A 144,179-nucleotide genomic window follows, 5' to 3' on the forward strand; every position below is an offset into this window, starting at 1 on the left:
CGCGTTGGGCATAGACACTTGACACAACTGCCATTTGTTTGAAGTCGCTGCAGAATTTAGGAGTTGAGACGGATAAGTGGGATGTGATTATGATTTATATCACCGTCTCAAAGTTAGACTATGAGACACGAACGGAGTGGGAGTCGGAAGTAAGCCGTAGGGAGTCAGATTACTTCCCAACTTGGAATGAATTAGTTACATTTTTAGAGAAGAAATTCAGAACCTTAGAGATATTGAATTCCATGTCCGGTCGCCGCTTTGCATCGTCCAATGAGATTAAAGTCCATAACTCTTCAACTGTCCAATATAAGAGAAGCTGCGTAATGTGTGAGAAACCACACTTGTTATACCAATGCAAACAATTCGGATCTAAGTCTCCCCAAGAAATAACAGAGTTTATTAATTCCAAGAGGCTTTGTTTCAATTGTTTTGCACGTACCCACAACGTCTATAATTGCCATCAGACTACGTGTTGCCGACGTTGTAGTAGGAGGCATCACACACTGCTGCATTATGAGAAAAGTCGGCCGCGAGAGAATTCCAGCCAGCTAACTTCATCCACTGGTACTGCATCCAACTCAGGAGACGCAGTTCACAGTCATGAGAGAGAAACTCCAAAGTATAAGAAAAAAGTAGTAGTTCATTTTGCCAGTGAGAATTACCAAAAACAAAACAGAGTGTTGTTACCAACAGCTTTAGTGAGAATTAAATCACAAAATGACTACTGTAAAAGTGCGCGTGTGTTAATTGATCAAGGTTCAGAAACATCCTTTGTTACTGAAAGTGTAGTTAAATCACTTGGTCTTAACCGCAAACCAGTTAATAGTTTAGTGTCAGGTGTAGGTCAAAGCAAAGAAATATATCTAAGAGTATTGTTACTTTTGAGATAAAGTTACTTCATAATCGTTGTTTTTCTTTATCGATTAATGCATTTGTTTTAAATTCATTAACATCATTTCTTCCATCTTCCAAAACATCTACAGCTTTAGTGAGAATTAAATCACAAAATGGCTACTGTCAAAGTGTGCGTGTGTTAATTGTTCAAGGTTCAGAAACATCCTTTGTTACTGAGAGTGTAGTTAAATCACTTGGTCTTAACCGCAAACCAGTTAATAGTTTAGTGACAGGTGTAGGTCAAGGCAAAGAGAATATATCTAAGAGCATTGTTAATTTTGAGATAGAGTCACTTCATAATTGTAATTTTTCTTTATCGATTAATGCATTCGTTTTAAATTCATTAACATCATTTCTTTCATTTTCCAAAACTTGCATCCTGAACTGGCCAGATTTCGATCACTTACCTTTAGCAGATCCTTATTATGATTCACCTGGAAAAATAGATATGATTCTAGGAGTAGAGAGTTACAGTCAAATATTATTAAGTGGTCTTCTTAAGCATTCATCACCTAGTGGTCCGATTGCTCAGAATACCCAGAGCTAGGCTGGATTATATCAAGCAATGCAGTCGCACAAGAGAGCAAACAACAAGAGCTGTTAGTTATCATCTGAAAATATCTTATCGAGAGAAAGCCAGACATAAAGAAAAAGAAATTATGTAAAAAAGAAAAGAGATGTGAAGAAATAGATGAGACTACAGCTGCAAGAACTACTAAAGGCAGACATGTTGTGAGACTACCATTTCGAGATCCTAATCCACAGTGTATGTATGATAAATCCAAGGATGTCGGAATAAAGAGATCTATGTTCTTAGAAAGCAAACTTAGTAGAGAAGAGTTTAAATTATATAATAATGATGTAATTACCTCTATGGATATTGATCACGAAGAACGATCCCGTAGAGTTGCACGTTTTCGCTGATGTTCCTTAGGTGACATATTCTGCAGTCATGTACCCAAAGTCTAGAGATAAACAAACCTTTTGAAAACGCTAATTACTATTCCAAATTTCTAATTGTGTGCAGCCGTGCTTGGAGCAAAGTTGTTATTTGAAGTATGTTATCAGAAATTCTGGAGATACTAGAGGAGATGTTTTCCTGGTCCAATTCAACTCTAGCTTTAGCTTGGCTTAGAAGAGAACCGAGTTATTGGACGACATTCGAGATTAAAGAGGTTTCCGAGATTTTGACCAGACTACCACTGGATTCATATTGCCACAGATCAAAAGCCACTGATTGTGCCTCAAGAACAAGAGGTACTTCGGTCAGAGAACTGAGAGAGCATGATTTGTGATGGTATGTTCCAGAGATAATGCAAGTGAGTGATATTTCCTGTAAGAAAATGGATGTCGGCACTGACATAGAAGCGAGATCAACCACGGTGCTGGCAATTTATCCTAAGAAGATTTTGTATAGCTGAGATTTCCACACTTGAGTGAATTCTGAGAGTATTCTTAAAGTCGGAAACCTGTACAAAAGTAATACTAGTTAAAGAAATGGATAAAGTATTTGAAAAGAAGTCTAAAAGAAGAAAGAAGATTTAAGCAGTCGGAGAACTACGGGAAGTGTTACGAAGGAAAACCAACTGCACACCCTATCATCCATTTTCATTGGAACGGAGTGTTCAGGGTGGGCGGGCCATATTACCCAATGTTCTTTTCTTACAATGAGAAACAATTTTGCCTAGTGACTCGCACGTCAGAGAGAGAGAGAGGGAGAGTACTAGCAACACTTACCTTTGAAGAATTGAGAACAGCTTTTGAGCTTGATGGAAGTTGCTTAAGTTTTATATCCAATCTACTTTTTGAGTGAGAATACAGATGATCCAATGCCCTTGACGATCGGATACTTTTGATCGGTGAACCACTGGTTACAATTTTAGAACCAGATTATACTGAGACGCGTCTTACTGGCGTTCAGCGATGGAAGCTTACTCAAAATATTATACGTGGGAGAGAGGCCGGCTCGACCGGAGAAATACCACGTTCTCACAGAAAACCGGCGTGAAACAGCGCTTGCGCTGTGTTTCGCTGAGTGAGCGAGTTTACTGGAGGCCCAATTCCCTTCCGTATCCTCCCCTATTCCCTTCCCTTCCCATCCCTACCCTGCCCTATTACCCTATTCCCTCTTAAAAGGCCGGCAACGCACCTGCAGCTCTTCTGATGCTGCGAGTGTCCATGGGCGACGGAAGTTGCTTTCCATCAGGTGACCCGTTTGCTCGTTTGCCCCCTTCTTTCATAAAAAAAAAATGGTTAATGTGACTTTTATAATAGACTTAATTGTTTTACATAAAAGGCTGCACCAGAATTTAATGATTTTGTAGTATTTGGGATCAAAATATTTTATGAGCTAGAGATGACTGAGTATGAGATGAGAGTAGTTATAACCATGCTGGTAAAGACAACATTTCCAGAGTAGTTTGTCTTTAAATCAAAGATGACCTTTGCGAACGTCCCTGTAACGAGTTATGTTAAGTGTTTGTTGTGAAAAGCCGAATAACTGGTTTGAGTTTTATTTTTACTTGCATAACGTCTTGTGTGTCTACTGTTACTTAATTGAGAGTTTGATTGATAGTGGATAATCTTTCCCTTTATGTTTCATGTGTTTGAGTTATAGTGTTGTTATCTGCACTGGCAAAGAGATTGTTAATATTGATTATTAAGTTTAGTGTGTGTATGTCAGTTTGAGATAGTAAACATAATATTATAGTTACTGTAATAGCAACAAGATGTGAGTTAAGTATTTTCTTTTTATAAGTTTGAAAAGGCTCGTTCCTTTTCAAACTTATAAAAAGAAAAACTTAAAGAGGAAAAAGACATATATAAACACCTTTTACGTGTATAGTATGGAATAATATATTCATATAATTATTAAGTAACGCAATAAATGTGAAAGTTTGGCTGTCTGTCTGCAGTCTATTTTGCTAAAATTTGGTATGGAGATACTTTGCGTCCCGGGAAATAACATAGGATGAATTTATTCCGGAAAAATACCGCGCGTAAACGAATTTTGGCGCAAAGGAGTTGCGCGCGTTATCTAGTATACAATGTATGAAAATCTAGTAAACCATAACTAGTAAAATACAATTTCCATGGTTAATTTGAAGTCAAAATATCCTCGCACTCGAGCACGTATTTGAGGAGGCTCAATTTTAGTTATGAACTCAGTAATTTCCTCTGTCGTGTGTCAAGTAAACAACGCGAAATTAACATTTGCGTACGACCATTATGTTAGAAATAACTCTTGTAAATGTGCTCCCGGCCCTGACATACTATGCGAGTATGTGAGATACATACTTGCCCTGCATTCGTCCCTCAATATGTTACGTAATTTGATTCTGTTGAAATATTAACTGAGGAGACAGTAATTGTGTAATTGTGTAATACTGAATTTAACATGTTGTAGTGTGTTAATATGTGCAATTTAAAATGTAGATTTTGTATTCTTGTATTTTAAAGTTCAATGTAAGAAGGTTTATTATTTTTCCTTTTTGACGTAAAAGTCAGTCTTGAAGGATTAAATTCAAAGGCATACAGTACACAATCATAATTTCACATGTAAGTCATTAATTTTTTTACATTTTTTACATATTGTAATGTAAGTCATTATACGTGGGAGAGCCATGCTTCGGCACGAATGGGCCGTCTCGACTGGAGTAATACCGCGTTCTCACAGAAAACCGGCGTGAAACAGCGCTTGCGCTGTGTTTCGCTGAGTGAGTGAGTTTACCGGAGGCCCAATCCCGACCCTAATCCCTTCCCTACCCTCCCTTATTCCCTTCCCTTCCCATCCCTACCCTCCCCTATTACCCTATTCCCTCTCAAAAGGCCGGCAACGCACCTGCAGCTCTTATGATGCTGCGATTGTCCATGGGCGACGGAAGTTGCTTTCCATCAGGTGACCCGTTTGCTCGTTTGCCCCCTTATTTCATAAAAAAAAAAACACAACTGATCGTCAACAAGTTAAATATGTTTTCTGAGCTCTAACACCTAGGTTTTAACCGGCTTGTCGGATTTGATTTTTTAATCTGTGGGGTCTCGTCACATTTGCCACACTGGCTAATTACGTAATTAATTCAGTGTAATTTTAGACTTGCTCGCATAAAATTTCATTAGGTATGCTTTTGTTATTCTCCTAACAAAAGAACAAAACAATGCGATATCAATTTTCAAACGATTACACTCTCAATTTTCACCGGGCGCTCGATAATACCCTATTTAATATTCGACCCATTCGGAACACGGGTAGCTTGTTTTAGTCAAATGAGGTTCCATTTCGCAACGGGGTTATCTCTCTAATCCATCGACTTAGCCAATTGAAAACACATTAAGCGCCCTACTAAGACGTTTACGATTCTCTCGATTTATAGGCCCTAGTGTATTCACCCCGACTGATACATAAATAACCCCTCTGTTGTTCTGTTTCATGTTTTTTACACTAATTTATACGGGAGGTGGAAATTCATGAGCGTTCGGACCTCGGATGGGGAGACAATTGTTTTATGTAGGCTGAGGAGGGCTACTAAAAATGGGCATAAAATAATTTGAACTCTAGAGCAACTTCAACGCTGATTTGTAAAAAGACTAGTTGCCTACATCGTGGCGCTAAGATATTATTTAAATTGTTTCCGGACATTTTTCGCAAGAACATCTATGTTATTTTCCGAGACTTTAATATAGGGCCTGTTTCACCACTTTCTGATAAAGTGCCAAATAGGCTATTCACGACTTTTTTGACAGATTCTCCATACTTGATCTGTCAAGTTAATTGGTGGATAGCCTATTCTTCACTTATCAGGAAGTGGTGAAACAGGCCTTTAACAAAATATCTTTATACTGAACTTCAAAACCTAACAAACATACACTTTCACATGTTAGTATATAAGTACACTTATTAATATTAGACTATGAAAGCTACACGGCTCTACCTAACTACTCGTATAATATGAAAGTGTCTACGAATGAATCGCTATGGACATGGCAGAGCAGGAGTAATATAAGGTGAGTCTTGTTTAGTTAAAATTTACAATTATACCTATACTCATGGGCGTACCCAGGTTCTGAGCCAGGGGGGGGGGGCAAATCAGATTTTTCATTAGCTAGGTGCTTATAAAGAATAAAAAATTCATAATTTTTAGTTGTAAAAATATTGTATTGCAAACAAATGGCAAAAATTAGTTTTCTTAATTTTTAATTTTTATAGCTAAAAGTATTTGTTACTCTTTCACGCAAAAACTACTGAACGGATTTTAATGTAACTTTACAATAATATAGCTTATACATCAGAATAACACATAGGCTACAATTTTAACCGACTTTCAAAATGGGGGAGGTGTTATGTTCGTTTTCTTATGTTCAACGATTACTCCGCCGTTTGTTAACCGATTTTCAAAATTTTTCTTTTGGTATGTAGGGTACCTATCATCCCAATTTGGTATTATATTCACAAAAGTGGTGGTCTGATGAAGGATCCATAAGTAATCGAGGGAACTCCTCAAAACTTATAGGGAAACATGTGGTGACTTCGGTTTCGTAAGAAGTATTCTAAGCATATGCTACCAACAAGTAAGATTTTGCACCGAGATATACCTGGTATACCGTGGTTCGGAAGGTGCTGAGAGAACTCCTGATTCTTTATAGATACAAGTTTGGGAGTTTCGGCGTTGTTTTAAGAACAGAAAGCATATGCAAATTACATTCATCATCATCATCATCATCACTACCATATTATACCATTTCATAGTCCTTTAGATCGAGACTCAAGTTTGTCAAGCGATATTTAAAAAAAATCTATACCTACCTAATATTATAAACCTGAAGAGTATGTTTGCTTGAACGCGTCAATCTCAGGAACTACAGGTCCGATTTAAAAACTTATCTCAGTGTTAGATAGATCATTTATCGAGTAAGACTTATAGACTATAGGCTTTATTATATTATCACGCTCAGACTAATACGACCGAAGAAACTCAGGAAAATGTGGGATAAACGGGGGAAATATTTTTTATGGGAAAATGTACGGTTTCTGTAAAATTCCTAATTTACGCGGGCGAAGCCGCGCGGGACATCTAGTTAATCATAAACATACAATCAACATACTATTTATAAAATTTGTGCAGTGTAAAAGTGTAGGGAATATTTCGCATTGGTTGGAGCAGAGGGCGCTACTAACACAATATACAGAAAATAATCCAACATGTTGCACACATCATATTATCTAATCTTGACTTACGTGATGCGTCAAACTTTTTGTTTACTTATGTGCTGGTGCTGCACTCTAGCGTCAAAACATTGTCAGCTTTCTTTGTCTGTAAGTAGTCATACGTATAGCTTACAACATTATTTTTCCAAGATGCCTTGTGTTATACGCTGCGTAATTACTATATTTATTATCGGTAAAAGGGGTAAAATAATAGAGGTAATATTATGTACTAAGTGAAGGCAACATTACGCAATGCCAGAGCTAAAATAAACAGAAAGACAATTAGGATCTATACCGTAACCAAACAAAGTTCTACGATCCCTCTGGGCCTCATATACCTACATTATTAATACCTTAACTTTCCCATTAAATTCATAAAGAAAACGAAAAAATACACAAATGTAAAGACTCTACTTGCATTGCGTGGTGAAAAAAAGAAAAATATTATAATAATCAGTTACTTAGATTATAACTAGCTATTTTATTATAACATATAACAACACTTTTCTATACTCCCATACAAAACATTTGTGATAATACTTAAAAGTCTAATATATAAAAATGGATTTTTTGTACGCTAAAACTCGAAAACGGCTGAACGGGTTGGGCTAATTTTAGTCTTAAAGTATTCGTAGAAGTCCAGGGAAGGTTTTAAAGTGACACAGCTAGTATATATATATATATATATATATATATATATATATATATATATATATATATATATATATATATATATATATATATATATATATATAAGAATTGCTCGTTTAAAGTTATAAGATATTGGATGTAATAATGTATTTGTCGATAATTTACTTAAAATTAAAAATACAATTATTAATAATTACCAGTGTAAGTGAAGCTAACATTTTTTTTCTGAGTGCAGCAGATCGCTCTAACATCATTAAAATCGAGTGTAAATTTATCTCAAATATATAAAGGGTGGCAAACTGTAACCCTAGTTTAACATTAAAGCTCTTGCAAATTATCCAATCGCTTTTTCGTTACTGGAAAAGGCTTTTTAATCGGCACGTTTTTAGCCGACTAATTTAATTAAAGTCGCAAAACGAAACTGCCTGTTCCGAATTGCGACAGAAAAAACAAATTTAGACATCGAACATGTGCAGCAGTTAGACCTATTAACTAGTTACGTAAAAGCTGCATATTAAAAAATGTCATAAAAAGTAGTAATTTCGTAGAAAACGAAATATAGACTTCTATTTCGACATAGGTTCTGTAATCTGTATCTATCCATGGGCGACGGTAGTTGCTTACCATCAGGTGACCCGTTTGCTCGTTTGCCCCCTTATTTAATAAAAAAAAAAAACATCCGCGCCTGACTCAACTCTATCCATTTTTCGGAGAAATTTAAAAAAAAAAATACAGATCTACAAAAATCTTACTGTGTGATGGCACATGATGTAAAATAAAGCTTTAAGAAGCTAATATGTACGTATCCAATAACGAATATATAATAATTATTTCATCCATTATTGACATTCCATCCCAATGACGGAATATTATATCTTGGGGATTTAGGAAAAATCGAGATTAAAACACCCTTTATTTAAAGGAGACTCAATATTATGAAACGAAAACGGAGTCCCGATTTTCCCGGAAATATATTCCGGTACAATGGGGATAACTCGTATTTTTCTTACCTTTCAATTTGAGATTCTTTGGAGTTGAAAATAAATATTCAATATCTTCTATTTGTGGGAATTCAAATATCGTATACTAATATAATTTGTAAATGTGCTCTTGTAGCTTATTGAAAGAAGTTGAGAAAGAAGGGAATTACAAAAGTAACCAGATACAGAACTGGTATATAATTTTATTACAATATCTGCGTAGCTAGCACGGGGTTTCCCAGTCGATTCTCCGGAAGAAAGTAATGGCAGTTTCTTTCCCATGTCTACATATCTTATTCCCGAGCATGGCACCACCCATCGACTTGAGTTTCAGTGGACAAAGACAAGAAACTCTTTCCATAGCAACGGCAATTATTTGTTTTTGACATTTAGTTTCTTGGTTCTTTTTTTTTAATTATGGTACCTCGGCTATAAAACCAGAATTATAGTTTTGATCTACGAAATACGAATAATAAAAACTAAGGAACTTTATTATTCGTAGTTTGTAGATCAAAACTATAATTCCGGCTATAGACAGGGTTGCTATACATCGATTTTTTGAATTTGCCGCCATTTACTCGACACTGGCTATGGTTTTATAGCCAAGTGCCATAATAAAAATAAAAACAGAATCAAGAAACTAAATGTCAAAAGCGGATCGTCATGCTTGACTTATAGATTTTCAAAAGCGAAAGATATCGAGATAAGAAAGAAACTTTTACTCCAATGTTTTTCCGGTAAAACTGTCAAAATTTAGTTTCTTTCGTTTGTCTACGTGCTTATGCTAACTATGCTGTTCTTAGTGTATTTCTTTTCATGGCAATGCAATGTCCTCGACGCGCCATAACTCATAAAGGTTTGAAAGGAGATGCTCTAGCTCTAGGCAGACTGCTGATGGCAAATATATTTTGTTAAAAATATTATACTTAATACGAATCACCTTAGCAAAGCATGTGTAAGGTTGAGTTAACAGGTAAAATGTAGGTTAAAAAACATATTGGGGCACGCCAAAGGCATATATCACGGCGTATTTCAATATTTGCTTTCATCTAAAGTGGTTCCCTAAATTATTCAAATCACAACCCCGAAAAGGGTTGATCCTTACGTAGGGGGATCAGACAGCAAAATCCGCTAAGTTACGTGCATCTTCAACTTTTACCGCTTCCTTATTAAAATTCTTTTGAAATACCCCCATTTATATCCAGTTTCGAAATTCGAAAGTTTTGTAATTAACGCCATTTTTAGAAAGGTTTCCTAAAGTGTTTTACGAAAAACCTTCATTCAACCGTTTTATAAACATACTGTAATATCCATACTAATATTTAAATGCGAAAGTGTGTCTGCCTGTTACCTCTTCACTGAAATTTGTCAGATGACATCTCCATACGGGATGAAAAGTACTCTTATGTCCTTTCCCGGGACTCAAAGTATCTCTATACCAATAGCAAAATCGGTTCAGCGGTTTGGGCGTGAAAAGTAACAGACAGACAGATGCAAGATTCCAGATTTAGCTATATTATGTACTAAAGTAACCGCAACCGAAACTTGATAGCTGGTCGTTTTTACCTCTAATAGGAGTCATATTCAGGAACACTTTTTAAAATTACGAAAGTTGCTATCACTGGCTCTTATTCTATTATGCTGCGTATATCAATTCGTTATGCAAATTGACAGGATGTGTTTGAATTTTACCAACACCAGTTGATAATATCTAATTAATAATTACATTAAATACTTTGGAACGGCGAACACGCTGTATATTGTGTTAAAATGTCACTCACATGTTTATTCTGATCATTCATTACATTTTAATATCATGCTAATGATACACGGCTAGTACTGACTACGCACATCTTAAGGCCCAGTAGTCCCTAAAATTAGCAGGTCGATGTCTGTCAGTACGAATATCGACATTATGGACATTCAAATAAAGTAACGCGCTCGCCGCGTGCCTTGATAATAGAAAATAGGAGTAAAAACCTTTTGTTTTTAATTTTATACAAATCAAATACATCAAATCGTTTACGTTAGGTTACGACACATATACTACATTTTTTGTTTTTTCTAGAAAGTGTGTAATTTAGCCATAAAATGATTTAATTATGAAAAACAGCGTTATAACAGTCATCTTTGAGATTTTTTTCTATCGAGCAGAATTTTTCAAAATGTGTACTGATATTATACATTTGCGTATAGGAATTTTAAAACGGTACTTATTTTATACTTAAATAATGACATTTCCTTTATTAAAAACGTGTTTTAAAAAACCCATTTTATGTAGTTGCAACAACCACAGCGCCTTAATCAAATTTTAAAGTTGTACGTAGTTGTACGTGTTAATTTTATTTAGTAAGCGTAATTTATGTTTTGAGTAAAATTTAATTATCATACAACCCTTGATGTTTACCTACTGAAGTTTTTAAAGGGTCATACATATTTTAATATGCTTTTATAAATTTATAATCTTGGGTTGTATGCATGCGACGGAATCTTTGTATGTACTGTAACTGAAAAATTCAAAAGATAAGCTTTTTCAAATCTATTATTTACTATTTCACTAAGTCTTATGTCAATTAAAAACTCTCAATTACTCTTATGCAAGTACAAAACACTGATTTTACTCTAAGGATCATTATTACGAATAGTTAGTCTTTCCGTTCATTCCTTTTTTTTTTCGCCACATTAGGCAATAAAGCATAGTATCTTATTTTTCATATTGATACTACGATAGTTTTTATACGCAGCCACGTTACTTTGCCGACTCGTTGCATATGTGAAAAAAAGAAAAAAGCCCGTATAAAGGTGCGCCTTATACAGATTTATGAAAGGGGTTCTGGGTCGCGTGGAAACGTTCGACAATGCATTAACCGGGGCGCCGCTTTTATCCATATTTATAGCTAAATCCGCCACTGACTTTTATAAAGTTCCGCTATTAAGTTTTTCGCTAAGAATTTGTTTCCTACGATAAGCTTAGAGCTTTAATACATAAATACTTACTTTAATAGATGACGCTTTTTGATTCGATTATCGCGTGAGAACCGTACCTTTAAAGGATGAAAAGTATGTCCTTTCCCGGGATTCTTCTTACCAAATTGTAGCAAAATCAGTTCAGCGGTTTGGCCGTGGAGAGGTAACAGACAGACAGACAGACTGACGCACTTTCGCATATTTTATAATCTTAGTATGTATGTTATATTACCTAGATTGGTAAAGCTTGGTGTTTGTGTTTGATTGAGATACATTGCAGCGTCTGATTGCGATCGACCAATTTTCAATATTACTTAAAAATTTGACGGTCAAGTTCGAAACCAAAAAAGTATGGGTTTTGACGTACCTAATGCCTTGTTAAGAGACATGGCGTTTGCCATGCCATGCCTCCCTCAGATCCCATACATTTATGATCTCTGAAACTGACAAAAATATCCACTACACCGCAAGAAACTTAATCGATAGCCACCGTTATGAATCTTTTTCTCACAATACAAGTTTCCGTCGTTCGATCGTTCCGATACCCAAGTTATTTACATCGTATTGAAAAAGTTTCGGCCGAATTTCCTGCACAAACACAATGCTCGTGTATTATTTCAGTACAAAAGTTGGGGGGAAAAAACTGCATTTTTACGAGTTTCATATTTTCTTTCTCGTAATATTCCTGCAAATATTACGAGAGATGTTATTTTCCTGGCTTTTTTTGTACTTCCAAAATGTAATACTTATATTGGTCTGTGGATATTTTTATGATAAGTTCTTGAGAACATAAACATTGTGTTACGAACAATTACATTTTGAGTAAACAAATAAAGATAATAATAATATTATATTATACTGTATACTAACCAATATTTTGTATTACAATGTTCTATTTAGACTGTAGTGTCTCAATTTTTGCACAACTTTTTTTTTAATTATCAATAAATATTCTTTATTCTATTTAAGTGGGAGCCTACCTTTAATCTTCTTGTAAAGAGGAGGAACGGCAAAAATTATGAAAATATAAACACGCTTTCAAATCCCGGGAGGCGCGTAAAATAAAGTAAAATTAGCAACATTTTAATTAGCAAAATTTTGCAAAACAACCTCCGAGAAATTCGGCTACGATCGTATCTTTCATATTTTCATGTTAATTTTATAATTTATAGTTTAGATAAACAACACTTTACAGTTTCCACGGAAAATGTTTTGCAAGTCTTGGTAAGTTGCGCATTTAGTCTATAAAATTTTAGCGAAAAGAAAAACGATGAACTAAGTATATAATATTTAGAACTTAAGTTAAAATTAATTTCACTTTCGTGTTAAAATTAATTTTATTATCGTCAACTTAGTTCAGATATATACCGCCGTACTCAGAGACATTTAATTATGATTAACTTTCAATTTTATGTGGAGTTTGACAGATAATGTATGGGGCTTATGTTTTTAATTAATTAAATATATTATTTTTAATTAAAAATAATAAAGTTTTGAATTAATTACATTTAACTAATTAATGTTCCACTCTGAGTGCTGCAGACAATCATTAAGGTTGGGTTGCACCAACTTACTTTAGCTATAACTGTAACTTTAACTATAACTACAATGCAAAATGTCAAATCTTTAGTTAAAGTCAAAAATGGACGCCATATTTAACCATAACCTTGAGCTCGACAAGGCTTTAAAGATGCACGTGGCGAAAAAAGGAACTAACGCTGTCATCATACAAAAACACCATTTTTGACAGTTCTCCTTAACCAGCATTGCCCCGGCCCACGGTTCATTTCAAACCTTGTCAAACCAGCTGCCATCTGTCACATTCTGTGGTCAAAGTTAAGGTTAAAGTTAAAGTTAGGATTAACAACAACCTTAACTTTGAGCATAGCTTTAACTTTAACCACGCCTCTGGTGCAACCCAACCTTAATCTGTCTACGTCCCGACGCAGTCGGTACTTAACTCATATGAATTGCACCATTTGAATGTGAAGAGCTATGCAAAGTGAATTCGATCTCTAACCATTCAGTTCAATTTAATGTTATTCAGCCGGCAGACGCATTGTCTATGCAGACAGCCGTGACTCTCAAATTACTAGACAGTTTTGTCCCGGGCATAACGGTAAGTCAGATGCAATCAACGCGCCATACAAAATTGGGAAGAAAATTCTAATTTGCAAAAGTATTACTACTTCTAGACTTTAGAGTTTAGAGCGATTGCTAGACGGAGTTTTGTCCTAGGTATGATGGGCAAGCCGCCAGCAAGTTGACGCTGTACGGAAATTAGAAATTAAACTGGAAAGAAATACTTCACTTCCAAAACTAATCTGATCAAACTAATATATATATATATATATATATATATATATATATATATATATATATATATATATATATATATATATATATATATATATATATATATATATATATATATATATATATATATATATGTATATATGTATATATATAGCCTAGCTAGCGCTGTTTCACGCCGAGTGAGTGAGTTTACCGGAGGCCCAATCCCCTACCCTATTTCCTTCCCTACCCTCCCCAATTCCCTTCCCATCCCTACCCTCCCCTATTACCCTATTCCCTCTTAAAAGGCCGGCAACGCACCTGCAGCTCTTCTGATGCTGCGAGTGTCCATGGGCGACGGAAGCTGTTTTCCATCAGGTGACCCGTTTGCTCGTTTGCCCCCTTATTTGTTAAAAAAAAAGTATACTCATTTTGGGTAACTTTGAATTGCGGTTTAACTTTGAACAATACATTGTCGTAAATTGTATTGTAATATATTGTCGTAAATTGTATTGTTCAAAGTTAAACTGCAATTCAAAGTTACCCAAAATGACTGTACTTTCAATATTTTAGAGCCCTTATTAGCTAGTTTTTTTGAGGTAAGTATAATATAGTAATGTTTCGAAGCTTGACTGCTTGAAGCTTGATTGTTGTGGTGGAACTTCATTACCTAATTGGGGAGTCACTAGAAGAAAAAGATAGTTAAGTGTACGTAACATGCACTTTGGCGTAGGTACGAAAGTATAAACAAAAACAGAAGTAAATTTATTAAAGTTAATTGCACCTTTTGTAGATTTTACAAAAGAAATACGCCATCATAAAGGTAAAGTTACTAAATATTTTGCATTATTTTAAGTAATACGGTATTCATTTATCAGTACTTAGGTACAAGAATAAATCGATTCGCGAAATCAATGCAAAGTATCATTGAATTTTGATGAGCCTTATTGGAATCTACTAATAGGATAACAAGGCGCAAAAAGTATCTGATTTATTATTCATGGTCTGGATAAAGAAATGGAATACTTTCCGATGGAAATACTTTGGTTAATTGATCATTACTTTGATAGTTCGAGATTGGATCCGCATTCCAATAGTTCTCGATCGAAGTTTGGCTGGAGTTATTGGATTCCTTTGGTTTGTGCATCGCTGGTTCACGACCAGATTAACTTCAAATCAAGGCTTTGCAGATAGGTTAGTAGTCAAATTGCATTCGATAGCTAAGTTACAAAATAAAAAATGTATGGGATGCAAATTGAAATTCATCATGTCAATGATACATTTTTTGGTCGAATTATATCAAGAATTTGACCAAATAACGTAGATAAATGCGCCATTTGCCTATGAGCCAATTTCTCTGATGACACCAAAAGCAGACGTATCATTAGAGTGCTCATGTTAATAAGACTGCAAAAAGCCTAAATTTCCGTTGCTGTTGCTGGGTTTAGGATCTGCAATTTAGCATCCTAAAGGGAACCAAAAATTCAGATCATTCAGTTTCCTAAATTCATCAACATAAAACATGTTTATTTCAATTTGAATTTAGGTTGCACAATAATTTAGGATCCGGAATTGAGCGAATGTTGCGGCGTCAATGTTGCAAAATACGATTTTTGCTGTCAAACAGAAAGTTATGTTTGAATTTCTTAATCTCACCTTACCTCAGACATATTCTGAGGTAACGTCGTAAAAGGTCTAAAATCACTTTGACTTTAGTGATTACTTGCAGGCAGATCGTGAATGTTCCTTATCTTCTTATATATAAAATTCTCGTGTCACAGTGTTAGTCACCGTACCCCTCCGAAACGGCTTTACTGATTTTTACCAAATTTTATATGCATATTCAGTAGGTCTGAGAATCGGCCACTGGGTACTTTTTATATTGATAAGCGCATTTGTTCAATAAATAATAGCAAATTATTACAACTCGAGACTGACGGCGACCATTGTTATATACGGATAGCCGCGATGGTCTTTGCAATGGTAACATACTTATTTAGTCACCTCAATAAAATAATATTGGCGAAATACTTTATATAGCAAAATGACGTTTGCCGGGACAGCTAGTAATATATAAAATTCTCGTGTCATAATGTTAGTTACCGTACTCCACCGAAACGGCTTAACTTACTGATTTTTCACAGACATATTCAGTATTTCTGAGAATCGGCTACTGGGTATTTTTGTATTGATATAAGTGCATTTGTTGAATAAATAATAGTAAATTATTATATTTTATCAACTCAAGACTGACGGCGACCATTGTTTGTGCAACGGGATAGCGATGAACGTTGCCATGGTACCAAATTTATTTACTTAAGTCACCTTAATATAATAATAAAGAACTACATTACAACTACAAATAATATGTATATGGCAAAACAACATTTGCCGGGTCAGCTAGTTTTATTGTATAATATTAAAATTTAAAAGACTATATTTCTACAAGCCAACAGTAGTACCAAGTACTACCAACAGTACGCAAATTACTTACAATTTACTTACGCGTTAATGAAAAAGCAACAGCAATCAATTTGAATACTCTACGGGGAAACAACGGAGTGCTATTTCACACTAATAGAACCAAATAGTGCTAAGTGCAGGTACAGTCCAGTATAATATTATACAGTAAAATTGCATACCAGACTGCTTCAGGGCACGCACACATAAGCATTGTTTACATAACTTTATAGAGCAGAATAAGACAATATGTAAAGACTCGCAACGTAACGTAGCTCCGGTAAACACGCACCCTAAAAATTCAGTAATCGACGTATTTTGTTGTAGCGACGACGACGTCTATTTTCTTTCAAGTTTTCATAGAAAATTTCATAGAAATCGCAGTAATAGCGCTGTAAGAAGCCGTCGATTGCTAAAGCTTCAGGAATCAGATCGTCTGCCGACTGTTTCCAACTTGTACCTTGATAATATCTTGATTTTAAGTTCATGGCTGAGTTACCTTACTGAATATATTTATATTGCGGTACAGTCATCACCAGAGTGTGTAAATCTATAATATAGGTAGTAGGTACGCCTACTATTAATATTACCAAGTTTGAGGCCCTTAACATCTCGACGTGACAGCGGTAAAATATGTCAATGTGTAATAAACGACAAGTCGTTTATTACACATTGACATATTTTATTGGCCCTTGGGCCAGGCCATAACATTGCGTTGCGGCGCGGCGTCGCATTGCGAAAACAACCATAGAAAAGCAATGTAGTTTTTTTGCGATGCGACGTCGCAACAATTATTTAACAAGCTGTTAACACTAACAGACTTTAGTGAAACTGGGCCTGAATCAAATGCTAGTTCAATTAGGGGTCTCTTATCTTTACCCTGCTTGGCATCTGAGCATGCAGTATTTATTGAAAGCCCTTCGTAGTATTGACCCTTTGGGCTTTGTCTATTGTGCTGACTGTACACATCCCAGTCAAATTGAAACCAATCAATAATCAATTTGCCCAGCGCTGGGCGATACACGTGGTGTTCCTTGATTCAAATTAATTCTATACTTGTGTCGGATACTCTCAAGAGATATAACTTTGTAATCTAAAAGATAATATTAGTTACCTCGAAATTATATTATATTTATATTATGTTATATTATACTTATTCATATTTATATTATGTATAATGTATATATCTTTTTAGGGTTCCATACCCAAAGGGTAAAAACGGGACCCTACTATTAAGACTTCGATGTATGTCCGTCTGTCTGTCTGTGTGTCTCCAGGCTGTAACTCAAGAACAATAATAGCTAGAGAGTTGAAATTTTCACATATTATGTAAGTATGTAATATAGCTGTTGCCGCTATAACAACAAATACTAAAAACAAAATAGTAATTATCAACCTGGTAAATTGAAAAGAAATAATGTTAATTGTAGTGAAACAAATATAATATACATACAATATAACAATATAATACCAGATAGCGTATTATGCGAATAAGGAAGAAAATGACACATGTACCATTGAGGAAATTGATTCCTAGGCAGTTGACAGATCAACGTCATATTTTGGTCGGATCATGTCAATTCAATGTTAATTGTGATCTGTCGGCTGGGTTTGACACGAGTCAAAACTATGTAGCTTGGTACTACTAATAATTATATTAACTGTGACGTAGCTTAGATCCCCTATCTACCTAGGATTTTCGTATTTAAATGTTCTCATATGAAAACACTAGATGTATCCCGCAGTGTTACCCTCGTATAAATCCGTCCTTAATATAATAAATGCGAAAGTATATCTGTCTTTCTGTCTGTCTGACTGTCTCGTTTTCACGCCAAAACCGATTGTAATGAAATTTTGTACACAGAAATTCTAGAGCCTGAGAAAGGTAATAGGCTACTTTTTAACTCGAAAAAAAAGGTTGTAAGGGGCTGCTAATGTGCTGTTATGAATGTAGGTATATTACGGCAAGGTATATTACGGCCTCATTTGAATTCAAATGAGTACATACTTACACAAAACTGTATATACGAGTACATACATTTATTTCGTCCTTTCACATAAAATAATTCTTACAAAATTCCTTTAAAAACGGTAAGCGGCGACCTCACAATACGCCTCTGGCTGCCCGAGACGCTCAGCATAAGTTTGGCCGTTGAATACGAACTCCGAAAGTGGCACTGTCAAATGCACAGTGAAATCCAACGCCTTGCCGATCTTTTGCGAGCCACTCGACGTCCAAATGGCCTGACAGATCTTCGGCTCCTCCGAAAATGGATGCCTTGCCTTTATGTGCCTGTATTGCGGCCCCAAATCGTCAACAGTCATCTCTGATATAGCGCTCTTGTAACTCTTAGCGACTTCTATGGAATATTTGCAAAGGTAAAACCCGAGTTTCTTGTACCGATGCTCTTTGAGCGTGGCTAGGAACATTATCTCTAAGCTGCAGTCGACGTTGTATCTGAAAGACGTTTTATATAAGTTAATATTGAAAGAAAGTTGGAAAATGAAAGCAAAATAAGTAATAACTGATAACCAAGAGGAGATCTCGACAAGCATTAAACTTGGTAAACAGTTTGAAAATCAAATATAGTAACAAACATCTTGATTCTCGATTACGATTCACGTAAAAAAATCTATATAGATTGTATATAATAAAATTGTATATATATACAATTTTATTTGGCCGACACATCTTCTGATGTTGCGACTTGCGAGTGTCCATGGGCGCCGGTGGCTTTCCATCAGGTTCCATCGTTTACACCGTAATTTTATTTAAAAAATGTAAACCCAAACTAGCAGTTAAAAAATATCCGATCTAAATTCATGAAACTCCCCAACAGACAATTCTGTGTACTTCGAATTGGCCAGTTCGAAATTCGAATGCGTTTTATTAAAACGGGCCATCAATCTACAATGGGCGAAAATTCTCACTTCTGGAATAGAGTGGTTGAAAAAAACCGGTCAAGTGCGAGTTGGACTCGCGCACAACCGGTTTCGTACCATCATAATAATATTGTAAGGCAACATAATATAGAGATAAGTTTATTAATATAATGTTGCCATTAACGCGGGCAAAAAACGTCAAAAAAAAATTGTATCTAAGGCTTATCTTAAATACAAATAATATTATTATTGTAATAACTCACTTTTGGAATAAATTGCACCATTACTAATGTCGTAGTCTCTGATTAAACCTGATGACTTTGTGCTTTTTGTAATGAATGCGCTATTTATTCAATCGAATCGCAGATTGAACCAGATGACTGCGACACGTACATCGAAGTCTTAGTAATCGGGTCCCGTTATGGGTGATAACGAGACCGTTACCACAGTATAGCAATTATGTCATATTGCTATACTGTGCCGTTACTAAGACTTCGATGTATGTGTCGCAGTCATCTGGTTCAAACTGCGATTCGATTGAATGACTAGCGCATTCATTACAAAAAGCACAAAGTCATCTGGTTTAATCAGAGACTGCGACATTAGTAATTGTGCAATTTATTACAAAAGTGAGTAATTACAATAATAATATTATTTGTATTTAAGAGAAGCCTTAGATACAATTTTTTTTGACGTTTTTTGCCCGCGTTAATGGCAACATGATATTAATAAACCTATCTCTATATTATGTTGCCTGCATTAACGCGGTATATTACAAAAAAGCACAAAGTACGGAACCCTAAAAAACTCACTTTTGGAATAAATTGCACCTCTCGTCGACGTTCGCCATAAATTGTATAAGAGAGCGCGACGAGCCCTGTGTGCAGCGCTGCTCGGCGAAAATTTCGAAGAACGGCTTCTCTGACGTATCACCAGCTTTAACCTGTAACAGATAGTGTTTGTTTCAGTATTTACAGCGCCGCTTATGGATTTATTACTATGTTTCTTTTGTATCGGTACGTAATATCGGAACATAACAATCCATACAATATTATAAATGCGAAAGTGTGTCTGTCTGTCTGTTTGTATGTTACCTCTTCACGCCCAAACCGCTGAAACAAATTTGCTGGGTATGAAAATACTCTGAGCCCTGGGAAAATAATAATAATAATATCTATGGACGCTTCACACCACGTCAGTCTGGCCCCGTGCTAAGTACCTAAAGGACTTGTGTTACAGGTACCAGACAACGGAAATATATTTAATACTTTTATACTATACATATATTTAAGATTTTTATTATATCATACACATATTTAACACACATCCAGACCCGGGAACATTGAAAATTTTTTGTTCCGTCGGCGGGATTCGAACCCGCGACCCCCGGCTTGAGCTACCAACGCGCTCACCACTGAGCCACAGAGGTCGTCGTGGGAAATAATAATAATAGCTTCCACACCGGTTTCGGTGACGGTGGCCGGTTTCACTGAAACCAGGCCAGCTACGCAGGAGTGTGTGCGCAGTACACAAGAGCACTCTCTATTCCTTTACTCTCATAAACCAGTGGGACGGCAGACCAACACGACCAGCGAGAGATCAGGCGCAGGACCGACTTTTTACATGCCCATCCGACGCATGAATCATCTTACTTGTCAGACAATCAGGTGATCAGCCTGCATTGTCCTAACCAAACTTGGAAATAACATGTTTCCAACGCGGGAATCGAACCCACGGCCTCCGAGTCAAGAGCCGCGCTCTGTACCACTAGACCACGGAGGCGTGGGAAAGGACATAAGATAAATACTTTTTATCCTATAAAAACCGTTCACGCACGATAAACGTATTTTCGTCCAACAATGTTGTGGGCGTCATCTAGTAACTAAGTAGTTAAATAATTTAACAGTTTCATTAATTATTGCTATACTTATTTTATGTTTAGGGTTGATTGATTGACGAGGCGAGGCGAGGCGAGGCGCGGCGTGGCATTTTGTATGGATTTTACAAATTTCAATTACGTGAGATGTCTTGCGAATCTGTCAAATCCTTATAAATTTAGAAATGCATCTACGCGTCGCGTTGAGGTCTGAATCTATGGGTTGATTCAGACTACAACGCGACGAGGCGAGGCGCGGCATAAATTTGTATGAATTTGACGTCACCAATGCTACATACAGAGTGTAACAAAACGAAGTGATAATACTTTAAGGTGTGTACGTGTTCCTTTTAGAGAGTTCACTGTGAAAGTAGCAGCGCTGAAATACCGATATTTTTTCACTTTTGTATGGGCAAGCGCCCCAGCGTCACGAGTTTCCCCATACAAAAGTGAAAAAAATATTTGGTCTTTCAGCACTGCTACTTTCACACCCTAAAGTATTATCATTTAGTTTTGTTACATATCATAAAATCAGTAGTCAAGCTTGAAGATAGAATCTCTTTGGGGGAGCAGGCTACCTAAAAATAATGAAAGGTAGGTTTTAAATAAAAAAACCTGCCTTTCATTTTGTTAAAAAAATCCCAGGGAATTCCATTAATTTGCTTCATACATTTCAATCTGTTATTCATTATTGTTTATGCTCTTTGCTTTTATTTTTTATCCAATTTTCCGGGAGGCTGCTCGTGGGCAAAGAATAAAAATAAGCAAAGATTCTTTATAAATACTTTATTAATTTGGTATAAAATTGAAGCGTGTCCTTTGAATTTATTGGAGCTATCAAGATTTCGTTCGCAAGAAAGTTATTTCAAACACTTCTATTCAATCTTGTTTTGAACTCGGTTCTTTAGTACACCTTTAATCTTGTTTTTAAAGTTGGCTATCACTATCATCAGTCTGGTCTGGTTTTATATGTGGTAAAGATACGAGTTAGATACTCGGAAATTATAAGTCATAAATAGGTAACTTTGGCATGTTTCGTTAGGTACTACTTACTAGTCTTAGGGCCTGTTTCACCACTTCCTGATAAGTCACGAATAGGCTATCCACCAATTAACTTGACGGATCAAGTATGGAGAATCTGTAAAAAAATTGTAAATAGCCTATTCGGCACTTTATCAACAAGTGGTGAAACAGGCCCTTAGTAGTACATTTTCTGAAAATTGTACTTACGGGAAAACATGATTGCATTGTTCGATATAAATACACCCAAGCAGCACAAGTATATCTAGTGAAGCACTATTAGTTATTTTATAGAATTAAACTTAGTATTCTCACATAAGAGTCAATAATCCCTGAAGATATCCTGAAGATATCCTTTATACCGAGTTCAGTAAAAATGGGCACCTGTCTACACTATAATGACAAGAACAACATAAGAATTCATCATTAGATAACGATAAGAGCAATTTATATTTATGTATAGGAATATCTACAAAACTATTATAAGAACATAATAAGAGGCACATAAGAAAGGAATTAGGTTTTGTAGCCAACATTAAGATAACACCATTACGAGTACTCTACTGACGTTCTAGTGGTGAATATTTTTAAAACCACTAATAATCAAAATCAACTAGGTACATAAAAACATCAACAAGAGTTTTTTCTTTTAAAAAGCATTTCCTATTTTCTAATTTCACAGTAATTAAAAGTATTTTAAGTTAAAGATTTAATGGCGAATTGAAATCATATAATATGTATATTGTATACATACTTACTTAATTTATTTTTTGTTTCGCGCGAACGGAGGGCTCAAATTCCGTGCCAAATTTATTTTATCGTAAAAGTTGATGAAATAGTTTTAAAAAACTTATGGGCCTTTTATATTCGTAAATTTAAATGATATTTTTTTAATAAAAAATATTATTGGTGCACATTTTTTAATATATTTTGTTAAAATAAATACCTAAACAAAGTATTTTGATAAAAATTTCATTTATTTAAGTATATTTATGTTTACAAATAAATAAATCGCGTATTTTATTGTAACTATTTTTTTAGGTTTTTAACAAAATAGCGATTACTATGTTTGGTTTGGTTTTTAACGAAATGGCCTCTAGATTAAATTATCTATAAGTAAGTATTGATTAGAAGATTTACTCCTAAAATTGAGCTAAAGGTAATTTTAAGAGCATGGCAATTGGCAATCAACTTGCACTTCCACCAGAAAAAATAATCTTTCAATAGTATTATTGTTCTTAAGACCATCCTATCGTAATCTATAGAAAAAATTGGTTGTAAACTATTTTTTCTCGTAATTATCTACCAGGGTATTATCAGACTGGCGTTGGACTGGCGTAAGAAGAAGGTGTTCTGTTCGCGTTTTGGTGATTTTTCAGTGCAATACCATAGAGAACCAACATTTTTGGTGGCCTTTCTGTTTTATATTACTTATTGTCTTATTGTTAAAAATATTGTGTCTGTATAAAATTATTAGGTAGTTGCTTATTATTTTTAAAGCAAGCAAATTAAAGGCAATCTTTACTATCATTATCAGTTTGTAGTTCATAATGGTTTTCATCAAGAATCGATTTTTAAGACGGTGAATCTTCTTCGCAGCTTGATGAAAATAATTGACGATTTGTTACTGAATAGATGACTGATGAATTTGAGGGCAAAGAAAGTTGATGTGACAGTCTAGCGGTACCTTTTTAGGGTTCCGTATCCAAGGAGTAAAAACGGGACCCTATTACTAAGACTTCGTTGTCTGTCCGTCTGTCTGTCTCCAGGCTGTAATTCAAGAGCCGCTAGAGCTAGACTTCTGGAATTTTCACAGATTGTGTATTTCTGTTGCCGCTTTGACAACAAATACTGTAAACAAAATAAAATTAATATTTATTTAAGTATACCCATATAACATACGTGATTTTTTTGGCCTTTTTGTCTCGTAGTCCATAATGGCACTTAAAATTTTTACAGAATCCTCAAATATTACTTTAACAACTTTAATAATTGATACTAAAATTCTACTAAAATTAAAATAAAATAAAAATAAAGGGGTGCTCCCGATACAAAAGAAAAATCACAATTTTTGGCCTATTTTTTTCTCTATGTATAATGGTACGGAACCCTTCGTACGAGAATCTGACTTGCACTTGGACGCTTTTTATACTTTTCCACTTTTCTCCGAAAGCCTTGTCTTTCTAATATTATATATCTCCTGCTTTCTTCATGCTTGCAGAACGCTGTCCTTTATATACTTATAATACTCTTAAAATAAAATGTTTAAAGCCTAAGTTCCCTAATGAAGGAGGAAACAATACTTTCATTAGAGTATACACTATTGAGTATCTAGTCAATGATTCTATTAAGTATAGACTTAAAAAAGTGCCTAACAAATCCATCTAAAAACCTTTTTGATTACTTTTAGAGTAATTGTTCTACAAATAATTTCAATTCTTAAAAAGTATTTGTGATAATAAGTATATAGATTAATTGAACTACAGCAGCGCTTGTAAGTAACAGAGCAAATTTTTTTTTTTTTTTTTTTATGAAATAAGGGGGCAAACGAGCAAACGGGTCACCTGATGGAAAGCAACTTCCGTCGCCCATGGACACTCGCAGCATCAGAAGAGCTGCGGGTGCGTTGCCGGCCTTTTAAGAGGGAATAGGGTAATAGGGGAGGGTAGGGATGGGAAGGGGAGGGAATAGGGGAGGGTAGGGATGGGAAGGGGAGGGAATAGGGGAGGGTAGGGAAGGAAATAGGGTAGGGGATTGGGCCTCCGGTAAACTCACTCACTCGGCGAAACACAGCGCAAGCGCTGTTTCACGCCGGTTTTCTGTGAGAACGTGGTATTTCTCCGGTCGAGCCGGCCCATTCGTGCCGAAGCATGGCTCTCCCACGTATAGCATGGCTCTCCCACGTATATAGTCCATAACAAATCAATTTTCTCTTAACTCAGTGTAATGAACCAATAAAGGTTTTAAAACAAAGAATACTAGATTTTTTTTCTATTAGAAACTTAGTTCTTATTTACCAATGTCTATTTTGTCTATAAAAAAGCCATGATTAGTACTCCTAAAGTATAAATAGATTTAAGGCGTCTGAAGTGTGCTACTTGGGCTATAATCAAACAATTTAATCCTGTAACTCAAGTAAACTCAAGTCTCACGTTGCATCCATAATATTACTAATTAAGTAATTAATGTTGAATTTACAATTATAGCATCATTAATATTGTAATGAGCACGTATTATTATAACTAGTTGTTTGACCGAGCTTTGCTCGGTATCCGATGAAAATGACATTTTCTAGAAATGATTCCTAGCTAGATCGATTTATCGCCCCCGAAACCCCCTACATACTGAATTTCATGAAAATTGTTGGAGCCGATTCCGAGATTCCAATTATTATATATAATTACATATACAAGAATTGCTCGTTTAAAGATATTAGATATTATAATGAAATATTATATAACGATTAGCTTAGTAGTAATAATTAATCAGAGCATGTATTTTTTTTTTTTTACGGGCTTTGGCCCACCACACATTCCCACCACTGTATCTCCTGTGTCGCCAGGATTGACAGCGGTATCCAACCACGAAAACCCTTTGATATGATCTCAGGGAGCCCGAGGGACATGCTAAAGCTGTCTTGGGACCCGCAACGAAATTAATCAGAAGAAAATAGGAGGAGTAGGAAGAATTCCAGATTCCCTCCCCATATAAAGCGGGAGACAGCACAAGGTTGCAGTGACCGAAAGTCAAAGAACTGGAAGGGGGAAGCACCACGGGAATTAACGTTAATAATAATAGTGACTACTACGCTAGAGCTAAATTAATTTATTGTGTTAGACTGTTGCCAGTAGTAATTGTGATAAAAACGCTTGAAGGCACGGAAGTTCCTAGCGCTGTCCACGAGATCATGTATGATTTAACAATATCAATATTTAAATGCCACCGTTACAAAAAGTGGTTCCACTTTGGCAGTGCCAGCGGAAGTGGAAGATGAAACACCAGAGAGGATTCATACATTTTCGCCGCTATTTTAAATAATGCATTACATACTAATAATTGCTTGTGATTTTGCGACGCAGCGGCCAAACCGCTCGTTTGCGCGAACGCATACAAATCCAGTCTGGGAAAGGCTGCTTCAGGGCTGCTTATAAAATAATTCACTTCAACAGCAAAATCCAACCTGTATCTTGTTGAAGGCCACCGCAGTGACTTCCTCCGTGTCATTGTCAATGACCACCAGGGATACTCCGTCCAGTGCAGCATCAGCGCACAGCTCCAGCAGCTCCTCCGTGGCCACCGGATTCTTGTTCACCTCAGACCCTCTGCTGATGTACTCATCCTGACAGAAGGACTCTCGTATCACCTGGAATTGATAAACGGTCGTTTTAGAGGACATTTATGAGAAATTAAGGGCCTAAATATTATGTCTTTAAGTGTTAAGGCAATGAGTTTTAGGTTATCCTCCATTTTGCAATAGTAATGAGTACTGAGTAGTCTTAAATAAAATAGATATTATTATATGTAAGTAACTCATTTAAAGTATTCTATCTCCGTCAAACATAGCAACAACTATCTTTTGGAAACTGTTGTAGAAAAGGTTAAAACGACAATTTAGTAAATTGTAAACAATTATAGAAATGTATTACTGGTTATTTTTGGTAAATGTTCGAGGTACATAGTGTATTCTATATTTTTTCAGCAAGGTGTAGCTGTGTACGATGTTTTAAATTACAAAAATATCATATAATGTAGCTCGGTTAATTACTAGCTATTTATCTCTTTGTAATTTTGTTGTCAAGGCAAGAGCTGCTGATGAAGGTCGTTTTTTATTTGAAGTCAAGACCACTGATATTATTCTTATTTTTGTGCTAATAGGAACTTGGACAAAATTGGACAATAAATATTATATTAATTTCATTTATATTAACTACCGCTAAGAACAAAATTCTGTATAATTATTGTGAAATACACATTATGAGTAGTATAAACGCTAACTTAAAGATATTTTTAAAACGTAACCGCTAAGTAACGTGTGTGATGTAAGAGTAGGTTCACACAGCACAATCCTGCACGTTTTTTTGCAGTATACGTCTTTTAACATTCATATGCCGATTGTACTGTAACAAGTCGCGTGCAGTCAGTGACGGATTAACCCTTAACCAAATTAAGCAATTGCCTAGGGCATCACATCTGAGATCTGAAGGGGCACCATGAGAGGAAGCACAAAAAAATATGTCCTTAGGGCACGTTCACGTCTCACTTTCACGTCACCAAAAACCACATCAAAAAAAGTTTTCAGGAATAAACTATTGTTTTTAAGCGGCAAAAGTTTAAAGACCGATTCTAGTTGACATAGTACAGATAGGGGGGGCCACAGGCATGGATTGCTTAGGGCATCAAGTAGCCTTAATCCGTCACTGCGTGCAGTACAATCAACGTGTGTATGGTTCTATATGGTTCTATATACATTGTATACGCCACTATTTACTGCAGAAAAACGTGCAGGAATCGTGCAGGATTGTGCCGTGTGAGCCAAGCCTAATAGTTAATACATCATAGTACAAGTTGCAGCAAGTAACAAAAGCACTGTAAAATGTACGATTCCAGTGCAGAACCCAGATATTATTGTTTAGAATAGAGCCAAAATCCAGTAACGCGGTATAAACTATGATGATGATCAACGATAACGACCCAACGTAGTAAACACAATTGCATAAGAAATAATATTATGAAACAAAGTAGTCTAGAGATTCTAGAAAAGTAAGAAAGATACTTGAAAAAGTATAGAATACAGTAAAATAGTTAGGAATATTGGCCGCGAGAACTCGCAAGTGTTGCAAAACATTTTATACAACTCTTTGAGCGAGATCCACAAAGAAATTCCGCCATATTCTTATTATGTATTTCATAAAACTAGACAAAACGGGAACTCAACAAGTATTGAGGAAGAGTAGCATATAAAATGTATAGAGTTTTTAAAACGTAAAAGTATGTATTGCAATGCATTGCAGAGTTGCATTTTAGCAGAAAGGTTTCGAAACTAGTTTAAAATGCATTCTTACTGATATTATAAATGTGAAAGTGTACCGCTGAACTAATTTTAATAAAAGGAGAATGCCCAAAGGTGGTACCAAAAAGTTTATGCATCAAGAAAAAAAAATAGTAATTATTTTTCGAATTTTTTACGCATTAATTGCACGTAATTATTATTACACACCAGGAATCCAATTCTTGCCCCGGAATTTAAATGAAAGATTAAAAATTATTAAATGACTCCCTCCACATTCAGTTATAGTGATGTAGTGCATTATTAGAAACACATCAAATAATATTATATTGTAACAATATCGAGTCATTCGACAAGCACTTATTGCAATCGTTATTCCAAAAAATATTATTTGCTTTAATATACAATGTGGAGATATTTTGAGTCCCGGGAAAGGACACAGGATACTTTTTATCCAAGAAACAAGGAGTTGCTGGCGTCATACTATACTAGTTTAAACTAATTCGGACCGAAGTTAGAAGTGATGCTGAAATATTTCAGAATTAGATAGTCAGGTATTTCACACCAATACGTTCACTGCCATTCAAGTGTCACTTTGCATGCAGTTGAAAAGAAAACTAATGCTTTTGGAACTTATAAAAAAGTCTTCTTATTCTAAGTATCCTAGTTTGAAAGCAGCAGCGGACAAAGTCACGCGCAAAAGTAAATCTAGGGGTTGATTCAGACCGCAACGCAACGCGTAGATGCATTTCTAAATTTATATGGATTTGACAGATTCGCAAGACGTCATGCCCGTTTTCACCTATATTTTCAAAATATACGTCACCTAAGTTTTACGGGCTTGTCAACCCATCCCCTAAATTATAATGGTTTAGGTGTCACTTAAACGTCGGTGAAAACAAAACTTGCGTTAGGTGCCCCTGGCTTATGGGACACCTAAATTTTAGGTGTTGTTGGTGAAAACGGGCATCACGCAATTGAAATCTGTCAAATCCATACAAATTTATGCCGCGCCGCGCCTCGCCTCATCGCGTTGCGGTGAGGATTGACCCTAAGATGAATGTTTCATAATCCATTTTAATACCTATTTTAAGCTACATCAAATGTATCATAAATTAAATTATAATACTTAACCCATCAATCCCCAAGCGGGAGCCGGCTGCCGCATAGCAATTGAAAATCTATTCCGTCTGCTATACCCACGATGGAGGTGCTACGCTTATAAAGGCTTAGAATTGTATAAGTTCCTAATTCCTATGCAATTTCCACCAAATTCTCGCTACAAAAGATTTTCATTTAATTAGAGAATCAGGGAACGCTCCCGAAACTTTGAGTAGAATGCATAAATGCAGTAACTATTTAAACTACTAATACTCTTATGGCACTATAGTCTTAAGACATCGAAATACCATCCTATAGAACGATAACTCATACAATAGACCGTTCAAAATTTGAACATCTTAAGGGCCTGTTTCACCACTTCCTGATAAAGTGCCGGATAGGCTATCCACGAGTCACGACTTATTTGACAGATTCTCCATACTCAGACTCTGTCTCTGTCTGTCAAGTTAAGTGGTGGATAGCCTATCCGGCACTTATCAGGAAATTATGAAACAGCCTCTAAAAGAAATATTTTGTCATAATGACCTTACATTATCCGTAAAACTTTTTATTTCAATAATTGAAGTTTAATCATCAATATCTTCGAGTGCGGCGATAAAGCAATAAAACAAAAAAATATGTATATACATATTTTTTTGTTTTATTGCTTTAGGTTATATTATGTTTTAAGAATTTTGTGAGGAGGTTATATTATGTTCCTTTATAGGAATAAAGGAACATAATATAACCTCCTCACAAAATTCTTAATTAAATTTATAATTTAATAATTAAAAACTAAATTTAAAAAAATACCTATTCAAGGGAAAAAAACAAAATTTTTGCCAACTTTCGCTCTTTATACGGTACGGTACGGAACCCTACCTACGCGAGATCGACTCGCATTAGACCGATTTTATTTTATTTTGTTCCTTTTCCATAGGTATGGTATTTCAATGAGTCTTACTCGCAGAGCCCCGGCGAACGAAGCGGGTGACAACGACTCGAGCCTGTATTTACCTGGAACAAATAATTAGGTATTTAGACGCTCTATAACGTTAGTTGCTCTATGTGCTGAAATAGAGAAAAGAGTTCTTTATGATTGATACATAAAACTATAGTTTGGTAGTTATAGCGTCACGAGTCACGACGAGACCAAAGAGACATTCTCTTTGGTCTCGTCGCGACTCGTGACGATGACGATAATCACTAACGCGACGTAGACGTGTGGCTAAGGTTGGGTTAAACGAGGGTTGCACCAACTAGCTTTAACTATAAGTAACTTTAAGGCTGATTCTCCAAACCGCAAAATTTACCCGCAGAGTTAGATATGTAGACCTTTGTATTTTTTTCATAGTAATATAAGGTGTGATCTAACTGGGCCACTTAGGTTCTGTAGAAAAACTTAATTGTAAATATAATTAAAATTAATTTAAAGGTCGAAAAATTGATTCCCTGGACGTGTCCTGTCCCCAGAATTCACTATAAATTCCCAAAAAAATCCCACAAATACGATGAAATTCTAATTTCAAAGTAAATAAGTCGTAAGAGTATATTCAAAATATTTATGAAACAATTGTATATAAACGTATATATCATTATATAAATAGAAAAAGTCATTTTAAGATTTGTCCTGGCTCACATAGTGATTCCCTATACGCTTCACTTGGAGGCTCGTACCTCCCTAGTAATAAGAAGCACGTGGATGCGGGTGCGCAGAGCGGGAGGTTCGGTAGCCCTCTAAACATCATGGAAGGAGGTCACACAATTCGTTGCTCCATTTCCGAGTTGCAAAGGAAAATATCTGATTCCCTCAACCTTGGTTCCTTACACAATTGATTCCCTATTCGCTAATTACAATGTCATTTCCAAAGTTTGCTTAGACACGATGTAAACGACGATAATGAGTATGGTTTTTAGTTAGACTATTTATTGTTTAACCTACATGCACAGTTTTTGTACACCTCAGGAAAAATTAACTTTTTATTGATTCCCTCTACATACATTTTGATGATTCCCTGGGTATTTTAAGTAGGGAATCAAAATATTTTACATTTATTTACCTCATTGGTAATTATCTGTTTATTTTCACTAAAACAAATTACATTATCTTCATATACTGATACAAATAAATGACACCAATAAGTAAAATATAAAAAAAAAAAATTCTTAAAGTCAAAATATTTCAAATAAATTCATTTTCCGTTCATTGTATTTAGTTTTAACGAACAAGTTTAGTTTGAACACAATTTTATACATGTTTATATTTAAATTGAACATGTTTATTTAGCTGAAAAAGCTTTTTTCTATTAGCTTTGTTGATTCCCTAGATAAGAAAAATTTAAATCAAAATATCTTCTAAAATTGTGAAGTGAAAAAGGGACCAAATAGATAATTATTTTTATAATTCACTTGAGAATAATATGCGATTATTGATTTTAAAAAATATGCAGAAATAAAAATGTTCCAGGGAATCAACTAAATAATCCAAATCCGGAGAAATGCCCTTAACTACAATGCAAAATGTGAAATCTTTGGTTAAAGTTAAACATGGGCGCCATTAAAACGCCATATTTAATCATAACCCTATGGTTATGATTAAATATGGCGTCTTAATGGCGTCCATGTTTAACTGCATTTAACGTGCATTTAAAACCTTGTCGAGCTCTATAGCTCGACAAGGTTTTAAATGCACGTGGTGAAAAAAGGAACTAACGCTGTCATCATACAAAAACGCCATTTTTGACAGTTCTCCTTTACCAGCAGCGCTCCCGCCCACGTTCATTTATAACCTTGTTGGTCCAGCTGTCATCTGTCAATTTCTCCGGTCAAAGTTAAGGTTAAAGTTAAACTTAAATTTTGCCATAACTATAACCATAACTTTAACTTTAACCACGCCTCTGGTGCAACCCAACCTAAGTGTTATGTGGTCATGACTCATAGCCGAGATATCTCATGGCACTTTCGATGCTAATGTCAAATTCCATACATTTTTGACATCTAACTTCGCTATCGAAACTGATAAAACGACTAGCCATGTAACAAGGACGGGGGAGGGGTCAGAAAATCACGAAATTCGTGTTAAATATTTTTTTGATGATTAACCTAAGCGACTAATTGTTTTGACAAGAATATTATTGTAGTTAATATGCTATTTTGGTCGATTAAAAATAAAACAAGAAACCAGAACAGCTGAAAAAATCAGCCAAGTGCGATTTGACTCGCCTTCATGGGCGAATCAAATCGCACTTTATACGCTTTTAGTTTATACGTGTCAAAGTTTATACGTGGGAGAGCCATGCTTCGGCACGAATGGGCCGGCTCGACCGGAGAAATACCACGTTCTCACAGAAAACCGGCGTGAAACAGCGCTTGCGCTGTGTTTCGCCGAGTGAGTGAGTTTACCGGAGGCCCAATCCCCTACCCTATTCCCTTTCCTACCCTCCCCTATTCCCTTCCTTCCCATCCCTACCCTCCCCTATTACCCTATTCCCTCTTCAAAGGCCGGCAACGCACCTGCAACTCTTCTGATGCTGCGAGTGTCCATGGGTGACGGAAGTTGCTTTCCATCATGTGACCCGTTTGCTCGTTTGCCCCATTAAAGGGTTCCGAAGCAGCAATGAGGTTTATTTTTGTGAAATTAAACGGTTTCTATTTATTTTTCTGTTGATTTAATGAAAGTTAAATTAAGGTTTACCTACCATTTATGATGTATAAAAAAACTACTTGCTACATCTCGTTCGCACCAATTTTCGTTGGTAGTTTTTATAATAATGTACATCATCTATACTTCTATACTATAATATTATAAATGCGACAGTATCTCTGTCTGTCTGTCTCGCTTTCACGCCAAAACTACCGAACCGATTGTAATGAAATTTTGTATACCGATAGTCTAAAGCCTGAAAAAGGACATGGGATACTTTTTTACTGGAAAAAAGGGTTGTAAAAGGCGTAAATTCAAATTAAGTTAGTTACAAAAATTTCATAATAAATGTCGCCGTGCGTCTCCTACATCGCGCTGACGATTGCTCAAACGTCTTTACTCTTTATATAAGACGTGGTTAGGGGTATCATCTTACATATTTTGGGTTTCGATTTTTTCGATTGTTATTTCTTTTTTACGTTTTTAAATAACTCAGTATAACACTTTATCTATGCAGTGACATAACCTTAAACCTATCAAGTGTCAATGATTAATAGATTATGGGTAAAGTTGTGTAATTGGGGGGCTAAATAAGCTTTAAAATTTGGCATAAAATATAAAGTTTAATTAAAAAAAAAAAATATTATGTGCACACTGCACATCTGTTTTGATTTAAGGGGTACCAGGATTATTTATAAAATCTTTTGACACCAATTTTGTTGACATCGCGCGCTATAAACTGAAGTCCACGCGGACGAAGTCGCGGGCAACAGCTAGTAATTCATAACCCGTCGATGGTGGAAAAACGAGACACAATAGAATTTCTATTGTGTCTCGGTCACCGGTGACCGTATTGGGCTTGATGAAATAATATATTATGTTTTCAGAATTATCATGCAGGGATTTTAGAAGTTAGAGGGGTTTGTTTGTTTCAGTTGTACCTTAATGGGGACCCCTAAAATTTTATATCAAAATCTTAATGCAGTTTACAGACTTCATCTATTTACGAAGTTTCAATAGTTTATAAGGGTTGGCATTTGAATCATGCATTATAGGTAGAGGGGCGAGAACGGTGGCATTTTATAGAGGTTAGTTACCCCTTTCAAATGACACCTGATTTTTGTCTAGGAGATGCATAGTTTTTTTTTAATACGTGTTTGAAGTTACATGTGACGGAACGTTTTTTTTTGTTATCATGTCTTTAATATTAATTTTTCACTATAGTTACGTTTTGTTTTATGCGTAATTTGTTGTAAAATGTATTTAAGTGTCATAAAAATAAGAACAGCATACAATTCTTAGGTAATGAATTATAGCAATGCATTACTCCGTGCTGGCCCAATACGACTTGGTTGGGTTAGGTTAGATGCCATCGTGCGCCTTAGCCATCGTGGTTATTTTTTTGTGAACCACCCAGAAATAGGTGCCCCGCGTAACGGGGCTCCGTCGACTAATAATTGAAGCCAGTTGTTATATAATATATCTATAAAAAATACAGGTTGTGCAATTAGACCTTTAGTTAGTTTGCCAGGGTGCAAATAAGTGCCTTTTATAAGTCCACTAATTTGGTTGTTTTATTGAACATAACCTCAAAAACTAAAAAAAAAAATTCTTGGTAACTACTGATTTCCTAACTTTAGGGAGGGGGTAGGGGGTTTCCCCGTTGCCCCCCTCCCCTCCCCCCTCCTTTCCCGCCCCCTCCCTATAATGCGTAATTCAAATGCAACCCCGTTTATAATATAGCTCTCATACTTTCGGAGAAAACATACGGACGGACAGACAGACATACAGACATGACGAATCTATAAGGATTCCGTTTTTTGACATTTGGCTACGGAATACAATAAGTATCAATTGATCCATAAGGTCACTGGTTCCAAATAGTTTAATGACCGATACTGTTGTTTAAATACATTATTAATTTGTTGATAGTATCTAACTTGGAACACAAATATCAAACAAAAACTAGTTAACAACAGAAGCTTAAAATAAACATTAAATAAAAACAATTAAATGCGATATTGATAACATCCGTTTATTTTAACGGAAGAACAAGTTTTGTCATGGAAACAGTTTGCACAAAAGAAGTATGATTTTAACCATAATGAACATTATGACAATTTAGCACCATTACTTCTATTTGGTACCATGGTCCATGACATCGAAGCTTAGTCTAGTACCTTAGACTCGTGACCGGGGTGAATAAGGTCGAATAGTACCTACGCCGACTTGCCGGCATACTTTTACAATAGGAATAGCCTGTATTATTGTATTTTGTAGATTGTTGCTATGCCTAACTCGGATTGTTTTTTATTTGGTAATTCGCAAAAAAATTAGGGCAAAATCTAACCAAATAGACTTACCATCAGGTGTAGAAAACCATAACATTTTGATATTATCACTTATCACAGACAACACATGCGCACGCGCCGCTCTCTGCACTGACACTGAGATAACTTCATTGATATTATAATTTATTATTTTGTCGTAGATATTTTAACACACTACATGGTAACAAGAAGACGATATTTGCTTTATTTTTGTTGGAAAAGCTGATACTTCCCCAATTCTGTTGATACCAATATCTTTAGGATTTCTCGCTCTATCGACTCGCATGGGGCTCACTTTTTTTGGTAAAAAAGTGGGCCCCGTGCGAGGGAAGAAGAACCGGTGGTAGGCATCATGTAGTATCAACATTCTGAAAGCGTTTTCTTAACCCTCGGTTGGTCGCGTGGGGTCTTTAAAAGCCCGGAGTTTGCGAAATCGAGAAAAAAATATATTTAAATTAATCCTAGCAACTCCGCTCTTTAGGTAGCTTCCTAAAAGGAATTATATTTCTATATAATTGCCACTAATCTGAGCTCGCGTGCATGTATTATGTTTTACAGATGTGTTTATTCACGCTGGGGTCTTTAAAGACCCCAGGTGACCAACCGCGTAACTAAATTCGATTTGATATTTTCATACAGTTTTCACGCTGTAATGGGTTTCTTTTGTGATTTTCCTTGTATTTTAATAATAAACCAATTAAAATGTTCGTGTGTTAATTCTTATTGGTTTATATTGCATATAAGAAGTTTTAGACGCAGTTTTCCAGAAATGCATATTTTGCTTTGTAGACCAAAATGATGATGATTATTTTTTGGTGATGATTAGAAACTAATTGTCGGTATATTTTCCATACGTTTAAAGTATTAGAACAAGAAAATGTATAAAATATATAAGGTTTTGTAGCTGAATATTTGTCAATGTTTAACATTCAATAGTTTATAAGTTATTTGGACTTAGTTTTTTAAATTTCAATCTAAGTTATAGGAAATTTAACTTTTATTTTAGTTACCTACACGTTTTACCACAATTTTAAAATATTGTTGATTTTTATTTTCCCAACTCACGGTTTCCACTTGAAATTTTTTGACTTCTTTTTTTAATTTGTAAGTTTTGGTTATAAGTATTCAAAATATAATTAATCTTTTGATTAAATCTGATTAAAATTGAATTAAATAATAATAATTTACAGAAAAAAGTTAAGAAATATATAAATTTATGCCATTTTTATGTCATTTAATTTTCGGGCTTTCAAAGAACCCAGGTGACCAACGGCGTTATTTTAAAAGCGCGACCAACCGAGGGTTAAAATCTATTCAGAAATAAATTATTTTATTTAACAAACAGAGTTTGATGAAACTGGGTCTTACTGCCGTACTCAGAGATATTTAATTTTGAGCTTCATTTTAATGAACAGTTTGACAGATAATATTTGGGGGCTAATCAGCGTTGCCAGACGTCCCGCCAAAAGCGGGACGTCCCGATTTTTTGGGACAGGCCAGTCCCGCTTTTCGGGGAAAGCCCGAACGTACGTGCAGCGTGCTGACTGCTGAGAAAGAAAGGTGCGTAATGAAGATAAGAGTGTGGGAGGTAGAGGGGTGGATTTTCTTTGGCTAATTTAGCTATCTATTGTCACGTAAACGTTATTTTATCGCAAATAAAAATTCAAAAACTTTTGATTTTGTACCTTTTTTACTTTGTCCCGCTTTTGACTGAAGAATCCCGCTTTTTCACTCAAAAAGTTCCAAAGTCCCGACTTAGCACAAAAAAAATCTGGCAACCCCAGCGTTGCTTTTTTTATTATTATTGTTTACTAATTGTCAAAATTTTAAATTCATTACATTCAATCATTATTCAAGTAATTAATGTTCCACTCTGAGTGCCTCAGGTAATGTGACAAAATCCAACAATAATACAGTATCGATTCAGTTCGGATCCTGTGAAGTTTTTCTTGAAAAAAAGATCAAACGACTGATTTTTGGACATTTTAGGTATTCCTAACCAGAGCTTTAATTTTCACAAGTAACGAGAATGCGGCCGAAATTAAACAGAATATTTTAATATAATTTTAACCGGTCTAACTAGACCAGTTATAATAATATATTTTTACTCTTTCATTGACAACTGTCAATGACACCAAAATCTTAATTGGCTTTTTTTTATGTATGTTCAACGATTACTCCGCCGTTTGTGACCCGATTTTCAAAATTTTTGTTTTGTTATATTAGTTTTCACTCCAATTTGGTCCCATTTTCACAAAAGTGGTGACCTGATGATGGGATCCATGAGTAATCGAGGGAACTCCTCAAAATTCAATTGGAAACATATGGTTTAATTAATCGTCATCATCATCACCACTATTCCACCATGCATCCATGAGTAATCGAGGGAACTCCTCAAAATTCAATTGGAAACATATGGTTTAATTAATCGTCATCATCATCACCACTATTCCACCATGCATCCATGAGTAATCGAGGGAACTCCTCAAAATTTATATGGAAACATAGAGTGATTTCGATTATATGAGAAGTATCCTAAGCATATGCTACCAAAAAGCAAGATTTTGCAATTAGATAATATACCATGGTTACGAAGGTGCTAAGAAAACTCCGGATTCCTTATAAATACAAGTTTGCGGCTTTCGGAGAGAGTTTAAGAACTGAAAGCATATCTTGCTATGCAAGTTACATTCATCATCATCAATATCATCATCATCACTACCACCAGTCACCAGACCATGAATTATCGAATTATAACCCTATTATTGGTACTTTTAATCGTCTTTAAGATCGAAACCCGAATTTGTCGAACGATTTAAAAAATTATTGCCGTGCCGTGCCGTGCCGTGCCGTGCCGTGCCGTGCCGTGCCGTGCCGTGCCGTGCCGTGCCGTGCCGTGCTGTGCCGTGCCGTGCCGTGCCATGCCGTGCCGTGCCGTGCCGTGCCGTGCCGTGCCGTGCCGTGCTTTGATGGGTTAAGTTCTTACAGTTCCCCATCAAGCTGCTGTTTGGCTGGAATACTCCCTCTTGATCTCAGAATACTCGAAGCTTACCCGGCATTGGGAGATAGAGAAGTGGAACGAAAGGCTTCCGCGACTGAGGACCCACATCCGGAAGAGCAGGTAGAGCTGAGGTTCGGGATGGTAGATGAGGACTCGTATGCTGATGTGGTTGATAGCCACATCCATAGAATCTATACGGACAGCAGCAAGATTGAGGATTGAGTCGGAGCCGCGTTCTCCGTATGGAAGGGTGAGGACGAGACAAAGGCTTGTCTTGTCGCCGTATTGCACCGTCTACCAAGCCGAACTTCTAGCGCTCCAAAGAGCAGTAAGTATAGCCTGCAAGAGTGAAATGGCGGTCGGTATCCTTAGCGATTCCAGATCGGCTCTCCAGGCTGTCACCCTTAGTTCCCCTCATCCCCTGGCAGTGCAAACAAGGGCGGCCCTCCGAAAAGCTGCATTGCGGAGGCAGGTCTCCTTGTTTTTTATTAAGGCGCACGCAGGGTTGAAAGGGAATGAGAGGGTTGACGAACTAGCCAAGGAGGCCGCGCTGAAATTGAGAAGGAAACCTGACTACGATTTATGTCCTGTTTCATTCGTCAAGCGTATCTTGAGAGAGGATACGATTGAGGAATGGAACAGGAGAAGTGGGAGGGACGGCCGGAGTCACGAAGCTCTTTTTCCCAAACGCTGCTGCTGCATACAAAATAGTACAGAAAATACGGTCACGGCGGATTCGCTTCCTACTTGAACAGATTCAAGCTGAAGGAGGATCCGTCCTGCTTGTGTCAGCCAGGAGTTGAGGAGACGGTTCCTCACCTGCTACTCGAGTGCCCAGTAGTATTTTGTGTGATAATAACAATTAGGTTCTAATAATTTTAAGCTGTGATATTAGGATAGTCTCTGTTCTTTTTGTTTTATATTTGTGCCGTTGTTTTGTTATTTGACATTTTAATTGTATTTTATTTTACTTGTTTATTTAATTGGAATCATCTTAATATATATATTTCTTGTGTGCGTGTGTATGTGACTGAACTCCTCCTAAACGACTGGACCAATTTTGATGAAATTTTTTGTGTGTGTTCGTGGAGATTCGAGAATGGTTTAGATTTACAGTTTGGTCTACTGGAAAATGTTTTTTCAATTAATTTCTTATTTATAAGGAGTTGTTGATTTTGGAATGTTTTACATTAGATCCGGCGGACGGCGCTATCATCGCATTCAATATTATTCTATTTCAATTTTAGTTTGTCCTGACAGATGGTGCTACGATTAATTTGAAAAAAATTTTGTTATTCAATTCATGTGCTGATTAAAATATTAAATAAATAACACATAGGCTACAATTTTAACCGACTTTCAAAATGGGGGAGGTGTTATGTTCGTTTTCTTATATTCAACGATTACTCCGCCGTTTGTTAACCGATTTTCAAAATTTTTCTTTTGGTATATAGGGTATCATCCCAATTTGTTATTATATTCAGAAAAGTGGTGATCTGATAAAGGATCCATAAGTAATCGAGGGAACTCCTCAAAACTTATAGGGAAACATATTATGGTGACTTCGGTTTCGTGAGAAGTATTCTAAGCATATGCTACCAACAAGTAAGATTTTGCACCGAGATATACCTGGTATACCGTGGTTCGGAAGGTGCTGAGAGAATTCCTGATTCTTTATAGATACAAGTTTGGGAGTTTCGGCGTTGTTTTAAGAACAGAAAGCATATGCTACTATGCAAATTACATTCTTCATCATCATCATCATCATCATCACTACCATATTATACCATTTCATAGTCTTTTAGATCGAGACTCGAGTTTGTCAAGCGATAATTTAAAAAAATCTATATCTACCTAATATTATAAACCTGAAGAGTATGTTTGCTTGAACGCGTCAATCTCAGAAACTACAGGTCCGATTTAAAAACTTATCTCAGTGTTAGATAGATCATTTATCGAGTAAGACTCATCATTTATCGAGAAGGTTATATTATATTATTACTCTAAGACTAATACGACAGAAGAAACTCAGGAAAATGTGGGAAAAACGGGGGAAATATTTTTTATGGGAAAATGTACCTACGGATTCTGTAAAATTTCTAATTTACGCGGGCGAAGCCGCGCGGGACATCTAGTTTTATTGTATATTTTAAAACTGAAATTGGTATTTGAATCTAGACTTAATTACATCGTATATTTTATATTGGATATCATAAATCTTGTACAAATTATAATATTGAACATAATTGGTACATCTAAGGCTAATTAGACAAATTGTATTTATAGACAAATAGAAAATAAATAGCCCTGATAATGTTATGGGAACGAGATTTTAAAAAATCCCCATAAGGACACCGGTGACCGCTACAACAATAGATTTTCGAGAAGATTAAAGGTAAAGTCCTACTATCCTACTTCCTACTAATATTATCCCACCAAAAACATTTCCATGTAAAAATGTTGCTAAGATGAGAACATAATATTATAGACGAACTATAATATTATGTTCTCATTTTGGCAACATTTTTACATGAAAATGTTTTTGGTGGGATTTCATTTCTTTTCGTAAGCTGGTTTACGTTGTTTTTTCTTTTAGTTCATTTTTAGGGTTCCGTACCCATAGGGTAGAAACGGGACCCTATTACTGAGACTTCGATGTCTGTCCGTCTGTCTGTCTCCAGGCTGTAACTTAAGAACGGTAATAGCTAGAGAGTTGAAAGTGAAATTCACAGATTATGTATATCTGTTGCCGCCGTAACAACAAATACTAAAAACAAAATGAAATTTATATTTAAGGGGGGCTCCCGTACAACAAACGTGAATTTTTTTGGCCTTTTTTGCTCTATATCAATAATGGCAACAGGTGAGTACTTGAATTTTTCTCAAATTCCTTAGTTATATGTCTACTTTAATATTTAATAATAACATTAAAATAACATAAAAAATTAAGGGGGGCTCCCATACAAAAAACACAAATTTTTGCCTAATTTTGCTCTATAATGGTACGGATATAGGTTAAGTTGGGTTTGATATTTTTTATGTTGTTTCAGTATTAATATTATGTTACATACCAAATTTCAGCTTTCTAAGACTTCAGGAAGTACCCTAACAGTTTTGAGTCAGTGACCAAATTGTGGATTTTTGGACACCTATAAAATCTTAAGTATTAATAGCTACGATATTCAAAATTTGCGCATTTAATAACTATACCCATGTCATTATATCTTAAAAATTTCAACTATCTGGTATTATTCAAACCAAAGTTACGAGGGTTCAAAAATACGACGTTTCGAGAAAAGGTAGGTAGTGTCCTTGCGCGCTTCGCTTGGCTCATCTTGGCGGGGGCACTCCTGTGCCCCCAGATAAAGGCGAAAGTTTGTTTGGATGTGTGGATGTATGGATGTTTGATACTCTTTTACGCAAAAACTGCTGAACGAATTTTAATGAAACTTTACAATAATATAGCTTATACATCAGAATAACACATAGGCTACAATTTTAACCGACTTTTAACATGGTGGAGGTGTTATGTTCGTTTTTTTATATTCAACGATTACCTCGCCGTTTGTTAACCGATTTTCAAAATTTTCTTTTGGTATTTAGGGTATCATCCCAATTTGGTATTATATTCACAAAAGTGGTGATCTGATGAAGGATCCATAAGTAATCGAGGGAACTCCTCAAAATTTATTGGGAAACATGTAGGTGACTTCGGTTTCGTGAGAAGTATTCTAAGCATATGCTACGAACAAGTAAGATTTTGCACCGAGGTATACCTGGTATACCGTGGTTCGGAAGGTGCTGAGAGAACTCCTGATTCTTTATAGATACAAGTTTGGGATTTCGGCGTTGTTTTAAGAACGGAAAGCATATGCTATAACTATGCAAATTACATTCATCATTATCATCATCACTAGCATATTATTATACCATGCATCGTCCCATGATTATGAGCCTTTTCATAGTCTTTTAGATCGAGACCCGAGTTTGTCAAGCGATAATAATTTAAAAAAATATATACATCATATTATAAACCTGAAGAGTATGTTTGCTTGAACGCGCTAGTCTCAGGAACTACAGGTCCGATTTAAAAACTTATTTCAGTTTTATATGTATAGCTCATTTATCGAGTAAGGATATAATAGGCTATATTATGTTATTATCACGCTAAGACTAATACGACCAAAGAAACTCAGGAAAATGTGGGGAAAACGGGGAAAATGTTACAAAGGGTTTATCTCACGAACTACTACAGCATTTTTTATGACAATATTTGGCACATAAATAGAGTAGACCACGTGAAAGGAGTACTTATAGCTACTTTTTATGGGAAAATGTACGGTTTCTGTAAAAATCCTAATTTACGCGGGCGAAGCCGCGCGGCTCATCTAATAGATAATAATATTACAAGACGCGTATGCTCGTAAGACATATGGGTTGGCCCTCTGTCTCGTACAGTTAAAAATTGCAAGTGATTTGAATTAGTAGGTACTAATAAAACTATCGTTTTATAAAAGTTATAAACTTTCGTCGTCAGTGTCAACTCGGGCTAACATAGTTTAAGAGTTATAACGTATGTCTTGGAAACTCCGCACTTTCAAGAAATATAGTTTCAACACAAACTCGACTAAAGAATTATCTGACTTAGGCCGTTTGTCCACTGCCGACGTCACTAGGACGTCACTGACAAAAATTCAAATAAAATGCCACTCTTTAGACGCTGGATCCTAGGCTATAGGTTTCATTCTGCTCTACGCCACTTACACGACCCATAACCACCACTGATTTACAGAGCAGTATGGGTCGCGGTAGAAAACGAAGCCTACTATGTTTTAGCCTAGACTCAATTTTTTTACATGGGGATATCCCCAAAGCATATGCTTTGCGCATACCCGGCGAATCGGAGACATCGGCAGGGATACATGAATGGAGAGTCCCACATGGGATTCTCCGTAGGATCTAAAACCCCATGGTGCTCCACTCTCCGCTTAGGCATAGTTCCGGAGCTCGATCAACCCATCCGCCACCCTACCAGCGATTGTCCACGTCTCGCAAACTCATCACAGTGTTTAGACTTTAGGCATTTTCCAAACTGTGCGTCGCGGCTATAGTATTTATCGATACTCGATCCCAACTACGTAAATATTTAGTATGGCAAATTTTACAGACCCTCTAGCGGTCACTTGCGGAACCAAAATCACCATACTAAATATTTACGTAGTCGGTATCGAGTATCGATAAATAATATAGCTTTAAACTCATGGTAGAGATACTGGTCATGGTGCGCCGAGGAAAGGCAAGAGAGGCGCCGTAAGTCGATCCTCCATCCTTATACTAAACCACAAATATTAAAAAAAAATATATAATAATTATGTAGATGAAGCAGGTAGATTGTTAAATATTTATTTATTATTATTTACCAGCAAAACCTAACTATAATCATTAAAGGTGTTTATGTATCTTTTTCTAATAGCTAGGTAGAGTAGGGCGCTGTGACAAAATAATGACGTGCAACTGCGCCGCAGGCTGAAAAAGATTGGGAACCCCTGCCCTAGATCATCAAGTGGCAATTTATTAAAACTTTTGTCGGTGACGTCCCGGCGAGCGCGGCTGTGGAGTGTGGATAAACGGCCTCACACGTAGTTGTAATAAATGTTCTGAACGGGCGATTTAGCGCTATGAAACTTGAATTTACTGGGCTAATTAAATAAGTGCATATTTTAGTAGCCAGACGGGCAAAAGAATAGCAAAAGCATGTGGATATTATCCACTGGATAATTTAGTAAGGCGTTTTAATGAATGCAGTGTTTCCGCCGCACTCAGAGAATATAATTATAGTACCTATTTTTGACTGGTTAAGAGTTTTAACTGTAACATAATATATACTAATATTATAAATGCAAAAGTGTGTCCGTCTGTTTGTCTATCTGTTAGCTCTTTACGCCTAAACCGCTAAATCGATTTTTCTAAAATTTGGCATAGCGATACTTTGAGTCCCGGAAAAGGACATGTCATACTTTTTATCCCTGGAAAATGTTCGGTTTCCGCGCGATAAACGTGTTTTGGCGCAGCGGAGTTGCGGGCGTTATCTAGTTTTAAATAATAATATTCCAGTATTATGGGGACTGTCCCATAATTAATAGTACCTGGATGACCGAGCTTTGCTCGGTATAGCAAACACTCATTGACTTCGTGTTACTTAATAACGCCATCTGCTGGTCGTTAAAACAATTAGTTGCTCACAAAATTGTATTATCATTCGCCAATAGATGTCAGGAAGAGTCATATTTTTCAGTTTATCGATTATCGATAAAACACGAATAAAAAGACATTTTCTGAAAATGATTCCTAGCTAGATCGATTTATCGCCCCCGAAACCCCCTATATACTAAATTTCATGAAAATCGTTGGAGCCGATTTTGAGATTCCAATTAAGTATATATATATATATATATATATATATATATATATATATATATATATATATATATATATATATATATATATATATATATATTTCCACCCCGGAGTTGATATTGCGTCCTACATGGCGGTTTTTACCGATGATATTGCGTCCGACTGACTTGTTGCATCCTGTATACGGACGCAAGATTGACCATCTCTCAAATTCAGCCAGAAGTAGTGTTAAGGTTAGTACAATGGCTGGGTGAAATATTGGCATGGACGTTGTTTTGTCACCGGAGTGCTTTTCGGCGTATTTCTTAGTTCCGCTATTTGGCGCGCGAATTTTGGAGGTCGCTACTGTGCGCCGTATATTGGTGGCGTATATTCGATACTTTGTTTACGTATAACACGCCGATAATGTGGATTCCTGTATATAATAAAGTTTTTATCAATTCTAATGTGTGATTTAATTACGTCCCACAAAACGACATCGTCCCAGAGGAGACGCGGGGGTGACAGAGGCGAGGGGGCGGAGTTCGCACGCGACATGCAAGGGCATGTTTTTGTTTATATTTTTTGCCGGCCAGCGCGGACGTAATGACGCTTGTGGTATAAATATTGTGTAGTGGGGCGAATATTTGAGAGAGACTAAATTCATGTCTTCAAAGTTGGGTTCACAACGCCTTCGTAAATTTGATGTAACATTACACATTTCAATGTCTAATTAACTTACAAAAATGCTGCTAAAACTATTTGAAAGTAGAGTTAATATTTCAAAAGTTATTATAAAAAAAAGTACCAAATTATGAAATTTTTGCGTGTCGTTTCGATACTGCCGCTTACAATTTATTATTTATAAAAAAAAATGAGCTAGAAAGGATTAAAAATTTAATGTTAATTTGAAGATAAAGAAGAGAAGAATCCGATACCAACAAATAACACATCAACTTACATTAAATAACTAAAAATTATATTTTTAAAATGTTCATAAAATTCGCGTCATTGTCCTGCGCATTGTTTGTTTTGAATGCCTTGCCGATATACTCAACGTGACGGGTTGAAACCTATTTTGCGATAAAATCTGCTGGCTCACTTTATTTGATCGCAGTGCTTTGGTGTGGATAGAGGTCTTCGTTTTATGCTCTCTCTCTCTCTTTGAAATACGTTCTACAAAAATTTCCAAATAAGACGTCATTTACATTTCTCGACTGTGCCAACATGTGTCTGTTTTTCACTACTTTTTTTATACCAAGTTATAAAGGCCCGCAACATTTCTAAGTTCTTAATAATTTTCTTTATATCAATACTTAATTATAAACGAATTTAGTGAATTCCTCATTTTCCTGAACGTCTTTTTCCTGAATAGCCCTAAAAACATAATGACGATCATTCAGAATAATGATTAAATCTGTAATTGTATTTCAGGAAAACAGGAACAAATATATCGAATCGATGCAATGTCGATATTACAATTAGGTAGTTATTTGACACATTTTCGAAAAATAGTAGTAGAAGAAAAGTAGTAAAAATGTTATCTACACTTCAATATTATAAAGCAGGAGAGGTTGTTTGTTTGTTTGAACGCGTTAATCTCAGGAACTACTAGTCCGATTTGAAAAATTCTTTCAGTGTTAGATAGCCCATTTATCGAGGAAGGCTATAAGCAATATTTTATCACGCTAAGAATAATAGAAGCGAAGAAATAGAGGAAAATGTGGAAAAAACGGAGGGAAATTATTTGAAAGGGCTTATTTGAACGCGCTTATCTCAGGAACTACTGGTCCGATTTGAAAAATTCTTTCAGTGTTAGATTGTCGTGTCAATGGTTGTCGTGATTGATGTAGATCGTTTTTTTTAAAAGAAGTGATTTTAAAAACTATTTTAAAGACAAAATAAAATGGCCTTGGCCGTCGACCCATGTAATACAAAAAAAATGTTTTAATTGTGGTGCAACGACCAAGAATAATATCAATATTATTACAAATAATTTTGTTCTACCTATGAAACGAAAGAACATAAAATCGCTTTATAAATCTTCATTTTTCTGGTGCAGCATATTTATTTACAAATAAATATGCAATTTACGATCATTATCCTGACGTCCAGTGTCCTGTTTGTTGTTGAACTGTTTATATACTTACCTGTCTAAAAGTATTTTGGATCGATTGTATTAACTACTATATCCCTACCTACATACCTACGTATATGATTTTCTTTGATAAGTACTTACCTATTGTATATTTTAAACAAAAGCCCATCAGTGAGTGAGTTTAGACTGCGAATTGGGTTGGGACTAATGTATTTTTAAATATCTATACTTACTAATATTGTAGAGACGAAATATTTAATCGTTTGCTTATTACTATTTAACTTACGAGTTACGAGACTACTGAACCAATTTAAATAATTCTTTCGCTATTAGAAAGCCACGGTAATGAGAAAATAGCCCAAAGTGCATCGAAACTCAACGTCAAGTGGTTACCGGGTCATGGGCTAGGCTGTACACTGTACAGTGTTCTGAGATTTTTTTTAAATCTTGACTTTGTTCATTCATAAATCGACACCCTTGACAAGATTTATAGTAACTGTGATGGCATACTTATAATAATAATAATGTACTTTTATTCAGCTCGATAACATAAAAACCTTAATCTAGACAATTACAACATGCAAATTATTTTATTTTCAATGGTTTTTTTATATTAGAATGTTAAGATCGCAACCGGCAGCTTAGCTAGGTTTTAGTATAACCTGTGTTAAAGCCACCGGACCCTTTCCCAACTACTGATCGCATATCGCTGATTTTACATTTCAGGCAATTAAAATTAGATTACAAATCAAATCAATGTTTAAAATTAATCAAACTTGATACAATAAACGGGGGCGGTGGTTACTCGCGTCCGTAGGAATTACCTTTTACTACCCTACACGTGTCCCCCGGGTGGTGCTAAACGAGTAACAACGCCGAGTCTCAGGCGGCGGATATGATAACCTGACTCCTAGGCAGTAGTGGCCTTGAGGACTAAATACCCTCAAAAAGTCTAGCGCGGAAAGCAACGGGAAACTACCGCGACTATAATCCCAAGAAAACCACCATGATTAAGAACGCCTCCAGAGATAATATGATGTCATGCGACCCGACTAACGCTCGGCGCCAGCTTGGTTCCGGGCCGACTGGTGTGAAATTGGCTACCGGCTGCAGTTGGAAACATAACATCTTACTCTAGCAAACTAACACCCAAGGGAAGGGCAATAACAATAGGAACCTGGAATGTCCGTGGACTTTTAAGGCCAGGAAAAATCGAAGTTGTTGAAGCGGAGATGGAGCGCTATAATCTGGCTATACTAGGATTGAGTGAGACCCATGTCAAAGATAACGGATACCACATCACACCTGAAGGAAATATGGTAATCTACTCTGACAGGCAAGACAATAGTTTTAGTGGTGTGGGCTTCATAGTTGCTAGCTGGCTACGAGACAAGGTATTGCGGTATAATACCATCAACAATAGAATTATATCCTTAAAAATTTCAGCCCATCCACACCCAATTAACTTTGTACAGGTCTATGCGCCGACCACTGCAGCCACCGAAGAAGAGATGGAGGAATTTTACCACGAGCTAGAATTAACCTGCAAAGCGTTACCAAAGAAGGAATGTACTATCATCCTGGGAGACTTTAATGCTAAGATAGGGCACACTGATAATGATCAACACCTAAGGAATGTTATTGGGGAATACGGCTTAGGAGCCCGCAACAGTCGAGGTGAGATGTTGTTAGAGTTTTGCATTGAAAAAGGACTATTCGTAACTAACACGGCATATAAACAACATCCAAGACGCTTATGGACATGGCGATCGCCAACAGGTCATAAAAATCAGATTGACTTCATATTAATCAGCAGCAGATGGAAGTCGTGCATAACTCTCTCAAAGACTTTTCCGGGTGCAGATTATGGCAGCGACCATCAGCTGTTAATAGCTCAATACAGAGTCCGCCTCAAAGTAGTTTCAAAGCCTCCACCATCCAAAAATATTCTTCTAACACAAGAAGCGAAAGCTTTTGAGGACACACTACAAACTCGACTGGACAGTGAAACGTATTGCCCATTTGACTCAGCCAATACATCATGGAATCAGCTTAAGGCCGCATTAGAAGAGACAACTAGAACAATCACAAATGGACGGAAAGTAAAACACCCTAGATCTGAGTGGATGACCACTTGAGAGGCAATCGCACAAAGAAAGGCTCTAAAGACTGGAGGAATTCGTTCAAAGGAAGAACAACAGCGATACTCTGAACTTGACTCACTAGTACAGCGTCTCTGTAGACATGACAAGAATGCATATATCAATTCTATATGTAGAGATATACAAACACACTCTGATACCCTACATCCAAGAGACATGTTCCAAAAGGTAAAAATTCTCACACGGGAACGAAAATCAAAATCTTGGAACATAGAAGATGAAAAGGGTAACCTGATTTTAGACAAGAACCAAGTGATGACAAGATGGAGGAACTACTGCCAAGACCTGTACAAATATGACGCTGATGAACCTGACACTAGATTAGATTTTACAGATAAAGAACCCGACATCGTTCTCCATGAAGTAGAAGCAGCTATAAATAAGCTAAAAACAAAAGCTTGCGGTGGAGATGGTATACAGGCACAAGTGCTTAAGAGCTTGGGTAAGTGTGGAATCAGAGTAATGCATTCAATATGTCTTAAAGTATGGAGAACAGGACAGTGGCCAGACGATTGGACAGAATCTCTCGTGATACCACTACATAAGAAAGGGTCGACTAAAAAGTGTGGAAATTATCGGACCATCTCACTAATTTCACACGCCAGTAAGATTCTTCTCCATGTTATAAACAACAGATTGGCACACTATATAACTAGACAGATATCCAAAGAGCAGGCGGGATTCGTAAAGGGCAGGGGTACCCGAGAACAAATCCTAAACATCCGTCAGCTGATAGAAAAGAGCAGAGAATTCAATGTCCCAATAGTACTCTGTTTTGTGAATTACGCTAAGGCCTTTGACTGCATCGTCTGGTCCAAAATGCTGGAGGTGATGAGAGAGTTGGGCGTCCCCGATCATCTCATATTTTTGGTACAAAACCTCTATCTGGAAGGTCGATCAAGGGTGCGATTAGACAATGATCTGTCAGAGCCGTTTGCTACAGAGCGTGGTGTCAGACAGGGTTGCATCCTCTCTCCACAGCTGTTCAACCTCGTAGGCGAATATATAATGCGTCGAGTGTTGGAAGATTGGGAGGATGGTATTAAAATTAACGGATACCTTCTCAACAACCTAAGGTTCGCTGACGACACCACGCTTATAAGTACTTGCGAAGTGAAACTTGCTGAACTTCTAGCGCGGCTCGAAAAGATTAGTCGAGACTTTGGCCTCCAAATCAATCGCAATAAAACCAAACTGATGTACGTCGATAAGCTGAACCAAATACAAAAGACATCCTTACTACAAGATCTCCAACCCGTAGAGGAGTTTGTCTACCTGGGATCGTTGATTAGCAACAATGGTAACTGCGAGAGGGAGGTTGTCCGACGGGCTCAGATGGCTAAATCTGCGATTGGGCGCTTAGAAAAGATATGGAAGAATAAGAACATCTATCGTAGCACAAAAATAACACTAATGCGTTCCCTAATCTTTTCAATATTTTTATATGCCTCCGAGACATGGACACTAAAAGCACGTACTCGAGCTAAGATTGACGCTTTTGAAATGTGGTGCTGGCGTAAAATGCTCGGCATCCCTTGGACCGCACACCGGACCAACACGTCTATACTTCAGCAACTCAAAATTACCACCCGCCTGTCCACGCTTTGTCTACAACGATCACTTGCCTTTTTTGGCCACATAGCCCGCCGGGAGCCTAATACTAGCTGGGCAATTAGAGGGGAAAAGAGGCAGAGGCAGAGTGGCTACACGATGGACAGACGCGATTGTCAAGGCTGCTGACTGCACGTTCCAGGAGGCATTTCATCAGGCCAAAAATAGAGACAAGTGGAGAGCCCTATCCCAAAAAGCAAATTTTGGTGGTCACGTCCCTCAGCCATGAGGATACGACTAGGAAGAAGAAGATACAATAAACAATACAAAAAACGATCGAAACGATCTACATCAATCACGACAACCATGATTGACTATGACTATCACAGCACAGAACGCAACGTCGCGTCGTGTTTGCTTACGCGCGCGCGTTAACCAACTACTTACGAAATAAATTATTATTATTGTGAACTTGTATTATAATCAAATACAGTCCTCTTTTTGTACAAAACAAATAAACAGAAATAATAGGTACTATTATAGATAATAACCATAATTTAAATTTACAAACAAAGTATATATATTGTTGTGTAATTTTTGTGTAGTTGTGTAATTTTTTGAGATTTTGGACTGTTTTATCTTATTTTTGATAGGTACGTTAATAATTTTTTAAACGTTTTTATTTTTCTTTTCGACGCCTAAAGGGCCTTTTTTTGAGACTTTGCACTGATAGGTATGTCTGATATGTGATTCTTCAGGTTAATATTTTTCTAAGCATTTTTGTTTTATTTTTTTAACGCCTAAACGGCTAATAACGAATTTCTATTTGTTAAATTTTATCAACTTGTCACGTGGGCAGAGCCACGTTTGAAAACTAGTATTGCTTACATACACAAGTTAACTATAGTCAATGTCACAGTAAATTAGCCTCTCAACTGGTCGTTCTTAAAATTGATAATTTCTTAAATTACTTTTATGTTCCTATTTCGGTGTATTTGATTTGTCTGACACTTTGATTATTATGACTATGGGTTTATTATTGTACCTACTTGATTTTAAACAATAAAACTTAAAAATACCTACTACCGAAACAATTGTTTTATTTTGTGTTCATACTTAAGTTCAGAAGAAACACGCTCACATAAATAAAATGATCATATCTATCATAATTATTCTTAATATTTTTTAGTTAGCCTAGCGGACTTACCTAATTATAATTTAAAATTTAATTAATCTATGTAATATAGGGATAACTTGTTTTTAATGTCTGTTATGTACTCCAAGTTATAGAAATAAGTATTTCATTTTAATCGACTTCATAAAGAGGGATGATTCTCTATTTATACATACATATCGTCACTCCTGTCCCTCATTGGGGTAGACAGAGACCACATCACGCAATGAATTTATTGGGATCTATTATATAGGTACCTATGTATGTATCGATATAACATATAAGGTTAGGAGGAAGCAACAAACTCAACAGTTTATGGCGTACATAAAAAAATAATATACGGTACCGATATAATCTCAAATATAGTAAGGAGTCATTTAATTAGTAGAATGCATGGAATTAATATAGTACAATATACGGTATCAATATAACCATACATTTAAATGGATGTAGGAAAAACGATTAAATGCATGGAACGAATACAAAAATATACAATGTGTCACATGATTTCCATCGAGAACGGAAGCAAAAAACCAGCGAGAATTATTTGAAATTGAATATCTAATTTTCGTACGTAAACAAAATTTCTCGTCGACAATAGAATTCACATGACAGCAATGTAACTATATTCGCACGAATAACAATTAAAAAGTCATTGGGAATGGTAGACGCCATAGGGTTCGACTTTGAAAAGACGCAACAAGTCTTCGGCGATTTAAATATATATATATATATATATATATATATATATATATATATATATATATATATATATATATATATATATATATATATATATATATATATATATATATATATATATATATACAAGAATTGCTCGCTTAAAGATATAAAATGTATTACACTGTACACAGCTAAACCAGGCCAGTTACGCAGGAGTAATTTTATAGTGCCTAAATGTGTGCGCGATACATAAGAGCACTCTGCGGGAAGCGCGGGAAGGGAAGAAGCGGGAACTCTCTGTCCTTTTCCGATACATAACGTATCTGCATACCAAATATCATCAAAATCCATGTAGCGGTAAGAGCAGAAATCATTTTATTTAACGAGTCGGGAACCGTACATTTTTCTGAGACAAAATGGATCCTATGGCCTTTTCTGGGACTCAAAGTATCTCCATACCAAGTTTCATCAAACTCTGTTTAGCAGTTTAGGCGCAAAATAGGAAATTTTATAACGCGGTAACCGTACATTTTTCAAGACACTAATTATCTTATGTCCTTTCACGAGAGTCAAAGTATGTTCACACCAATTTTCATCAAAATCGGTTCAGTGGTTTAGGCGCAAATCATTTTTGTTTATCATACGGGTACTTTTTCCCGGATGTAAAGTATTTTATGTCCTTTCCAGTGACATAACGTATGTGTATACCAAATATCATCGAAATCCACGTAGCCGATAGCGGTATAAGCTGAAATCATTTTTATTTAATGCCTGGGAAAGGACCCTATGTTCTTTCCCGGGACTCAAAGTATCTCCATACCAAATTTCAGAAGAATCGGTTCAGCGGTTTGGGCGTGACAAGGTAATTTTATAACATTTTGTTAAAATTAAAGCACTTAAATTTGTATTGGAAGAACAATTCAGAATTTTGCATTTATGTGAAATAGCACAAAGGACATTAATGCTATGTAATAAGCCCTATTATAGCAATATTGCATTAACCATTTTTATACGTTTTCTCTTAAAACTGAATGTAAAATTAAAATGTTTTTTCATAATCATAATCTACGCATTTCAACAAAAAAAAAAAGATACGGCACAATAACATTTTTTTGCTTAAAATAAGCAGAAAATAAAGATTATTCCAAAAAAACTTAAAACACCGATTACTCAAAATTAGTCCGATGTGGGATGACACACCAATGCTTAACAGCATCCAATTAATACTTTAACTTTGTATGGTTGCCCATACAAAACTCATTACGTTACAGACGTTACAAATCATAACAAAAAAATTGCTGTTTTAGCGCTGCTTTTTTACATTGAACCCTATACAAGGGACACATACAAATCCTAAAATATTATCACATATTAGTTTAGTTACACTCTGTATAGAAGAAGATAATAATATACTATTTTATCACCAACACGGAACCCTAAAACCAAAGCTAGAATCGCGCCAATGATATGAAAAGTCCACGGAGCTGAGTCAGGGGGAAGCAATCAGCTGCCATCGGAATTCAATTCCTCGACTATCCGACTTATACAGCCCGGTCACAGCTATTTTACCTCCAACACGCCCTTATTTTAATTGCATAGGGATCATTGTAGACGCATTAATGTAAAACAAATGTAAATGCTTCGGAAAAATTTCACCACTGTATTCAGCTTAACTTTGACAGTTGGGATTAGGAAGCAAAGATTTGTATTTCGGACATACTGTTACAACCTAAAGGTTGTTTACGTTGGGCTATTATTGATGACCATGATTGGCAGCTTGATTGCACAGTGGTCTACGTCGCTGGGCAATACTCTATGTATTCGTGATCGCCTGTACCTATTTGTCTATCATGACCCTGGACATGCGTGGAGAATCCGCGATTGATTTGCTACCTATAGGTTTTGCTATCCATACCTCCATATCCATACTTTTAGGGCCTGTTGCACCACTTTCTGATAAAGTGCCGAACAGGATATTCACAACTTTTTTGACATCGATTCACCATACTTGAACCGTCAAGTCAATTGGTGGATAGCCTTTTCGTCACTTATCAGAAAGTGGTGAAACAGCCCCTTAATATTATAAATGCGTAAGTGTGTCCGTCTGACTGTCTGTTACCTCTTCGGTCTTCAGCTTCACGCGCAAACAGCCAAACCGATTTGGACGAAATTTGGTGTCGATATACTTTGAGTCCCTGGAAAGGACATAGAATACTTTTTATCCCAGAAAAATTTAAGGTTCCGAATCGATAAACGAATTTCGCCGCAACGCAGTTGCGGATACGGTATCCTAATAATGTTATTTTTACTAAGTTTGTAAAGTTGGACTATTTTAAAAGCAGTTATTAGGTTATTATAATGGAGTCGAAACCAAATTACGGCTAAAAGAACTTAAAAAAAATAACCAAAAATGCGATTAATCCCTTCGGATTGTCCATTTAACAAGCTGTCACTACTCACCGCACATTACTGTGGCCACCCCACACCAACATGATCGGACAAAACGGTCCAACGGTGCATTAATTCGGAATGACATCGTAACTTATGTGTCTCGCCAGTTCGATCAGTCATTTGAGTCGGGCTCAGTCTAGAAGGCTAATTGGCTTAGCGACTTTAAATAAGCTTATAGTATAGGAGACCTAGAACATTTTTTTTTATTACTATCAAGCAAATTTTTGTGAGTAGCTTCATTTGGATAAGACGAAGCTTTTATTATAATGCAAATTGTATAATATATTGAGGTTATAACTGAATAGTTAGAATTTTTTTTGGGGAAATTTATTTTCTTCTTTTTTAAGTATTTAAATAAAAGCTTTTTTTCAAAAAGTTTTTTGCTTATAATTTATTTTTTGTTTTTTAGTTAAATCTCTGACTAGATTTCTTAAATCTGCTTGATTGTAGTTTGTTTTGTTTCAAGAATTTGTTAAAATCTGATTAACTGAATTTAAGTCTTTAAGAAATCTTTACGACAAAAAAATTAAATGTCACTTAACAAAAATGACCGGATTCAATCATTCAACCAGGCATTTTATAATGCCTGACTGATTTTGACTTGACATAAAAGACACGACACGACACGACACAACGCGACGCGACACGACACGACACGACACGACACGACACGACACGACACGACACGACACGACACGACACGACACGACACGACACGACACGACACGACACGACACGACACGACACGACACGACACGACACGACACGACACGACACGACACGACACGACACGACACGACACGACACGACACGACACGACACGACACGACACGACACGACACGACACGACACGACACGACACGACACGACACGACACGACACGACACGACACGACACGACACGACACGACACGACACGACATTACTTTTCAATTTACTCTCTATGAGCCTTTTTGTTTGATACCCATGTCGCAGAAGTGCTTTAAAAATAACTATATTCCCCTATCTTAGATGTAGAATGACATTACATTCGTTTCCGAGTTACTATCAATGAGCCCTTTCATTTGATACCCATATTGCAGAAGTGCATTAAAATAACTATATCCCCTATCTTGAATGAGACGCCATATTGGATGTCGAATGACATTACATTCGTTTCGAAGTTACTCTCAATGAGCCCTTTCATTTGATACTGCAGAAGTGCATTAAAAATAACTATACCTCTATCTTGGATGAGCCGCCATATTGGATGTAGTATGACAATACATTCGTTTTTGAGTTACTCTCAAAAAGCCCTTTCATTTAATATCCATATTGTAGAACTGCATAGAAAATAACTATTTCGCCATCTTGGATGGTCGGCCATATAACCTATATGGCCGACCATCCAAGATGGATATAGAGTGATGTCACATACAATATCATGCATTGTCATCCAAACTAAACGTGCATGCAAAATTTCAGCTCGATCGGTTAAATATAATACTTCAAAATTGAACTCCAAGATTTCACCCGAACATACATACTTACAAATATGTTATGTAATAACATACAGAGCAAGTTAAATAAAAGCTTTTAATTAGCTTGATAGTAATAAAAAAAATGTTCTATAAATCCCGTACTATTTATAATTTATAATCATAATATTAATACGCGAATGAAAAACTTTGTAACCCTTTTTACGAAAACTGGGGAAACGTAGGAGCATGAAACAGACGGACAGACAACGAAGTCTTAGTAATAGGGTCCCTTTTTTACCCTTTGGGAACGGAACCCTAAAAATGGGTTCGCTACCGTTTGTATTAATCATAATCATTTATTTGTCTTGAATGTTGGTTACAAAAGTTCTTACATTAGAAGTGGTACTGTACAGATATTCTGCTATAAGTATCGTGCAAATGTTATAATAGTAGAGAACATGCATATAAAATTAATAAATAAGTTATAATATTACCTTATTTTCCTGTTCTGAGAATATTACTAAACAAAATATGTCAAAAAATAATTATATCTATATAAAACAAATAACTTCTTAATCACACTTAACTCTACAATCAATAATTTATTTAATCCATTTTGACCTACGAATAATAAAAACTAAGGAAAAGTAACTCCATCAAAAAACATGCTCCACATTATACTTGTCAAAAATATGTACCTTAGGTACACATTTCAATACATTTGCAATATTTAGGTGACCTTGAGTGGTACTAGGCTGACGTTACATGACAGATCAAAAGGAACCAAATTTAAAACGGTAATAGTATGGGAGTTACGATTCCTTAGTTTTTATTATTCGTAGATTTTGACCCAAAAAATATGGATAAGTTTTATGAAATGGCCACCAGTAATTTTTGTTTTCGGTTGTTGTTAAATCAGAAGTAACAGAAGTAACAACCATATTGTGTGTCACAAACAAAAGCTTTTTTGCACTTACCCTTGTTATGCAAAAATAATAATTTTGCATTGTGGTACTAACTTCATCATTCCAGTGACGTCATTTTTATTGACACCTGCTTCGCATTCACAGCCCCCATAACCATGTCATAGCCACAACAGTCAATATCTTTGTAGCTCTGTTAACTGAGGGCCTAGACTAGCGGCGAGCGATTATCCGTAAACGCCAACGCCGCAAAATATCCGAGATTTGACATCAGTATTCGCTAGCGAAGCGATGACGTTTACGATAATCGCTTGCCAAGTGGCAAGCTATTCTAGGATTCCAGCCCTAGTAGACAAGTTGTCTACTAGGGCTGGTATCCTGGCAGAATTTCATTTACCGTTCTTATTAGGAACTTCCTTGAACCTCACCACATAATTAGCTCTAATTACATTGGGAAGCGGGCACCGACAAACTTGCTTTTGCAAAACGACGAAGGTTGAGTGTTGACGAGCTCTTGCTCTATGATGGCAATTATAATAGTGCAAGAGCCCGCTAACACAAAATAAAACTTTCCTTTTCCTCCGCTTCCGCTCTCATGAAAAAAAAAACAGAAAGAAACGAAGTGCGACTTGATGCATCAGAAAAATATAAAATTAAAATGTCAGAACGAACTCGACATTTCAATTTTGTATTACTACTGGGGTCAATTCAGACCGCAACCCGACGCGTAGATGCATTTCTAAATTTGTATTGATTTGACAGATTTCGTGAGCGTTAGAGCAGGTACACATTGGGCGTTTTGAAGCTAGCGTGTGCTTTGCTAACGCATGTTTTGAAAACTCCGGATTCTATTGAAGCGTACTCATGCAAGCGCGCCTTAAACGCGTTAGGCGCGCTTCAAAACGCCCAATGTGTACCCGCTCTGAGACGTCTAGCACTCTTATAAATCTGTCAAATCCATACTTTAGAAATGCATAATACACGTAGCGTTGCGGTCTGAATCTGGGGGCACGGCAGTGCCTCCTCCAAGTCGAGCAAAAAAGCGGCACGGCCGGACCGTACTATATTCCTTTTCTCGAAACAATTAAGGCTCTTTTTGACCCCCTATAACTTCATTGTGGATAAACCAATAAGCCTGAATTTTCAGTTGCTAAGCAAGCATTGTATAAACACGGTATATTTAAAATTTCATTCAATTTGCACCAGTAGTTTAAGAACTGTAACTTGTTAAAGTTTCTTAATTTTGTCACTGACTGACTGACTGACCGATCACCAAAAGTCTAAGGGACTTCTAGCAGACATAGAACCTTCAAATTTAGAATTATTTTTACGGTATAAAAACTGACTTGCGAGACTTGGTTTTTTTACAGGATGTTTTTGATGGGATTGACCCTTACGCGTAACGTAGTTGCGTATCGTTTCCTGTCGTTTCGGTATATATATAACATTATGATTCTCAAAATCTCAAATAATAAAAGCAGCCGATAAAAGTATCGTACGATTTTGTAGTGTCGGATTACTAATTCCTCTCTCCTCCATTACGACTCTTTACGAGTCAAAGCTAACGCGACAGAAATCTCCTGTAAAAAAGATAAAGATTTCTCAACCCTCATTCGAATTCCTACCTTATCATGTGGGTATAAGTTTTGAAATGTTAGACTGCAGGTTATTTTACGCCGTTTTAGTCCCCTTCTGCCTCACCTACTCGAGACAGTAGCGGTCTAGGAATTAATGTCCCGTGCTTTAAACGGAGCACGCACTCACAAAATATGGTGCCTTTGTAAACACAGTGAGTACTTCCTTAGTACATGTTTCAGTTTTCAGGAAAATTGATTTTGATCTGATCATTTTCTTGGACATTGTCTAATAAAGGTGAACTACTATTCGTGCGAAAGTGTGTCTGTCTGTCTGTTTGTTACCTCGACACACCCAAACCGCAGAACCGATTTTTCTAAAATTTGGTATGGAGATATTTTCAATCCCGGGGTAGGACGTAGGATACCGTTCATCCAGGAAAAACGTACGGTTCCCGCGCGATATACGGATGTTGGCGCAACAGAGATCAGTAATCTATATCTTATATATAAAAATGGATTTTCAAATGTGTTAGTCGCGCTAAAACTTGCAAACGGCTGAACGGATTGGGCTGATTTTGGTCTTAAAATATTCGTAGAAGTCCAGGGAAGGTTTTTAAGTGACACGAAGTTCACCGGGACAGCTAGTCTAGTAATATAATAGAGCTGAAGAGTTTGTTACTTTGTTTCAACGCGCTAATCTCAAGGAACTACTGGGTCGAATTGAAAAATTGTTTTCGTTTTGGATAGTCCATTCATCGAGAAAGTCTAGACTATATTAAGAATGAGAGGAAAATGCGGAAAAGGCGCGGAAAATTATAATTTGGAATCGCTAATTTTACAAATACCGATTTTTATGATGTCGGCACAGATTTTTTTTTTTTTTATGAAAGAAGGGGGCAAACGAGCAAACGGGTCACCTGGTGGAAAGCAACTTCCGTCGCCCATGGACACTCGCAGCATCAGAAGAGCTGCAGGTGCGTTGCCGGCCTTTTAAGAGGGAATAGGGGAGGGTAGGGATGGGAAGAGAAGGGAATAGGGGAGGGTAGGGAAGGGAATAGGGTAGGGGATTGGGCCTCCGGTAAACTCACTCACTCGGCGAAACACAGCGCAAGCGCTGTTTCACGCCGGTTTTCTGTGAGAACGTGGTATTTCTCCGGTCGAGCCGGCCCATTCGTGCCGAAGCATGGCTCTCCCACGTATAGTGTAGACACAGGATATGGGCTAATTTTTTCGAGAAAATGTACAGTTTCAGTGATGATATTATGTTTCTGGTATCTCTACTTATAAAAGTAAAGAGTTATAATATTATAGGTCTACCAGGATCTGATAGCAAATTTTGATGGCAGATTTTCAAAAAATATCCTTGATCATAAAACAAATTTTTATATTTGCATGTTTCACACACAGATTCAGCCGCTATAAGGAAAAAAAGGATTTAAATGTTTTATTCCAAGTATTGCTAGAGTCAATTTCTTTTTCATTTTTTGCCATCAGATTCTGGTAGACCTACAGCTACTTTTTGCGGGAAGATGTCCAGTGTCCAAAATCTAAATAGTAAGGTACATATTATAAAATTATCTTTTGGAATATTTTTTTTTCCAGATAACATAGAAAATATGATCAAAGATAAAAACAGAGAGCGGAAAATGGAAGCAAAACACAACATTGGTATAATCATTTGAGTGATGGAAATCCTTATGAAGCAAAGAATTTGGATCAGGTAACTAATGACGTGAGTGATATATTACACAAATAACATAATATATTATGATATATTACGTATAATATGAATAATGGAGGATGAAATGGATTTACTTTGTACACCTTATATTTTGCCAACCTGTTTACTATTATGGAAAACACTGCCAAAGAAACTGACCGAATAGGAGAAATTATATTATTATATAATACATTTAGTTATAAACACATGCTAAGCTTATAAACCGTCAATGTCAAGGATTATATTATATTCTATTATATATATTAATACGCGAGCGAAAAACTATGGAACTCTTTTTACGAAAAATGCGGAAACGTAGGAGCATGAAATTTCGCACTGTTGTAGTTTATATGGAGAAGGAGTGCATCGAGCTAATATCGTTTTAAAATTATGCTTTATCATACATTATTTTAATAAATAAAACATTACACACACTATAACGCGCACACTAACATATTTTGACTGACAATGTGACAAGCCTGTACACACGAATTATACTCCTTTGTTTATGGTTGAAGTCTGTTGATCTTTGTGGTGTTCCGTGCTATTATAAATTCAATCCTAAAAGCTCGGTAGCTACTATCAGAACCATTTAAAAAATATTTTTATCTAAATATTCTTCTCATATAAAGGTAATAAAAAAGCAACATAACAATCATCGATCTATCACTTCTTTCAGGTGCTTCAACGCTTCGTCCAGCGCCATGTACACCTCCTCAGTATTCGGCGGTCGCAACTCCATGGAGACCGTGGGACTTCTGTTCTGGAGTTTGTGGAGGAAGCTCTGGGTCAGCGGGCAGAAGACATCAGGGTTGATGGAGTCAGTCTTGGCCTTGCCGGTCAAGTAGCTCATGGCGATGCCGATGATGAGAACAGATACTGCGCCAGCGAAGGGGCAGTACGTGAAGGAGATTCGGAAAATAGACTGCATGGGCTTCGTTGGTATCTTTCTGGAAGAAGATTTTGGGGTTAATTTGTAATAATTTAAGCGTACAATAGTTTAAGAATTTACCAATATAGTTTGTAATAAAACACAGCGATAAATAGTACTTTTGTGTTGAGGATAATATGCATGTGTCATATTATAGAGTTTACTGAGAAAAAGCAGCGCTAAAAGAGTTAGTTTTCACTTCTATGTTTCTATAACAAATGTCCCAACAACATAGGTTTGCCCTTAGCATAACTATAGGCAAACTCAATAGGGCGGCTAACGCAAAAAAAATTTAAGATATTGATGTGTTTTCGCTCAGATCAAATTCTTGAAAATATAATGTAGTATCTATGTTTAGAAAATGAAACAATTCGGGGCTTATTTTCAAGTAAAAAAACCGCGGACAGACAGACGGAGAGACCGAAACTATAAGGGTTCCTTGATGACTACGGAACCCTAAAAATGAATTATAAATTCAACAATTTTGGGTTTTTTTTTATAGTCCATTGAAATGTTACAATTTTAGGACCGAATATTGCATTTATTAGAGGACGCAATTTTATTTTTGGAATGTGTTGGGGGGGTCGATAGAAGCATAACCTCAAGTTTGTGGGGTCGCCTCACTTGTCCCCCGGCCGCCATCTTGAAAAAAGGGGTGACAACTGACAACACTATTTTCGTGATATCTCGGAAACTATAAGTCTTGGAAAAAATTTGTAGGAACATAATTTGTTGCAAATTATTTTGCCTACAAATATGTTTATAAAACTTTTGACCCTAAATAAAAAAATTAAAAAGTTATTGTACAAGTGCCTCTGTTTTGATAAAGATACAAAATACGCTATTTATCGATTTTGTCTAGCTTTGGAAAAGAAGTCCTTTTTCCATTTATGAAAAGAAAGAAGACCATAAAAAACTATTATAATTTGCACAATAAAGATAAACTATTCATTATACAGTTATCGTTTCATCAATTTTACGTACGAAGTTACAAGGAATACGCTAAAACATTCTTAACTCGTTTGAAAAGGAAATGAAGAAAATTTCCTCGTTCTTAATAGCATTTGTTATTCATGAAGGATAATAACGGTCGAAGATTATAGTTATGTAGATGACCTGTTTAATATTGAGACAGACCTTTTGCGAGTTCAGAAAATGTACACGTGCGAATAATCAGTATAATATTATGAGTCTCAATTTTTTTTAATAGTTTTAATGTGTCAGTAAACAAAATAAAAGTTTGACCAAAATGTGCTATTCTATTTTCTCATTGCGTAGTAGGTACGTGACATTTGAATTGGTAGTATTGTAGCTGCCTGTATAATAAGGAAGCAAATTATTTTCTTTTGCAATTTAAAGTTTTACCTCATGGATACACTATAAACAATAGCGTAATGTAAGTATAAGAATAGTAACAAATCCAAACTATGTTCATAGCAGACCAATTTCCCAAGTGCTAGGTACTATCTGAGAAATTGATTCCTAGACATCTGCCTAAGGGCCGGAACACAAAAACACGATACGACGTCGTGTCGTACCACGACGCGGCGTCGTTTCACGAATCACGATGCGATGTCGTGTCGCATCGTAGTTTTCCCACGACACGACGTCGCATCGTGAAACATGGTACGACACGACGTCGTATCGTGTTTATGTGTCCCGGTTCTAAATGTAATTGTTTAACTTCATGGATACAGTATAAACAGTAGCGTAAATGTAAACTCTAGGATAGTACCTAACAAATCCACACTATGTTCATAGCGGACCAATTTCGCAAGTTCTAGGTACCTACTATCAGCTAGAAGTAGATTTCTAGGCAAATGGCGGGCCTAAGTAATTCGTCCGACCGATCTATAAAGTTAATATACCTAGCGGAATAGAGAAACAAAGGCCTGAGCAAGAGAGATGTCACTATCAGTAACACTGCGTGGTAAAAAGAGACGTGTGATACATGACAGCAGCACTCTTTTTTGACGTCCAGTCGGCACGTGCCGCACGTTGACAATTTAATCTCATAGAATTCATGTTCAATCAAGCTTGTGTAAGTGTATACGTGCACATATTTTTCACACAGATGAAAACCAATTTTGGTTTCGTTTGACAGCTCGAGATTGTTGCTCTATTCCGCTAGACTTATATTAACTTTATGGGCCGATCACAGCTGACATCAAATCGACTTAAATGACGTAGGTCGGTCAACTGCCTATGAATCAATTTCTTCAATGGTACTACAAAAACTTCCAATGCGCCTAAAAAGTTCTCACTTCAAAAAATCCGATTTACCTTGGCTAAAAGCTTGAATATTCAATAGATTTGGAAGAAAAGAGGTTTCGAAGTGAACTTAAGGTTTTCTTGGCCTATTTAAATAGATCTTAAATCGATCTCGTAGGTTTTATAAGATTCTTTCTGTGATCGTTGCCAACTGCCTAGAGGCTAGAACTAGGGGAGGTAGGGATGTTAAAACGACACTTTTTAAGGCATATTGCCTTAGCATGTATACCTGCCAGCTCTGGATTACGTTTAAACAAAAGGCGATGAGCCGTATAAGAGTTCAGTATAATGATGCATACCGAACTCTTATGCGGCTCCCCCGTAGCTGCAGTGCATCGGGTATGTTTGCGGAGGCGAGAGTCCTTGACTTTTTTGCCATCATAAGATCTCGGGTGGCTGCATTTTGGCACAGACTGCGCAGCTCAGGCAATAGGATACTCGCGGCTATCTCTGACGACCACTACAATAATCTTATGTACGTGCGGTGGATCTCTGTTCACATGAACCAGAACAAAAAGTGATTCTTTTTTTCTGACTGGACACCCCTATACAGTGTTAACATTATTTTACTTGTAACTTTACATAATATTTTACACATATCGTGTTATGGGTACTTATGCCTGAAATAAAGACTTTTTATTTTATTTATTTATAAGTCACGAAAAAATGCTTTAATACTTCTATTCCTATATAAATATTTAAAGCTAGTATAAATTATACTCTACTTTAAATAGTCTTAATTCTATTTAGTTATAAATCTTGACTAAACAGCTTTAAATAGTTAAGTAGCTTTAAGTAGCTTCCGTATCACAGCAGCTCACAACTATAAAAAACAAAATCGGGCTAACATAAAATAATAATTAATATTATATTATGCGTAGACCGTCGCGTAGTTGTATAATATTATGATTTATAGCCTAACAGTCTAATAAAACACAGACGTACCCAGGATAGCGATTATTGGATTACCGCTCACAAGTCACACCCTCTAACTACCGCACTTAGATAACAGCTATTGGTACCTTATCTTTAAAGAAGTTTTGAATAAAAATATTATATTCCATGGAGTTGAGTAGTCAGTACTCAGAGACATTTTGAGTGCGGCAGTAAGTATTTTGCACTTGGCACGAAATAGCATTTTTTTAATATAAAATAAGGGGGCAGACGAGCAAATGGGTCACCTGATGGTAAGCAACTACCGTCGCCCATGGACACTTGCAACATCAGAAGAGCTGCAGGTGCGTTGCCGGCCTTTTAAGAGGGAATACGCTCTCTTCTTAAAGGTTTGCAGGTCGCATAGAGTTGTACCATCAAGGAAATGGATTCCTACGCAGTTGACAGACCAAGGTTATTTCTTAATTTCATGTCAATTCAATGTTAATAATTATTGTGGCTGGGTTTGACTTAACGCGACCAATCTACGTAGGTCCCCCATCTGCCTAGGAATCAACTACTCTGATAGTACCTAAGTTCTAAATTCAAAACGGCATTTTAGACGCCATATTCATTTATTTGAATTTAGAACATTAATAAAATGATACCTACTATGTCTACGTCTCGTTATAATCGCAAGCAAGTCATAAACCACGAAAATTAGTCAATAATATTATAGGGGAAGTTTTAATGCGGGGAGAATAAAACTTGGTAGTCGATATCACCAACTAAACTAAGATTAAAACTTGGTAGTCGATATCACCTACTAAACTAAGATTAAAACTCTGTCAGTACTACTGACCGTAGGTGACCGCATTCATAATGTCTCACTAATTATCTGGAACTAGAATAATACTATGTGACTAGACACATATTATTTTTATAATACTAGCTTTTGCTCGCGGCTTCGCTCGCGTTAAGAAGTATTATTATTAATTAGGTATCAAAGGCTCAGCCCGATCGGTTTATAATTGACAAAGTTTCATACAAACTTTCATCCCCTATTTTATCCTCTTGGGGGTAGAATTGATCAAAATCCTTATCCTCTACCTGCATGTCAAATTTCAGCCCGATCCGTCTTGTGGTTTGGATTGTGCGTTGATAGATCACTATGTCAGTCAGTCAGTCACCTTTGAGTTATATATTATATCTAAATATATATTTAGATATTGTAATAGTGAAGTTAAGAAAATATTGAGAAAAGAATATATCCCATATTTCTTGGAAACGTATTAAATTATTTCTTACTGTTATAGTAAGTTCATTAGTTACATTTTCTGCGAAATTACACTGGAATCTGGATATGACTTTACTTCTAAATATTTACGTTTATACGAGATATGAGTTATGACGTATGTTTTGTTACCTATAATATATTACTAGCTATTTGACCGAGCTTCGCTCGGTATTCGATAAAACACGAATAAAATGTCATTTTCTAAAAATGATTCCTAGCTAGATCGATTAATCGCCCCCAGAACCCCCTTTATACTAAATTTCATGAAATTCGTCGATTCCGAGATTCCAATTATATATATATATATATATATATATATATATATATATATATATATATATATATATATATATATATATATATATATATATATATATATATATATATATATATATATATATATATATATATATATATATACAAGAATTGCTCGTTTAAAGATATAACATAATATACAATACACAAAACTCACACAGCCTCCCGTACAACGGTGGTGACGTTGACCTCTGTGAAGTTCTTGCCGCAGCCCATAGTGTGCATGGGCTTCCCCTGGAAGGTCAGTGCCCCCGTCGCGAGCGCGTTCTCCGCCCCCACCAGTAGCCAGCCGCAGAGCACAAGACTTAGAAGGCACCCGCTTAACGCCCCCTGCGGAAACTCCAGGGGTTACTTTCATGAGAAGTTATAACGTGAAGGAATATATTATTAGAATCACATAACGCCCGCAAATCCGTTAGGTACGCCAAAACAGTATCCCCATACCAAACAGCAAAACTGATTTAGTAGTTTGAGCGTGAAGGGGTAACAGACAATAGACAGACATACTTTTTATGTTTATAACTACTTGGTGCCCGTAACTCCGTTCGTTTATCGAAATTGTACTATCAGAGCAGTTGATTCCTAGGCAGATGGGAGACCTACGTAGTTTGGTCGCGTTACGTCAAACCCAGCTGACAGATCACAATTAACATTGAATGAGGCATTTTTTTTAATTTGATTGTCAAACAGTTTCCATTTTAGTAACTAGATGGCGTATGGGTAGACAATTATCATAATAATACCATCAATCATTGCTTCAAAAGTGGGCAAAAGAATGTAAAATTTGATACATTTCAATTTGAAAAAGACACGATGATATTCATGAATAGAATAATAAAGTTATTATAACAATGTTTTAGTTTTTTTAAAACTCACGGAAGAAATAGCCCTATTTATCGATATTCACACCACATGTCACAGGAATCATAAATTTTGGTTTTGACAACATCTTACCTGCACTTTTGCACAATAACGGATATTTAATGGCCAATATTTTACCATTAATGAACATCGAAAACCCAAATAACACAATTTGGGAAAAAATAATAAAAACCACACCAACAATAAAAAGTAGAAGAAGTTTCAAAGTAACATGGCCGCCAAAACTCTTTCAGTTGTCAGTTTTCAGTTTGACAAGTTTTTATTATGAGCGTGTTCCTAAACTATTACCAGTCACTGGCCTAATCGCTTAGGCCTTAGGCCAATGATCGCTTTGGTTTAAGATATTTTGATTTATGTCACACTTGACAGTACACTGATATTTTTTGGAAACACAACCCATAATATGTAGTCAGTGATGCCAACCCGCAGATAATTTCAGATCGGCGAGGAACCAATAGAAAATCTAGAAGTGTTTATCCTTACGCCATCTAGTTAAGATTGTTAAAAAAAAAATTAAAAAATATAAATGGAAATCCCTCATTGACACGATCCGACCAAATGACGTTGGTCTGTCAACTATCTAGGAATGAATTTCCTCGATTTTTTTTTATTAAATAAGGGGGCAAACGAGCAAACGGGTCACCTGATGGTAAGCAACTACCGTCGCCCATGGACACTCGCAACATCAGAGGAGCTGCAGGTGCGTTGCCGGCCTTTAAATGGTACATATTTCCGGGATAAAAAGTATGCTATGTCCTTTCCCGGGACACAAAGTACCTATATACCCATAAGAACTGATTCAGCGTCTTGTGCGTGAAGAGGTAACAGATCTACTCTTATTTCTTTTCCAGGTTGATAAGCATACATACAGACAGACAGAGGTAACAAACAGACAGACCGACCCACAGTTTCACTTTCACAATTCATTCACAATCGGTATTCATCGTTACATTTAAAAATAATAACTTTTTAAATAATATTTGAATCTCATTTTTAGGGTTCTGTACCCAAAGGGTAAAAACCGGACCCTATTACTGAGACTTCGATGTCTGTCTGTCTGTCTGTATCCAGGCTGTATCTCAAGAACGGCTGTAGCCTTCTAAAATTTTCACAGATTGTGATTTCTGTTGCCGCTATAACAAATACTAAAAACAAATTTAATTTAATATTCAATGGGGGCTTCCACAACAAACTTGTTTTTTTTTAAACCACAATTTTTGGCCTATTTTCTCTCTATCGGTACGGAACCCTTCGTGCGCCAGTCCAACTCTTACTTGGCCGATTTTTTCTTATTAAAGACTGAAAAAATATACAGGTTTTATTCTATGATAGACTGAAATAGTAAAAGCCGCAGTAAAGTTACATCATCGACAAACACACATTTCTTAAATTACTTTTTTGTGTTTGTACTCTATGTAGTCACACGTTAATCTATTTACGGAAACTGTAATGTAATCAGATAGTCTAAATTAAGTATACTGTGACTTATCAATGATAATTTTAAAATTAATAGTTTTAATTTTTATATTTTCTTTTTCTTAAGACTGTATATATATTTTTTTATGATATAAGGGGGCAAACGAGCAAACGGGTCACCTGATGGAAAGCAACTTCCGTCGCCCATGGACACTCGCAGCATCAGAAGAGCTGCAGGTGCGTTGTCGGCCTTTTAAGAGGGAATAGGGTAATAGGGGAGGGTAGGGATGGGAAGGGAAGGGAATATGGGAGGATAGGGAAGGGAATTGGGCCTCCGGTAAACTCACTCACTCGGCGAAACACAGCGCAAGCGCTGTTTCACGCCGGTTTTCTGTGAGAACGTGGTATTTCTCCGGTCGAGCCGGCTCATTCGTGCCGAAGCATGGCTCTCACGTAAATATTATGTTAAAGCTACGAATTAACAATGCCCATTATTATTATATCACCATTGATATGCAAACAGTGTGGCTATATCAGGCCATATCAAGTCAACGTAATTCATAATCTATCAGCTGCATCTGACACAACCCTACCAAACTACGCAGGTCCTCTATCAGCCTATGAACCAATTTCCGCAACAGTACATCAGTCATCACCATTATTTGACAGGTGAAGCAACACTTACCGAACAATTAGCTCTGGAGAACACGATGCCCAGGGTAAAGAGGCCGAGTAGTGTCCCCGCGGTGACACCTGTGACACCTGAAGCCACGTGCTGTAACCGGTCCAACTCCTTGGCCAGCCACACCACGCAGCCGCAGTATACCCCGACGAGAACGCAAAGTAACTGAAATAAACGTGCCAACAGAAGTGAAAATAAAACAGCAGGATTTCCTGTCAGAGTCACGTGTTCTGAGTGTAAATAGTAAAAAATTTTACCCGTTCTAAGACTGCGTTTCCACCAGGGATGAGTTGCGAGGAATGTGTTTTTAAGATCCAATAGCATCGCCGCGCTGAGCGATGTCATTGCAAACTCACGTCAATGAAGCGATTCTATTGGTTCTCAAAAACACATTCCTTGCAACACATGTCTGGTGGAACTTTTCTTTGGCCCACGTTGTGCCTAAAAATGGCACAACGTGGGCCAAAGAAAAGTTTGGGTAGTTATAATAGACAAGTATTTATTACTGTTTCACTGTTGTAATATCGAGAATTAGTTTAATATCATTGCAATCATCTCTTTGCCTGTCTCTTATATTATTATTTTATTTTGCATGTCGAAGTAATAATGTTTTAACAGACATACCACATCTCAAAAAGCCGAATAGACAGACAACCGAATAGTAGACAGCTAGTAACTAGAACATAATAAATAATATACTTTTTCTCTATGGGCATTGTTAGAAAGAATGCAGCCTCGGGAAAGTGAGCTGTGAATGAACTTTCAAGTGTTTTGAAGAGCATCTCTGTTACAGGCTACAGCTCATTCAGATTTATTCTACCCCTCACCTAATACTTATGCCAACGGCACAAGGATGATTCTTATTGAAACTTCGTGGTGAAACGACTTTGAATACTGCAACCTTTAAGTTTAACAATTATTTTGCGCTAACTACCAAGTCGTAATTAGCGTGCAATGTTCTATTTGTTAAAATAAATGCAAAGTTAGGCGGCTTGTCATTTATCGAAATAATTATTATTTTATTAGTAGATAAATAATAACAAAACTCCTTCCTTTTCACCACTCACCCGGTCGACTTTATTGTAGTAATAGTAAGTAAAGGCGGATTCAATCGAAATACATAAGCTTCCTCACACATTGACTGAAACTACGCCCTAGCAAGATGTTACACAGCTACGAGTACAGGTGCACTTCTGACAAGCATAATATAAGAAGTTGTATTAGCAAAGTTCTCTCCTCGGTATTCGGTTCTGGTCATACCTTCATAATCCTGCAGCTTGTCAATTCTTTGGTCCTCAAAGGCATCCAGGGTCTGATGAACTCTTCGAATAGCACACCAGATATTGAGTTGATCAGGGATGCTATACATCTGTAAATCAAACCATAGGATATTAGAATTTAGAGATAATTTCATACTCTTGTTCATTAACAATAGTATGAAATTATCTTTTAATTGTAACCTATTATTGGTGGCAGAAGAATTTTCCGTCGTTTTGCTAAAATACAGACTGGTGCAAGTTTTTTACGCTGGTAATAATAATTATTCTTCACACCGTGCTAGTTCTTCAGCTGGGGGTATTATAAAAATATTTAAATTTTTGTTACCATAATATTATTGGGCCGCAATTGCTAAATAGAGAAAAAAAAAGCAAAAGAAGCTATTAGGTAATGTTTTGTATGTTTTACAGATTGATAAAAGAGTTTCTAAAAACTTAACACAATTTCATATAGGTACTTAAATTAATTTTAACTTACCCAGTTGTGGCGCAAAATATTGATATTATAAAGATCCCACAAATCCCAGGAAACATAGTAGCCAGATTGTTTAGAAAATGTGGCACCAACTAAAAATACGAATATTAATTAGTTATTTACTAGTTGTTAATACACAATATAAAGACATACAATAAAGAGACACATACTTTTTATCCTAAAAAGGTCCAAACCTTATCTTCATCGCCTCTTCATTATAATCATTATGTTCGCTGGTAAGTATTTTCTTTTCATTCAGACAAAAATATGTAATAGATACCTAGTATTAATTTACACTTACCTGTTCATGTTTCTTAATCTGTCCCGTCAGTAACGGATCGCACCCAGCGAACCACGCGTATATCGTCAGGCCCAGGAAACAGGACAACATCTTCATGAATATGATCCCCAAGCAGGAGAGGGCTAGGCACACCCTGGCCTTGCCTATGGTGCTTACTGCTAGAAGCTTCTGGAGAGAGGACTGACTGAGAGCCATCTTCCAGAGCCAGTTTGTGCTTAAAGCTACTGTCACTACGAAGAACGACGTGTGGTGCGCTAGTTCAGGATCGGGACTGAGAACAGAGAATACGCTACAGTAAAACTATCCTGAAATAGTTGCTGTGGTCAATATCTGATGTTCCGAATAGTCTAAGCTTAGCTTAATCTCCGGTAAGTTCATATTGCAAGTGACAGGACGACGCAATGTGAAGCCATTCAAAACTGAACTATATTTACTACACATTGAATTAACAGACTTGCCCCTGGTTTTGGACAATCCATTACGATTGAATGTGGCGGTACCCACAATTCGTCTAACAAGCTAATTAAAAAATTAGTAAAAACGCGTGGCATCATCACGTTTCAATGTTGACAGATTCTTAATCTCACACACCCCTGATAGAATACACAATAACTCACTCATAAAACACCAATCTTCCTCCTTGGCTGGACACCTCCCACATTCTCTTGAAGCCCATAGGCAGGAGAGCCAGACCGCTCGGTAAGGCAGTACCGGCTAACGCCAGGAACGTCGTGACTATACCCACACTGACTATAGCCCGAAGACCCCCAATAGCCACAAGCGTGGAACAGGCTACACAGATTACTGCTACTATACGAGCGGCGAGAACTTTTGTAACTGGAAAAAAATTGAGGTCAACGTGACCACTTTAAAAAGATATTATGTTTGAAGAAAGCTGCAGGTAACGTTAGGTATAGATCTACGTTTAACAGGAGATAAAAGGGTTCCAAGTCCACGTGATGATCAGACGTCCAAAAATTTGAAAACAGAAAATAATTTAACTATAGAACACTTTTTGCATGGGATGATTTCACTTACAAACCAGATAGATGCGGTGATGGTTGCTACTTCTAAGATTTACCTTAAAGTACTAAGAACTTTAAAATGTACTGTATAAGCGCCTTCCTCTAATGATTAAAATCTAAAATAATGTAGAAGTTACCTAATCTAAACGCCGTGAGCGGTACATAAGGGACAATAGGCAGGAGCATCAGCTTGCTGACGACGAAGAGAACTGCCGCGATGGTTCTCGTGTGGGTCGAGAACCGGATCTCCAGGTACTCGAAGCTGGATGATAGCTGGAGCCTGTGGAATACTGGAAAATGTGTGAGTTCAGTTATTTTACCACAACGATCCTTATGTCGTTGGAATAAAGATCATTGGTAAAATAATTCTTGTGGAATACTGGAAAATGTGTGAGTTCAGCTATTTTACTACAACGATCCTTATGTTTTTGGAAGAAGGGTTCTGTTAGTGGTATTCAACTCTGAAGCTGAACAGCTTTGACAGTTTTCAAGTAGCGGCCGAATTATGAAAGTTTTACGTGGCTGAAATCACTGAATGTCTCACTGCCGCACTCATCTCTCTGGTCTATATTACAGACGGACCGCATTTCAACTGGAATCCAACCGCAAATTGCAGTTCAAGTGCAGTTTGAATGCAGTTGATAATGGTTTGCAGTTCTATTGCAGTCGTGTCAACTGCATTCAAACTGCACTTGAACTGCAATTTGCGGTTGGATTGCAGTTCGTCTGTATAGACAGAAATTAATTCAAAATTGAGCCCGGCCGCACATTGTCCGAAATTTCTGATCAGAATTCGGATAATGTGCGGCCGGGCTTAAGCATAAGCCCTATACATTATCTGTCAAACTCTTCATTAAATTGACAAGTCTACCAGAATCTGATGGCAAATTTTCAACAAATATCCTTGATCATTGGATAAATTTTTATATTTGCATCTTTCACACACAGAATCAGCCGCTACAAGGAGAAAAAAAGGATCAAGAAGTTTTATTCCAATTACCCCGGTATTGCTAGAGTCAATTTATTTTCTCACTTTTTGCCATCAGATTCTGGTAGACCTATAAATATCTCTGAGTGCGGCAGTCAGCTTGATATTGTACTTGAGAATTAATTAATTAAAATTACGTTTAACCAAAACACAAAACAGTGGTGAATATCGACATCAGAAAAAATTGGAAATACCTAGTTATACGTGCGCACTAGAGATTGCAGAAAACGGATTTTTTAAAAAAATCAGGATTTTCGGATTTTTTCATCCTCAAATCCAGATTATCCTGATAATCCGCATTTTTTGTAATTTTTGAAATATTTTTGATAAAAAGCTTTAAATTTAAGCTACGAATAATAAAAACTAAGGAAAAGTAACTCCGTCAAAAAACATGCTCCACAATACTTGTCATAAAAGGGTAAGTGTAAAGACTCGTTGATATGACGTGTATTTCGCTCGTCATAACCAACGACGCGCAAACTCGATCATTGACCGATTTACGAAAGTTCCAACTCAGGGTCCAAAGATCAATACAGCTTAAATCTAAACAAAACAATAAAAAACATAATTTGCTCCCAAACTAGAATTACAGACGTAGGAATCAAGACGGCCAAGCTAAAGTGGCATTGGGCTGGCCGCGTTATCCGCATACATCTAGGCAGGATATCGACTGAGTGAGTATAATATATATCTAGGCCTAAGACGAGATAGCGCTATGCTCTAGAGGTTTTTTTTGATCCGAAGGCAGATCATTGTAATCCTGATGTTAAGACGATCTTTGAGGATCTATTGTGATTCCTTCGTATTAGACGCATCCGTCTCCAACCCAGTGCTGCTCATTCTGACGATGTGATCTAGATTGGTGCTACGAATTTCCTCTTTAGTAAATTAGGAGAGTTTTTGCTCTGTAGTAGAGCAGTAGAGTCGAGTAGAAGGTGAATAGGTGTGTCACAGAATCGTAATGATATTTGCAGGTCGTAATGATATTAACACCTATCCTATAAAGGCGCTTGTTGAGCTTACATTGTCCAGTTAGGCTTCTGGCAAGGATTCTAGCCTAGAACATGGTTACAAACTCCCCACTGGAGGCACATCAGCTGGGCTGGCAAACGGTGACGCTGGAGCAAGATAAGTGAAAGATTCGGGCGGCGCCTTTGCCCAGCAGTTGGATAGTGTATTTATATTTTAGGCTATTGCACAGAATGTCTTAAAACAATTATTTAAACTTTAAATCGTTTTTCAACATTACGTTAACTTACTATATTCCTTTATTTAATTATACAGAATCACAAATCAGCGATGGTTACGTCACAAACAATTATAATTCATAATTAGAACCTCAATGTAAACAAAAAACAACATGTTTTATAGAAAAAAACATTGTATTCAATACTAAAATGTTCTAAAATAATTGTTAATTTATCATCATTGCATTTATATTACCATTATAGAAAACATAATAATATTATAGTAAAATAAGAAATAGGTTATAAGAAATTAAGATAATATGTCGTTATTTCTTTTAAATAAAATGAAAAAATATTACAGAAATGTTATTACAACGACCAAATAACTACGCAATGGAATGTTAGACATACGAAATTCTGACTTTGGTACGTGTAGACCGCGCAAAGTTGTGATAGCGCCTTAAAACAAATGTGGATTTGTATGTCAGATATTACACGATATACTAAAATTAATGTCTTGTTAGGTATAACCTAATTTTTATAATTTTGTCTAAAATTCGAAAAAACCGAAAATCCGGATTTTAAAAAGTAAATATCCGGATTTTTCAAAGGCCCAAAAATCCGGATTATCCGGATTTTTCGGATTTCGTAGTATGCGGATTGCAATCCCTAGTGCGCACTTTACGGTAGTAATACCAACATCTAATCCCTATGGCGCATCCACACATGCCGCCGGCTTATACCGCCGGCTTTGCCGCAGGCTTTCAGCCTGCCTTGCCACCAAAGCCGGCGGCATGTGTGGTTAGCCGACGGCCGGGCCGCCGACCGTGCCGCCGGTATAAGCCGGCGGCATGTGTGGATACAGCACTAGAGTGGGTTATCCTGAAGTTACCCTCTACCAAAATTTAGATTCTAGAGTTCTAGACTATACTTTTTAGCATGTTTAATAGATTAAAATGCAATCGTTAAATTACCTAAGTAATGATGACTCACACTAGCGTCATGTATGTAAAGTTGAATGATTCTCCAAACATTTACCTGGCAAATAAATAACGGCGGTGAGGAAAGTAACCACGACTAGAGATAACGCCGACGCCCAGTACTGAGTTCCTCGTAGGTAGATCTCAACGGGCACTCCCAGAAGAGTTATACTGGTCAGGTGGCTGAAATATGACAATAATTAATATTCAATTTTAGTCTAGCTAAAACTCGAGAACCACTGAGCAGTCTTGAAATTTTCATAGATGTCCATGAAAGATTTATGTTCGGAGGAAAGAGACACAAAGTTCAATGGGCAATCTGGTTTTTAATACTTTATTATCACACATATGAATATGTAACAGTTAAACATAGCAGGCACGTTGTCTAATCCCATGCTAAGATTACCATCTTACTTATTTATCAGACAACACAATGTGTTTAATAATTATTATACTAGTTACTATTACTTATGTACTTATAATAATAATAATTTTATAATAATATCTATGGACTCTTTACACCACGTCAGTCTGACCCCGTGCTAAGTACTTACCTGAAGGACTTGTGTTACGGGTAGGTACCAGACAACGGAAATATATTTAATACTTTTATACTAATATAATAATAATAAATATTTATTTTCTCACCACAAAAGTACACCATTATTAAAGATTCTACATAAAACACAGGTTTTGTGGGAGACAGGTGCCCTAAACTAGGCTTTGCCCTGTATTTCAGGACACCGGAGACACCGGACCATCTTGCAAATTACAATACAGTAGAACACTAATAATTACGACGATACATATTATATTTAAGATTTTTATTATATGATACACATATTTAATACAAATCCATGACCCAGGAACTTTGAAAACTTTTTGTTCCGTCGGCGGGATTCAAACCCGCGACCCCCGGCTTGAGCTACCTACAGGCTACAGCCCACCAACTGAGCCACAGAGGTCGTCTTATAATGGCAGGGCAATCTTAGCTTGAATTAAATGGAGAAAGACATGGGCGTACCGAGGGGGGGGCAGCTGCCCCCCCCCCCCCCCCCTGGATCATGTTGACGTCCCTACTAAGTACTTTTATCTATAAAAATTAAGAAAACTAATTTTTGCCATTTGTTTGCAATACAATATTTTTACAACTAAAAATTATGAATTTTTTATTCTTTATAAGCACCTAGCTAATGAAAAATCTGATTTGCCCCCCCCCCTGGCCCAGAACCTGGGTACGCCCATGGAGAAAGAAACAAAATATTATGTCTATACTTATAATTATTTAAAAAATTAAATAGGGATTATAAAAAATTAAATAGGGATTATTATACTTATAATTATTTAAAAAATTAAATAGGGATTATTTTAAAAATTAATAAGGGATGTTATTAAATGCATATCAGAATAATTTTGCAGCACACTACCTTAACTCCGCTAATTAACTGAATGCATACCAGAAAAACTAATACTGATAAAAAAAAACAATTGATTAACTGAACATGTCCTTCAAAAAAAACTTAAACATCATACAAAACGAGACGACCTTTATAACCGAATTCACACCAAAAATATGATTCATACATCGGATATATTATTTGTAAAACTAAAATTTAAATTGCTTATCAAAAATACTAACTTGCGCTCTAAATTGTACAATCTTGCAACGGAATTTCTAAAAACGATATCGAAAGGTGCATCACAATAAAATCAATTTCTATTATCAAAACAAGTGTACAAATTGACAAATCGTGCAACTAAAATATTTTTAGCCTAACTTTATTTTCTTTTTGTTTCTCTGTTTTACTGAAAAACATGTTGGGGCTTCCTCATTTAACGCCGCACTCACTCCTTTGCGCTCGCTCTTTACTCTTTAGCGACCACAGATATATCTTGATCTATTGCTGTGTTAGCGACAAAGATTTTTGGTAATTATGATGAGATATGGTGTAAGATTTTATCATTCCAAAACTATATAACTCAAGGTTTCTTGATAAAAATTAAGAAAAATTACCAAAATTTACTACTGTATTGTAATTGTATGGGTTAATAAAGGCCTATGGGGGATTTTGTATGGACCCCGTCCCCACCCTTCAACAGTCATGGGATGCGTCTCAATTTGTTCACTGGGACCCAGAAAAGTCTTAAGTACCAGCGTCAGTTTCAAAATCAATGGGGTTTATTAAAAAAAATAACTTTTCTCCAAAAAAAAAAGTGGTTATTTTTTAACGAAAAAATACTTTTTTCTACAAACAGAAAGCATAGGTTCGGTCTGTCCGTCCGTCTGTATGTCTGTCTGTCTGTCCGCGGTTTTTCTCAGAGACTATAGGGCCTACAAAGCTGTAATTCGGCATGTATGCATATTATCTTAATGATGGCGACACAATGGTATATAAAATCTTTATTTTTCTTATGGTATTAGCCATCGTGGTTATTTTTTGTGAACCACCCAGAAATAGGAGCCCCGCGTAGCGTTGTTTTTTTTCTTTTTTTTTCTTTAGTGGCTTGTCAACCCCTAGAGTGCAATTCCTAAGCCGGAGGCTTAATTATTTTGCAATATATCGGTAAGGAACCGCCAACAGTGTCTTTTGCATTTTGTATCGCCATGTCACTGATTGTCTCGATTTGGTTCGCTGAAAACTGAGGGGTTAGTGCGAGTTTTATTCGATCATACGCATTGAGCACGTTAACGCGAATTTATATGGAATCAAAGCAGCGCTATCTAGTGGCTAACGTGGATACTGCTTTGAACCCACATAAATTCGCGTAAACGTGCTCGATGCGTATGATCGAATAAAACTCGCACTGACCCCTCAGACCCTTAAACTATAATGTTATGTGAATTTAAACATCTACATTAGTGGTCCCCCGACACACCTTGACAACAATTATGAACTAAAATATCACTTTACACTTAGGAATTATTTAAATTTATAGTCAGTAAAATATATTATTTCATTACTTTTTAAAGTTGTTTGGCGGGGTTTTTTTTAAATTTCTTAATTTAATTTTATTTCATGCTTTTTAAACTTGTGTTGGTTATAGTGCAGAATATAAATTCCTATCAACAGGATCATATTATATTCCAATGAATACCATCTAGGAATGTCCTTTTGGATGAGGCCGTTAATGTGAGTTCAAACATGAAACCTCCACTTTGGGTTCATATGGAGCTCGGCTCTTATAGAATCCAGGTGATGCTGCAGTATCGCAATTCAAATGAGCCCAAACACGAAACCATTGCTCTGAGTTGGTAAGGAGCTGGGTATCCTATTGATTACCAGGTGATGTTGCAGCACCAGGTCAACTTTCCATTAATGTGTAAATATTCATAAATGTCACGAACTAGAATACAATAAAGCCCACCAAACGACTGCAAGTTGCTAATCGGCCCTTCACGAACCAGATGAACCGCGATTTTTCAGCACGGAGCCGGCTGATGATGATGAACTATGGCTAAGAACACTCTCAATGAAGTCAGCTTTCAAACAAAAAAACTAGATCAAAATCGGTCCACCCGTTTGGATGCTACGATGCCACAGACAGACAGACAGACAGACCGACAGACAGACACGTCAAACTTGGAACACCATTCTTTTTTGTCGGGGGTTAATAACACCCCTCTTTTTGTCGGGGGTTAAAAAAAATCGACTTATCTATCTAAATTTGAAGGCAAATAACAAAAAAAAATACAAAAGTTATGAAGCAAATTTTGAGTGAATTATACTTATTTTACCGTTATATTTTTATTTTATTTAAAAAATCTGCTACCTTGACCTTGTCATCACCCCTATTGTTGCTCAATTCGTTAGTATGCACTGGAGGAGGTTCCAATAGGAATAGGTATTGACGTTGCAGTGGGTAATTTTAAATATAAAACATAATATCATACTTTGAGTTTTTGTTTGTAGCAGATTTTAAATAGAAACTCACCTCGCTGTTAAAGCCAATGAGATTGATATGATCGACATATTTTTCCCGCCGAACAAGAACCCGGCTACCGTGTTATATTTCGTGTTGACAAACAAATAGTGCACAGTTATAAACACTATCACACCGAGAATCAAGCCGAACAAACAGTACTCAGCTATGTTAAAATAAATAGGAGACACCGCGATAGTTGCGTTTCGCATTTTGATAGTTTTTGCTTTGAAAAACGTATGGTTACTGACAAAAATTGAAAATAATAAATAGTTAATAACAAGTGTTCACTTCCAGAGTTGTTAATTGTCTGAATTATGTGTGTCTGTCACCGCAAACATTTGATATCAGCAACAATAAAAGATATTGCAGATAAAGACGGATTCCACCTCGATCTCTCAGCAAATACTGCAAAGGATTTGGTATCTTTGTTCAAACATACACTCAGATGTGAAAAATAGGTTTGAGTTAAAGTCTAGACTTAGTGACGCGTTCTCACGATGTTTTTGATAATGTTAGGTTTGTGAAATATGACCTAAAATTCGATGCCCCCTGCGTAAATAATACCATATCATACCATTCGGTCAAAAACCTAATTTTACAAAAGAGCTACGAGTGCTGACTTTTAAGTTTTGTCGTTTGAAAGAAATACAGACAACTAATAGATTATAATCACTATTTATTGATTTTCTAAGAATTCTCCGAGATGATTAATACAATTTTGCATGCGTTCAAACCAGTTTTTAAAACATTTATTCCACTCCGAAGTTGGGGTAGTAAAATGGCTGATTTGCTCACGTAATAAGCTTCTTCAGGTAAGCTGAAACGTAGACCACGAAGACTTTGCTTAATTTTGTGGAACATAATAAAATTGTTCGGTCTTAACTCAGGGCTGTAAGTTGGATAATCTAAAATTTATTTTACAAATAGCGCGACAAGCTTTTATTATCATGCAAATTGTATAATATATTGAGGATTATAACTAAATGGTTAAAAATTTTAAGGAGTTTATTTTCTTCTTTTTATAGCAGTTTTTAGACTATTTAAATAAAAGCTTTTCTTCTAAAAGTTTTTTGTTTAAGTATAATAATTTATTTATCTTTAAAACTATGCAATTTATCAGTCATTTTATATTTTACAGTTATTGAGAGACTTTTATTGTTATTAAATTCCGTTAAAATAATCCCACCAAAATGTAAAAAGGAGCCAAGCAAAATATTGCATAGCTATGCAATATATCTATCTTAAAAAGTTTTCAGATGACATTCAAGCCAAGCCTTCAAATTATTTTGTAATTTAAATCAACATTAAGTGAATTTATCAATAGTTTTCTTTATTTTATAATTATTATAGTGGCTCGGCAATGAGCACAAGAAAAACAAATATAAAACTTCATATTTGGGGTAGTTCATACTTACACAAACGGCAAGCGTAAAGTGTTTTTAATAATTATGTAATGACGCATGTGGACGATGGTACCCAATAAATCCAATCAGTCGCTGATTATTTCTCTAGTGATCATTGCCAAGCCACTATAATAATTATAAAATAAAGAAAACTATTGATAAATTCACTGAATGTTGATTTAAATTACAAAATCAGTTGAAGGCTTGGCTTTACGAGGGCTGCTATTTATGTATCCGGAACTGGCCACTTACAAGAACAATATTTAAAAAGTAATTACAACATTTGAAAATAGAACTCTTTGGTTGAAGAATACATTTTGTTTCATGTGACTGTCAATTATTTTTCCATTGTGGCGTCATTTTGAAAATTGCGTGTCTTCATTTGCCATGGATTTAACGCGTGAACATTTTCGTGCAATGATTTACTACGATTTTCGGCGTGGGCTAAATCAACAACAGTGCTTTATTCAACTCACCGCAACTTTTGGAGATGAAGCACCATCAAAAACCACTGTTTATCACTGGTACAGAGAGTTTAATCGTGGGCGGTCTATGCTCACGGATGAAAATAAAGAAGGTCGCCCAAAAACAGCTGTTGTCCCACAAAATATAGATGCTGTGCGGGAACTAATAATGCGTGATCGTCATGTTACATATCGCGAGATAGAGGCGTCCTTAGGCATAAGTATGACGAGCATACATAAGATATTACACGAACATTTGGCTGTAAAAAAAATATGTTCGCGTTGGATTCCGCACAACTTGACAATCGATCAAAAACGGGCTCGTGTCGATTGGTGCAAAAAAATGATAAAAAAATACAACCGTGGTACGTCAAAAGCCGTTTATAATATCTACACAGGTGATGAATCTTGGATCTATGCATATGACCCCGAAACTAAACAACAGTCAACGGTGTGGGTGTTCCAAGATGAGCCGAAACCAACAAAAGTTACTCGTGCAAAAAGTACTTTGAAGCAAATGGTCGCCTGTTTTTTTGGAATTAATGGACATGTGGCTACAGTGCCATTAGAGAATCGTAAAACGGTTAATTCTGAATGGTATACGACCATTTGTTTACCAGAAGTCTTTGAAGAAATAAGAAAGGACAACCGACAATGCAGAATCATATTACATCACGACAATGCTAGCTGTCACACCTCAGCTGAAACAACTCAGTTTTTGGAGGGTCAAAAGATCGAATTGACTGGTCATCCGCCGTACAGCCCTGATTTGGCACCTAACGATTTCTTTTTATTTCCATACGCGAAGAACAAATTACGTGGTCAACGTTTTTCGAGCCGCGAAGAGGCTGTTGATGCGTTCAAAATGCACGTTTTGGAGATACCTCAATTAGAATGGAAAAAGTGCTATGAAAATTGGTTCCAGCGTATGCAAAAGTGTGTCGATCATCGCGGCGAAAATTTTGAAAAGCAATAAAACCATATTAAATGATATATGTTTGTTTCTTTTTTTAATTCCGGATACATAAATAGCAGCCCTCGTAATGTGATCTGAAAACTTTTTACGATAGATAATATATTGCATAGCTATGCAATATTTTGCTTGGCTCCTTTTTACATTTAATGTTTTGGTGGGATTTAATTTCTTTTTTTAGGTTTCTTTTCTTTCCAGCCTGCCTAGCATACGCCAAAAAGATATCTCACTCTACATGTTTTCTCGATGTTTGATGGTTTGTGTCTTCATCTCTATTGACCCTAGCATGACAAACATTTTTTCTCGCACAGATCTATCATCGAAGTAACACATTTTATAGAGTTTTGTCGAGATAATGTCGAAATTTTGATATTATGAGACGAGTAGTTTTTAATTATCTCGAGAGTGAGATATCTCGTTGGCGTAAGCTAGGCAGGCTGGTCACGTTAAAACTTTTCTGTACTTAGCTTAGCACCCATTCTCTATCTCTAGGTCTATATTCTAGATCGTAAAATTAATTGATAATAACAGTAGGTACTTCTACAAATTATATGACGATAGCCAAATAACTTTTGAACTTTCAGGAGGTTATTCATGCACCGAATAATTGTTACTTACGATTGTTTATTATTACGACCTATTCCGGATTTTTTTAACCCTATTTATACTCCGCAAACAAGGGATACCGCGATATAAAGGTAGTGCCACACCACCTATCGAGCGAGTATGGAGTGTACATCGTAATTCGCAGTTCTGATTTCATTTATATTTTAATCGAATTTAATTATTATAGTTTCATTATTAACTTTGTTTACTCTATTTTTCCTTTTGTACGTACAACAATTAATATTATGAAGTCGAAACTCATTTTTAATGTTCTTGCAAAGTCACAAATATAACAATCTTTTATTTTATTTAATAAAGTATTATATTATACTTTTCAGTTTTTAGGTTTCCTTGCCCAAAGGATGAAAACGGGAGCCTATTCCTAATAAGTCCGTCCGTCTGTCACGTGGCTAGGTCTCGAGAACCGCAATAGCTAGATATCGCTATAAAAGATCGATTGTCGCTATAAAAGCCAATAGTCCAAGTAAAATAAATCCCTAGCTTTGTTAGCATCGAAGATAAAGAGGGTGTGAAAAAGCCGCGAACCGCTTCGAGAAAAGTATGGTACGGCCGTGTTTTGCTAAAAAGCTTGGCTGGGGCACTACCGTGCCCCCAGATAATGTAAGGTTCGAATATGCGTTACAAATTACAATTTAAAAACAGTAGTTCTAGATGGCCCGTTGTCTAGTTACGACATCTACAAATTAAAATAAGAACTAAGGCAGTGTGACTGCACAACCGTGACGTTCTAGTTACATTGATAAATCATAGATGGCGCTTTTGAAGAATTTTGTAACAAACTTTTTAAAGAACAGAAAACCTGATTTTAACTTAAGCCACCTTTAGCTAAATGTTGTGCACTTTAGTTTCAGAACTTACTGGTAGATGGCACTTGTAGAAATGCCATCTAGCGGTGGCTTTTAAAACTTGCACAACATTAAACTCACTGAAGAACTGACTCCTATTTCAGTTGAAACATAGAGTAATAAAATATGTACGTTGAAAGTAATATTATGTTATCATAGATGTAAGATGGCAGTTATTAATTAATTTCTTTTCAGTGTCTGTTATAACTTATAATTTAAAGCCTAAACTTACCTAGTAACTGTGTATTTAGTAATCTGTACCTAAACGGCTTGCCCAGCCTAATTGAACTGGGGAATTATTAATATTTAATATAATAGAGAGTTTCTTGAACAAAATATTTTACATAAATGAAAACAAAAAAAATGCAAAAACAAACTAAATACTTACCTACTTATTTGTTTTAAATTTTTGTACTTACTTACTAAAAATGGAAAGTTTTGGAAAAAAGGAAAGTTTACTTACTGAAAATGGAAATTTTTGACGACCATGCACCATAGAAGGCCACGTTCCTTATTATTATCGTCCATGTTATTGTTAAACTTATACACGCATAATATTGAACATTTTGGCCTTTTAAAGAACGATATAATATTAAAAAATCGAAAAATGTAAGCCAAAGTCGATCGTTTGCAGGATACGTTTTTAGATAATGTCATTTAAAATATTTATAATGGTCTAAGTTACACTTTAGCAATTTGACGACCTCTGTGGCTCGGTGGTGAGCGCGTTGGTAGCTCAAGCCGGGGGTCGCGGGTTCGAATCCCGCCGACGGAACAAAAAGTTTTTAATGTTCCCGGGTCTGGATGTGTATTAAATATGTGTATGATATAATAAAAGTCTTAAATATATGTATAGTATAAAAGTATTAAATATATTTCCGTTGTCTGGTACCCGTAACACAAGTCCTTTAGGTACTTAGCACGGGGCTAGACTGACGTGGTGTGAAGCGTCCATAGATATTATTAGATTTTATTATTATTACTAAGGCTCTCTACGTATATGACTCTAATATAAGTCATGAAACATTGTGTTAAAACTTTCATAGTTTCTGTCATTACTGCGCTCTTACCAACCAGCCATAAGTAAGTTATATGGCTGTATTTTATTGAAATTTCTATTTTTTACAGATCAGAACCTTAAAAGCATATTTTAAATGCTTTTTGAAATCAGCCAGTTGATAAATACTTTTACTTGAAGCTTTAGAAGCTTTCATATGCGAATGCTCTTAGTAGCCACATTTTGATTCATTTTAAAATTCTTAAAGAAAACCTCCAATTCGTAGAATATAACGTTTAAAATTAAGTCTATAATGTAGCTACTAGTCTATGTGGTCATTTAGGATCCAAAAAAAGGACACTTATAATTATTTTTTGCAGAAACTTAAAACTACCCCTATGTTTCATCCCCAATAAATGTCACAGTTTAAGCAAATCGATATAACAGGCTATAGAAACAGCTATTATTTGTCCTAACTTAGCCTAGAAACCAATTATTTCTTCTTAATTTATTTATTTCTAAAAAAAATATTAAATGTAATGTGCTCTGAATCAGAGTTGCATAGCGGGCTATACGTATATATTGGAAATATTATGTTTTGTAGGAACCCGGCAATGTATAATATACTATACTATCATTTTCTCGAAAATTGTCAAATTAAGAGAGATTTTTTTTTATATTTTTCTGTATGTGAGGTATATGAAGAAAAAAAATTAAAAATCGCGAAAAAAAAATCCGTCGAATTAAGGGTTAAGTAAAGAATTTCCATTAATATATTATTTTTAGTTATAAGATGGTGTTCAACTTTCAAGCAATGTTCGTTATAGTTTTTTAGATGATATGAATATATTCAACATTTAATGTGTTGCTTAATTGAAAGAAATTATAATGGCGTTTTAGTAAACCAATTAAGAGGATACACCAGGGGCGAGAGAAATTGAAAATAGGTATTTGAAAATGTATTGCTGTCTCACCAATCTCAAGTCTCCCACCGCAGAGCGCGATAGAGACAACACGACAAAAGTTCTAATAAAAGAACAGAAAATCTTTGATTGGTTGTCCGCTGATTCCTTCTCCAAAACTTGACCGATTAAAGTATTTTTTTCATTAAGAATTAAAGCAAGGCTTGAGCTGTGTTCCTATGTTTTATTTTGGTTGTATATTTTAGCCTGTTTTTTTTTCTGGGTGTTTGAACACAGAGGAAAATCTGGCCATTTTTTTGGGTTTTTGGACGTTATTATCTTTTTTAATAATAAAATTATGAAAAAAAAAGAAAACTTAGAACATGCTAATAGTGGCCATAGATATTCAGGAAAAAAATCATAACTCTACCGGCATTATCCAGGGAGGAAACAGGGGACAACGTTTGTATGGAAAAACGGCGGTGTGGACTCCTCTTAATATATAAAATACTTGTAGGTAACTCTATTTTCAAGTTAAACGACTGATGTATAATATTGGCTTAGTTTGGAGCTGTGTTCCTTGCAAGGCCATTTGGAAGAGCTTAACAAAACTTAAGTTTATTAAATGGCTATTGAAGCTAAGTTAAAAAGAGATTTATAATATGATACCTTATAAAACAGAGCTTTATAAGGTATCATATTATATTATATAATTATATAATTACTTGATAATTCATTGTTTTCTTAATTTATTTAGTTAATAAACGAATAACAAGCATTTTCCCGTTAGAGTGGCCTTACATAGTTCATGGTCCATATTTAAAACAACTTTAAAATTATTTTTGAGTGAAGAATCGCGTCTGCGTGTTTTTTACCCGACTACGGCAAAGCAAAAGGAGGGTTATGATTTTTACAGGCTATGTGTAATGTATGTATGTATGTTCATCTGTTCCCTCGTAACTTCTAAACTACTTATCAGAATTCGACAAATGACCTATCATTAGAAGCGTCTTAATTGTCCGCTGGTTTTAGGCTACATGGGGTTTCACAAAATCTAATGTGGAGCCTTTTTATACCAGCATCTGCTCTTAAACGGCGGTTTCTCTAGCGTAGGACCCTACTTCCCTCTTCTTTACCTTATTAGGGAACATATGGGTACGTTATGTACTACGTGACCTACTTTTTAAGATTTTATGACCCCCTGGTGATCACGCGTAGTATATGCCAAGACACCCCCCCCCCCTCAATTGTTCACGTAGTATTTGACAAGAATATTTTTTGGCTATAAATAACCTAAATGCCAGTGTCAAGTATAATTAAATGTCGAGAAAAAAAAATTTCGTATGACGTTTCTCTCGGCGAAATTGACTACGTGACAAAAGTCTAGACCCCCTCCCCCCTCTTCTGACCAAGCGTAGTATTTTGAAGACCCCCCTCCCCCCCCTAAATGTGTCACGTAGTATGGGTATGTTCCCTTACCTACCTAGTCTTTACTTCCCATTTTTCTAAGCTTGACAGTGTTGGACGATAGTATCCAAAATAGGTCTAAGTAGATCAATTTTAAAACAAATGCTATTTGCTATTATTAAATGCGAGTGTAAATATTCAATCCGAGTAGGTATACTTACTAAAACAAATTGTTAAAGCGTGCGCGGTCCCCATGCTTACATGTTTCTCAATTCCAATCTTTCAACATTCGATTCCAGTGCTAAAAGATTAAACAGTCCATCGATAAATCTTAATTCAAAACAAACTAATACACAATATTTCAAATAAGTCTTGTCCAGAACATTGGGCGACAAAGCCACCCGAGCTACGGAAGTTATAAGAGTCGGGGGTACCTCCTGAAAAATGAGACGGACTTATACGACTTTAGTGGGAACGAGCAGGATGGGTGACGAGAAAAATTAAATTATATTTCCCAATGGTGTCAGCCAGTTATTAAGTGGCCAGACGCCATGTTGAATTATTATATTTTTTATTTCTTTTCCCCAGGTTTCCCTTTTGTACGAGGGATTCCTTTTATTTGCAATAGTTAAGGGAATCGCGAACGGCCGCCGCGTAAATCAAAGAAAGTATAACACATTTGGGATCATTAATAACGACTTGGCTTTTATTCAATACGGATACACTATTGTGTTTCTTTCATAAATGAGTTATTTGTGTGTATGTTAGCTAATCAGAAATATTAGTAACTATATGTATAGTGATCCGCCTCGGCTCCGCGGGCCGCCCGTGGTAGTTGGTACATACATAGTATCACTCAGGGACATCTTAGTTATACATTAATTGTGAAAGAATTTTTGAAATCGGTTCAGTAGTGCCTGAGATTATCGCGTTCAAACAAACAAACTCTTCAGCTAATTATTGCTATAAGTAATACAGCTCGACCTAGGCAGCTTACAAGTCACAACATTAGTCTAAGGGCCTGTTTCACCACTTCCTGATAAAGTGCCGGATAGGTATCTACAACTTTTTTGACAGATTCTTCATACTCTATCTGTCAAGTTAAGTGATGAATAGCCTATCCGGCACTTATCAGGAAGTAAACAGGCCGTAACCATTTAAAAGTGTGAAAAGTGTATGTCAATTATTATATATTGTGTCAGACCACTCTTCTTCTTAACTGTCGTAAGTCGTAACCCAGTAATCTACACGACTACGACTGTTAAAAGACTATCGACTTCTAGATAGTACTGTATACTACAAAATATACTAATCCTACTCATGATTTGCGTCTTACTCATTAGACAGTGCCTTGTATAACTTGGATAAACGTCTTGTAACGAATTGATGTCAAAACTCAAAACGTTACAGAATATTTTTATAAAGACTTGCACAGTGCACTATTTCATACCTGATACCTATTTTTAAACCCATAAATTATACCGGTTAAAGCTGCTTCTTATGAGAGTAAAATATTATGTCTTAAACCTAAATATCTGATAACGTTTGCCCTCAAAACCCTTAAATTCGTAATTACCTAATATTGAAACAAAGGGCTTCCCCTTTGAGAACCTTTGCATTTTTACGCCCGGGAGAAATTATTAACGAGGCCATGGGCCGAGGGCCCTGCTGCATGATTGCCCACTTTGAACCGAGGAATGGGTACTGTAATTAAACTTTCTAGTTTTCTTACATTTTTTTAGGAAGTTTTAGGGTCTCTTATTAGTTTTCAGATGCATAATCCTTTTTTGCATAATACTATCTTCAAAAATTTGCGCATTCTTAAAAATCGCTAACAGAATAAATTGCTCTGGCAAAATCCCACTTAAAAAGTGTGCTTACATTTACTACTTAAATATTATCTCAATGATAACAAAATATTATGTCACAACCATGTACAAGTTCTATTAAAATTATTTTAGGGTTTCGCACCCAAAGGGTAAAAACGGGCCCTATAATTAAGACTTCGATGTTTGTCCGTCTGTATGTCAGTCTGCCTGTCCGTCTGTATGTCCATCTGTCTGTCCGACTGTCTGTCCGTCTGTCTGTCCGTCTGTCTGTCCAATGTCCATCTGTCTGTCTGTCTGTCTCCATGCTGTAACTCAAGAACGGTAATAAATAGAGAGTTGTCACAGATAATGAATATATTCTATAGCCGCGGCTATAATAAAATATACTAAAAACAAAATAAATTAAATATTGAAGGGGGTAAATTTAACAATAAATAGGATTTTTTTACCATTTTTTAATCGATATCAATGATGGCAACAATTAGGTACCTGAAATGTTCACAAAATACCTTATTGTATTTGTACTTCAATAATAAAATCTAATAAAATTTAAATAAAATAAAGAATTAAGGGGGCTCCTATACAAAAAAAAATACAATTTTTGCTCCGTAATGGTACGGAACCCTTCGTGCACGAGTGCAACTCGCACTTGGCTAATTTTTTCCCGATTCTTGGATCAATTACCTTTTCCTGGATTCACAATGATTCCTGCATCAATTGCCTCGATTCCTGGATGAATAAATCCATTCATCCAATTCATACATTCATTCATACCCTTTCCTTGGAATAATTACCTCGATTTTTATACGTGGGAGAGCCATGCTTCGGCACGAATGGGCCGGCTCGATCGGAGAAATACCACGTTCTCACAGAAAACCGGCGTGAAACAGCGCTTGCGCTGTGTTTCGCTGAGTGAGTGAGTTTACCGGAGGCCCAATCCCCTACCCTATTCCCTTCCCTTCCCATCCTTACCCTTCCCTATTACCCTATTCCCTCTTAAAAGGCCGGCAACGCACTTGCAGCTCTTCTGAAGCTGCGAGTGTCCATGGGCGACGGAAGTTGCTTTCCATCAGGTGACCCGTTTGCTCGTTTGCCCCCTTATTTCATTAAAAAAAAAAAAAAACTGAAATAATTATCTCGATTCCTGGATCAATCAACTAACTAACGAATGTACCTACAACAAAATTTTATTAAAATCGCTTGAACCGTTTTGGACGAGTTCGCGGTAGAGAAGATAAAAGAAGATAATATTTTAGATAATCTGCAGCTTTTTATTTTACTGTACTGAATATTCGTTATGACGTCACATATCTGCGGCTACCGCCTCAGGCGTGATGATCCGGTGATAACCGGATATGCGAAAGTAAATTGGCACTCCAGGCAAGGACCTTCCCAATTACAAGGAGGAAGATAGACGTCATGGCACTTAGAACATTACGTATTAGCCGCCATCCTGAAAACTTCCACTAAAGGTGTCCCCTTACCGGGAGCATTCGCTTGTAATGTAACGTTACAGAGTCGAGCATTGCAATGCGCACCTTGTAATGATACAAAACCGAACTTTACAATGCGCACCTTGTAATGATACAGTGTGTAATATCTTATACAACTTGTGTTTTGTAACATCAAAAGCTATGGAATGCTCATAGTCGAATGTTACATTACACTCGTCAGTCAGGGAGATAGTGTTGTAATGCTCAAAGTCGAAACTTTAATGTTACACTGCACGTGTAATGTAATGCTCAAAAATGACTCTACAATGTTACATTACAACTTACAAGTGAATGCTAGCGGTCAGGAAGCATCTTAAAGTCTTCTTGAGTGACATCTCCTTTCTGGATGTGTCCTATTCCTGACAATGTCATCCAACCTTCCTAAAATGTGTCACTTTAGTGACAGTTGTTTCACAAGGCACGCCATTGTCATGTCATCCAAGCACTTTAAATCCGTATAATCTGTTTCGCATCCATGACAATGTCATCCTAGAGCTACCCATCCTCGTACGTCTGTAATTGGAAATATACCTATCACGTCCAAACATCATTGTACGCATGTGAGGTGACATTTTCTTAACATGGCTACAAAACGGTGAAAGATAACTCACATTATCGAGGTCAGCGATATATAACCTAACCCTTTAGCGTCAGTGGGAAATAATGGGTAAACAAATCCTCAGCTTTCCATTACATTTGTGACGTCACCCGCCCACCAGTCATTTCTTAGCGCCTTTGACGGCTACCCTATTTATGGATACTGGTAATTTTAAAGGTTAAACTTTTACACTAGATACAAATATTAATTACTTAACTGTAATTAAATGAAAATTTTCGCATAAGCCCCATACATTATCTGTCAAACTCTTCATTCAATTAAACTTTTATCATCATTAAAATATTATGTGTTGATGAGTGCTGACGAAAGTCACTTTATAGGAAGGACTACATTAGTCCGTCTGTCCGTCTCTCCGTCAGATCGTCTTTTTGTAATGGCCCTAATAATATAAAAAAGCGTAGACATAATATTTAATTAAAACAAAACTGAAGCTATACTCACGTCTACGGTCTGAAATATTTTTGTTTCTTGTGTTGCGAAGCCCTTTGTAGCACCAACAGTAGCCTTCGTCACGCAGCTTGGAAAACACCAGAGACTGAATAACTAGTAGCATCTTTCTGAGTGCCATCTGCATCCATAATCCTAATATCTTCAAACATCTCCAAAACGCGTTTTGTATTCGTGTCGCTCCCCCCGACCCATGTCCTCAGGCTATTTATTTAACACATCAGCATTAGCCTGATATATAGCCTGCCCTGGGCCACGATTTATCGATACATTATCACGTGAATCGCCTACTGTCATGTATATTTTGTTTAGAAATTATATTGTTGTGTTTGAAATTATCCTATGATAGCCCGATTTGGGCAAGAAACAGCTTCAAATGAAGAAAATACTAAGAACTCTATTGTTATTCATCTAATATATAAAATGCTCGTGTCTCAGCGTTTGTGCTCAAACTCCTCCAAAACGCCTTAACTTAAATGAAATTTTGTATGTACAAACATTAGTTAGGCCTGAGAATAGGTTTTTATCTGTGTTTTTATATTGATACTAGAAATAATTTATATGGCAAAACAACTTTTGCTTTTTAATTTCCTAAGCTATAACATGCCATCGCATCTTACAACAAAAGATAAGTAAAAATACGAAAAAAAATTATACTTAATGCAAAACCCAAACTATAATGTAATAGTTTTTCCTCCACATACTCGTATATCTGAGTGAAATTTCTAATCGCGTCCGCGAGGAATAGGAAAATATCATATTTCACCGCGCCCGGGGCGGGGGTGGTTTGGGGGTGGGGGGTGAGTTTTTTGCGCATTACAACCCCCACCCGGGTACAAATTGAACTACCCTCACTTTAATATATCAATTATCTTAGACACGGGTTATAGAGATAAAAAAGGCAAATTCTATTGTGTACGGGTGTGTGTGTAAGGACGCCATTTTAATTTGCGCATGCTATCTACTTTTTACCTAGTTACTCTATAATTATTGATATGGTAGGACCAGATTGACCGGACTCACAGAAAACGGACGTGAAAAAACGCTTAGGGGTAGCGGGAATTATCAATCTATCTTGCAGCACTTCTGTTGTGTCTGTGAGTTCAGTTGCGTTATACCAGAGAAAGGCACAGTTGCCAGCAATTAGGATAAAAGTTACAACTTACAAGCATATTAAAATGCGGCTGCCCCATGTTGACCATGGTTTCCACCTACCATGATAACCACGTCTACCAATCACAATCGGTGTCGATCACGATTCATAGCCAATCATTTCAATTTATTTCTTTATTAAGCATACAATAAATCATAGATGAATATAAATCATAGATGAATGTAATAATAATTTAATATCTATGATGCTTCACACCACGTCAGTCTGGCCCCGTACTTAGTACCTGAAGGACTTGTGTTACAGGTACCAGACAACGGAAATATATTTAATACTTTTTTACTAAGTATACATATTTTTAAGTTTTTTTTTATTATATCATACACATATTTAATATACATCCAGAGGGAATAATATTGAAAACTTTTTGTTCCGGCAGTGGGATTCGAGCCCGCGACCCCCGGCTTGAGCTGCCACACACTCAACCAATTGAGCCACAGAGGTCATCAAATTCATAATCGCTGGTATCTCACTATGTTTGTCCATCAACTATATTGGTCTTAAAGGATCCATGTTGAGCCAACATGGAGCCTTCGGGCTGTACAGCATAATAACAGCTCGAAAACGCATCAGTTGTGGGTAAACAAATTGGAAATAGAGTGATGGTCTAATACTCCACTTCATCTCAGCGGCACGGCGCCGCGCGAGATCGAATGAAAACATTGTTGTGTCCTCGATAACCACAGACAGACTGACAGTTTGGTATAGACATGGCATTAGCTATTTCGCATTTAGAAATAAATGCCAACCAACAAATGCATATCGTCCTATCCCAAAAACTAATGATCCAACACATACGTCCCATTTTAGGCCCATATCTATTCTTCCATACCTCTCCAAAATTCTGGAACGATTAGTCTCTAACCAGCTCAACTCGTTCATAAGAAAAATTAACTTACTAAGTAAATATCAGTCTGGGTTCTGTCCAGGACATAGCACTACGACCGCTTTAGTCAACGTCTCAGATGATATTCGTTTAGGAATGTCAGACCAACTTGTGACTGCGATGGTACTCCTAGATTTTAGCAACGCTTTTTGTACTGTTGACCCCGATATTTTGCTTGCTATGCTTAAAGATGTATTTGGCTCAGATAAGGAGATCGCGTGGTTTAGGAGCTACCTCGCCGGCAGACAGCAATGCGTCCGCGTAGATGGCAAAGACTCTGGGTTGTGTGATGTAGATGTCGGATTGCCACAAGGCGGAGTCCTCTCCCCCCTACTCTTTTCGATTTTTATAAATTTTATAACACCTCTGCTCTCATGTCAGTTCCATTTATACGCAGATGACCTTCAAATCTACTCCCAAGCTGAGGTTACTGAAATTGATGCCCTTATCCGCAAAATCAACGAAAATCTTACTACAATTTTTAATTGGAGCATATTTCATGGACTAACTATTAATCCAATAAAATCTCAGGCCATAATCATTGGCAGCACTAAGCAACTAGATAAACTCAAACATCTTACAGTTCCTCAAATCGTTTTGAATAATGTACCCTTAAATATAACCAGTGTCGTCAAGAACCTTGGCGTCAGCTTTGATTCCTGTCTGTCTTGGGCTCCGCACATCTCTAAAATTTGCCGTAAGGTTTATGCTGCATCTGGGTCACTCAGAAGGTTAAAAAATTTCTTACCGATTACAACCAAAATCGAACTTGCCCAATCACTTCTCTTATCAATAATTGATTATGCAGACGTCTGCCTTATTGATCTCAGTGAGGAACTGATCAATCAACTCCAACGGATCCAAAATTTCTGCATAAGATTCATTTACGGGTTGCGCAAGTTTGATCATGTTACCGAATACAGACGAAAACTGAAGTGGTTACCCATCAAATTACGGCGCGAGGAGCACATTCTCACTCTCCTTTACAAAGTTCTGTATGACCCTCGTGCACCAATTTATCTTAAGGAACGCTTTAAATTTCTAGGTGCTAGTCATAATTTTTGCCTACGCTCTGATAGGGATAATATTTTGGAAACACCTCTTGCTCGATCTGGTTACTATTATAATTCCTTTACCGTTAAGGCCACAACTCTTTGGAACTCACTACCATCTGACATACGACACTCTGACTCGATTGGTATATTTAAATCTAAATTGCACAAATATCTTTTAGAAAAAGTATAGATTGTAACTTCTTAATTTAATATTCGTATTAATATTTTATGTATGTATCTAAGTATTTATTAAAGTGAGTATATATCGACATAGTATTAATAATTATATATTTAATAATATACGTATATACTTAAATTTTTCGTCCCTATTTCTGAAACAAATAACTATACTTCCGCTTACATTAAAGTTCTCCAGTTAACACAAAGGTTGTCTGGAAGAAATCGCTTTTAGCGATAAGACCGCCTTTGCCCACATATTTAAATAACTGTTTTAATTTAAGCTTGTGTTTTGTGTAATTTTTTGTATTTGTGAGCAATAAAGTGTTTTATTATTATTATTATTATTATTATCGTGTCGACGGCCCTCCTGCATCTCTACAAAGGTTAGAAAACGACTATGCAGCAGAGCATTTTTTCTAGATAATAATATTAGAGTTATTTTGTGCTAAGATTAATAAAATTTCAACAGGGAACGTACCTAAGTAAAAATAACCCAGAAGCCTCTCTTGTTATCAACTACTAGACGTTCCGCGCGGCTTCACCCGCGTAAATTAGATATTTCAGAGACAAATTAAACCACAAAAAATAGCCTATGATCCTTCACGTGGTCTATTTCTTATCTGTGCCAAATAACAGAAGAATTGTTCAAGTAGTTCGTGAGATAAGCCCTTTCAAATAATTTCCCCCGTTTTTTCCACATTTTCCTCTATTTCTTAGCTCCTATTAGTCTTAGTGTGATAAAATATAGCTTATAGCCTTTCTCGATAAATGGGCTATCTATCACTGAAAGAATTTTTCAAATCGGACTAGTAGTTCCTGAGATTAGCGCGTTCAAACAAACAAACAAACTCTTCCGCTTTATAATATCATATAGTATAGATATAGTATAGATAATAGATAATTATATTGTCATTATGAGTGCTGTGGCCTGAGACTAGACTCATAATATTGAAGCTTTTTCCTTTGAATTTAATTACGAAAATCTACAAGGAATTATTACAATAACTCTAAGCTTGCTGATCTTCCCAAAGGTGAATTTATAACTTTTTGAAAGCCAAAGACACGCGCATTTATATGACACACGTAATATGACACTTCTACTAGTTCCGTAACTCTGTAGAATTTTATTCATGTTTTATCACAAAGGTACACGTGAAATATTTTTAATAATAATAGCCTATGTCTGCTTCAGATGCAACCATAGTAGTAGCACATACAATAATATTATTTTGCTTGAAAGAGATGGAGAAGCGACAAAAGTAAAATATGGACCTTTCAATTTTTATTTTGTTGATTGTTCTATTTCAAATCGCAAGTAGCTACAATATTAAAGATGCCAAAGTGTGTTTTTCTATCTATCGGTCTGTATCTGCATGTCTATTTGTCTGTTAATTTTTTATGTCCAAACGGCTAAACCGTTTCTTCTAAAATTTGGTATGGAGAGACGTTGAGTCCCGGGAAAGTGTACGGTTCCTGCGCGATAAACAAATTTTGACGAGAAAATCGTAAAAATATATAAATTATTACATAATGATGAATTTAACCCTTTAATAGTGCGTCTTAATTTTCCGGGTAGGACAGCGGCGGTCGTCGGACAGCGATTAACAAATAGGGCTGTCACTGTCACAATAAAAACAAATTATATTGGGTCAGCGTTAATTCGGGCGGTAACAAGCTTGAGTATGCACAGCCGTGTCCAAATCTCTACTGGGATATTAGTCTGTGACGGATGGAGTGGTGTGGCGGAGGCTTTTTTGATTTTATTTAGGTACGGTAGGTATGTACAGTTTTATCAAAAGTAAGTTTCTTTGAAGTGTATTCTGTGTATACTGTATATAATATAACTGCGTATAACTATACGATCAACAATTACGTTATTGTAATTAGTTGCATTGCAATTTGCATAATATTGATTTTAAGAAGGATATAGTTTTCTCAGAGTCCAGATGTTTTACTTGAAAGGTTTTATTTTAAACTAGCTTTTTCCCGCGGATTCGCTCGCGTTAAGAAGTATTATCATTAATTAGGTATGAAAGTCCTAGATCCTATCGGTATAAAATTCACAAAGTTTCATACAAACTTTCATCCCCTATTTCATCACCAGATCTGATCAAAATATTTTCTTAGCGGATGCTTATTGCCAACGTCCGCCCGATCCGTCCAGTGGTTTGGGCTCTGCGTTGATAAATCACTATGTCATTTAAATCGCAATATGTATATTTATATTATCTACTATTTTATTATAAAAATATAATACAATTTTATCACTTTTTCATAACCATCAATTCGCTCAATATCTTACTTTTTAAAACTACTCTATAGATTTCTAAATCTCTACATCTGCTATTTTTAAATAATAGATTTACACATTCCGTATAATATGTATGAAGGACTATCAGTAAAACTTGTAGATACATATAGCAAAATATATTATACTCGACAACCAATTTTATAGAACTCCGAAAAATAAAAAGCCGTCTCCACCCCTTCACCGCCGGCTACCGGGTATTAGGGGGGTTGTCCAGCGTCCACCGCGACGTTGATGTATCACGCCGGCTCAGCGGGCAGCGTCTGTCCTCCTAATCTCCATACATTATTGCCGTGGATATTGTTCAAACAAATGGCACTCCAGTTCCGGTAGGGTTGACACGTCTTGGGGCACTTTCGACCCATTCCCACGATGAAAAATTATAGGTGATGAAACTTTAATATCTTTACTTCCTCGTTAAAAATATAGGTACAATAGATGACGCCCGCAACTCCGTTGCGTCAAAATTCGTTGATCGCACGAGACCCGTTCATTTTTCCGGGATAAAAAGTATCCTGTGACCTTTCCTGGGACATAAAGTGTTTCCGTACCAAATTTCAACAAAATCGGTTCATCGGGCGCGAAGAGCTAACAGACAGACAAACAGACATAGGTACTTCCGCATTTATCATAATATCAGTAATTAGTATGGATGGACGACAACAGCTTTAATATTGTAACTTCCACGCTAAAAATACGAACAAAGACTGAGAAAAAGGAAAATTTCAATTTTTACTAAGAAAAAAGTACAAGATTTTCTCAATCTATTTTCAATAAATTAGAATTAATGAGCGAAATAACGAGTTCGTTACATTAGTACGAAGTTAGTTCAGCGGTTATACCCCTTGCCTTCGGGCTGCTACTGAGGTAGGATCTATTCAAAGCGTCTGACTGACTTTCATACTTGGATTTTTTTCGCTCTACAGGGTTTTTTTTTAAATTTTTAGAGATACTTCATTACTTTCTTCTTACGTTTCGCAGGATATTTCAATATAATAATAAGTATATTATTATAATTTAGTAGTAATAATAATATGTCGTAGAAAATAAAGCGTAGGTAATAGCGGTTACAACTTACAGTTATCTACTTTATTTCAATAAATAAACATCAATTACTTCAAGATTTACACGGTTACTAAATTAAGTTAAATAACACTGTCGGAGCTGCAATAAACTCGGTAGTAAAATAGTGATAAAATGAATCACACATAATTCGAACCGACAGAAGAACTGCTCCCATGCAAATTTGAATCGTAAAGTAATTTGAATGTAAATGAAAACCTACCAATGGGTGCTAAAATTACATTTTCCAATATATTTGTTTCGAATCAATAGCTAACTTAATTTTTTCCTGGACTAACCAATTTTTATGGTTATTATTTGAACTTTTTTTATTAAATTTCTACCAATGAGATTTACTTTACCTGTAGGTACTTTGTCCATTACTCCCCTTCAATGCTAAAGTATTAGCATTGGGAGTATATAGGAGAAAAGTAACTTATCACACTAATATTATTAAGGTGAAAGTTCGTGAGTTTTTAGCAATTTAAAAAAAAATTGGTATGGAGTTAGTTGAAACCCTAGATTAACATAGGTTACTTTTTACTGTGCGAAAACATCATAATTTATTTCCCCTAATAAACCGCGGGGCACAGCTACTAATTTATAAAAACAACCAATGATCTAAAAAGAAGCAAGTATCTAACATCATCGCTTTGGCTACAGTCTGCGAGAAGAGGCGGACTATTAGCAAGTACGTCTGGCGAATATGAAGCCTGGCCATTTAATGAATATTTGATCAGACCTCGTGGACACATTCGAATCAATTGTGCTTTTACACAACAACCCGATACGAATATCAAAGTTGGTCGGGGAGAGTATATTTTGTTTTTTTTTCCGGGTCTAGAGGATTTTTGGTATAGTTATAGCCTTTACTTACCATTGAAGTAAAATCTTTAGTGAAATTCAAAATTTTTTTGTTTTAAATAAACAAAAAAAAATATATCACTTAGCTAATTATTTTTGTTTTTATTGAATTAGATACTAATGTATCAATTTATTACCTACTCGATGAGCTTCTATTTTCTGGGATAAAAAGTATCCTATGTCCTTTTTCGGGGTTCTAAGTATTTTCATACCATATTTCATTTAAATCGGCCCAGCCGTTAAGTGTGAAGTGACATAAGCTTTGTCCACATTGTGCCTTTTTCTGTTCAACAAAGGCATGCCTTATGATCGATTTACACGGGTGACTAACGGGTCAATTGGCATGGCAAGTCACCAGTCGAATCGCCTGTCCAAGTCGTATCGCCACCCCATTTACACGGGTGACTAACGGGTCGATTATAGTCACCCAGCAAGTCACCAGTCAACAGTAGTATTCGCAGCAAGCGATCGCTTGCGACTGAGCGTTTGCACGGTCGATTTTACTCACCAGCCGCATGCGGCCATTGGCCGCACGACTTTGGGGCTGGCGACTTTAGCCGCATGCGGCGTAGTCGAATTGCCATTTACACGGTCGATTTTCGCCGTGCGGCGGAAATCGTGCGGCTTTAGTCACCCGTGTAAATCGGCCATTACAGCGCTGTCAACAGCGAACGTGAGGCATGCCCGTAACGCGCGTTGAAATCGTAGCGCGCGCTATGACACTCTTCTTTCAACGCGCTTCGCTGTTGACTGCGCTATAACGCAAGCTCTTGTTGAACAAAGAAAAGGCACAATGTGGACAAAGCTAATGAGACACAAAAACTAACTTACAGACGCATTTTCGCATTTAAGTATATAATAATTTTATAATTTAACAACGCCTCCGTGGTCCAGTCTTTAAGAGCGTGGCTCTTGACTCGGAGGTCGTGGGTTCGATTCCCGCGTTTGTTTAGGATAAAGTTTGGTTAGGACAATGCAGTCTGATCACCAGATTTTCTGACAAGTATTAGATGATCCATGCATCGGATGGGCATGTAAGAAGTCGGTCCTGCGCCTGATCTCTCGCCAGTCGTGTCGGTCTGCGTCCTGCGTACCTGGCCTGGTTTCAATGAAACCGGCCACCGTCACCGAAACCGGTGTGGGGGGTAAATAATAATTTATAATAAGTAAAGACTATGCTAAGGATGGGTTAGTATTTTTCCTGTCACTAAATTGAACTAAGGTGTTTCCCAAATACAAAGTCCCTTAAAATGTAATTTTATTTAGCTGTTTGAATATTCAAATAATGTGATTGACCTGTCTTGTTCTGTGCGCTGAATACTAAAACACAATAAATAAAATAACAAAAACCTTGTTATTTCGGACTTCATTTCCAGAACAACATGGTTACAAATTACGAGAATTATCCTCAATTGTAATTTGTACATCTTACAAAGCCACAACTTCAATACTAACATTATAAATGCGAAAGTGTGTCTGTCCATCTGTCTGTCTCACTATCTATCTGTTACATCTTCCCGAAAAAATGTACGGTTCCTGTGCGAAAAACGACTTTTGGCACAACAGAGTTGCAGTTAGGAGCCATCCAGTAGGTAATACTTAAAGACTTTAAGTTAAAGGCTATATTGTGATACTGAAAGAGCTACAGCCTCATATAAAATCGGCGTAAAGACGGGACTGAGATGGCAATATGAATGCTCAAAACTTTTGAGCTGAAAACGGTCACTACCTTTCTTATAATTTTAAGTCTTTAGAAGCTTTTTTTATATTTTAAAACTAAATATCAATCAAGTGCCGAGGTATAAAAGTACACAATTACAAAATTAAAAAAAAAAAGTATAATTCTGTGTCTTTATTTAAAATACACAATATTTTAATTAAGTACACGATTCAATCACGAATTATATTTTATATATTTTGGCATAAAATTTGTTATGCTATGAATAAAACTCATTACAGCAAATTACATTCAAAGAGCGACCTACACGATCCGAATAGCGTCTAATCCAATATTTGAAGACGAGTAAAAAACGCCCCAATTAGCGTCAAGGACCTTTTACGTGATGGCCATTAGTATCTATAGATGGTTATTAGTAATTATACAATGATTGTTAACGTATTTTAACCGCCAGTTGATTAAAAGAGGAGTCGTGCGGTTACGCCGGCTCTTCTCGCAGATTGTGTTTCACCAATGGCACAAATACAAATTAACAAATTACAAGTAGATTAACAAGTAGATCAAAATATCTGGAAACATTTGGTACAATATTCGAAAATAAAAGATTTTAATTTAATTAAAAACTAATTAAAATCTATTAGTAATGCAAGAAAGAAAATGAGAATAAAATTAATGAAATTTAATACTAGCTAAACACCTAATACAACCTCCACCATTAACTATAGAGTAGTTAATGGTAGAGGTGGTTAATACCACCTCTACCATTTTATAAACCTAATGGTTTATAAAATTATTATTTACATATTTTGTATATTTTAAACACAGAGAATATTACAAATAAATATTAAATCTAAGGTAAGCTAATTGACTAATTTTCAATTTATAACATAAGCACAAGAAACAAAAAACACGATAAAGAAAATAAAAAAATCTCGACACGTCAAAATACGTTAATAATTAATAATATTTCGTGTAAAAAATGTAAAAAATAATAGTTCGTGTGACTGTAGTAAATTCAAAACTACCGCTCCACCTCGCGTCAAACATAACCTAGTCCTTTTTGCGTCAGAGAAAAGCCTAAATCTACGTCTTCACGTAATACACCCCATCGTAAAAGAAAAAAAAAACAAAATTGCTACGTAAAAAGTCGTAACTCAATTACTCGATGAACCGCTGTCGCAAGGCGTTCGTTAGCTGGGAGCATGCGCCGCGACCCGAGGTCGATAATGAGAGCCGCGCACAGCCTCACTTTACATACACATATGCATATGCCCTTAACGTGACGTATGTGGAGGCACAGAGCTGCTGCAGGTAGAGATTTTCGCGAATTTGAAGTGCTATAAATGAAGGGGTACTAAGACTTAGAATATGGACTTGGTGTCAATTGCTACATTTGCACATATGCATACTATGCTCTTAACGTTACGTATGTCTTAGCAGCTGGAGGTAGAGATTTTTGCGAATGTCTGATTGAATGCATATATTATGCAGCCTTTGACACCAAGTTCAATGATTAGACTTGGTGTCAAAGGCTGCATATATGCATAATATGCATTTGCCCTTAACGTGACGTATGTGGAGGTACAGAGAAAATTGAGGTAGCTCTCAGCATTCAGCTGGAAGAATAAGTAAAAATGGAAACGAATATAGCGCTGGGCCAAGCAGGACCAAAAATCGGACGAACTCATTTGTAGAGACGTTTAGGTTAAGTCGAGATCTATAGAGCCTCTAGGCTTAGAGTTAACGCCTTTTTCAAACTTTGGGTGAAACTTATGTAGAGACTGTAGAGTACAGAGATTTGTGTTGATTTAGAGACATCTTACGGATGACGGAATACTCATATTTGTGTTGAAATCAATATACATTGCTGATTGCGCTATGCAAAATAAAACTTTGACATACAATTTCTAAGCGCAATCTCTGTCTTCACCTACTCTATCCAAAAAAACTCACACAATAACGTTACCGTATCTACGTACACCACTGTGAGAGGAATTTGTTTAATGGCGTTCTTACTGGCATTAGTTTGTCGAACAGAATTTATGTGACTTGTAGTTGAATAAGGGGTTAAACTATTGTACTTTCTTGGCGAGATTAAGTATATGAATATGCAAATTTATTTGTTTACTGGACTGGACAGTTGATTTATATGTTAATAACAATAAGTATGAGAGGTTATTGTTTTGTGAGTGAAAAGTAGAGAGCTGTGCCGACTATGAAAAGATAGCGTCATTTCTATTCTATTTCTATACCTTGTCATTCAAAAATGAAATTCAACCAAAGTACGTCATCAACACATTAACCCTACTGTGGGCGCGTTATTCCGTGAAACGTCAGTGGGCGCGTTTTGCCGCCGCTTTTCTTTGGCTATTTTTAGTAGAAATTAAGCAATACCATTAATTTATTTTGATACCATTTAAATAATACACAAATTACTGTTGAGGCATTTATTAAAATCTGTTTAAAGAACTTTGGCTTACAAAACATTTTATAAAACTTAATATTTTAACTGACTTCTTTTACTTTGTCGTAAATACAATACTACAATACTAAAAATTTTAAGAAAAATGAATCAAAATTATATATTATTGTTTTCTTTAATCTGCAGGATATGTTTTGTCCGAACAGTCTTCACAAAGGTGTGAGCAATGTCTATTGCACAGCAACTTTGGGCATCTGTAACAGCATTTTTAGTGCGTATATTATTTTTAAAGGTTACATTTTATTTTCAAAGAAAAATAGGCGATAAAAGAAAGTAATATAATCAACTTTGAAAAAAATAATGTCAAAATTTTTACCTACGTCAGTGGACGCGATGTGAGCATTTTGCCGCCCCGCGACACCTAATGGTAAGAACCTTAACTTTAGGCGGGCCCCCGCTCTCTGATGGCGTCCAGCTTTTCAGCACGCGTAGCTAACCAGTGTTGGGGCAGCTACTATAAATAACGAGCTATTGTTTTACGAATTATTAAAGTTTTTCAGCGCGGGCGGCAAAATGCTCATAGCGCGCCCACTCTAGGGTTAAGCATTATGTTCGTCGAAATCTTATGATTTTCTTTTGTAAAGTCTAATGAAAGAAATTTGACAGACGAAGCTAAAAGTACACCATACTTTAACTTATAAATATTTACTGTTTTTAGTACTTTTCCTTTTTTACACGTCCTACTTATTTTAAAGAACCTATGCTGTTCCACTGTTTGACATTGTGTGTTAATTTATTCTTGTTTGACGTGCCTCGATTTTAACTATGTAGGCCCTCCTATTTACTTAAAATCGAGGCACGTCACGACACGTATTAAATAACAAATCGAAAATATAATACAACAGCTTATAATGAGACGTCTCCAAGAAAAACTTTAATCACTCCATTTCTATGATAATAAAAATAAAACCCGAGCATTACAAAAGCTAGAATAAAAACCATTCAGCACAATCATTCACTGGGGAAAAGTTTTGAAGAATCAGTCCGGCCACAATGAGCGAACTTCTAGCTGCCAGTTTGCATATAGAGATAAAAGTGGGGAATATTAATGTGGACCCCTTTGGCCCCCCTCCGGACCCCCTCCCCCGCCTCCCGCCACCCCCGGGGGGGTCTTGGAGTGGACCGCGGGCCAGTCGTGATTTTAATTATATTGCGACGTGAGACCGTCGAGAATTATGGCTTTCTCGAGACTTCTCGGAATTGAAAATTTCGAATTGACTTTTTAATGATGTTTTAATATAGATCTGTGCTATACTTACCTAATATGTACTAGCTCCCTAGATAGGCTATGTTTAGAGAAATCTTCTGGCTAACAGATCGAAATAGTATTGTAATGGACTTATTAATATGTGTTTCATGGGTTTTTTTCGGTAGTATTATTTTTAAGTAGTATTTTTAAGTATTTTATTTTGGCTTGAAACATTTCAAGTACCTATCAAAGATAGTTAGCCACTGATCTAATTTGTTAAAAATGTTAATATTAAGGCGCATTTTGATTAGTGCTAATCTGTTTTACATGCTTGTAAAATGCTGTTATTAGAAAATAATATCTCCAGTCTACAGCCAACCTTATTTACTAGAAAATATAATTACTTAGCAATATAACTGGATACATAAAACGACCAACAACCTTAATTACAATAATTTAACAACCGTCCAGACGAAGCCTTATATAACGAACATAAATGACTTTTCATAATTAGAACGCGTAACCTCCACGGGAAAGTGGTGCTAAATACTAAATCCCATTGGTCATCTCGTTCGAAGGAAGAGCTCGGCGTTCTAATTATAAACAATCAAGCGTTCTCATTGGCCGGCGGTCTCCCCCCGTCTGTTTGTTCTCAGAGGTAGGCGTGGTCTCTCGCTCACTCTTTTAATTAGTGCAAGGAGTAAATTGCTCGCGAGAGAGAGCACCGGTGCTAGTTTCGCTAAGCGCCATCTCTTATTGGATGCTGGAACTATCGGGGAGGGGAGGGGGGTCATTTGGTATAATATAAGGAAAACACGTACGCTCTGTAAGGGAAATAGCTAAGTTGACATCTCATTGTTGATGGTCACTACATAATCATGACGTTTCTGCCGCTTATGAGAGATATTGGGACTAATTTATTTAGGGATGAGAAATTTTTGGATTGTAAACAGTGAGTTACACGTTAATGATAACATTGTTATTTGTTGTACTAGAAACGGTTTTATGAATGATGGCATAATATAAAATCCCTTTGCATAAATTAAAAAAAAAAAAAAACTTATATGTAAGTACACCACAAAGAAGTATAATATCTAAAGTCGATCATTCAAAACAACTCCACTTAAGCGCCAATCACCGAGCATTAGAACTTAGAAGCCGCATAAAAAACAAATGTAATTTAAATTGCTTTTCAGTGTATCATCGGCGCTGTTTCCTTTTTACTGCACCCGCCACCCCCTGCCTCCCCACGACGCAGCATTTCCAAGCCATTTAATATTAATGTGCATTTTCGTGGAGAGGAGATTCGTATAAAGCCCCAGTCTGATACAGAGGAGACGGGGCACGAATGGACAAAGGGTTTGAATTTTAATTGCTATTGTAAGAAATACCTTTTCTTGAGCAGGTATTTGGGAAAAGGTAGGTAATTGATATTTTCCGCATTTTTCTAATAGACGGAGTGTGATGTATAAAAAGTATTTTCTTATTAAGAAAAATAGTTGTGTAAGTTGCTTGCCTTAGCTGGTAAAATATAGGCCTTGTAGGGGCTTTATTTAACTTGTCTGGTTATGAATAATTATTAATTATTAATTATGATCTATCTAATTATAACTGCGTTAATCGCCTGCAGCGTTCTAAATAGTTACCGGCAACTAAGCTTGCAAATAAGCCCATTATAAAAATTTAGGAGTTAGGACCTTAGGACTTAGAAATTACTTCAGAAAGAACTAGACCAATTTTCGTTTTTTTACACCTACGAAGTTCCACCACCTCCAATATATTCACACAATCGATAGCTTTGTTTCGTTCGAGACAAAATTCAAACACCCCTATGCAGAGAATTGAGACTACCGGATTTATAACTTGTAGTTAAAAGTACCCGGCCAATAGTAGTTTGAAACAGCAATTTCCAATAGATAAGACTTCCGAGACAGATTCCAAATACATTACGGTGATGCGAAGGGGTGAAACTATTAAAAATTCCGCAGGAGAGACGTATAGTTTATTTTTTGGCATGCAGTATGATACGTTTATTAGGTACGCGAGTGGATTTGGAGTACAGTCGAGGGAAAAATATTATACATTATAGAATAATATATCATATTTTTCCTTCGACTGTATATGCCTAATGGCTGGTTATACTAAATAGCCTTGCTTCGGCACGAATGGGCCGGCTCGACCGGAGAAATACCACGTTCTCACAGAAAACCGGCGTGAAACAGCGCTTGCGCTGTTTCACGCCGAGTGAGTGAGTTTTCCGGAGGCTCAATCCCCTACCCTTTTCCTTTCCCTACCCTCCCCTATATGCTTCTCTTCCCATCCCTACCCTCCCCTATTACCCTATCCCCTCTTAAGAGGCCGGCAACGCACCTGCAGCTCTTCTGATGCTGCGAGTGTCCATGGGCGACGGAAGTTGCTTTCCATCAGGTGACCCGTTTGCTCGTTTGCCCCCTTATTTCATAAAAAAAATGTTATGAATTATGTTTTTTTTGTGTGCAATTAGATCACGTCTTTTTAACACCCCTACAACCTTGCGTCGGATATTTGGTTTGTCACTTAAAAATATTTCTAATATTTAAGTGATAAGTGATAAGTGATGCCATTTTTCAGAAGAACAAGTACATAATATACCTAATTTAGGGCGGCACGGTCCAGCATATTAAAAATAATAATTTATTATTAATTATTATTATCACTACGAACAATCAATCTCAGAAAATTTTCTCATTATTGTTAGGATAAATACAATTTGTTTTTATTTTCTCTGCTTTGATTTACTACATCGTCTGAGGCTGTATATTGAAAGTTATTTTACAGAAAAAGGGTGGAAAAACAATTCACATTTGGATATTTGCCAGCCACTATTAAATAGCAATCGAAATTCTTATTACTACTCCTTTATTTACTAAACTTTTCCTACCAAAAAACTCTAGAACAGTCTGTAAAAATCGAAGATAGCGGAAGAGGAGGATAATTTTATTAATGACCACTAGTGAGATAGCTACCTCTACTTCTACCTCTACCTGCAGGTAGGTCCCCCACCTCCCTGGCGACAGCCCGGTCGGTTCGTAATTCCTATTTTACAAATGGTCCACGATTTATACGACACCTCCCTGATTATTCGCTCCTATACAATAAATTACCTGAGGACGACTTTGTTTTTTACAATTTATATCCGTAATTCCGTAATTACTTTTCTTTGCGATTGTACATTAGGAAGATAATCAAAAAAATCTTTTTAAGTGTCTTTTAGGAAGGACTTTACTAAGAAGGTACTTACAAAATAATAATGATGACAATTTTTTAGAAATAAAAATAATGAAATATACATTCAGAATGATTACTATGATTAAAAATTATTATGCTGTTTAATATTATTTTTCTCAGAATTTCTATGACAATAATAATAATTGATCCTGCTGGCGTCACGGTGGCATAAAGATAATTTTTACTTTAACTATTATCCAATAACTAGCGTCAAAATCGTCTCAGCGGCTTTTAAGCTTGAACAGATAACAGACAGACATAATATTTCTGCATTTATATTTTAAGTATTGATTACTTTGAGTTAAATTGTGTAGGGTTGACAGTTACTTATGTAAATGATCAGGAAGTTTGGCTGAATGATTCGTCACGGTGGTGGTTACACCTTTTTGGAAACATTTAACGGTGCTGCTAAATGGTTACATTCATCATCATTCTATGATCATCATCACCGACTGGTGAATACTTTTTTAAATTAAGAGGATACACCAGGGGCGAGAGAAATTGAAAATAGGTATTTAAAAATGTATTGCTGTCTCACCAATCTCAAGTCTCCCACCGCAGACCGCGATAGAGACAACACGAGAAAAGTTCTAATAAAAGAACAGAAAAACTTCGATTCGTTGTCCGCTGATTCCTTCTCCAAAACTTAACCGATTTAAGTATTTTTTCATTAAGAATTAAAGCAAGGTTTGAGGTGTGTTCCTATGTTTTATTTTTTTTGTATATTCTAGCCAGTTTTGTTTTCTGGGTGTTTGAACACAGAGGAAAATCTGGCCATTTTTTTGGGTTTTTGGACGTTCTTATCTTTTTTAATAATTAAATTATGAAAAAAAAGAAAACATAGGGACATGCTTATAGTGGCCATAGATATTCAGGAAAAAAATCATAACTCTACCGGCATTATCCAGGGAGGAAACAGGGAACAGCGCTTGTATGAAAAAACGGCGGTGTGGAATCCTCTTAATATAAGGGGGCAAACGAGCAAACGGGTCACCTGTTAGAAAGCAACTGCCGTCGTCCATGGACACTCGCAACATTAGAGCTGCAGTTGCGTTGCCGGCCTTTTAAGAGCGAATACGCTCTCTACTTGAAGGTTTGCAGGTCGTATTGGTCCGGAACTACTGCTGGTGACAGACTTATTTTAGTACGATATCGACAGTGAACGAATGCGGACTTTAGAGGATCCAGTTTTAACATGACGTATCTTGTGGCACTAGAGTGACAATATGAGCATGAGGACATGGATCAACTTTATATGCTGTCTGTCAAATTACATTTTACCTTCAGCTGATCGAAAATATGCGGTTTGCGATGATTGTATATCATACGACTCTCTCTTAAACATTGAATACTTATACTACAAATTCATAAAAATCCTACCATTTTAAGCATTCAGAAGACGATTGAAAAGCATAATGATTTTACCGTTTAACCCGTTTCGCCTAATGGTCGAAATTCGACCTTAGTTTCAACGACGTTAGGACAACTACCTATATTTTGTAAAAAGATATTGACTTTATCATATTTTTTCAACTCTTGTCTCTGGGACTCAGCTGATTTCAGACTGGCCGTGTAAGCATTGTCTAATAGTATATAAGATTCAATAAAAAAAACTTTAATCCATTTTCAATTTTTCACCTTGTTGTCAACAGACTTCAACCATAAATAAAAAAGTATAATCCGTATGTATAGGCTTGTCACTCGAAAATCTGTCATTTTTCCCAGTATGTGTGTTGTAGTGTGTGTAATGTTTTTTTGTTAAAAAATTGTATGATAAAAGCATAATTGCAAAATAATATAAGCTCGATGCACTCCTTCACCAGATAAACTATAATTGTGCAAAATTTCATTCACCTACGTTTCCGCATTTTTCGTCTAAAGGGATACAAAGTTTTTAGCTCACGTATACAGGATGTAACAAAAATAAGTGATAATACTTTAGGATGTGTACGTGCACCTTGTAGAGAGTTCACTGTGAAAGTAGCAGCGCTGAAAGACAAAAAAAAATCACTTTTGTATGGGGAAACTCGTGACGCTCGGGCCCTTGCCCATACAAAAGTGAAAAAAATTTTTCGTCTTTCAGCGCTGCTACTTTCACAGTGAACTCTCTACAAGGAACATGTACACACCCTAAAGTATTATCTTGTTACACACTGTATAGATTACAAAATATCAACAAGGCGGCTGTTAAAACGTCAGTCTATAAATTATATCTTCATAAAAAGTCTTCGAAAGTTAACTAAGCGTAACCGAATGTTTATGATAAAGACTATCAATAAAAGAGTCAGCAGCTAGTCTAGATATAATCTAGGAGAGTTATATGCCAGTTGATGGCCATTACACGGCTATTATACGGCAATTAAGCATTATTATGATAATAAGATGCACCCTCATTAAGTGATACTATCATTGTTAATTTAACAATGTAATTGAATAATTTTTATGTTTGTTTTATTATAATTGTAGCAAGTACCGTGAAAAAGCTACGCTTACACGCCTAGAATTATGTATAGGCAGGCAGTAATTAATTATAGCTATTTTATTTATTCTTTTACTTCAACGTAATACGGTATAAAGATGTTAGTTCTATAGTTATTTTGTTTTGATTTAAATAATATAACAAAGTAACAACTTACTTAGTATAATATTTAATTTAGAAGATTCTGGGTTTTACTTGTCTCTTAATTTTTTTATGGTTCAATAAAATATAATAAATAATCATTCAAATGAATAAATGAATTAAATAATATTTTTTCTGTAGTATCCATTTTAGTGATATTTAGATAGGTAGCATTATATCCGCCTATATACCTAATTGTTTGAGATCGAAATGAAATAAACCAACATGAATCATGATGTTACACTATCTTAACTTTTTAAAATAGATACATAGAATATATACTGTATAGTTATCCAGAAAATTAAAACAAAACAAAACCACATTATCGAAAAAATTCAGTAAGTACCTACCGTGGTACTGATTACTGAATAAGGACAGTAAATCGTTTTAACCCTAAAACGACGATGCCGGTAAAAATTTCCCCAAACGCTACCAAATGACTAATCACCGATTTAACCCGCATACCTCATTACCCTAAGATTTATAGTCAAAAGTCGTCACGACAAAAAAAATTCGAACGCAAACTCTCATAATTAGTAGTCAGCATGCGACTGTCTTTGGATTAATTTAGTTTTTTATTCGCCACAATATATCATTTTGTTTACGACACCCCGCAGCACGGAAGGCTAATGTACAAATAATTTTTGGGAAAAAGCATATTGAATGTAATTTGTGAGGTAAGGGTATTTGAGACCGTTTATGTAAGTACCTTATAATGTAAGTTACTATAGTCGGGACAGTATAAGGTGGCACCAGCGGTCATGGCCTTTTTTTGTCTAGGAGCTATGTGAAAAAAAAATCGCACTGCATTCGCATTTCACTTAAAAATCGTCTTGGTAACTCATCAAAATAGTTGGAAAATTATCATTAGATTATGATGATGATGATAATATCCAACTATTGATGAGTTTGAAGTGATATAATTGATACTTTGTACTCATCGTGTATTGAAAATACGATATAATATCGTATTTTCAATACACGATGAGTAGGTACAAGGCGATATATCGCCCTTAGACTAGAAATATCTGATACTTAATTGTCAATCGCGGTTTGTATAGAAAACAACGAAATATGACAAGTTTTTTGACAGGGAGTCAATGACCGCTACCAACAGAATTCCGCGATTTGATAATAGATGATACAAAAGAACTCTAGATACATTGAACATAGAGTAAGAGATAGCTAAGACAGAACGGGAAAGGTTTAGGCAAAGCCTTGACCCAGCAGCTTATAAGCTCTAAAAAAAGGCAGAAGTCAAAAGAAATGAAAGTTCTCAAAATAGCTTTATGAATTTATTAACAGTTTATTGTTACCTACGGCAAAGGAGAAAAAGAAGCAAAAACACTGGCACTCATAGACATCCAATATGCTGCAATAAATTAAATGCAAAGGAACCATCTGTTCAAGACAAAATAGTGCTTCCTGATTAAACAGATAAGCGATTAAAAGGTGACAGTCGGTGGGCTTAAAAGAGCCGATACTATAAATTATCGAACTTGACCTCGCTTCATTTACCTTAAACAAATTGTTAATTTTTGATAACCATCCGTAACAGATGGTCGAACACGCCGATTTCACTTCATTTTAACCCTTAATTACCACATATTAAGGGTGATTATGGCCCGCCGTTTCCTCGAACTCGAGGTTTTTTCGTCAATAATAATTGTGGTAGCATGTGCCGCAGTTATGGGACAGGTTGACCACATGTCCCAATCTGCTGTGCGTTTTATCGAATTTTTCAAATTATAAATTGGTAGTTACTTAGCATGATGGGCATTGTTCCGCGAGAATGTAATAAATTTTACACTAAATAGAAAGGGTATGGTAATACGTACATTTTACCCATTACCTTTTTAACTACGTGAGGAATTTTTTAACTGTTTTAATCGCGGTATGGCATGTCTCATAAACTTCATATAAAACATTGTGATCATACATAATGAAGAAGCTTTTATTGTATGTGAAACTATAATATTATGAATTATGAATTTAATCATCTTACACCTAATTTAGTATTAACTTAAGCGTCTTCTGCACAAATAAAAATACATTATACATTCGGGTACCTCAGTTAAGAACGTAATAAATTTAACACCATAGACTGGGGTAAATTTGACCCACATAATACAATCGAAAGTGCTATTAACATAAAGGAGAAAAGAGAAACTAGTTTGAAACTCAATATCAGAATCTTTTGTGCGGGAAATCTACTCGGGCCCTCGGCCGGCGACCATCCGTTAACGCATTGATTATACATCAGGGAAAATAAAAAGGAAATAGTGCCACGAAAAACGTCGACCGTAACAACCATTTCAATCAGACCGAACGTTTTGCGTTTTTACGGCGGATCTCGGCCATCGCGATTCGAAACAGATTATTTCTCATTTGATTTATAGCCGAGTCTTCCGACGTTATTATGTTTTGGTCATCCGTTCGATTCCTATTTGAATGCCTCGCCGGGGTGTGAGTCGGGGTGGCTAGTACTATATTAATCTGAAATCCATTTGTCGCAGCGTCCGCTCGACTCTCGCGGCTCGAATCTCGTATGCAAGGTCCAATTTTCTTTTATCGCTGGAAGAGTTAGGACGCTTCGGAGATCGTCGGCCGATAGAGGTGAGAGATGAAACAGTAGCATCGTTCATTTCGCCGTATGGCGGCGTCCCGCTCGCACGGCCGGCGGGATCGCTCCTAGTATGTATCAGATTTGGGTTTTATCGTTTTATTGCTTATTCTTTTTAGATTTTCAGCGGCGAAGGCATATCATTTTGTTTTTAATGCGGGCATAAATAACGGCGCGAGGAGCGAGTGACTGTAATGGTTCGTTTAGGAGTAATGCGGAAGTGAGCACTATTTGTTATGCTGTAACGATACCTACGATTTCAATTATATTTGCGGAGGTTTGACAGTGAAATAAATGAAATGAATTCAGAATTCAGACTTCGACGGTTCTTGGAAAGTTACCAGTAATAATTGTAGAGGCAGTTGTTGAATATGTGGGAATTCCAATACCAATGTGGGAATATTAATAAAAGTAAAGGAAATCCCAAAATGATATTGTAAAAAAATATTTAAAAAAACACATACCTACACACGAACACGGAGGTTGAATCAAAGATGAGCAGAAGCCTAATAAATTAGACTTAAAATTTGAAATCAATAGAAATCTATTGCTTAGAATTTAAAGACGCACCAGCAAAATGATAAGATGTAACTTAAAGGCGAAATTCGCAGGCCAATAATTTAGGACAACCCTTACCTCCGAAATGATTGAGTTTTATCGATCCCAATAAAGCCAGAGATTGGGTGCAACTTTTAAGTGATAACGAATTGGTGAAACTTTTAGAAACACCCAATTGGGTGAAACTGAATTACATTTTTTGTAAAACAGAATTATATTTTGAAATTGATTAATAACTTTCAGATTTGGGTGCTTAAGTATGGAGTTTCGAGTGATTTTAAGGGGTTCGGGTGTTATGCAGGGGAATATTTCGTCGCCTCTGGCTTGGGTCCAGTACTTGATGACAGCTTATGAATATTTTTGGCAGAACTCGTTGAGTTTTCTATTGGAAGACCGTTTGTTATTTTTGTATCGTATTAAATTATGTTTGCTGCACGTACAGTTTGTAAACTGGGTGATTCTAGCAAGATTTTTTGGGAATTGAATTCTACAATAATGTAAAGATTGAGCTAAAGTTTACAGTAGTTCTGTTACTCCTGTACCTACCTACTGTGCGTCTCGTCTATATTATACAATTTAATCTGATTTATGTAAAAACTTTATGACACTTTGATAAATATTATGTCATTTAATTTTTATAAGTAAGTAATATTATTTTTAAATAAACTATTATAGTTATTATTACACTGAATTATTATTTTATCAAAATAGCTCTATTTCAAAAATATTAGAATGAATATAATAATAATATAATAATATTATATAGTAGGTATGTACTTATTTTAAAAATATGGATAAACTAATAAACACGCCATTCTCCTACAATTAGCCTTGTTTCGACCTAGTACTTACTGAAATGAAATAGCTAGGCTATATTTCGAGCGAATCGAAATATAGCCTTATATTTAATTCAAAATAATATATTTAAAATTGGTAAAACTATAGTTTTAATAATGTAATGTTTTAGTAATGTAAGAATTTAGCCCCATTATTAATTACTTTAATTAACACAACGTTAGTTAAAACAAACAAACTACGACTATATCTTATATCTTTAAACGAGCAATTCTTGTATAAATATATACATATTATGTATATAATTGGAATCTCGGAATCGGCTCCAACGATTTTCATAAAATTTAGCATAATATAGGGGGTTCGGGGGCGATAAATGGATCTAGCTAGGAATCATTTTAAAAAATGACATTTTATTTGTGTTTTATCGAATACCGAGCGAATCTCGGTCAAATAGCTAGTAAAAATTTAAGTGGCAGAACCTGCATCGAATAAAGGCGATGATAAAAAATCAAATTCGTCAAACTACAGGTTACATTCACCAAAAGTAAACTCTGTTCCGGCTATTGGTCGCTAGATGTCGCCGCGCACCGCATGGGGTGCCACGATCCCATTGTCTCATCGCGCGATAACGCATAAATCCCAACCAATCCTTTATCTGTATAAAGTATGGCCACTGCGGAGTGACTCCGTATGATATTGTTTTGCCTTTATTAATATATGCTACACGGCCGTGGTTTATTTTATTTTAGTTATCATGACTCTATCTGATGCGTCGAACAGTAAATTATAAAGGTATTGTTTGTGAAACAATGAGGGTTGCGCCTTGATATTTTAATATTTTAAACAAATGATTAATAATGTTTTAATCTCGAAAATTTTACGTCGTGTCTGTCTATTAATTTTATAGGACTTTCTTTATTTTAAGAAAATGTAGTTTTGCTTTAGAATCTATGACGTATAATAAATTAAAGAAGTCTATTTTGTTTGTTCTGAGACATACCTTTCATCTTACTTGTTAAAATACATTACTACTGCACTTCTGTCCGAGCTCTAAGAGATTTTTGTTCCTCAAGTAATTGTCTATTTTTGTAGACCATCTTACAACTAGATACTAATAAGAAATAATAATCTAGCAGTTGTTAAAGTAAACAAGACTATACATTTTTGCGTAGTCGAAAAGCTTTTTTTTATGATAAGTCTGGGGAAGAAGCTAGTATATTATAAGTTGACATAACTGATGAGCGGTTCTTAATCGGAAGGGTGTCACTAATCCTTAAATATTAAGGTCGCTCTTGCCTCGAGGACGATTTTAATATTGCGGCTCTTAAGAAAGTAATAGATTGGCGGCACCTACATAAGATTTTTCACGAAATTGTGATGAATTTTCAACTGCTTTTTCGCTAAAAATTTTGGGGAAAACCTATATTTAATAGCTTTTATAATATAGCTTTTCCCCAAAATTTTTAGCGAAAAAGCAGTTGAAAATTCATTATATAATATTACTAGATGTCCCGCGCGGCTTCGCCCGCGTAAATTAGAAATTTTACAGAATCCGTAGGTACATTTTCCCATAAAAAATATTTCCCCCGTTTTTCCCACATTTTCCTGAGTTTCTTCTGTCGTATTAGTCTTAGAGTAATAATATAATATAACCTTCTCGATAAATGATGAGTCTTACTCGATAAATGATCTATCTAACACTGAGATAAGTTTTTAAATCGGACCTGTAGTTTCTGAGATTGACGCGTTCAAGCAAACATACTCTTCAGGTTTATAATATTAGGTAGATATAGATTTTTTTTAATTATCGCTTGACAAACTCGAGTCTCGATCTAAAAGACTATGAAATGGTATAATATGGTAGTGATGATGATGATGATGAGGAATGTAATTTGCATAGTAGCATATGCTTTCTGTTCTTAAAACAACGCCGAAACTCCCAAACTTGTATCTATAAAGAATCAGGAATTCTCTCAGCACCTTCCGAACCACGGTATACCAGGTATATCTCGGTGCAAAATCTTACTTGTTGGTAGCATATGCTTAGAATACTTCTCACGAAACCGAAGTCACCATATGTTTCCCTATAAGTTTTGAGGAGTTCCCTCGATTACTTATGGATCCTTCATCAGATCACCACTTTTCTGAATATAATACCAAATTGGGATGATACCCTATATACCAAAAGAAAAATTTTGAAAATCGGTTAACAAACGGCGGAGTAATCGTTGAATATAAGAAAACGAACATAACACCTCCCCCATTTTGAAAGTCGGTTAAAATTGTAGCCTATGTGTTATTTATTTAATATTTTAATCAGCACATGAATTGAATAACAAAATTTTTTTCAAATTAATCGTAGCACCATCTGTCAGGACAAACTAAAATTGAAATAGAATAATATTGAATGCGATGATAGCGCCGTCCGCCGGATCTAATGTAAAACATTCCAAAATCAACAACTCCATATAAATAAGAAATTAATTGAAAAAACATTTTCCAGTAGACCAAACTGTAAATCTAAACCATTCTCGAATCTCCACGAACACACACAAAAAATTTCATCAAAATTGGTCCAGTCGTTTAGGAGGAGTTCAGTCACATACACACGCACACAAGAAATATATATATTAAGACTAGATGTCCCGCGCGGCTTCGCCCGCGTAAATTAGAAATTTTACAGAATCCGTAGGTACATTTTCCCATAAAAAATATTTCCCCCGTTTTTCCCACATTTTCCTGAGTTTCTTCTGTCGTATTAGTCTTAGAGTAATAATATAATATAACCTTCTCGATAAATGATGAGTCTTACTCGATAAATGATCTATCTAACACTGAGATAAGTTTTTAAATCGGACCTGTAGTTTCTGAGATTGACGCGTTCAAGCAAACATACTCTTCAGGTTTATAATATTAGGTAGATATAGATTTTTTTTAATTATCGCTTGACAAACTCGAGTCTCGATCTAAAAGACTATGAAATGGTATAATATGGTAGTGATGATGATGATGATGATGATGATGAAGAATGTAATTTGCATAGTAGCATATGCTTTCTGTTCTTAAAACAACGCCGAAACTCCCAAACTTGTAACTATAAAGAATCAGGAATTCTCTCAGCACCTTCCGAACCACGGTATACCAGGTATATCTCGGTGCAAAATCTTACTTGTTGGTAGCATATGCTTAGAATACTTCTCACGAAACCGAAGTCACCATATCTTTCCCTATAAGTTTTGAGGAGTTCCCTCGATTACTTATGGATCCTTCATCAGATCACCACTTTTCTGAATATAATACCAAATTGGGATGATACCCTATATACCAAAAGAAAAATTTTGAAAATCGGTTAACAAACGGCGGAGTAATCGTTGAATATAAGAAAACGAACATAACACCTCCCCCATTTTGAAAGTCGGTTAAAATTGTAGCCTATGTGTTATTTATTTAATATTTTAATCAGCACATGAATTGAATAACAAATTTTTTTTCAAATTAATCGTAGCACCATCTGTCAGGACAAACTAAAATTGAAATAGAATAATATTGAATGCGATGATAGCGCCGTCCGCCGGATCTAATGTAAAACATTCCAAAATCAACAACTCCTTATAAATAAGAAATTAATTGAAAAAACATTTTCCAGTAGACCAAACTGTAAATCTAAACCATTCTCGAATCTCCACGAACACACACAAAAAATTTCATCAAAATTGGTCCAGTCGTTTAGGAGGAGTTCAGTCACATACACACGCACACAAGAAATATATATATTAAGATTTAAGAGAAAAGTGTTTTTGCAATACTTGAAGTTGTTATGGACATAAAAATAAATGTTTGCTTATTATAGACCTACTCGCACAATATTTCATCAGAATCGGCCTAGTCCCTTCGGAGGTACACCTCCGAATATACGGGGTGTAACAAAAATAAGTGATAATACTTTAGGGTGTGTACGTGTTCCTTGTAGAGAGTTCACTGTGAAAGTAACAGCTCTGAAAGAAGATTTTTTTTCACTTTTGTATGGACAAGGGCCCGAGCGGCACAAGTTACCCCATACAAAAGTGAAAAAAAATCTCCTTTCAGAGCTGCTACTTTCACAGTGAACTCTCTACAAGGAACACGTACATACCCTAAAGTATTATCACTTATTTTTGTTACACCCTGTATACATAGCAACAAACAGTATTAATTTAACTATGAATATTGTAATGAAACCTTGATAATTTTTATACAATATACTCGTAGGTAGTATATTGAATTTAACCATTTCACATTGTAGGTACTTTTGACCCTTACATGATAGCATCTGTTAAAATTTCACACAAGCTAAAAGGGTTAATAGTTTATGACTTTGATCACGGGTCATGCGAAATAGTTGGGTAATTAAAACAAAGGGTCGTTAGGGTCGAACCGACCGTGTGCTAAACAAATGAACTTAATTCTAACCCTTCAGAGCTGATTGATCCTGACACCGCCTGCGGCAGGTTGACTTTGCATATCAATCGAGGCTGGACTAGGTGTTGCATGTGGATTTGCGTGCGGTGTGCTTTGAATTTGTAGAAAAAAAAATCACGTCATATTCTACCTAGTCTACTTTATTTTTTTGTTTCTTCGTTATTATGATAGCGATAAAATAATATTGCTGGATTTCATGAAATTTATTTCCTGGACATGAGCAAATGATTTGCATAGGTACTTTTTTAGATTAAAGGCCTTAACTGTCAAATAACTTTTATCTGCACCTTTTAACACCTGCAGATTTTGTATAAAATTTCTAGTGTTTATTTCTGAGGTAAAACTTATGTGACGGACCAATCGATCAATCGCCTAATTAAAAATCACGTTAAAGCCTTTTTCGCGATTGGAATATTCGGCGATAACATGATAAATTGTAAAGTTAAATACTTAATATTTTGTCAACAAGACTAATTTTCAAACAACAACAAACCATCTTGCGTTGCCATCCAAATCACGTTTGAGTGTAACATGATAACAGACGTTTTACTTTATAGCTATTGGAGTGGGCGACGAGTCAGTTTTTATTAAAAAGCTACGCAGCTACTGATTTTGTAATGTTCTAACCGTACCTCAAACTTTTGGAACTCAATTTTGCTTCAAAATAAACATGAAATATTAAAAACTAGGTTGACGCCCGCAACTCCTTTGCACCAAAGTCGTTATCACGTAGAAAACGTAAATTTTTTCACGGTAAAAAGTATCTTAATATGTTCTCTCAGCTCAGCAAAATCGGTTCAGTAGTTTGAAACTTTCGCATTTGTAATATTAATTTATGGATTCAATAATAATTAGGTTTCCGTACGATGGAGGTGTTAAACCTCCATCGTGGGTATAGTAGACCTTATAGATTTTCAATTGCTATGCGGCAGCCGGCTGCCGCTTGGGGATTGATGGGTTAAATAAAATCTAATTTACTTTAAGATTGTAAAGAACCCGGTTGGTACACAATTTAAATTAAAGCTGTAGCCTGCAGTTGTAATCCCAAAAAAAGATTTCACCCCAAAACATTTAAAACGTTTTTAAACGCAATTTACAAAACGATCTTAAACTCTTAAACTCGCTTCAAAAGTCATAAAAAAGAAAACAAATTAAAAAAATCAAATGAAACATCGTTAAAGTAATTAACACGTATAAACGGGTATCTGTCCCCAACGGGAAAGGGGTGACAATCGGAACAAATCTCGACTCGGCCTGCATGTAAATGATCATGATTAATTTCCTCAAATGAAGGGTTGAGGCGAGGGGTATTTTGGACCCGGCCCCGGCATCCGGAGCATGCGATCCGGGACTGAATTTGCACTGTTTAATTTCTGCCATTTGATTGCCTTTGTGCGAAGTTCTGAATATCTTCGTGCGGTACATGCTAATTACAATTGGGAATTGTATTATGCATAAGGTTGTTACTTGTTACGTCTGTATTGTTTCAGAGTAACTCATTCGAAAAGTTATTTCGGTAATTAAGATATCCAATATCCATAGTATAATGTTATAAATGCCAAAGTGTGTCTGTCTGTCTGTTACCTCTTCACGTCTAAACCACTAAACCAATTTTGCTGTTTGATATGGAGATACTTGGAGTCCCGGAAAAGGACATGGGATACTATATTTTATCCCGGAAAAATGTACGGTTTCTGCAAGATAAACAATTTGTTATTAATTGTGGTAAATATTTATGTATCAATTAGGAAAGTACTTATCATGGTAGCAAATTCACATCGCACTAAAGCCTTAAAATATGAGATATTATGCGTACGGTTTCTATAACTCCATTCCATCAGCCTTACTTTCTTACATTTTGTTTCGTATCCAAATTCCTACTTATAAGTTTTAGTTTAAGGGACTTACATATGAGGAAATACTAGTTTATCGAGCAGCAACAAAAATTAAACCTTGCCAAAAATAATCAGTTTTTTTAAGCCATGAAGATAAAAAATGTAAGTGTTTTTTAGGTTTTACACAAAATTACTGATGATATCTCGTTTACATGAATAATCACATTAAGACAACACTTGCGCCATCCTTTGTCAGAGATTAGATGTAATAGAGCAACTAATGGTTAATTTCGAGAAAAAAGACATTAAACAATAGCTGTTAACAAAAGGGTAGCAATCATTACTGAGAAAAAGCAAATGGCCGACGCCGACAAGATGGCGTTCCCATGATAGACAAAACAATTAAAGTTACAACAAAAGTTGGTAGCGTTATCATGAGCACAGAGACGGTTCTAGTGAAATTAAGAGATCTTATCACATCACACTCATCATAGCACGTGCACTAGTAAGATAGTAACGAACTGCCCTGTTTTGGTGACACGCGTTCTACATGTTCCTCTTTCATTTTAAATTGTTTCTTTTTATTTTATTTTTCCTGTATAGTTAACTATGGGTCACGTTAGCCGCATGCACCCGACCGCTGGGCAAGGGTCTCAACAGAGTGGGCACCCCAAGATGGACGCCGACGCCGAGGCCGACCTAGAAATAGGTTGCGTGACGAGCTGGAGGCATACCAGCCAGGCTGGCTAACGGTGGCGCAGAAGCGAGAACAGTAGAAAATCCTGGGGGAGGCCTTTGCCCAGCAGTGGGACACCATAGGCTGATAAAAAAAGTTAACTAAGGTTACACTGAATTTTTTTACAGGTATTTCTAACCACCGGTTTCGTTATAACAACCAATCAACATTACTGTTGAATTAACTAAATAGAAGAATAGAAACCATAGGAACTGGGCTTTAGGCGGCATAATTCATAAAACATCAGAGCTGTACTTTTTTTTTATTGTAACAAAATATGAATTTGAATCATTCCGATTTCAAATATGTACTTATAACTTTGCCCTATCTACACCTAAGTTGTTTTAATCTCTGGGTACACATGTTTCAACTAAATTACGAATTACAGTGACAGTCCCTAGAAGGAAAATTAAAATTAGCAAAGCAACGTGTTTAGATTTTACTTAAATTGTGCGCGGGCGCAAAGCCGACGCTTTCTAAGTAACATTTTTATCAAAACTCACATCTAGGACGTGTCTTCCTTTACAAACATCATAGGGGCTACCAGTTCACGTTAAGTATAAAACTTAATGTCTCATTGTGTTAATAATGCTGGTTTTAAATTAGTGAGACGTGAAATAGTTAATAATGAGTCTCGTTTTAAGGCGAAGATACAATGTTTGTGTATACGTGGCTAAGCAAGCAACATAAGATGTGGTTAATTTTGACAAATCTAAACTAAGCTGAAGGTATCTCGACTCAAGCTAATTAAAAAATAAAGGTTTAAAAAAAATAGCGTCAATAACAAAAAAAACTTCCCATAAGGGCGACTAACCCAAGAAATCAAACATCGTCCTTCTATCTTCATATGCCAGGTGAAAAAGGACAACGCGGATTCATCGAAAAAATTAGTTTTTCTCAATAACTCGATAAATATACAACATTTTAAAAATCCGCTAGGTCATCATCTCAATGATTGAATTTTATACAACGTGTAAATATTAACTTAGTTTAATGCAGATGGCGTAGTAAGTATCTATGTTTAGAAAATGAAACAATTTGGGGCTTATTTTCATGTATGGTTTAGTCGCCCCCTTAAAATTCAATTTTGTAGGGCACATGTAATATCTACAATCTACATACTCTAGATTCTAGATGCAAAAAAATTTAAAAAAAACGCGACAGTTTTGTGTGTACGAGGCGTAGTTTGAGCGTCTTCAGTTTCTTGGGTAAAAATGGTTTTTACAGTTTTTACGTCTTATTAAATCATACTATCGCCTGTTTGTATAAAGTTGAAACCAACATTTTAACATATTTTTTAAAATGAAATAAGGGGGCAAACGAGCAAACGGGTCACTTGATGGAAAGCAACTTCTGTCGCCCATGGACACTCGAAGCATCAGAAGAGCTGCAAGTGCGTTGCCGGCCTTTTAAGAGGGAAGAGGGTAATAGGGGAGGGTAAGGATGGGAAGGGAAGGGAATAGGGGAGGGTAGGGAAGGGAATGGGGTAGGGGATTGGGCCTCCGGTAAACTCACACTCGGCGAAACACAGCGCAAGCGCTGTTTCACGCCGGTTTTCTGTGAGAACGTGGTATTTCTCCGGTCGAGCCGGCCCTTTCGTGCCGAAGCATGGCTCTCCCACGTATTTTATACTGAGATATATTATATATGTAAATAACGTAATTATGATGAAAAAACGTATTTAGATACAATAATATAGTCTCAACAAATCCAAGCAACTAATAAATCTCAAGTAACACTGTCCTTAATATCTTGTCAGGCGAATGTGTATAAAATGTGTACAAGTTGGAGCCATGTTAGCACACTATTAGACACTCCTTGCTTTGACGTCGATGGCATTAACAACGCCTTTACTTGATACCACTTTGTTTACTCAATAAGTAAGCGTACACGTGCGCTTTATTTAAATTTTTACCCGACTGCGACAAAAGGGTTATGTTTTTTGAAAATTTGTGTACAGGGCGTAAAACTAAGAGAAAATGCTTTGTGGTGATTGCTGATCACAATGAATATAACAGAACAGCCCTTCTAGACAAGTGGCAAGTGATTTGACATTAGTCATCGTTTCGCTACCGAATACTATTGTCAAATCCCATACATTTTGTTGGCGTTTACGATAATCGCTTAACACTTGTCTTTCGGCCCTGGAAGAGTTAGCTGAGCTTTCAGCGCTGCTACTTTCACAGTGAAACTAGGTAAGGTAAACATATACACATCCTGACATTTAGGATGTCAGAACAGCAAGAAATTTTTGTCGCGTAATTTAAAACCATACTTAAATATATTTCATATAAGCTATGGGCAAATTATAGTGTATGCTTAAACTAATCTATGTACAAATTTTGGGAGCTTAAATCACTCTCCTCTGTTGGCAAAATTAGAATCCCTGTTTTTATAGAGGTCTTTTTGATTAATTATTCTGTGTTATAAAAGTTGATCAATCGTGTTATGCTATGGGTAATTCAAACATGATGAATACTGACAATGAACTTAAATTTCATAGCTTTAGTCATTGTTGAGAAAAATCGATATCGCTGCAGCCAAATTTTCCAAGCGGCACTTTAAGTAACTTATGTAGCTTATGTAAGTTAACAATTGATATTTGGTCTTAAATGTACTTTCATTTAAACTCGGAACTTGTAGGGCCATTCATATTCATAAGGGTAAAGGGCGGTTGATTGCACAAAGCCGGCTAATTCGTGCCTTACAGGTTATAATTGTTAAGGGCTCGTTATCTGAAGCTAACGTTGTTTCATCATTGTAAGGCATTTCTATTGTATGTAATGGTGCAGGTTTTTTATCGTGACATCAAGACTTAATTCTAAGTTTTTATTCATACTTGTGAACCTGTTCTTAATTTCTGTAGTGATGTTACACCATAAGGTTTTTTAGTATAATTGTCTTACTGCTTAATCTCTTTCCGGATTGCAGAGTACACTTTTTTCTAAATACTACTGATTACTAAATGTTTTTGATTTCTAAATGTATTTAAGATTTTTATTATACTATACATAATATACATTTAATTACACATCCAAGACCCAGGAACATTGAAAACTTTTTGTTCCGTCGGCGGGATTCGAATCCGCGACCCACGGATTGATCTACCAACTGAGCCACAGAGGTCGTCATAATTATTATGTACAGTATAGTTATTTAGTCTCTCGTAAGTCGCAAGTCGCTACGCAACTAAGCTCATTATGCAGACATTTTTGTGATTAGCGAATTTTGCTTCAAGAACACACTTGAGCTTTTCTACTGTATGATATTTAACTGTGCTATCAGTCTAAATTATCTATGAGGTACTCTTACAGCAGCAACGGTTCTCAGTTACCTAATGTATTTAAACTGGAACGAGTATATAAAAGAAAACAATAACGGAGGTAAACAAAGTAATAAAAGCGGATTGTTATGTTTATGAGGTACTAAAGCGATGTTATATTTAATAAAAGTTTAGTGCTTATGAAAATTTATAATTGCCTTTTTATTGAGAGCGCAGTAGAGACGAGTCTGTGAATGCGTGATTAGAATTTCGCTAGAACATATTATATTTTACAAACGACACGAACTTATGCTAAATTAGACATCCGTTGCGCCAAAATTCATTAATCACTCGAGGACTGTACATTTTATCGGGATAAAAAGTATTCTATGCCCTGTCCCGGGGCTCGAAGTATCTCCATACAAAATTTCAGCACAATTGGTTAAAAAATAGTACATTTTTTAGTCTCGCTAAAACTCGAGAGCGGCTGAACCGATTTGGCTGATTTTAGTCTTGAAATATTCGTGGAAGTCCAGGTAAGGTTTATATTATAACGAGATTTTGCCCGCGGCTTCGCTCGCGTTAAGAAGTATTATTATATACAAACTTTCATCCCCTATTTGAACCCCTTGGCGTTGGAATTTATCAAAATCCTTTCTTAGCGGATGCCTACGCCATAACATCTACCTGCATGCCAAATTTCAGCCCGATCCGTCCAGTGGTTTGGGCTGTGCGTTGATAGATCACTATGTCAATCAGTCAGTCACCTTTGAGTTTTATATATATAGATAGGGGAAAGTGAAAAAAATTGAAACGTAGCAAAATTTATAAACCCGAAAAATTGTAGTGCTAGTAGGTAGTGTCAGTAGGTAGACCTACTATAAAACGCCTTGTACTATAAACTATTGCTATTTGCTACTGATACAACACTATTAAATCCTAATAACATTGACACAAAGTAGTCGCTTCGAATCGTTTTACAAAAATCGATAATAATTCGCCTCATCTGTGCATTAGTCGAAGATTGACGTGGCGTTGTATGTAAATGACGGTAAATCACAATAGTAACCATTGTCGGATCGATACGGGCGCGGTTGCTCCGGCTTAATTATTGTATTAGCATTTAAATGATTTCGGTAACCGTTCGCTTGTAACTAATACAAATGGCATGGCCCGTGACGCACCCAGACGCGAAACAGGGACTGCGTTTTAGGGTTAAAATTATGCTTTTGTTTTATTGGAAGAAATGAAACCTGGAAAATGTTATGAGAAGATTACAATGTGCCATTGTTCGTAGAAATATTACAATTTACATTGCAAAAAAATAATTATATTGCAATTCAAGTTTCATCAAAATACAGTATACCTATTTTCTGTTCCTTTCATGATTTTTAGTTTTCTTACTGTCTTTATTACTTGAAATTCCTAATGTACCTATATCAAAAATACGTCTTTAAATATGCCTAAGCCGATGCCGCATGATATTTTAAATTATAGTATCTAAATACTTTCAAATGATATTTTAGTACTCGGTACCAAACTTGCTTGAAGGTTTCACTATCAAAGAGAAGGTTTTACTATTCTTTTGGTGACGAGAATGCTAATCCATGTTTTAGTAATTACATGGAGCTTAATGTAGTACATACAAATACATAATAATGATATGTGGGTACATAACACGGGACTAAAATTACGATTCTTCCAAACGTGTCCCACGGTGAGGGTAGTTCGTATGTAAATATTGTATTTGTTATTCTTCCTGACGGCGCGATATTAGGCTACCGTCGTGAGTAACTGATTGTAAACTGTCAATTGTGTTGACATGTAAATAATGTTGACAGTTTACAATTTACATGGCAAGTTGTAAGCAAATTATTACACTTAATCGTAGAGTAACTGGTCTCTGGCTTAATATAAATAATTGTATTGGCTTCATAAAATGAGCGTGGCCAGTAAAAGCTAGAATAAGTAATTTTTCTCTTACATGTATTTTGTTTCTTCATATTGTGTCATCGAGAAAATAGGTACCTATTATATTGTAGAGCTCGGTGAAAAATTGTTCGCTATTAAGCATTCATGTACTAACCCACAAAAAATTACGTATTGAGTTATGAATGCAGCTATGTTCTTTAGATGATTTAGAACAAGATTGCATTAGGACACTAAGGCTTAATAGCGACCACTTTTTATGAACTGTTTTGCAGGCAACATAAACAGGCAAAACGTAATGAAGCACTACTATAATATTACCTGATGACACCCGAAACTTCGTTGAACCAATATTTGCTTGTCATGCAGAAGCCGTACATTCCGGGATGAAAAGTGTCCTAGGTCCTGTCTCTGGTTTAGTAAAATCGGTTCAACGGTTTGGGCGTGAAGAGGTAATAGACAGAAATAAAGACACATTTTCGCATTCATAATATTAGTAAAGTATGGATAATTTAGTATAGTATGTTTTAGAACTTAGAAGTACCTACCTAATGATTCTCACATAGGCAGTTTTTTCACGTTTTGGTAATTAATTACAGGCCACGGTTTCCCGTTTGATCAACTTTACACTTCCAAAATACTTTATCTAGTAATTAACATTACCAGCTAATGGACCGTTAGTGTATTAATTAACTATACTAATTAGGAACAAAACGCGACAAAATAGAACAATAACCATAATAAGTGACAATATTATCTTATTTATTGCGTATTAAATGATAAAATTATACAAAGTTATTTTGAAACGCTTAAATATGTCATTAACACTTGAGATATGTAATTACTATGATATTAGTTCGTCTTGTATTTTTAATAAAGCCGACAGACACTGGGAAGCTATAAAGCATTTGTTTACGTCAACTTAAGTGCTTTTAATCATTAGAAGAGTCTAGATTTGATAGATGACCTGACACACATAAATTCTAGTGGATTTTTGTTTACCCAAAAAAAAACAGGTCCATTTGGCAGTATAATAGATAATCTTCTGATGTTGCGAGTGTCCATGGGCGACGGTAGAAATTGCTTTTCATCGGGTGACCAATTTGCTCGTTTGCCCCCTAATTTTATGAAAAAAATTTAAAGGACTCATACTAGACATACTGTATATTTTGGTCAATTAATTTCTTCATGGACTTAACAATTATTATTATGCCTCAAATTAAAGTCTTATTTATTTATAACTTTAGATATAGGTACAGGATCAGTTAGCCAAGAACATACTCAGTTACTTTCACTTTTGTAGTTTGAAATAGAAAATGTATGAGTTTGACATAAAGCATCCATAAGTGACATGTTATTTGAGATACCTTGTGACAAAAATGTTGATTGTTTGTTTACAAAAACGTCTGGACTTATTTTGGTGAGCTCACTGTGAGGCAAATACAGGAGCAGACCATCGTGGAAAAATACGCTGCTACCCCAACTTATCCTGGCTTTATAAATATAAAAAAAAATTTGGTTTCAGAAGTAGAGAGTACCTACTACACCCTCTTTTTACTATTTCATCAGGAGTTAGTTAATGATAATGGCAACTTATAACATGGATCGGAAACTCTTTGATGGCAACAACAAAGGAATCTCCACACATCAAAGTTTGAGGATCTCTGGTCGGTACCCACATGTAATTAAAATCGGCCAAATCCCATCCCAAATTAAGCATTAGCAATTAGTTGCTCATTATATCGCGGATAAAGGGTTAATGGGGGAGCAAATCATTTTAAAGTTAGTTGCAGCAGACATTAGTAAAAATAAAAGAATAAAAAAAATCCATACCTACTGGAACATTAATTTTCTGTTATTTTTTTTTCCTCTTCTAAGACGTGGAGGAACAAAAGTTAATAAGCGAGGTAATGTAATTACAATTTTAAAAGTAATAAATAAAAATATAGTCGCGAGCTTATGAAAATATTACCTACAAAATATTTTAACTCCGACAGCGGCAGAAAATACAGCAGGGTTTCCCGAAAAAGTAACCATGTCCTTGTCAACTCCGTCAGTGAAATTAAAATCAATCCAATAGTTTCGATGCAAGCAAACAATTTTTTTCTAAAAAAAATACTTACAACATTCCTTCTCATTTTATAATATTTTTATAAGTAAGTTTTAATAAGTAAATCAAAACGGTTAGAAATTAGTGTATCCTCTCAACAACAGATGGCGCTACACGGCGCGTAGAACGTTGAATGACTAAAATGGATGACGCTGCTAGATTGTTCGCTGATTTATTTTAACCCTGAAATTACTTTTTCGCCTTCTACATAGCGAATTCTGGTATTCTGATCCAACGTTAATACAACTACGCTTCGATTTCGATTCAGTCACCGTACAATAAATTAACGAAATATTAATCTCTTAAAATCTCATAAAAAGTCGTTAAAATCGATCTAACTGGATTGCATCTAAATTAAAGTTTTGTATTTTAACGTACTGTTTTTACTTTATACTATTTGTATGTAAGTTTTTTCTGTTTATCTGTGAAAACTTGTAATTTGCTTTCGTGTTTGTGTAATTTATATTTGCTCTTGCGCTCTTGGGTGGGGGGTGATAATGATGATGAAACAATAATTTATTGATACAGCAATAATTCCCGTGCGAAAAAAAGCGTATGGCAATATTTTAATGCGTTCTGGGAGTCAGCGTCGTGGAGCGAATCCCAATTAGTATAAACTTTATGTTCAGTAACATGAGATATTACTGTGTTACTATGTGAACTAGATGCTGGCAACTTCTTTGTTACGTTTATATCGCGGAAACAGTACATTTTTCTGAAAAAAAAAACAATCCCATGTCCTTTGGGATAAAATCTATCCCTTGTTGTCTGTTGACTTCTGCCAACATTATTGGTTGACAGTCAATGATTAGGAGGAAGTCTGGTCGTGAAGATTCTGCAAAGCAATATTTGCGGTAACGGAGGCATCACAAGTGCGTGGGTATTTCATATTCCGTTAACAAAAAAAGTACCGCACGCGATTATGATAAAAGATCACAAAAACCGGCCAAACTCGTATTTGGCCGGAGAAATTTACAAAATAGAAGAAAATGTGTAGGCTAATTAATCTTGATAGTAGCGGACGGGGTGTGGTTATCAATGTACAGCGACAAAAAATCTTGAGCCACGCCATAATAAAGAAGTCTCGTATCGTGTAAGTATGTAGTTCACTCACTTGTTTTTTAGAGTAGGGCGTGTTCATAATGTTAATAAACTTTGATGTTTTTATAGTGTATGTAAATTATACTTTTTTTCAATTTTGGTCTATAGTCTACTTTTTTTGTGTATAATATCTGAAGGCACGGCAGTGCCCCAGCCAAGCTTTTTAGCAAAAGTACGACCGTACCATACTTTTCTCGATTAACTTAATTTAGTCTGGTACCGACTTACCTAAAATAATGTTCGACTGAAGACAAGCTGAATTTAAGCATTATTTTTGTAAAGCAATATAGCTCTATATTGTTACTGTAATTTGACTATGCATTTTAAATGAAAAAAATATTCTAATATTGTAAACATAAATCTACAAAAATAATTATTAAGGTATTGTAACTTTTCAAGGGCAGTTTCGATATCCGAAGTCAAAACATCATAAAAAATATAATAAAGCTTTATTTTTTTGTGTAACAATGAATGCGACCTTACTAAGCCTTATAATGAAATAATTCGTTGGGATTCATACATCGCGCGGCGATTAACAAGATAAGGCGGTGCGTGGCTCAGCCTTACCTGTGAAATATAAGACCTGCGCCCGCGCAACGCCGTGATCGGGTATATAAAGTAAACACAAAGAAACACTTCCATAATCCTTAACAATATTAATAATATGAATGCAAAGTGCCTTTTTCTATACGTCTAGAGATTAGGATAGGAATGAGATAGGATCTTTCCTATACGGAATATATTAGGATAAAGTAGCAAACTAGGATAGTCTTTATCTCACAAAAATGTACTACTCGCGAGCAATAGACGAATTTGCTGAAAGTGCGTTTCGTTTATGTCGATTTTACGATTGTCAGCACGATAATTAGTACAGACGTCATCCAATCTTACTGCCGTACGCAGAGACATTTGTAACCTTCAATTTACTGAAGAGTTTGACAGACAATGTATGAGGCGTATGTCAAAATTTTAAATTAATTAATAATAATAATATCTATGGACGCCTCACACCACGTCAGTCTGGCGGCTGGCCCTGTGCTAAGTACCTACCTGAAGGACTTGTGTTACGGGTACCAGACAACGGAGATATATTTAATACTTTTATACTATACATAATAATATATTTAAGATTTTTATTATATGATACACAAATTTTATACACATCCATGACCACGGAGCTAATACAAAGTCCATGACCCAGGAACTTTGAAAACTTTTTGTTCCGTCGGCGGGATTCGAACCCCGGCTTGAGCTACCAACGGCCTACCAAGTTACCAACTGAGCCACAGAGGTCGTCAAATTACAATTAAGTAAAAAATGTTTCTCCCTGAGTGCGGCAGTAAGACGAATATTTCTTTCTATAACGTTTTTAATCGCCTGTATTTGTCCATCACGAGCCCGGTGTAGGCCGAACTATAACTGATATTGATACAGTAAAATATATGTAACGAAAAATTGAGTGCTCTTCGAATAAAGACCTACCGTTATTTGACGTGATGAATCGTTAGGAGGTCAAGAGGTCACATAAAAATTAAAAAGGTCGCGCTAATTGCTGTTTTTGAGAAATCCAAAAAATGAATTTTGAAATGCTTTTTTCTCGGAAACTACTGGTTTTAGAAAAAAGTTTTTTAAATAAAAAATGTAGAGGGCATTGCGAACTACATTTTTTGTCTTTGGAGTGACGTCATCCAACTTAAAATACAAAAAGTAGAGGGCGCTAATGGATCAAAAAAATGTTACAACGGTATTTTCGATAGAAAAAAATATTTTTTTCATAATATTATAAATGAGAAAGTTGTTCGTCATAAAATTAGCTACAACTTTTATTCGAACAATTTTTTTTGAGCGCCATAAACACTAGAAAGACCGTACATTGCGTATACCTAGAAGGACTGACCACACAAATTAAGTTTATCAATTTTAATTTATTGTTGAATTGTTTCTACTAACATTCAATAACATTTAAGTAAATAAATCAAAAAAATTAAAAGTTGAAACACGAAACGAAGAAATAAGAAAGAAATTTTCCAAAGCACTACTTTTTGTAATTTTAAGTCGGATGACGTCACTCCAATGACAAAAACTGTAGTTCGCAATGCCCTCTACATTTTTTATTTAAAAAACTTTTACCTAAAACCAACAGTTTCCCAGAAAAAAGCATTTCAAATTTTTTTATTCATTTTTTGGATTTCTCAAAAACAGCAATAAGCGCGACCTTTTTAATTTTTCTGTGACCTCTTGACATGACCCCCTAACGATTCATCACGTCAAATAACGGTAGGTCTTTATTCGAAGAGCAAATTACATATTGATTGTACTATATTAATAGGTTACAAACATTTTTCCAAAAACATTTAAGTGCTTGCTGTTGCATATGCTCGAGTAAAACAATTGCACCTATAACCAAATTACAGAAACTCAATAACGGTTAGAAGTAATAATCTTTGGGATCACAAATCAAGTTGTAAGACGCTTTCACGAACACTGTAGGCGGGTTCCGTCGCTTCCAGCGATGCGACATACAGCCTGGATGGACAACATACATAATCATCATCATTCTCAGATGAAGTAAAAACTTCGTTCGTGGCGATGAGCAGTTTTTGCGATGGGTGAAAAATATTTTAAGCTTACCGTGTTACGAGTTTTCTCTACCAAGAGTTTCGTGTCCTGGGGGCTCTAGAACGGAACCCTAAGGGCTCCCACACAAAATTAGGTTTTAACGAGATCTAGCAAGTAGTTTTTTTATACGTCATAAATGGTAAATCTTAATTTAACATTCATTAAATCAACTGAAATATAAAAATAAATCAAAAACCTTTTAATTTCATAGAAACAAACCTTGTTGCTGCTGCGGAACCCTTCATGGGCGAGATATTTGCGATGGAATGCGAATTCGCAGAATTCGGATGGGAGCCCTAACTGTTGAACTCGAAAATGACGGGATATGCTTAAGACGAAGACGAACGCAACTCCGTTGCGTCACAATTCGTTTCTCGCGTGGAACCGTTTTCCGTTATAAAAATATCCTAATTCCTTTCCCGAGACTCAAAGTGTCTCATTTCAAATTTAAGCAAAATCGGTTCAGTGGTTCGGGCATGAAGAAGTAACAGCCAGACAGACAGATAGAGAGACAGATAGACGGTAACATTGAACACATACTTTCGCATTTATTACCGGTCTGTCAAAAGACCGTTCACATGTATTTCATTGTACTTAGTAAATAAAATTAGCTAGATTTGATACTGTATTCACAGTCCACACACACAGTCACACGCACGGAGCACACGGAGACGCCGCACACACACTCACATCTGCCTCAGCCAGTGGCTCAGCCGCTTTATAATATTAGTAACTACATGGACGAGATATTATGTCTTGATTATAAAAAACTAAAAGCAATATTTAAAATTGCTTAAAAAAGTAGACTAGTTATTTCCGGTTGAGATTTTTTCATTAAAACCACTGAACGAACGTCCCACCGCATTCATTCAGAATTGTTGGCAGCGGGCCATTATTGTGAAGGCTTAAAGACCTCATCGCAATCAACTATTTAATTGCAAAAAATATTTACTTTCAAAAGCGGGAATTAACATCTCATTGTATTATTTAAACTTTATTTTAAAACCTTATACTTAGTTACAAATTGTAACTAAGTATAAGGTTTTAAAATAAAGTTAACTCCATCTTTACTAAACTTTATTGTAACTTACAATAAAGTTTAGTAAAGATGGAGTTTTAAATTTTAATTTGAAGATATCGAGTATTTAAAATAAACCAATATTAAGCTGTGTTTAAAATTTTCATAATTACACGTTTTCCAATTTCTCGGACTCGGGACCAAAGGTAAATCAAACGAAATTCATCCAAATTAGTTTATTGATTTAAGCCTAAAGTGCTGGTAACGGACAGACCACTTTAACTTAAAATATTAATTTTAAGCTGAACCAATATATTTACACATACCTATAACTACTTATTGTTCGGTTGCTTTGTCTGTCATAAGACTTCACTACATAGTATAAAACAAAGTCGCTTTTTCTGTCCTCATGTCCCTTTGTTCCCTTTAATCTTTGAAACTACGCAACGGATTTTGATGCGGTTTTCTTTAATAGATTTAAGTGATTAAAGAGGAAGGTTTATAAGTATAATAACAATCATTAAGGTTGGGTCGCACCAACTAACTTTTACTATAACTGTAACTTTAACTTTAACTACAATGCAAAATGTCAAATCTTTGGTTAAAGTTAAAAATTGACGCCATCAAAATGCCATATTTAACCATAACCATAGAGCTCGACAAGGTTTTAAATGCATGTGGCGAAAAAAGGAACTAACGCTGTCATCATACAAAAACACAATTTTTGACAGTTCTCCTTTACAAGCAGCGCCCCCACCCACGTTCATTTATAACCTTGTTGGACCAGCTGTCATCTGTCAATTTCTCCGGTCAAAGTTAAGGTTAAAGTTAAATTTCTTTAACCACGCCTCTGGTCACTGGTGCAACCCAACTTAAATAGTGGAGAAATACTGTAATTTTTGCGGTTTCTAATCTAAATTCCCTACGAGATTTATCAAAATAATGTACTAAGTATTGTACATTATTTTGATTTTAAATATAATTTAAAATCAAAACTACTGAATCGATTTTAATATTTTTTTCAGTGACTAACATAGGCTATATAATAATATATATTTTATACCCGCGCGAAGCCGGGGCGGGTCGCTAGTTTCCAATAAGGCAGACGAAGACAAGCAGACCTTGTATAGTAATGCGCTGTAAAATATTTTATTATAAGTACTTTGGGTTTTGGTTTCAATTGACAGCTATTTTTAAAATAGAATAATATTATTTATTTTGCTTGCCAACCTTCCCGTCCGTGTGTCAGTGTTACAAATAGCTTCAAAATGTCAAAATAGCTGAAATATACGGCGTTTTATTAACAGCGGACAATCGGTCCGTGTGGTATCCCTTACTCCGCCATTTTACGAGCTGCGTAGGCGCAGGTGGTCCTAACTAATTATTACAATGCACCATCTTTTATTTAAATTGTTATCGCACTTAAATACGATTTTAATGCGCCTTTATATGTAGATGGCGCTTGTTTTGTGGGTGTGTAATGGTGACAGTGACAGTGTTTAAAGTTCAGGTTGATGTGTGAGTTAGTATCATAAAGTTAACATACCTAGCGGAATAGAGAAACAAAGGCCTGAGCAAGAGAGATGTCACTATCAGTAACACTGCGTGGTAAAAAGAGACGTGTGATTCATGGCAGCAGCACTCTTTTTTGACGTCCAGTCGGCACGTGCCGCACGTTGACAATTTAATCTCATAGAATTCATGTTCAATCATGTTTGTGTAAGTGTATACGTACACATATTTTTCACACAGATGAAAACCAATTTTGGTTTCGTTGTCAAACGAGATTGTTGCTCTATTCCGCTAGGTATAGTAACTTTATGGTAAGTATTGTCTTATCTAAATATTATCGGTAAATAATATTGAGTTACCATGGTGAAGATTATACCAAGTGCTTAGTCAAAACTCAAAATATATCGCAAGCGCCATGGCGTGAAAATGTCATGACATTTAGCGATGCCTTATGTCAGACCCCATAGATTTTGGACATCTAACTATGCTAACTAGCGAGTAACGAATGCATTTTGACTAAGCAGTCCATTGTCAGGTGTTATAGTAATAAGCAAATTATTGGTCTTGGTCTTGCTTTTTTACAAGACTGCATCAGTGCAAGACCATGAACAAAATTGGTCTTGGAACTTGTTCATGCAGTCTTGGTTGTCGGTCTTGCAAAAAAAACAAGACCAAGACCAACACAAAATTTGGTCTTCGCTATTGTGTGGAAACCGTAACACAAGCACAACTTACGACGGAACATTGGACTCTGATGTGGTGGTAAACGTGAGGCACGCTATATTATGTTACCTACTGAAAACATCACTTAAGGCCCAGTAGTCCCTAAAATAATGTTACGATACATGGAATACGAACACGTGTTGCCATCTAGTGACAAACCAGCGAAACTTACCGAGGGAGCACAGGCAACATAAATCCCCTACTCAATACTAGATGGCATGAGGTGCGCAAGTACATACTCGAACCTCCTAGAAAAGTCCAACATTTTGTTTACGTGTTTACCGGTTTATTTTGTTTACGTGTTTAGTTGTGTACTTTTATTGTGGTACATGCTCGAGCCTCCAAGAAAGTTCCCACGGTTGTTTACTTGTTTACGTGAATCGGGAACTTTCTGGAATTCGTCTTGCCATATAAAAAGCCGCAGGCAGGCCAGGCAGTTCAGTTCAGTTCGAGCGATCATCAAGGCGATTTCCGAGTGACAACAAGTGATCAATAGTGAGTGAACCAGTGAAACCTTCGACTTGGCTACGACCTAGGACAGTGATAGTGCTTAGTGATTGGACCTAGTGATTAGTGTTTGGACTTAGTGCTAAGTGTTGTGACCTAGTGTTTAGTGCAGTGTTAATAAAGTCTTCAAGAGAGTCACCAGGTCTTTCTCTCCAAATCCTCGAACCTAGCACGTAACAATAAGAAGGTCGATGTCTGTCAGTACGAATATCGACGTAAAGTACATTGAAATAACATTCATATCAGCGCGCCTTGTACAGTGGCGGTTACGCGCTTGCCGCGTGCCTTGATAATAGGAAATAGGAGAAAAACCCTTTTGTTTTTAGTATTACACAAATCAAATATATCAAATCGGTTACGACAAATGTACTTCATTTTTTGTTTTTACTAGAAAGTGATTTAATTATGAAAAACAGCGTTACAACAGTCATCTTTGAGATTTTTTTCTATCGAACAGAATTTTTCATATTTACCTTTGCGTATAGGAAATTTTCTCAATTTTAAAACGGTACTTTTTTATACTTAAATAATGACATTTTCTTTACAAAAAATATTATTTAATAAACTCGTTTTACGTAGTTGCAACAACCACAGCGCCTTAAAAAGAATCACCCTAGCCGTCTAGTGCCGCCGTCTGTGCCAGAGCACAGATTCTGTAGTCAATAACCGCTCAACGATCCGTGATCGTTTTAATTATCATCGAGTGCTTTCAATTAGAATCAGTGGCTTCCAATTATTAGTCGGCCATCGTCCTTGGCTAGTCATTAGTCCTGCCAATACTATTGATTGGTGCTGATTGCGACTGCCCGTTTGCATGAATCTCTGACGCTTTTAATGGCCAATTTAGACTAATTGTACAGAGTAGGGTATTTTGGCAATTTTTAGGGTTCCGTACCCAAAGGGTAAAAACGGGGCTCTATTATTGATACTTCAATGTCTGTCCGTCTGTCTATCCGTCTGTCTGTCTCCAGGGTGTAACTCAAGAACTGATATAGTTAGACTTCTGAAGTTATCACAGATAATGTATTTCTGCTGCCGCTATAACGACAAATACAAAAAACAAAATAAAGTTAATATTTTCCATACAACAAACGTTATTTTTTTGGTCTTTTTGGCTCGTAATCCATAATGGCAACATATAGATTATAGACACTTGAAATTTTCACAAAATCCTCAATGATATGTGTAATTTAATATTAAATAATAAAATTAGAATAAAGTAAATAATTAGGGGCAGCTCCCGTACAGAGAAAACACAATTTTTTCCCTATTTTCACTCTGTTACGATACGGAACCCTATGAGTGCGCGAGTCCTGACTCGAACTTGGCCGAATTTTATGTTTGCACTAGATAACGCCCGCAATTCCGTTCCACTAAAATTAACTTGTGGCGCGGGAACCGTACATTTTTCCGGGATAATAGGAAAAGGGTCCTATCTATGTCCTTTCCCAGGACTCCCGGAAAAATATCTTCATACCGAATTTGAGTAAAATCGGTTTACCGGTTTGGGCGTGAAGAGGTAACAGACAGACACACACACCATTTTTTTATGAAATAAAGGGGGCAAACGAGCAAATGGGTCACCTGATGGAAATTACCAACTTCCGTCGCCCATGGACACTCGCAGCCTCAGAAGAGCTGCAGGTGCGTTGCCGGCCTTTTAAGAGGGAATAGGGTAATAAGGGACCCTACCCTCCCCTATTACCCTAAGGGAATGGGGGAGGGTAAAAAATGAATGGATAGATGTTTCGTCAACTTTTTTCCAAACGAAGCGAATTCCGCACGTAGCTGATGTTTCAAGTGTTTCGGCGCGTTCACACCTGAAAAAAGCGAACGTTTACGCTAGACTCACGGAATTCCGAATACGAAAAACAAATTCTGAAATCGAATACGGAAAAGTGTATGGCAGTCTTAAAAGTCTTCCGTTTGCCGTTTGGCCATATTAGAATGTCACCGTCACCGAGCAACAGTAACTCAAATCGGGTCGCGCTAAATTCTTATTAATTATCACTCTGTGTGTACGTTGGTCTGTACAATTAGTGGGGAGCTGTCCGCCATATCTGTGCCTCAAATTGTGGATAATTGATCGATATGTGCACGTGACGTGTATATTAGTATACTAGATGACGCCAGCAACTCCGTGGCGCCAAAACTCGTTTATTGCGCGGGAACCATATACTTAATATATTTTTTCCGCGATAGGAAAAAAAAATATCCTATGTCCTTTCCAGAGACTACCAAAGATCACCATACGCAGCAAAATCGGTTTAGTTAACATAAAATTTTGAGTTAACACACTTTCGCATATTATAAAATTGGCATGGATGTTACACGATCTAGAATTATACAGGGTGTAACAAAACAGTGATAATACTTTAAGGTGTTTACGTGTTCCTCATAGAAAGTTAACTAAATAACTCTAGACGTATCCTACAAATCAATCGCAGGCATATATATATGTAACAAAACTAAGTGATAATACTTTAGGCTGTGTATGTGTTCCTGGTGAGAGAGAGTTCACTGTGAAAGTAGCAACGCTGAAAGACCAAATTTTTTTTTCACTTTTGTATGGGAAAACTCGACGTGACGCTCGGGCGCTTGCACATACAAAAGTGTAAAAAAAATTTGGTCTTTCAGTGCTGCAACTTTCACAGTGAATGCTCTCTCATCAGGAACACATACACACCCTAAGGTATTATCAGTTATCACTTAGTTTTGTTACACTCTGTATATATGCCTGCGATTGATTTGTAGGATACGTCTAGAGTTTTCCGGTTAAAGTCGCATTCAGACTGTCGCATGTCCTAAAATTAATAGTGATAACAGCTGTAGGCTACTGTAAGGTCTAGCTGGGACCTCATTTTTTTATTTAAGAGTGCAAAGCATTGGTACGGTATTAAACTAGTTACACAAACTTTAACATTAACAAAACCTTGTAGAAGGCTTTGCGCAGCCGTAGGACAGCACAGGCTCATAAAAAACATAGTTAGGTCTGATAATAATGTGGGAAATTTGTACTATTAGTAGATACCCTATACCCTCAGGGCTGTGTGCTATCGCCTACTCTATTCATACTGCATATCAATGACATGTTACAGACCAACGGCATTCATTGCTATGCGGATGATAGTACAGGTAATGCTGTATATACCGGCTCCCCTAATATTTCTCGGCAAAATGTCACTAAGAGTCGAAACGAACTTGTGTCTAAGGTGGAGAATTCATTGGAGAAGGTCTCTGAATGGGGTAGACGTAACTTATAACCTTGATGAGTGGCAGTCTTCCACAGTGCGATTTTCGCGTAACTTTCTGCCGCGCACTGTAAAACTCTGGAATGAACTGTCACCAGCAGTATTTCCGGACCGATACGACCTGCAAAGTTGCAAACCTTCAAGAAAAGAGCGTATTCCCTCTTAAAAGGCCGGCAACGCACCTGCAGCTCTTCTGATGTTGCGAGTGTCCATGGGCGACGGTAGTTGCTTACCATCAGGTGACCCGTTTGCTCGTTTGCCCCCTTATTTAATAAAAAAAAATACGTATTATGATCTTCTTGCCACATCTTCAAAAATTTTTTCTTTGTTTTATTTGACGAAGCCTTGCAACTTTGAAGAACAAAATGAAAAAGTATCCCTGCCTATTATATAGTAGGAGCGTTTAATACACAATATTATTATAAAAAAGTAATTACTTTAGTAGGGCTATATTTTAATCAGGTAAAACTTAATGCTTATTAAAAAGCTTTTTATATTTCCTTAGTCCATAATACATTAAGTAATGAACTTATTACATTATTTTACGCGGAAAATGAACCAAGAATCTAAACGCTCCATCAATTTGGATTAGTCGGTAATAGGTCTACTCAGCCAACCCCTAAGATATAGGGTAATGTATGTAAAAGTTAAGTTATAAGAAAATTTCGAGCCTATTAGGAGTTCCGTGACGATCAGTTATACTTGGATGCGCGGTTTTGATACTTGTTTGCTTTTTATTACAGCAATAATTAATAATTATTTATCTTTATTGTTTTTCCAATTGAATTTTATAGGAGTTACGAGCTTTTGCCCGTGGCTTCGCTACCGTTAAGAAGTATTATTATATACAAACTTTCAACCCCTATTTTAACCGCTTAGAAATAGAATTGATCAAAATCCTTTCTTAGCGGATGCCCACGTCATATCATCTACCTGCATGCCAAATTTCAGCCCGATCCGTCCAGTGGTTTGGGCTGTGCGTTGATAGATCACTATGTCAATCAGTCAGTCACCTTTGAGTTTTATATATTATATTATTGAAGATTACTGCAATGATTTTACTCCAGACGCAGCTCCAGCATAGGCAGTAAACAAAAAGTTTTGTTCGACGTTTGACTACGGTTCTGTCAATACGACGTGGGCGACGTCGGATTTTGGTCGAATTATTCTGCTCCGATTTTTGCGTAGTATCCCTAATTAAATACAAAAAAAAAATACAAAGCTGGATCTTGTTTAAAATTGTTTCTTAAGGCATCGAGATAATTAGTGTCGTAATATTGAAAGATAAAAAAAACTTACTCTATCTAAAATGAGGATAATCTTTATAGACACAAAGGTATTAAACTGTTTGATAAGCCGTTGATTTACAGCAACAGCTTTTACATATCTAAAGTTTGGTGTTAGCGTTTTACGACGCTTGTTAAATAATAAAATAATATAAAGTGTTTTTAAATACTTTAATGGGCCGGAATGCAAATGAGAATGCAACGAATAAATTAACGACCTTTATTATCTAACAAGTATGGGACCTCCGCGGAGACAATATATCTTACGACCGAAACCGAACGAGCGAGGCTCGGGCAGTTTGTCCACCGTCACTGTCGCCGGGACGTCACCGACAAAAATTCAAATAAAATGCCACTCTAAGATAGGGGATCCCAAAGTGTGCGCCGCGGCGCCCTGGTGCGCCGTGGAACAGCAAGAGGGGCGCCGTGAGTCGATCCCTCATCATTATCCGAAACCACAAATATTACAAAATAAAATCATAATAATTTAAAGCAGGTAGATGATTAAATATTTGTTTTTTTTTATTTACCAATAACCTGCTTGGACAACTCCACCATTTGTGGACCGATTTCCAAAGTCCTTTTGTTGTTGAAAGAGATGTAGCCCGAATTTGGTAACATGATCATAAAAGTGGTGATGTAATGATGCAATCCATGAGAAATCGATGGGACTCCTTATTGCTGACGCGGACGAAGTCGCGGGCAACAGCTAGTGAGTATCTAATATTGTAACGTGTAACTGCGCCGAATGCTGAAAAAGATTGGGAACCTCTGACCTAGGATATAGGTTTCATTTTCTATCGACAATGGTCTAGCGACCCATGCCATCGCTGCTTTGTAGTGACGTGGAGCAAAATGAAACTTATAGCCTAAGTCATAAAGTGGCATTTCATTTGAATTTTTGCTGGTGACGTTCCAGTGACGGCGGCGGTGGACACACGGCCCTCACTCGCTGCGCCGTGCTCCGAGTGAGTGATAGATATTTAAGTACCGTGGACAGTTACTAAGATTTATTAATTATATTTATAACAATAAATTACTTTTACTTATTACTTTAATATTTTATAACATTTATTATTCGGCGTTAGCGGTACTTTTTACTAGTTTTTAAGTAGGTAGCAAAAAATCACTGATGTATGTAAATTCTTATCGCAGTAAAAAAAAGTAAATAATAAGTAATAACCGTGTCAATATTTTAATGTTAGATTTTCCTCAATCTTCTTCTATTGGCTATTAACTGACATAATTATTGTAATAATCTATACAATTGGCATGGCATAAACATACAATTTTGGCATGTATATACACACAATTAGCTCTCTATACTTCAGTCATTTGACATGTTTTATTTTTTTTATAAAAAAAATCGCAAGTATCAAGATCTCTGATTTTACCACAATGTATGCAAGGCGAAAGTAATATGAAGTTAATTCCTGTACTGCCGCTGATGGCTAATAAATTAGTGAACTCCTCCGTGACCCCACTTTATGTTTACTGTAATATTGTAAATGTTCATATTCATTAATTATTGTTACTTATTATTTATCTGGAAATTCGCTGAGAGGTTATTAATCTTGAGACTTATCTTTATGTCCGTATTCTGTATTTTAACTATCATCAACGTCGTCAATTCATGAAATTCAAAGTTATTAAAAAAATGTCAACGTCCAAAGGACGAGTTTTTTTCACAAGGAAAATGGGGTCCAAGCCACGTCTTTTCTTTTTCTTTTTTTCTTTTTCCATAGAAGCTTGACCGATTTTGTATCAGTTGGACCTAGGATTTGTTATTACGTCAGAAATAAATGAATCTGAAAGAAGCATCTTCTCGAGTCTGCTGACCTTCTTTTCCGGACCTATACGACCTGCAAACCTTCAAGAAAAGAGGGTATTTCCTCTTAAAAGGCCGGCATCGCCCCTGCGGCTCTTCTGACGTTGCGGGTGTCCATGGGGCGACGGTAGTTGCTTTCCATCAGGCGACCCGTTTGCTCGTTTGCCCCCTTATTTCATAAAAAAAAAACTCATTTCGTTTGAGACTCTCAACATAGTCCCCCAAACGTAGGCTAAACAAATTTGCAATAGTATATCTGCTCGTACCTACCTATAATAGCAAATTAAATGTAACTTTTATTGCCAGTACATTACCTTTAACTACGGTACTCCTACATACCATCAAAACTATTCTAATAAAGCACTGAAATAAAGTATAACAATGTAGTTAATATTAAAATTGCCGCAAGAAAAAATACCTCGCGTGCTTCTCAATCATTACGCTTTTGTCATAAGGGTTAATAGGTCTTAGAATCATACAATATGATAATAAAATCGACCTTTAGGTCTTTAAATTGTCATTACGCCGGGTTTTCATGTCCGCTTAGCTCTAATCAATGTCGTATTAAGAATTTTCTAAGTCGTTTGTGAATAGCTAACTAGAATCATTATGGCCATTCTGTAATTGCTGAGCAATTTTTATGTGCTTGTTAAAAAGTTGTTTGTTGAATTTGAACGTTGCGGAGCAGGGTTTTCCAAACTTTAGTTAGGGAACCCCAAAGGTAGGATGGTGGGCGGGGAGGTCTATACAGTACAGTATTATCTATACTCAAGCCGAATTCCTCTTAATTCTGACTGATAGGTGACTTTAGGAGGTAATAATAAAGTAATCATTACTACAATCATATTTTTAAACTGATTCAACTGAAATAAAAAAAAGTCTAGCTATAGCGGTTCTTAAGATACAGCCTGGAGACAGACAGACAGACAGACAGACAGACAGACAGACAGACGGACAGACAGACAGACGGACAGACAGACGGACAGACAGACGGCCATACAGACGGACAGAAATCGAAGTCTCAGTAATAGGGTCCCGTTTTTACCTTTTGGGTACGGAACCCTAAAAAATTTTAAAAAATCTCTATGATCACTGCATAAGCCAACACATTTGTAGAAAATGCATTATTTTAGTGTTCAGTGAATATCTACGAACGGTTTGTTTAAATGTCAAGAATATTATTTCTAAAATGCCAGCAACTAATTACAGACACTTGATCCATTCCTAATTTTATTGACATTTCGTTAAAATCACTTTTCTGAATAATTAATATTGAGTTGACAATAAGATAGCATGGTATAGTATAATATCATGCAGATGCCGACTTATAAAAAAACGCACATAATATTAATTATCTTTTTTAGCAAAGAATTGTTTGTACAGAAATATATTATTTTGTTATGTTATAATAATCTAGTAATATAAAATTGGTATTATAATAGCCAATATACTTTCTGTCTGGCTGGCTGGCTGTCAGATAGTCGGTAGTTTAATGCAAATATGGCACCGAGACAAACCCTTGTCGGGTTTAATGGTGCTACCATTCAGTTTAAATATAATGTTTGTGTATCTTATGCTTAATAAATAAATAAATAAATAAATAATAAATAAATAAATAACTTACCAAAATGACTTAATAATAACCATACGCTAGTAATTACTCAATAGTAGGTAATGCTAGAAAGCAAATTGATGCTTTTTAGGCACATTATTCATAACTACACCAAGTTAACATAAGTGTAAGCAATAATGATGAATCATTATTAGTTATTACGTATACTTATAATTCATATTACCGAACAATTTGTATATTATAATATTATACTTACTTTAATATACTCTAATGAAAATCATAAGGCCTAATGTTTGTAGACGATTCCATAAAATTCGCACAAATAATTCTATTTAAAATGTACATGTTTCCTATA

General features: G+C 36.0%; 2 protein-coding genes across 3 annotated transcripts; both read right to left on the reverse strand.

Moving 5' to 3' along the window:
* Window positions 1-18,480: 18,480 nt before the first annotated feature.
* LOC121738704 lies at window positions 18,481-35,411 on the reverse strand. Its single transcript, XM_042130924.1, has 5 exons — window positions 35,343-35,411; window positions 30,301-30,353; window positions 26,409-26,591; window positions 20,145-20,275; window positions 18,481-18,907 (listed from the first exon to the last, which is right to left on the reverse strand). The coding sequence occupies exons 1-5, from the start codon at window positions 35,365-35,367 to the stop codon at window positions 18,532-18,534; spliced, it is 768 nt and encodes a 255-aa protein (XP_041986858.1). The 5' UTR covers window positions 35,368-35,411; the 3' UTR covers window positions 18,481-18,531.
* Window positions 35,412-61,154: 25,743 nt separating this feature from the next.
* Window positions 61,155-79,833, reverse strand: LOC121739235 (sodium-coupled monocarboxylate transporter 2-like). Of its 2 annotated transcripts, none has more exons than XM_042131587.1 (10): window positions 79,339-79,833; window positions 75,464-75,588; window positions 72,388-72,540; window positions 71,843-72,062; window positions 71,226-71,496; window positions 70,928-71,016; window positions 70,433-70,541; window positions 69,176-69,337; window positions 66,350-66,522; window positions 61,155-61,455 (listed from the first exon to the last, which is right to left on the reverse strand). In XM_042131587.1, exons 1-10 carry the CDS (start codon window positions 79,536-79,538, stop codon window positions 61,161-61,163), a joined length of 1,797 nt encoding a protein of 598 aa, XP_041987521.1. In that variant the 5' UTR covers window positions 79,539-79,833; the 3' UTR covers window positions 61,155-61,160. The 2 variants fall into 2 exon arrangements, with proteins under 2 accessions (XP_041987521.1, XP_041987522.1); XM_042131588.1 differs by lacking the exon at window positions 79,339-79,833 and adding an exon at window positions 76,054-76,072.
* Window positions 79,834-144,179: the final 64,346 nt, after the last annotated feature.

Source organism: Aricia agestis, chromosome Z, assembly GCF_905147365.1.
Source record: "Aricia agestis chromosome Z, ilAriAges1.1, whole genome shotgun sequence".
In the NCBI taxonomy this organism is placed as follows: domain Eukaryota; kingdom Metazoa; phylum Arthropoda; class Insecta; order Lepidoptera; family Lycaenidae; genus Aricia; species Aricia agestis.

Bases quoted from the DNA above. Each gene is read 5' to 3' on its own strand.
- LOC121739235 (XM_042131587.1), bottom strand. From the start codon at position 79,538: ATGCGAAACGCAACTATCGCGGTGTCTCCTATTTATTTTAACATAGCT. The intron at 72,541-75,463 runs GTAAATGTTTGG...CACATTTTCCAG, and splicing joins CGCCGTTATTTATTTGCCAG to TATTCCACAGGCTCCAGCTA. The intron at 72,063-72,387 runs GTAACTTCTACA...ATTTTTTTCCAG, and splicing joins GCTCACGGCGTTTAGATTAG to TTACAAAAGTTCTCGCCGCT.
- LOC121738704 (XM_042130924.1), bottom strand. From the start codon at position 35,367: ATGTTATGGTTTTCTACACCTGATG. The intron at 30,354-35,342 runs GTAAGTCTATTT...TATTTGTTCCAG, and splicing joins ATGGTTTTCTACACCTGATG to GTAAATACAGGCTCGAGTCG. The intron at 20,276-26,408 runs GTTGGATTTTGC...TATCTGTTACAG, and splicing joins TGGCCTTCAACAAGATACAG to GTTAAAGCTGGTGATACGTC.